The sequence below is a fragment of the Peromyscus eremicus genome, chromosome 1, assembly GCF_949786415.1.
Source record: "Peromyscus eremicus chromosome 1, PerEre_H2_v1, whole genome shotgun sequence".
In the NCBI taxonomy this organism is placed as follows: domain Eukaryota; kingdom Metazoa; phylum Chordata; class Mammalia; order Rodentia; family Cricetidae; genus Peromyscus; species Peromyscus eremicus.
The window spans coordinates 194,679,006-194,822,246 of record NC_081416.1 but is presented as its reverse complement, the minus strand read 5'-3'; the positions used below and the strand labels follow the sequence as shown (position 1 = coordinate 194,822,246).

General features: G+C 44.6%; 5 protein-coding genes across 8 annotated transcripts; all 5 read left to right on the top strand.

The window, feature by feature from the left end:
* The first annotated feature begins 19,444 nt into the window (after nt 1-19,444).
* Nucleotides 19,445-36,064, top strand: Znf274 (zinc finger protein 274). 2 transcript variants are annotated; one of them, XM_059245090.1, is made up of 9 exons: nt 19,445-20,149; nt 20,323-20,402; nt 20,641-20,713; nt 21,104-21,230; nt 22,053-22,148; nt 29,907-30,443; nt 32,482-32,570; nt 33,688-33,814; nt 34,222-36,064. In XM_059245090.1, exons 4-9 carry the CDS (start codon nt 21,197-21,199, stop codon nt 35,769-35,771), a joined length of 2,433 nt encoding a protein of 810 aa, XP_059101073.1. In that variant the 5' UTR covers nt 19,445-20,149; nt 20,323-20,402; nt 20,641-20,713; nt 21,104-21,196; the 3' UTR covers nt 35,772-36,064. The 2 variants fall into 2 exon arrangements, with proteins under 2 accessions (XP_059101073.1, XP_059101064.1); XM_059245081.1 differs by lacking the exon at nt 20,641-20,713.
* Nucleotides 36,065-67,116: 31,052 nt separating this feature from the next.
* On the top strand, nt 67,117-81,083 carry Znf8 (zinc finger protein 8). Its single transcript, XM_059245138.1, has 4 exons — nt 67,117-67,289; nt 70,570-70,696; nt 70,935-71,030; nt 77,664-81,083. The coding sequence occupies exons 1-4, from the start codon at nt 67,224-67,226 to the stop codon at nt 79,097-79,099; spliced, it is 1,725 nt and encodes a 574-aa protein (XP_059101121.1). The 5' UTR covers nt 67,117-67,223; the 3' UTR covers nt 79,100-81,083.
* Nucleotides 81,084-89,250: 8,167 nt separating this feature from the next.
* Nucleotides 89,251-96,555, top strand: Zscan22 (zinc finger and SCAN domain containing 22). Of its 3 annotated transcripts, XM_059245172.1 has the most exons (4): nt 89,251-89,359; nt 89,475-89,585; nt 91,253-91,733; nt 94,489-96,555. In XM_059245172.1, the coding sequence occupies exons 3-4, from the start codon at nt 91,331-91,333 to the stop codon at nt 95,553-95,555; spliced, it is 1,470 nt and encodes a 489-aa protein (XP_059101155.1). In that variant the 5' UTR covers nt 89,251-89,359; nt 89,475-89,585; nt 91,253-91,330; the 3' UTR covers nt 95,556-96,555. The 3 variants fall into 3 exon arrangements, with proteins under 3 accessions (XP_059101155.1, XP_059101164.1, XP_059101169.1); XM_059245181.1 differs by lacking the exon at nt 89,475-89,585 and having other exon boundaries at nt 89,262-89,359; XM_059245186.1 differs by lacking the exons at nt 89,251-89,359; nt 89,475-89,585 and having other exon boundaries at nt 90,969-91,733.
* An 8,072-nt stretch (nt 96,556-104,627) lies between these two features.
* On the top strand, nt 104,628-108,858 carry Rps5 (ribosomal protein S5). The gene is made up of 6 exons (XM_059245240.1): nt 104,628-104,758; nt 105,529-105,637; nt 107,596-107,805; nt 107,935-108,063; nt 108,571-108,669; nt 108,742-108,858. The coding sequence occupies exons 2-6, from the start codon at nt 105,530-105,532 to the stop codon at nt 108,808-108,810; spliced, it is 615 nt and encodes a 204-aa protein (XP_059101223.1). The 5' UTR covers nt 104,628-104,758; nt 105,529; the 3' UTR covers nt 108,811-108,858.
* A 1,443-nt stretch (nt 108,859-110,301) lies between these two features.
* Rnf225 (ring finger protein 225) lies at nt 110,302-111,880 on the top strand. The gene has a single exon (XM_059245200.1). The coding sequence runs from the start codon at nt 110,302-110,304 to the stop codon at nt 111,277-111,279; it is 978 nt and encodes a 325-aa protein (XP_059101183.1). The 3' UTR covers nt 111,280-111,880.
* Nucleotides 111,881-143,241: the final 31,361 nt, after the last annotated feature.

Below are 143,241 nucleotides of genomic sequence, written 5' to 3'. Positions count from 1 at the left end.
GGCTTGGGAAAGAGGGCTGGGGGTTGAGAGGAGGGAGGAGGGGGGATCTGTGGGTAGCATGAGGAGTAGAAAATTTCTTAATAAAGAAAAATGAAGCCGGGTGGTGGTGGCGCACGCCTTTAATCCCAGCACTCGGGAGGCAGAGCCAGGCGGATCTCTGTGAGTTCGAGGCCAGCCTGGGCTACCAAGTGAGTTCCAGGAAAGGCGCAAAGCTACACAGAGAAACCCTGTCTTGAAAAACAAAAAAAAAACAAAAAACAAAAACAAAAATGAAAGGGAAAAAAAAAGAAATTTGCAGGCAAATGGGATGGACCTAGAAATAAATCCTGAGTGAGGCAACCCAGACCCAAAAAGACAAACATGGTATAAAATGGTATGTACTCACTCATAAGTGGGTATCAGATGTAAAGCAAAGGATAACTAGGCTACAATCCACAGCCCCAGATAAGCTAGGTAACAAGGAGGACCCTAAGAGGGATGCATGGATCACCCTGGGAAGGGGAAATAGATGGATCTCCTGGGTAAACTGGGGGCGGGAGGGGGTTGAATGGGAGGCAATGAAGGATGGGAACATGAGGGATCAGGATGGTCAAGTTGGGGGAGGGACGGAGTGGGACAGCAATGAAAGCGATATCTTGATAGAGGAGGCCATTATGAGGTTAGGGAGAAACCCTAGGGCCAGGGAAACTCCCAGGAACCCACAAGGATGACCCCAGCTAAGACTCCTAGCAATAGTGGGGAGGATACCTGAACTGGTTTTCTCCTGTAATCAGATTGGTGACTACCCTAAATGTCATCATAGACCCTTCATCCAGTAACTGATGGAAGCAGATGCAGAGATCCACAGCTAAGCACAGGGCCAAGCTCCAGGAGTCCAGCGGAAAAGAGGGAGGAAGGATTATACGAGCAAGGCAGGGTCAAGATCATGATGGGGAAACCCACAAAGACAGATGACCCAACCTCATGGGAGCTCACAAACTCTAGACCAACAGCTAGGAAGCCTGCGTGGGACTGACGTATACCCTCTGCAAGTAGGTGACAGTTGTGTAGCTTGGTCTGTTTGTGGGGCCCCTAGTGCATGAGCTGGCTTTTTGGAACCTATTCCCTAAAGTGTGATGCCTCACTCAAGCTTGATGCAGGGGAGAGGAGCTTGGTCCCGCATCATCTTGATATGGCATGTTTTGCTGACTGCCAAAGGAGGTCTTACCCTTTCTAAAAGGAGGAGTGGATGAGGGGAGGGGGATTTAAGGGAGGTGGAGGGAGGGAACAGGAATTGAAAGGAGACCCTGCCCCTCAATAAATAAATAAATAAATATGACAACCCACATTTTTTAAATGAACAAAGCAAAGATCTTGTCTTGCTTTAGATTGCTTTCTGAATCAAAAAACACAATAGTCTCATGGCATAAGTGACAGAAAGTTGTATCTCACAGTCCTGGAGTCTGGGAAAACCAAAACCATGGTCAGGTTTAGGGAAGGGGTCACTTCCTAGCTTGCAAGTAAACAATAAGCAAAAGAAAAGATGCTCAATATCACTAGCCACGAGAAAAACTCAAAGCAACAATGAGATATCACTTCGTATTCACTAAGATGTTGTAATCAGGCCCACTTCTATGTAGCTATTTCACAAGACAGAAAAACATATATCTATTTTTAAAAGGTTCACAGCATTATTTGTGACATCCAAAACAAAATACACTGAAGAAATAAAAATCCATAGAGTATTACAAAACTGAGCAAAGTACATATACATTCTATAACATGGATGAATTTTGAAGAAGTTTTCTAAGTCAAAGAAACCAGACACAAAGGACCACAGAGTCTACAACTAGTTATATGAATCTCCAAAACAGACAAAAAAGGCTACAGCAAGGAGAGATGGAGGAGATAAAAGTGACAGTTAATGAGTATGGGTTTCCTTTGGGGAGGAGGGGTGAGTATGGGTTTTCTTTGGGGTGGTAACCGGTGAAAACGTTCTAAAATTGCCAGGCATGGTGATGCTGGCCTTTCATCCCAGAACCCAGGAAACAGAGGTGGGTGGATCTCTGTGTCCAACGCCAGTCTGGTCTATATAGCAAATTCCAGGCCAGTCAAGACTACATAGAGAGACCCTGTCTCAAGCAAAAATAGCAACAAAAATGCTGAACTGTACACCTTAAGAGGATAAACTACATGGTATGCCCACATAGCCAGGTTTTTTGTTGTTGCTGTTGTTTTTTAAGTGTGTTGAGCCCACCAGGATCAGATCTATTGGACTACTCACCAGCTGGCACCTTGATGGTACATTAAAAATTCAGGAAATAAATTCAGTTATGAGACTGTGCTAGCTTGTGTAGAACTGCTCCTCTCTCAAGTGCTGGCATTGCAGGCATGCATCATCATGCCTGACAAGAGTGCATATTTCTTTTACTGCTTTTTCAGATGGGAAAATATTCTAAGTACTAATTCACACAAATTCTCACACACACATTTATAAAATGATGGCGAAAAGACTTACGGAAGAGGTATCTCCATAAACCTTAGAATGATTAAAATAAACATAAAAGATGGAGCTCAATGATAGTGACTGCCTAGCACATACAAGGTGCTTGGTTCAAAACCAAACACACACACACACACACTCAGCTTTGTCACTAAACTATGCCTGCAACTTAGCTGTGGGTATGAAATCTTTCAAATTACAAAAGCTGGGAGGAGAAGGCAGAGGGAGAACGGAGGGAAGTTATTGGAGGGTGATGGACAAAAGCGTGCTTTTACAGGGAAATAAAACCACTGAAAACCAAGGACGAGATAGTGAAATGGCTACAAAGCAGCTGGAGGAGGGAATCCTACCTGAGTACAAATATATTATATAAACACACACATATATTATTTTGCAAGTATCAGTAGAGAGAAGGGGAAACTGCCTAGAAGATTCCACGGAAAACAGCCCCGCCCACTGGAGCCAGGCAGCCACCTCAGCACGAGAATGGCAGGTTCGGAGGGCCCGGGCGCCCAAAGGATCTCTGCAAAACCTCCGGGAAGGGCCGTGCTCGAGACAAGGCCACCTGGTCCATACGGAGGTGTCCTACACGGAGGAAAGGACCGGGACAACCTCACCCGATAGCAGCGCGGCGGAGCGTTCACACCAGCCAGAATGGGATTTCTCTCTCCGACCCGGGGGCGTGCACACGCGCGAAGACAGCAGCGTCCCCGGCCACACCCACGCCCCCCGTGAAACCCAGCGCAGACACACTGCACGCCAGCCCACCAATACCCTTCGATTCCCACCCGCACAACGGGGAAGCTGAAGCAGAAAACGGCACCGAGGCGCGGAAGGACTCACTGTTGTCGGTCCGCGGTAGCCATGTTCGCGGCGACTGCGCATGCGCAGACTCCGATCGGGCTGCGCGCGCACCCCGGAGGTTCAGCAGCCTCTTGACAGCTGCTGGTTTAAGAGCTTTGCACGGTTCACTGGTCCCTATGGCTGGCGAGAGACAGATGCCCTGTGCCTGTCACCCAAGGCATTGCGATAGGGAAGAAACGTTACTTTACCTTTATTTAAGTAGTTGTTTCTAAGGCATTGAGGACTCACGGATATTCATGTTCTTCCATGCTTCTATCTTTTGAGAGGGCTGGCTCTGGATACAAGACAATCTCCCCTGAGTTCTCCCGATGTTTACGATTTCGTTATAGAGCCTTATTTATTTATTTATTTTTTCTGAAACAGGATTTCTCTGTGTAGCCCTGGCTGTCCTGGGACTCGCTCTGTAGACCAGGCTGGCCTTGAACTCACAGAGATCCACCTGCCTCTGCCTCCCGAGTGCTGGGATTAAAGGCCTGCACCACCATAGAGCTTTATTTTTTCGTACTGCAGAACTTAACAAAAATATATTTACAGGGAAAAATGTTAGCATTCAGCCAAATACACTATTTTATTGACGGTCATAGGTGGTAATAAGCTAATTTTTTTTTAATTTATCTGTGTGGGTGCTTTGTCTGCGTATATATATACACCATGTGCATGCAGTGCCAAAAAAAAAGGTGTCGAATTCCCTGAGACTGGACTTACAGACTGTGAGCCGCCATGTGGGTGCTGAGAATTAAACCCCAGCCTTATGGAAGAACAATAAGTGCTCTTAACCTCTCTCTCCCCATCTCTTCAGGCTCAAGCTACATTTTTAAAAACAATTAAAAGAACAGTTAAAGATTCTAGATAATTAGCAAATGTGTTTTTTATCAGTAGCTAGAAATCAGTAGTAACAAGTTACAAACTGTATTTGTTTGTTTGTTTGGTTGGTTTGGTTTTTCGAGACAGGGTTTCTCTGCATAGCTTTGTGCCTTTCCTGGAACTTACTCTGTAGCCCAGGCTGGCCTCGAACTCACAGAGATCCACTTGGCTCTGCCTCCCGAGTGCTGGGATTAAAGGCGTGCATGACAACCGACACCCAGCATTACAAACTGTATTGAAAAGAAATAAATGTTCTCGATTTTGTTTACATACAGAATTCTGATTTTTAGAAAAATTCAAGGTGGGCATGGTAGAGCATGCCTATGATCCCAGCACTTGTCAGAACAGAGAGAATCAGTAGGCCTTTAAAAAGCCAAAACCATACTTCTATAAAACACAGATCAATAATTTAATGAAAGAGTGGTGAGCTTTTGTTTGTAACTGGGTCTCATGTCACTAAGTCTGACCTCAAACTTTAAGTGATTTTTTTCCCCTACATCTTCCTCCTTAGCGCTGGAATTACAGGCATGCACCACTGTGTTCTTCTGAATAACAATAGCCCCCTATAGGCACTTATATTTGAACATCTGTTTCAAAAGGATTAAAAAGTGTGGCCTACAGTGTGGACTTCGAGGAGGTATGTCACTAGGGGTGGGCTTAGAGGTTTAAAAAGTCTTGTCATTACTAGTTAGCTCTCTCTCTGATTCCAGTGGATCAGATATAAGCAAGCTCTCAGCTACTTCTCCAGTCCGATGCCTGCCTGCTTTCTGCCATGATGGTCATGAACTCTCCCTCTCAAACTGTAGTAAGCCCCCAGTTAAGTGTTTGATTGTATAAGTTGTCTTGGTCATGGTGTCTCTTTACAGCAGTAGAAAGGTAAGACAACCACCATGTCAAGTATGCTCCTTATTAATAAAGAGATCATCTGCTTTTGCTTGTTTTTATGGTTGTTTTTATATTTGTCCAGTTCTATGTAGCCAGTGAGAAAATGTATCACATTTCCATTTACCTGACAAAATCCTAAGAGGGCACAGGTTTGTTTGGGTTCCTTATTTCAGAAGGTGTGTGCAGTTCAGTGTGGCAGGGAGAATATAATGTAAAGAAACAACAGTTCACAGAATCTCAGGCTGGGAAACAGAGAAAATGAAATGCTGGCACTCTTGGCTGGCTTTTTTGATTTTGTCTGGGCTCCCAGCCCAAGGGATGGTGTTGCTCATATTCAGGATGGCTCACCCCCACTTTGTTAGTAGTAATCCCCCCTTGAAAACACCCAAAGGTATATATCACCAACATCCTAGGTGTTTCTAAATCCTCACAATTTGATAATGAAGATTAACAAACAAAAAGATTATAATTGGCTTTCTCCATTTTGAACACCAAAAAGAAATGAGTTTTGGATTTTTTTTTCCCCAAGACAAGGTTTCTCTGTTTAGCCCCAGCTATCCTGGACCTCGATTTGTTGACCAGGCTGGCTTCATCATAGATCTGCATACCTCTATTTCCTGAGTGCTGGGACTAAAGGCGTGTGCCACCACTGCCTGGCTAGAGTTTTGGATTTTTTTATTAAGAAAATTTTTTCATTCATTTTACACACCAATTAAAGGTCCCCATCTTCCCTCCTCCCACCCCCCCAGACTCCCTCCCAACCCACCCCCATTACTCCCCCACAAGAAGGCAAGGCCTCCCATGGGGAGGCACATGAGTTTTGGACTTTTTTTTTTTTTTAAAGAAAACCGAATAGGGCTGGAAAGATGGCTCAGCAGATAAGAGCACTGGCTGCACTTCCAGAGGACTTGGGTTTGATTACATAACTGTCTGTAATTCCAGTTCCAGGGGATCTGTTGTCCTCTTTTGACCTCTGAAGGGACTGCATACAAGTGGTACATAGACATAAAGGCAAAACATCCAGATGCATAAAATAACAATAAATAGATCTCTTCAAATTTAAAAAAAAAAAAAAAGCTGGGCGGTGGTGGCAAATGCCTTTAATCCCAGCACTTGGGAGGCAGAGCCAGGCGGATCTCTGTGAATTCAAGGCCAGCCTGGTCTACAGAGTGAGATCCAGGACAGGCACCAAAATTACACAGGGAAACCCTGTCTCAAAAACAAAAACAAAATAATACCAGAGTTGTGAGTGGGAAGACAGATCTGCTACAAAGGAACTTTTTAGGGTGATAGAAGTATTCTGTGTTGGTTCTGTTGATGGTTATAGAGCTGTATTCAAAACACATTGAACTGTTGGGCATGGTAGCACACCTCTTTAATCCTAGACTTGGGAGGCAGAGGCAGGAGGATCTCTTCGAATTGGAGGCCAGCCTGGTCAACATAGCAAGGTTCAGGTGAGTCAAAGCTACATAATGAGTCAGTGGTTCAGAAACAACTGAACAGGACACATGATGGTTCAGTGGGGAAAGGTGCTTGTTATGCAAACCTGACAATGAGTTCCACTCCCAGAACCATATTTAAATAAAAAGGGGAGAGCCCAATACAGTGGCACACATATATGATGTCAGTACTGCCACAGTGAGATGGGAAGAGGTTAGACGAAGCACCGGAAGCTCTAAGGCCAGATAACCTGGAGTACGTACTGCAAGTACAGGAACACGAGACCTGCCTCAACATAGTCTCCAAAATTGTCCTCTGATCTCTATACACGTGATGGCACAGGTGAGCCCACACTCACACACCCAAAAGAAAGAAGAAAGGAACCTGTGGCAACTGAAGTTAGGATGTCTTGTGGTGGTCTGAATGAGAACGACCCCCCCCCCTATAGACTCACATGGTTAAATATTTGGTACCCAGTTGGTGGATGTGTTTGGGAAGGATTAGGAGGTAAGGCTTTGTTGCAGGCCATTGGGAGTGGTATTTGAGGTTTCAAAGTCCAAACCTTTCCCAGTGTCTCTCTTGTTCTGCCTCATGCTCGTAGATCAGATTTAAGCTCCTGTTCCAATGGGTTACCTGCTGCCATGCTCCTCAACGTGGACTCTAACCCTCTGGAACCAAGAGGGCCAAATTAAACTTTTTCTTTCATAAGTTGCCTTGGCCATAGTGTTTTCTTGTGGCAATAGAAAAATAACTAAGACCTGTCTGTAAACCTTTGGAGTAAAGATGATTCTATGATAGAATACACAGGTAGTAAGCAACGTTAATGTTTTACTTTTTGATTGGAGTAGTGGTTCATGTAAGGACACTGCTGATCCTTGTTGCAATGTCTACCAAGATTTACAACTGATAGAGTAAACCCTAGATCACCACAGTCTCACAGATACTTTTCCTAGGTTCACCTGTATACTTGTCTAGAGGGATAGAAGAAATATCAAATTCACAAGCAAAGCTTTAAATATTCTTACTAGCAAGGGTGAAAGATTTAAAACGAAGTATTAAACAGGGCATGGTAGTACATAGTCCCAGCGCTTGGGAGGTAGAGACAGGAGAATCAGGAGCTTAGGGGACACCACAGCCTGCAATATGTAAGACCCTGACATAATAAAACAAAATTATTTAATTATGAGGCACTAGAACATTTATAAGGAAAACAAACAAAAAAACTGGGCATGTGGGAGCATGTCTGTAATCTCAACACTCAGGATGTGGAGGCAGAACAATCAGGAATTTAAAGCTAGCCTGGACTATAGGAGACCTGTACAAACAAAAAGAAAGAGGAAAACGAACAAACAAAAAGAACAAAACAGCTAACATGATATAGTGTTGGGGGAGGCCATTCTACTCACGGAGAAGCACTAAGAGAACCAGGCATGTTAATCACACAGGTGTGTCTCCTCAATGGAGGAGATAAAAACCAAATACCTTTATTTCATCCTGAAAGCTGAGAGTGGAGGTTGTTAATGACCTGGTGACTGTTTTGTTATCTGACGGGACAGACCTCACCCTAACTCCTGAGAATGATTATCTCAGACTCTTCTCTCCCTAGACCATTACTCATCCTTAAGGGAGATGTTATGGCCTGTTGACCTCTATGCTATTAGATTTCACATTAGATTCTAGGCCTTTCAGCTATAGAACCCATCGTCATGGTCACATGTACTTTGTAAAAGAGTCTCTATGCAGTCACACATAAGCTTTATTGTGCCCCTAAAATTGGAATGGTTGGACTGATGGTTGCCTGGAAATCTTTTCCCAAATTGTTTTAAATATGAAGACAATTAACTGTCTGGCATTAGACTCCCCAAAGTCTGATCCATGCTGACAAAGTCAATCTGAATTGGATTTTCATTCTCATCTGGTCTCGGGTTCACTTCCCTGCCTGGATAACCACAGGGACCCCCCTCAATATAGATTTGATTTGAAATTGAAATAATAAATAGGAATGAATGCGGTAAAAAAAAAAAAAAAATCCAAACACGGCTATCTTTGACTACCAACCAAATACAAAATGTACAAATCAATGATGTAGAAAAATAGTTTTTCTAAGTAGTTCCAATGCATGCTACAGTTGTTTATTAACATGCTAGGGATTGAATCTAGGGCCCTGAACATGCTTAGCAATCATTCTACCACTGGAATATACCCAAATCCTGAGCTTTGTGTTTTAATATATTAACCTTATAGAATATGTTTCTATCAATTTGATGTATTTTCATCATTTTGCATATTGCAAAATGTAAATTGAACCATTTTACCATATTGAAAAAAATAGCTCAGGGTTTCTCTGTAGCTTTGGAGCCTGTCCTAGAACTTGCTCTGTAGATCAAGCTGGGCTTGAATTCACAGAGATCCTCCTGTCTCTGTCTCATGAGTGCTGGGATCAAATGCATGTGCCAACACCGCCTAGCGCCTCTTGCTTCTTATTCTACCACTGCTTCCATGCCCAATCCTCTCCATAAAAGTATACTGACTTCCACATACATGCCTACCAATAATAAATAAAAATCTAATTAAAAAATAAAATAACAAAAGTAAATGCTTTCTGAGTCATCAGACTGGAAAAATTAAAAGGAGAGCTAACGTAGTCTTCCTCCACTACTCATGGAAAACTGAATTGGGAATGGTCATCTCTGAAAGTAACCTGGCAATATCTTTATAAGTTAGGGACCACAAGATGAATCAGCAGGTAAGAGCACTTCCTGCTTTACTAGGAAACCCAATTTAGGTTCCCAGCATCCACATCTTACAGTTCACAACTACCTATAATTCCAGCTCCAGAGGATCTGATATTATTATAGTTTGGTCTCTTTTGGCACCTGGACTCACATGCATATACCCATGCAAAGATACATACACATAATTAAAAATACGTATTTCACAAACAAAAAAATTAACCATCACACACATCTTTTTCCAAGGCCCTCCACTTGTAAAAGTTAATTCACTGGAAGTATAAACATTGAAGATTCTATTAGAACACTATTTTGGGGTGGGGATGACAACCTAGGGGATATACACTATCCAACTTTCAGAATCTTAAAATAGGAAAGGGAATGTGACGTACTGAATTTTATTTTATGCAGAATAATTATTTACTGCATTTGCTGCAAGAGAATAGGGAGTAGTAGAATACTAGTGACTAACACACTGAATTGTTAAAAATGAGTTATAGAGGACGATCTTGAATTTCGGATCTTCCTGCCTCTCCCTCCAGGTATGCTCCACCACAACTTTTTTTTTTTTCTTTTTGGTGTTTTTTATTTGTGTGTGTGTTTTTTTAGAAATCATGTAAATTAAATATATGCACCAAAAAAATGTTTTCATGTAACACAAACCTCAGTACTTGCAGGATAGTTCCTGGAGGAGGAGCCTATTTAAATACAAGGAATATGGTAATGGCTATACAGAGCTCCTACCATCTTTGACTCAACAGAATGGACCAGTGACAGACACTATAGACGGCCCAAGTGTAAAAACAAAAAAAAATCTCTTCATGAAGCATACTTTGACATTAGAGAAGTCATACTGGATAGCATTCATATAAATGTAAAAACATCTTTCCATAAGGCACAGCTCTTTAGACCTGTAAGGAAACTCTCAGAAGACAGACTTTTTCTAAATGTGCTAAGTATAGAAGAGTCTTTCCCAGGAAAGATTTCTCTCAGTACATTTCAAAAGTCATATAGAGGAAAAATGCCGTAAGTGGATATGTTGTTTTCTAGCATCATGAAATATACACTGGGGAGGGGCACTGAGGGAGGTGATCATTAGTCATTAGTCATTATGGAAAAAGGCTTTAGACAACACTCAGCCTTTAGGAGGCAACATCAGAGAACTCATACTGAGAGAACCATGTTGTGTAATCAATATAAAAAAGCCTCTAGGTATTCTTGCTTCTTGCTCTAGGTATTCAATGTAGGAGGATTCATACTGGGAAATTTCTATAGGTAAAGTTGATTTTGTAGTCTTTCAACTGCAGCTTTATTTTTCTTTTGAGACAAGGTTTCATGTATCCCAAGCTGACTTCAAACTCACCATGTAGCAGGGAATGACCTCGAACTGCTCACCCTTGTGCCTCACCCTCCTGCCTCTGCCTCCTGAGTACTGGAATTACACATACACCTTTAAAGACACAGCTTATATTTATTTATTTATTTATTTATTTATTTATTTACTTATTTACTTATTTATTCGGAGCTGAAGACCGAACCCAGGGTCTTGCGCTTGAGCGCTCTACCACTGAGCTAAATCCCCAACCCCAGCTTTTATTTTAAACCAGGAAATTTGTTAAAGAAACTCATCAGCCGGGCGGTGGTGGCGCACGCCTTTAATCCCAGCACTCGGGAGGCAGAGCCAGGCGGATCTCTGTGAGTTCGAGGCCAGCCTGGACTACCAAGTGAGTCCCAGGAAAGGCGCAAAGCTACACAGAGAAACCCTGTCTCGAAAAAAGAAGAAAAAAAAAAAAAAAAAAAAAAAGAAACTCATCAGACACAATCAACATGGAAGTAGAGTCAAAACTCCATTTTATTTGCCTTTAGAGATAAATCATAAAGGTGGTTTATAAAAGGTTAAGTGATTTGGGGGCCATAAATAAATGCATTACCTAAATGCATGAAGACTGTCCACATTCAGTCACAGACAAGCAGTTCTTTACTACATGTCCCTTTGCTTTACCTCAAAAACATACCTAATGGGGTCAGGGTCTGGTCTGATGAGCAATGTCTAATAAAAATGATTGCAATGGATAATCAATTTACATGCAAATGCTATAAATAACAAAATATCTTTCTTCATCATAGACAATCAGAAAACCACCAACCTTAAAGATCCATACAGAGATCATATATCTCTTAGCATATTCTTCAGGATAAATATATATATGATTTTAAAATATTCGAAGAGGGCTAAAGGTTATACCATCAATTGCTCCTGCATATTCTATATGTTCTCATTGCAAACAAATCAGACAGATTATAATAACTTATCAATGTGTTATCAGTGGCATTACACTATTTACTTAGGTATGCAACTTCCTATTTCTAAGAACACAGCCAATATCTAGGCAGGATTAAAGACATACCGTTGCCTTATATTGTTCAGATGCCAAGAATAATGATAAGCTCAACCAAAAGCCCTTAAGGAAAAATAGAGAGCCTACACAGCATTGGTTTCTGTTAAGAAATCCTAAGTATTAGAAGATAAGAAAGGATTCCAGTAACAACAGAACATTAGTTTTAGAATATTGTGCTCAACAAAGATAGTATTCACACATGAGAGTAAACATTTTCAAGCTGGCAAAGATTCAAAAACTATCTTCTTTCCAGGAGATTTTCCCCCAAGAGGACATAACAGTAATAACTCATAATGATATGTGAGCCATGACCCAAAAGACACATAAATGGGATACTGTCCATGGACATTTTAATCCTAAGGGAAAAAAAAACATAAGCACTCCAAAAGTCCTTAAATAATAAAACGAAAGAACAAAATGTGGTATACACAGGAGTTAAAGAGTGAACTACTGATACAGTAACTAGCATAAACTTAAAAACATTGTTGAGTGAAAAAGCCAGATGCAGGAAAAGGAAAAACTAATGGGAGATAATCAAGATAGTGGTTACCTTTATACTGTTCAGGAAATGGTACAGGGTTTTGGAAGTTGTACAGTTGCAACCTATGTAATGGACACATATGTATTTCTATATTTTAAACCCATTGAGGAGGGTTGGAAGGATAATTCAGAAGATAACAGCACTTGCTGCTCTTGCAGATGGACCTGAGTTCATTTCCAACACCCATGCTTGGTGGAGTTACAACTCCTGTAACTCTAGTTCCAGGGGACCTGACAGCTTCTTCTGGCTTCCATGGGCCTCCAAGTATACATGGTGCACACACACATACACATAAGTACAAACAGATTTTCAGAAAAATCCACTGAAGTTGGATGTTATGGTACAGGCTTCAAATAAGGGATATCAGGAGAATCAGGAGTTCATGGTCATCTGAGCTACACAATAATTTGAAGTCAACCTAGGCTACATGAAACACTGTCTCAAAAACTTAATTTCATTGAGCTGTAAAGATGAAGACTTTGTATCTGTCACTATATTATATCATATATCATGCTGTCATATATATGTTTTTCTTATTTTATGTGTATGGGTGTTTTGCCTGCATGTATGTTTGTATAGCATGTGCGTGCCTAGTGCCCCTAGAAGCCAGAAGAGAGTGTCACATGACTTGAGTCTAGACTTACAGAGTCTAGACTTGAGTCACCACGTGGGTGCTGGGAATGGAAGCCAGGTCCTCTAGAAGAGCAGCCATCACTCTTAACCACTGAGCCCTCTCTCGAGCCCCATATATCCATTTAAAAACTGGTACATTTCATGGTTTTGTTTGGTTGGTTTTTAGGGGGGTTTTTTTTTGAGACAGAATTTCTCTGTATAGCCTTTGCTGTCCTTAGCTATCTAGCCTGGCCTCAAACTCACCTGCCTCTGCCTCCCAAATGTTGAGATTAAAGACATGCACCACTACCACCTGGCTTAAAAACTGTTTATTATTTTGAGGTGAGAGCTTACTATGTATCACAGGCTAGCCTAAAACTCCACATGAAGCTCAATTTGATTTTGAATTTACCACCCTTCTACCTTAGGATCCCAGTGTTAGTATTACAAGAGTGCACTGCCATGCCAAGTCATTTTAAATCCAGATACCAGGGCTGAAGAGATGGCTGTAACATGAATCTTAAAAATACAATATATCACCACAGACTGCTGAACAATTAAAAGCATTTACTGCTCTATCAGAGAGCTGAAGTGCAGATCCCACCATCCACATTGGGCTGTTCACAAAGTCCTGCTCCATGGAATCTAACATCTGCTTCTGGCCTCCAAGGGCACCTGCACACACATTTCCACATATACACAAAAAACACATACACATAAAATAAATCTTTAGGGGCTGGAGAGATTGCTTGGTGTTTACCAGTGCATACTGTTCTTACAAAGGACCCGAGTTCACTTCCCAGAACCCAAGGAAGCTTTACAACTACATGTACCTCCAGTTCCAGGGAATATGACATCTCTGGACTCTGCAGGTACCTGTACTCCTGTGCACATTCACACACACACACACACACACACACACACACAAATTTTAAAATAACAAAATATTTCAAACTAAATGCCAATTAATGAAACACAGAGATCTGTGCTTCAATTTAAAACAACCCGAACCAAAATCAAACACAAAAATGGATCTGCCACTATTGTTGTATGAGTAAGATTCTGTAACTACTAATAGCTAGTCCACCTCAGACTAACACCATTAGGAAATTTTTCATTTATATGCTTGGAGAGTTAGTCACCAATACAGTTATAACTTCAGTATAATCTAGCAGTTCAGCAATCACTCCAAACACTCAATTTCCACCTTTCCCTTAGGCTGTCTTCATATTGGTTATTCTTTTTTGTTAATGTATATGGGTATTTTACCCACTTGCATGCCTGGCTCCCCACAAAGACCAAAAGACATTGTCTGATCCCCTGGCACTGGAGTTACAAATAAGTGTGAGCCACAGTGTGGGTGCTGGGAACTGAACCTGGTTCCACCAAAGAGCAGCAAGTACTCTTAACCACTAATATATCTCTCTAGCCTCATATATTGATTGTTCTTAAATTAGCTCCCAATTACATCATAGCTGCCAGAAAAGACAGAATGTATTTCTTTTGCATTCCTACGGCCGCTTTAACTCCACTACTACAAACCTGGTATCTTAAAATAAGAGATGAATCTTAATAAAAATTTACTCTTGTATTTTGGAAGCCATAAGTATAAAATCAGTATTACTGATTGAAATCAAGGAGTTGGCAGAGCTCTGTACCACACTGACACTTAGAGAATAAATTCTATGCCTCTACTAGCTTCTGATGGTTGCTCTAATTTCTTGGTTTATGGGTACATAACTCCAACTTTTACCTCTGTGGTAACAACACTTTCTTTGTGTATGTGTGTATTCAAATCTCTCTGCTTGCCTCTTAAAAAGGCACATGGCTGCATGGGTAATCCAGGATAATCTTCCCATCACAATACATTTAATACATATGCAAAGTCTCTGGTCCTTCTTGAGGATAACAGTCACAGGTTACGGGGATCAGGGCCTGACATCTTTAGGCCATTTTCCAACCTAAAATATTTTCCAAATCTTTAATCAAAACTATGGGCTTCCCAGTTGGTGCTCACTCATTTAACCCAACTGCCATCAAGATACCTTTCAGTGAATGGCTCAGATCAGAGTAACTAATAGATCTGTAGGTTAATCACAGTGACAATGGAAACATAATGAACTCATATGGCTACACTGAGGACTCACCCCTGCCACTGGACTGCCAGGCATCCTCATCCATAGATTCCTGGAGAAGGGATGAGTAAAGTGGTCTCACATATGAACCCTAAAGATACTCTGTAGCCAGAGTTTTCCTGCCTGGCCCACAGTCAGGACAAATCTCTGTCACCTGCCAGTCCCACAGCTGTGCTCAGACCCGACCAAGTAAACACAGAGACTTATATTGGTTACAAATTGTATGGCCGTGGCAGGCTTCTTGCTAACTGTTCTTACAGCTTAAATTAATCCATTTCTATAAATCTATACCTTGCCACATGGCTCGTGGCTTACCGGCATCTTCACATGCTGTTTGTCATCGTGGCGGCTGGCAGTGTCTCTCTGACTCAGCCTTCCACTTCCCAGCTTTATTCTCCTCCTTGTCCCGCCTACACTTCCTGCCTAGCCAATGGCCAATCAGTGTTTTATTTATTGACTAATCAGCAACAATACTCCTCTGCTGCAAGCTACAGGAAAATGTAATGGAATTCAGCTATCACAAAAGCTACTACTTGGAAAGGTCAAGTACTTTTCTGAAGATCAAACCATGGCTTAAGAGGTCTTGGTGATGGGTGGTGGTGGTGGTGGTGGTGGTGGTGGTGGTGGTGGTGCACACCTTTAATCCCAGCACTTGGGAGGCACAAGCAGGCAGACCTCTGTAAGTTCAAGGCCAGCCTGGGCTACAGAGTGAGTTCCAAGAAAGGCACCAAAGCTACACAGTGAAACCCTGTCTCGAAAAACCAAATTAAAAAAAAAAAAAAAAGAAGTCTTGGTGATATTTTAGCTTTTGTATATAGATTAGCCGATTCCTGCATGCTATGTATGCTTCCAAGAACTCATAACAGTGTATTTTATCTGAAATACCTATCAAGCATCCAAGGCCAAACGATCTCCTGATTAAGGTAAATTAAGCTCAGACCCTCCTTTCTTATACAACCTTAGTGGGATTTATACTAACATTATAGACTCCTAACATTTACCTAAGCACCTCTAGGAATGTAGTTTGAGCACATAAATTCCCTTTTTCTGATATATTAACCAATTTTAGCTCTTAGTTGACCTCCTCCTTTACCACTCCCCTTTTGGGTTGTAAAGGAAAGTCTGATGGTCACTGCCTGAGGAAATCTCTTGTCTGCCTTTATGACCCTGTAAGAATTCAAACCTGGTGACCTTAGATAGAGCACTGCTATTGCAGGGGTATATAGCTGTAAACTTCAGAAACTTAGGATTTTGACTGGAGAACTAGAGGAATGAGATAGAAGATAAGAAGAGCCAGATGGGGAAGAACGTGATGAGAAAGACTAAGATGGGGCAAAACTAAGATGAGAGAATTAAGATAGAACTTAGAGGAGACAGCAGATAATTGTAGATAGAAATCAGACAAGAAAGGAGGTAGGCATGAGAACAGAACTGAAGCTGTGTAGATAGGATTTTGTTCCAGAGGAACAAAGCATACAGACTTAGAGCTCTTAGATTCTTAGATACTTAGATTCTTTTCCTGAAAATAATTCACACCATTCGTAGCTTCTCTTCTGGGCACTGGGAAGAAGATTATTAAGTTCCTCTCACTCACTAAGGATGCTTTGAAATGCTGGCTTCCTTCCTAATTGAAAAAAATACTCAGCCTTTCTTTCTCCTTACCTACCATGGAAATCCATCTTTCCTTTCAAGCACTCCCGATAAGCTTTCTGCCAAGGTTCCCATTGCCTGACTGCTCCCTAGACATTGAGATTTCACTCAATTCCAGATCTTTGCTATCAGTACGTCCAGAAACTTACACACTATAAAGCACCCTCAGATCGGGCCTCTAATTTGAAAACTCAACTTGAGAAGATGCCCCTGGAAAAGACGAGTTTCACTCAAGCTGACCTGTCAGTGCGATCTAAACGTGTAGACAGGGCACCTTTCCTATGATAGGAATAATGATGCCCCTTTTTTCTTCTGAAGACTATCTTAACCCACAGATAAGCAAATATGAACATTATCTCACATGGCAAACAGAAATTTACAGATGGAACTGTGTTAAGTATCTTGAGACAGAAGGAATATCCTGAATTATTTGTGGGAGTCTAATGTCATTAAAATGACTATTCTTGATTGTCAACTTGATTACATCTTGAATTAATTAAAACCCAAGTGGCTGGATGCACCTGTGAGGGATTTTTTTTCTTAATTAAATCATTTGAAGTGAAAAGACCCACTTTTAATTGGGATCTTTTGAGGTCAGACGATCTACCTTTAATCTGGGCCAACCTTCTGCTGGCAGCCTATATAAGAAGGAAGCTCTCGCTCTTTGCCTCCTCTCTCCCCTCTCCTCCCCTCTCCTCCCCTCTCCCCCTCTCCCCCTCTCCCCTCTCCCCCTCTTCCTCTCTCCTCCCCTCTCCCCTCTCCTCCCCTCTCCCCTCTTCTCCCCTCTCTCCTCCCCCCCCCTCTCTCAAGTCCATTACTTCACTGACATTAGAGCCTACTTCTTTGAAATTCTGATGTATACTGAAGACCAGCTGAGACATCCAGCCTTGTGGATTGAACCTTCCATTGATAGACAGATTCTTGGACCTTCCATTGGTAGACAGATTCTTGGACCTTCCATTGGTAGACAGCCATTGTTGGACTAGCTGGTCCACAGCCTGTAAATCATTCTAATAAATCCTCTTTAGATGGATGGATGGATAGCTGATAGATAGATAGATAGATAGATAGATAGATAGATAGATAGATAGTAGATGATAGATAGATACGTTCATTCATTCATTCATTCATTCATTCAATCAATCAATTAGTTCTGTTCCTCTAGAGAACTCTAATTCAGTCATCAAAACTTGTTGGAGCTGCCAAGATGGCTCAACCCACACACACAAAAATTTTCTGATCAAGTAATTTCTGTGGACTTTTCTCCTTGAGTTTTAATCCAATCCAAATCATTCCTGTGTAGGGGAGAAGATTCCTTCCCTCCTCCCCTTACATTTTTAGGGGAAAGGACAAAACAGAGCCCAAGATGCCAAGCCTCTCCAAAGCCCCATTGTATTACTATTTGAACTATTACTAAATCTAGTGATGACGGGAAGAAGTAACACTTACACACTGACTTCTAATTCTAGAATACAAGCATTTTCACCTATTTAAGTTTAGTCAGGCATCTCAAAAGTTATCCTCAAATAGGTCAAGAGGTCCTGTGCATGTCCCAACAAATTAACCTCACATTTAATTTTTCCAATTCTACTGTTAAAGAATCTTTTACTCTAATATTATTTAAGTTATTGCAGTTTTTGTGCATACATATGTGAATGTCAATTTATGATTCTTTGGTTCTTCCTATACCTAGTTTACTGTCACTGATTTTGAAAAGTTTCCACTGGGCTGGGCATGGTGGTGCATAACTTTAACTGCAGCAGAGGAATTAAATCGGAGCTACAAAGTTCAAGGACAGTCTGGGATACATGAGACCCAGAATGAAAGGGAGGGAAGGAGAAAGGAAGGAAGGAAAGAAAATCCAAGGAAATACCATCAGAATAAAAGTAGCATGATCTCTGAGTCAATACTAATAAATAAAAATTAATCACCGTAAAAATTAAGAACAATATGTAGTCAACTTTGACCATAAGAATAAGCAACATAACCACAGATACACTCAGTGTTGTTGAGACCCTATTTAGAAACCTCAAAGGAGTACACAAACCCTGGGTGGAAAAGGCTAGGTCAGCAGGCTCCAGGCATGAAGAGAACATCACAATGTCTGGACCCCAAGTAAGCCAAGACTACATCAGTCAGAACAGAATACAAAGAGACCCTAGCGATAGAATACTAGCTAGTATAAGGAATACAATAGAGTTCTTTGTCGTTCTGGACTGTCAAGGAAGCTAAAAACATATCAGATTACGGTCAGGACGGACTTCAGGTTCTCCTCTCCTGGATATGATCCAGTCTGCCACAAGGAGCAAACCTAATCACAGGTCACTGACATTACCAGGACCCACATCCTCCCTATGTGTAGGGTACAATTAACAGTGCATCTCTTCAGACCCTGTGTGGACATTTACATTTAGTCTCCCTGGGATTGGGGGAAAATTTTGTTCTCCTCCTCACACTTAAGATCCTTCATGTCCCGTCCTCTGCTGGGGAAAATTGGAGTGGACATTTAGTGTAGCCCACCATATATTTCAACTCCATCAAGTCTCCACACATCCCGGGAACCTTGAAGTTGCGAAACCATACAGCCTTGCCCAGTCTACAAATCTGGGCGTAAATGCTTGTCTTCTCATAGAAATTTCGGTAGATTTTTAATTCCAGAGCCTGCTGACTTTCTGTTCCTATAGTTTAATCCCTTCTTCCTCTCTGTTTAAGGGAGTGAACCTTCGGCAAGATTGCATCCTTTTCTCCTCCCCATCACGAAACTCTGTTGAGTTTGTCTTCTCCTACCTCCCGCCCACAACTACACACACACACACACACACCACACCACACCACACCACACCACACACACAGTGTATATAGCGTGTTCAGTCTGTCCACTACTTCCGGCGCTTCCTACTCTGCCACATGTCAAGCGTCCCTCAGCCGCCCTAACACCAGCACTTCCTGCCCACCCCTTGCCGGTCCTTGCCAGTCCCCAACTTCCCGTTAGTCCACGCGCGTTCACACTCCCGTTAGGTAGTTCGACTCTCTCCGAGGCTCGGGGTCGGTCCACAGAGGTACTGGGGCTCAGCGGCTTTGTATCCTCCTTCGGAGGCTTCCTCCTGGTTCTCTGGCCGCCAACAACACACGTCTACGGACTTCACCTTCGCGGCCAACGCGACGGACGCCGCCAACGGGACGGACGCCGCCCACTGCAGCGGCTCGACGCCCGCGGGGGCGTCTGGGAGTTGTAGTCCGGACCTGTGAGCTGACGCAGTTCGGGGCCGACCGACGGGCTAGCTAGCGCCATTGTGTCTTCTCGGGCACGCGTAGTGCTGCGTGAAAGCCCGTCGGGGACAGCGCCCATCTTCTGTTTTATTGCTTTACACCCTCTGGAGCCCAGAGCTGGCTTTGCTTGCGGTTCCACTTCTACGGACCCGGAAGGAGCTGTGTAGTCGTGGGTCCGGATCCTGAGAGAGACATCGCGCTCTGGATGTAGGACACGGTTAAGAACACCAAACGCGTCCTGGATTGGAGGACATCAGACGATCTGTCCCCTCGCGGTTAGAGGGGACCCTGGCTTGTAGGCGCGTGGGAGTCGGGGAGAGGACTCGCTGGGCACTTTCAAGTGTGGGGGTGGACTGGTCATGTCCTGCTGAGAGACCGGTTAAGAGCAGAGGTGCAAAGAGCTTCCAGGCGCATTCCTTAGCCTCCCCAACTCTCCTTCCACCTTTAGTTTCCTCAGCACGCCGCCTACTCCGGCGAGAGAACTTTGAGGACAGTATGGCCTCCACGCTTCCCACAGTGTGGCCTCATGTGAGTAGAGGTTTCTTTCAGCTTCTGAGTCTGCCCCTGAGGGAGGCGGCTGGTGGTGAGACATTTGTTCTCTAATACCGTAGAGTTCCGGGAGGAGGGTGGTTAGAATAAAAAAAAAAAGAAAAAATTCTGAACTGGGATTCTACAGGCCAGATTGAGGCTTTTCAATTAAAAATGGTTTTTTATTACATCTGTTTTGTGTGTGGATATGCACGTGTGTTCCGCTGTCTGCGTGTAGAGGACAGAGGACAACTTCCCGAATCGCTTCTCTCCTTCCAAAATGTGGGTCCTGAAGCTCGAACTCAGGCTTGGTAGGAAGCACCTTTATCCACTGAACCACCTCGCCAGTCCTTTTCAACTATTTTCTACTTTTTTTTTTAAAGCTGGGGATGCGGGGGAGAAACTGAAAGTGTAAGAATATAGGAGGCTCGTGGTTAGCTTTCTGCACCTACAAGAAAAGCAGTGTAGATGGGAACTAACAGTCCTATGCCCTGGTTAATGAGAAATGAACAGGTTTTCATAGACCAGAGGTCTCATAAGTCCTCCTGAGTAGTGTCAGAGCGGTTTGCTCAAGGACTCACACAAAGGAACTTGAGATGAGACAAGTAGAATGTTGCTGGGTCATCTTGGTCAGCCTTCCCATTTTTCTGTCTCTGTGGAAGAGGAAGCCCCCTGGCTGAACAACATCCTGTGGGTTTTAGGAACCTGTGAAGTTTGAAGATGTATCACTGACATTTACCAAAGAAGAGTGGGCACAGCTGGAATTCCAACAGAAGTGCCTATACAAGGAAATCATGCTGGAGAACTACAATAACATGGTTTCAGTGGGTAAGGCTACCTCCACTTTTATAAAGATGTGTTTGGTTCTTGGGAGGGTAGTACACACACATGTAATTCCATCACTCCAGAGGTGGAGGAGGAAGAAGATTGGAAGTTGAGGGTTATTTATTCTTGACTCTACCTCTTTCTTCCTCCTCCCCCAATTTTTTTTTTTTTTAACTCCCAAAGTGTGGTACCTCTGAACTGTTTGCGCTTGAGCTTAGGCTGGACAGACCAGAGTGGAAGTGTTATGGCAGTGGAGAGCTTGGTAGTGAAAAGAAAAAGGCAGCTTTTCAGTATAACTGAAAAGTTTCATCCAGTCAGTACATCAGAGCCCCTGAATACTGGGCGGAGCCTATAAGGGATATTTATAGCTGCAGTGACAGCTATAAATTTATGGCACTTCCAGCATATGAGATGTCAGTATCCAACAGCTCAGAGATATCATCAAAGATTGTGATTTCTTTGTGGTTCTTAGGAAGTTTATTGTCCTCTATAGTTATTGTATAGCTGTGGCTCCAAGCTTCACGTCTATGTTTAGGCAGAAGCAAGAAATGCAGATAGTCCTGACCAGTTCTTTCTCTGCTGTCACATTTAGCCAAAAAGCAAAAACTTCTGCAGAATGTCCCCTCTCTCTTTTTTACTTTATGATTCCTCTACTGTCGAGGAAACCCAAGAAATCCAATAAAAGGAATGGATGTGTAGTTATCACTGCCCAAGGCCTAAAGTTATCATGTGACAGCATGGGGGAAGGAAGGCATAGAGTGTTACAACAGGACAGCATTTTTTCTAAGCAGACTCTGCAAGCCCTGTCTCTTTTCCCTTGAGCAGAACATCACTTTTCCAAGCCAAATGTGATATCTCAGTTAGAAGAAGTAGAAGACTTCTGGCCAGTGGAGAGAGAAATTCCTCAAGATATCTTTCCAGGTGAGAGCCAGGCATGAGGGAGTTCCCAAAAGGGATGGGCCTACTAATTATTCTGAGACTAATGTCTTCTAAGCTATGGAGAACTCAAGTAGCATGCTGTAATTAGTATGTTATTTTCCAATCTGCAGTCATTTCTTCATGGTGCTGGTGATTAAGCCCAGGGCCTTTCACATGATAAGCGGAGCAGACATGCTATCACTGAACTAACATCTTCAGCCTCAGTCTTTATATGGGGCAGTGGTTATGGGATTTGGGATTTGTGTGCAGTGGTAGTGATGTTTGTGTTGGGGGTTTGTTGTTTTTTTGGTTTTGTTTTGAGATATGGTCTTATGTAGCCCAGGCTGGCCTCCAACCTACTACATAACTGAATTCTTGACCATCCTTCTACCTTAGAAGTTCTGGAGTCACAAATATGTGCTACTATGCTGGCTCCTATTTTTATTTCTCTTCTAAGTTTTCTTTTTGGTGGTGTTGTTAACCACATAGGCATATTGTCTGAATACTTTTGTGAATTCAAGCACTTTTAACTTTGCTTTTTGTTGTTATTCTGTTTATCCAGTTACACTTTGTATATGGTGGACATAAGTTCTTTCAGCCCCATATTCTGATTCATTTTTCTACTTGTTGGAAACACTACCTTTCCATAGACTAAATTACTATTGTCATAGTACAGAAGCCTCTTCTGTGCTCTTATGCTCTGATCTTTTGCGCTTTTCCTCTCTGGGTGCATACTATAATGCTATATACATTTTATTGTATATTAGTGAACTTCAATAAATTTTCATTCCCCTTGTAATTTAAAAAAAATAAATAAAACTTTGGATGTCTTTGGACATCTAATCCTCTAAATAAACACCAGCTTGCCTGAGTTAGTTGAGAATATCCTGTGAGAATGTACATTAAATTTGATTAGACTTATATTGTTACTGTTACCTGTTCTGTTTAATCCTTTCTTGCACAGTTACTCAGATGAATCTGTCATCTTGATAAATTCTTTTAACATTGGTGTTTTAATTACTTTTCTGTTACTGTGAAGATATAAGTGGCCATGACCAAGACCACTTATAAGAGAAAAAATTTAATAGAGGGCTTGCTTACAGTTTCAGAGGGTGAGTCCCTGACTATCATGGTGGGGAACATGGAATCAGGTAGGCAGGCATGGCGCTGGAGCAGTAGCTGAGAGCATACATCCTAATCCACAGGCAGGAAGCAAGATAAAGCTCATGATATCTGGGAATGACATGGGCTTTTGAAACCTCAAAAACCCACCCCTAGTGGCACACCTCCTCTATCAAGACCACAACCAATCCTTTCCAGTTTCACCAACTGGGAACCAAACATTCAGATATTATTAGCCTATAAGAGCCATTCTCATTCAAATCACCCCAATCTACTTCCTGACCCCCATAAGTCCATGGCAGTATTATGATACAAAATGCATTCAGTCCAACTCCAAAACTCCCCATAGTCTTTCACATTCTCAACACTTTGAAAGGTCAGAGTCTTGAGAGCTGGAGAGATGGCCCAGTGGTTAGAATACTGGCGGTTCTTGTAGACAACCCAAGTTCAGTCCCACACAGGGACTCACAACCATCTGTAACTCCAGTCCCAGGGGATCTGATACCCTCTTCTGTCCTCTGAGGAGCTGAATGGCCAATAGCTAGGCAGGAGGTACAGATGGGATTTCCGGGGAGACATTTTTATGTGTGCCAGCAACATGCCTTTCGCCATTTAAGAAGAAGGGAAAAGGGGGGCTAACTCAGATCTCTAAAATCTAATTAGTACTTAATAATGAACAAAAATTGAAATAAAAACAAAAAAGTTCCAAGTCTCTTCTGAAGCTCAAGGCAGTCTCTTAACTGTAACCCCCTTTAAATACGAAAGGCTAGTTACATACTTCCAACATACAAATGTTACAGGATGTATTTTACCATTCCAAAGGGGGAAAAGTGAGGAAATATTGGACCAAAGCAAGATCAAAACCAAACAAGACAACTCCAAAACCCTGTAACTCCATGTCATTTGGGGCTTGCTAACAGTTTCAGAGGGGTAGCACGTGACCATCACGGGGGAACATGGCAACAGGCAGGCAGGTGTGATGAATGAGCAATAGCTGAGAGCTCACATCTGATCCACAAGCAGGAGGCAGAGGGACAGCTAACTGGGACTGGCATGAGCTTTTGAAACACTCCCAGTGACACACCTCCTCTGACAAGGCCACAACTTCTAATCTTTCCCAAACAGTTCCACCAACTGGGGACCAAGTATTCAAACATATGAGCCCAAGGGTATCGGTCTCCTTCAAATCACCACGACCACTGAGCCATCTCTGCAGTCCTATGTTAATTCTTTTTCTTTGCTTTGGACAATTACATAGTTGCATCATCACATATAAAACATCATGATTCTGAAAGTAAAGAGTGGGTATCTGGCCTAACTTAATAGGAAAATTTCTGGGTTTTGATGTGCATGATGTTAGATTTTGCTTTATTTCACATCAATATTCATCTGAATGAATAAATATTCTAGTGCTAGAAACGAATGAAAATCAGTAATATTTCCTATTTCCATTACAGAATCTTCCAAGGTGGTCAGAGTGGTAACATAATAGATTTAAGAAATGCCTTGCTGTAAGGTTATATTTTTGTGATGATCTTCATAAATGACTGGATGGTATTCACTGTTTTTGCTGTCTTCAACTTTTCTGTATATGTGTTGGGTATAACGCACACTGCGTGCTACTGGATGCTTCTCGTTGTTTTTATATGCTCTGCTGGAAGTAGCATCAGAGCCACTGCTTCTGGCACTGTTCACCTATCAGATCTCTCTCTGGTGCCGTCTTTGGTGATAACTATTAGCCACAACACAAAGGGACTGGAATTACTGACTTAGCACACCCCCTTCCCTGGACCCAAATTTGGGGCTAGGAGTAGAAAACCAAAATACAAAAACATACAGACACCTGGCCACATTAGCTGTGAGAGGAGTGACTTTTATTGTTGAGGGATACATGGTGTGACATGGCTTTCCACAGCTCACTCTGGTTGGTTTGTGACAAAAGAGCCGTGGTGAAAGGAGGCTTTAGTAGCATCTAGGGGTGAGACAATAATGGCTGCCTTGGGAGAGGAGTAGCAGGTTTAGGGAGAAGTAAGGAGTGTGTTTGACTCAAAGGTACAATCGGTGGTTATAGGTATCTAATTAGCTAAACTAGACCCAAAAAAAAAAGCTGCTGAGAATTCTTATGGGAAGCCCGGAAGGGATTTCCTGTGGCTGTTTGTTCATAGTCTGTATGTTTACTGCTAACATTCTTTTTGTGGTCCTAGAGACTGATGCCAGGGGCCTTGCATATGCTAAACAAGTACTTTGCCACTGGGCTACATCCCCAGCCTTGCCATGCAAGGAAAACTTTGCCTGAATTTTTTAAATTAACTTATTTTAAAGATGTAAACTATTTTGTTATTTGTTTTACATACTAACCACAGTTTCCCCTCCCTTCTCTCCTCCCATTCCCTCCCCCTACTTCCCTTCTAGACACCCCCATCCACTCCTCCTCCTTCTCCATTCAGAAAGAGTAAGGCCTCCCATGGGAGTCAACAAAGCCTGGCACATCAAGTTGAGGCAGGACCAAGCTCCTCCCCCCTGGATCAAGGCTGAGCGAGGCGTCCCAGCATAGGGAATAGGTTCCAAAAGAGCCAGCTCATGCACTGGGGATAGGTCCTGGTCCCACTACTAGGGGCCCCACAAACAGACCATTTTAAGAAGTAGAACCCTTTTCTCTCCATGATGACATAATGTTGAGTAAAACTTTAGACTAATGTAAAGAATTACCTAATGGCATTCACCTTGAAAGTTCTTTTTTTAACTGTGCCATGTCTCTACTTGTTCTGTCAATAACTTACAAATGAAAAGGAACCGGGGTTGGGGATTTAGCTCAGTGGTAGAGCGCTTGCCTAGCAAGCACAAGGCCCTGGTTTCGGTCCTCATCTCCAAAAGAAAGAAAAAGAAAAGAAACCTTAGACACATCCAAGGAGTTCTGCTAATCTAATCAAATAAACGTGTTTGAACTTCAAGAGGTTCAGGTAGCACATAAAAAATAAGAGATTTTAGAATATCATATATTGCTATTAAATAAGATACTACATCTCCACTAGTCTCCCAACAGTGGTATGCTGTGCATCGTATTGATGTACAGAACTGAGATTAAATCAAAAGCTGGGATTCTTTTTCACAATTCAGCTTGCATGCCTCTCCATTTTTCCACCATAGCTAGAATGACATCATGAAATGTGGTTGTTGAAGTAATATGAGAAAATGGATAAATACTAAGACAAATGTCATTCATCCTCAAGAAAGCTTTGAATTGAATAAGATCCTGTATAGGCATGGGAAACTAAATTAGGTTGTGCTTGCTGGGTGGTGGTGGTGGTGGTGCACACTCAGGGGGCAGAGGCAGGTGGATCTCTGTGAGTTCAAGACCAGCCAGGTCTACAGCGTGAGTTCCAGGACAACCAGGGGTACACATAGAAAAACCCTGTCTCAAAAAAGCAAAAAGGAAAAAAAAAATGAAGCAGGAAGTGAACCTGATAAATATATTGTGACACTTTCAAACAGTAAACAGGTTTATAAATTATATTTGAATTTACATTACAGAAAAAAGGTGCTTTCTTTGAGAAAGAGGCAGATACTGCTGGATTTAATTTTTTGTATAGCCTAAGAGAATGTCCACATGCTAGAACAAACATGTAGAAAATTAAAGAAATAATTATATGAAATTTTAGAATAAATATATGAAAAATGATGGAATTTCACATATACAGAACTCTGAGGGCTCAGAACCTTATAGATTTGTTTGAGAGTCTAGAATTTAGAACTAGCATACATTTTGACTAGAGCCTAGTACAGTACTGTGTTTGTATGGTTGGTTGATTTTTGTTCAAAAACATATTTTCTCTCATCTTCATGTATTTGTTCTCTGGGATCTTTGTATAGTGTGTGTGTGTGTGTGTGTGTGTGTGTGTGTGTGTGTGTGAGAGAGAGAGAGAGAGAGAGAGAGAGAAAGAGAGAGAGAGAGAGAGAGAGAGGGGTTAAAAAGACAGTGTGCTGTAAATGTGTTTAGTGTGAGAAAGCCTAATTTCAGCTCATCTTGAACCTCCTTAACTATTAGAAGGCTAAAACCGGATATCAGTCTGTAAGACATGGATGACAGTCATTTTGTGAAATTTTCAATCTCTGAGAACTCACTCTAAGAAATCTCAGAAATATGATTGGAGCAAGAACAGCTTCTGACCTAAGTTAGTCTTGCCTCGAGAAAACTCACACTAGACCCCCCCCCCCAGGAAAAAAAAAAATAACAATTTTGTGTTTGGAAATTCTCTTCTACCAAATAACAGCATCTGAGAACTCTGAAACCATGAGAATGTACATGACGTAGAAACAGTTCCGTGTGTGGCTCTCGTATTTATCATCACAGTTGTGACAGGGTTAGTCTTAAGAACACAGTCACTATTAGGAAGCCACTGAGCGTTGAAGAATTTACTGATGGGGATTGCTGTAAGCATGACAATGTGGGAAACTTCAGTAGGAGTCCTCATTGTGGTCTGTATCAGAGGACTCATATGGGCAAAGAACATTTGGATGTATTCTGTGGGGAAGTCATCAGCTTTAACCACTACATTATCTGAGAGTAAAAAAAAAAATACTCAATAGAAAGAATTACAGTGAATAAGAAAAAGGAAATGTCAGAGGTCATAGAAAAGCAAACCCTGCATAAAATTTGAATAACAAATTTATAGCTGTAGTGAAGCAATTTCTAACATCTCTAATTCTGTTATCTGACCTAAATATTAAATGATATGAATGAGAGCAATCACCATTACTATAATTCTGTCCATTCCAATTTGTTAGTGATATGACTGAATTGCTTGGAGTGAATAAATATCTGAAGAAATCACAAGAAACATTGGTATATCTTCAAAGATAATTTCAGTTATGAGTACAAGCTTTGAGAGAGGAAAGGGAAATTTGAGGCTACAAGTGTTACAAAGACCTAGGAGGGCTCAGAGTCTTACTAATTTGTTCAAGAATCCAGAATCAGGTGTGGCCATGTATTTGGCCAGAGCCACACACAGTAGTGTGTTTGCATGGTTTGTTGATTTTTGTTCAAGAACACATTTTCTCTCATCTTTAATGTATTTGTTCTCTCTGTATACCATCCTATTGGTGAAATTATTAAGGCCACTCCATGTAGTTAAAAGGGAAGTTTATTTAGTGGCATAACTTACAAGTGAAGGGATAGGTGGGTTGCAGGGTCTGGGAAAGGTGTGTTGGAGTCCAGCAGTGTTCTCTGGAGAATTCTGCTCGGTCTACCTCCAGCGTCCAGGGTCCAGGCACCAAGAGAGCCCATGCATCCGGATCTTGGGTCTTCAGGGTCCTCTCTTGGCCCCGCCTTGTAGGCGTGACAGTTACTGAAGCCTCAATGGGGATTGGAACTTCCAGATCAAGGTTGGAATGGCTACCCACTACACCATCCATCTGTCTCAAATATGTATATCATGATTCTCTTAAGTTGATACCATTCTCTAACATCCACACTTAGAATCTAGGGTAACTGGAAAGTCTGGAATACATTTCTAAAACCAAAGAACAAAGCATTGGAGCAAATATTTTCTAGGGGTGATGAGGAGGAGACATCCCTCTGAAAAAGTAAAAAAGAAAAAAAATGATTTTTTTAAAGCAAGAAACATAGCTAGGCCTGGTATTATAGGCCTATAATCCCAGCTCCTTGGGAAGCTGAGGCACAGGTTCAAGGCCAGTCTGGGCAATTTAGTGAGCACCTGTCCTCAAATAAAAAGCATAAAGAGGGGCTGGTGATATAGCTCAGTTGACAAAGTGTTTACCCAACATGCAGAAGGCCTTGGGTTGAATCCCCAGCACCACATAAACCAGGTATTGTGGTAGATTCCTGTAATGTCTGACCTCAGGAGCTAAGTAGAACATCAGAATTTTAATGTCCTTCTCTACTACATAGAGTTCGAGGCCAGCCTGGGTTATCTGCCCTGTCTCAAAAATGAGTGTGATTCCCTCTTGATGTAGCTCAGTGGTTGAGCACGCATTTAGTGTGGGCTAGGTCCTAGGCCAAGAAAAATCAGAAAGGAAAAGCAAGTGCATGAACTTTGCTTCTTTTTAGACAAAATACAAACAACTGACATACAAAATAAAACACAAGTTAAAAAACTATACAGGAGATGGGGGAAATCTATACAGGTCCTCTGCAATGCATGTAACTTAATAATAGTACTTTGTATATAAGAATGAGCCAGCTCCTTATGTACTGAATAAAACAATATTTGTGTTCTATAAAACAGGTATACGAAACTGAGTCTCAAGTATCCCAGGCTAGCCTGACTTTGATATGTAGCCAAGCTTGACCTTGACCTGATCCTCCTGCCTCTATCTCCTATGTGCTGGGAGTACGGGTGTGCATTGCATTGCCTGGTTTGAATGCATTGCTAGGGATTGAACCCAGGGCTTCCTGAATGCTAGGTAATTTTCTGCCAACTGAGCTACATACCCAGCCTTGTTTTTGTTTTTGTTTTTTAGATGAATCTGTCTTTGTGACTCTAGTTGGCCTAGAACTGAATATATAGACTTGGCTAGACTCTTACATGCAGGGATCCCCTCTTTTCCTGGCTCCCAGGTATAAAACAATTATGTGAGTGTGCCGCCCAGCCTAGCTTTTGCTCTGGTTTTGACTTATAGAATCTTCTGGGCCTTCTTTGGACCCTGGAATAAATTCCTTTCCTGATGAGAGTCCCTTGATGAAGCCTTCTCTGGACCCTGGAATAAATTCCTTTCCTGATGAGAATCCCTTGATGAAGATCAACGTTGTTGAGGTCCTTACACTGAACAAGGATGTGGCCGGTCCCCGGAATGCCCTGATTCAATCCCTCTATTTGGAAAGTGGAGAAGACCTGAGCCTGGGTAACCTTGAGCCATCTCAACAACCAAGCAAGCATTTGACTGACGCTGAAGTCGCTCACCAAAAGTTCCGACATTTCCAGTATGAAGAGTCAGATGATCCCCAGAAGGCTGTGTCTCAGCTTCGTGAGCTGTGTCACCAGTGGCTGCAGCCCAGTACACATTCAAAGAAACATATCCTGGAGCTACTGGTGCTTGAGCAGTTCCTCAATGCACTGCCTGAGAAGTTGCGGGTGTGGGTGGAATCACAGAGCCCAGAGGATTGCCAAGCAGCAGTGACCCTGGTGGAGAATGTGACCTCAGTGTCTAAGGAAGATGGTGAGTGTCATAGAATAGTGAAGTTAGAAACATCTAAGGCTTTGTGGAGGAATGAGGAGTGCTGAAGGGTTGTTCCCACTTAAGGATGGGTTGTCCCCACTCCAGACCACAAACATCTGTGTCTTCTGCATGTTACCAGGTCAGAGTTAATGGAAACCTGAAGTGGTTGGTATCTAGCCCTATTCTCCCAAACAAAAACCTCCTATGGGCTTCAATGGAAGCTCACAAGTGCAGTGCTTTTTTTTTTAAATCCTCTTGGGATCCCTGAATCCCTGACACATAGCCAGCCTTCCAGTTCTTTGTAGGGGCTGTGAATGAAGTTGTAACTAAGGCAGGACTGTGGTCCTGCAGAAAAGATGTGGTATGACAAAGTGAATACACATAAGATGGTGGAAAGGTCAGGATACTGGTGGAGTTTATGGAGGCTGTTTCTGTCACTGATATCTGTTAGGACTAGAACAGTGAAGAAAGGGAACAGGATGGATGTGCTAGTGGGCCATGAGCCAAGAATTCTGGGTAGCCTGTAGAAGTTGAAAAAGCAAAGAATGGGATCTTCCCTATATCCAAAAGAACATGGCCCTGTTAATGTCTTGATTTTAGGCCAGTGAAGCTAATGCCAGAGCTCTGGTCTCTGGAACCCTAATATATTTTGCCAGACCTAATTGTATAAGCTTATAATCTAAGATACTCAAGGAGTCCAAGTCAAGTCACCAGTTCAAGGCCAGTGTGAGCAATTTATCATGACTCTGCCTCAAAATAGAAAACAGCTGGGGCTATCATCAGTAGTAGAACACTTACCTAGACTGCACAGCATTCTGGGTTTAATCCTCAGAATTTGGGAGTGGGGTGCAGTTAATGACAGTTAACTGGAGTTTAACTCCCCAGAAGCTACATTTAAAAATCGGGTCATGGTCATGAATGCCTGTAACCACACTATTAGAGTAGGTGGAGACAGCAAGGTGACTAGGGTTTGCTGGCCTCCAGCCTGGCTACAAGTTCCGTGAGAAATCATGACTCAATGGAATACAACAAAGAGTGATGTAGCAGGACACCAGAGATCTGACCTCTGCATGCACCCAAACACACATACACCACAATTACAGACACCAAAAAAGCAGTAGTGCTTATGAGATGAAATTGAGTTTACCCTATGTTTAATATGTCACAGCCTAATGACCCTGACCTTTCACAGAGGACGCCTGAGAAAACTATTTGTGGTCATTGTACTAGTTGGGATTCTTTGGTGTCACTCATAAAACCTTAAAAGCAGCTCCAAGAAGAAGGAAAGTTTACTGAAAAAATTCCAAATTCTAACTCTAGGAACATCTATACCTAGGAACTTCAATAAGCACCTCAACTTATCCTTTCTTCCATACCTCAGTTGTCTGCCTTCAGCTGGCTTCATTCCCATTAAGGCTTCCAAACACAGGATTTGTCTTTCCGAAATGTTCCAGCAAAAGCTTCAGTTGCTCTGAAAGTCTCTGATCTCCCGTGTCTACAAGAGTCCATTTACGGTGGTGGAGTGATAGCATGGTAGAGCAACCTAAGTCACATTGTCCCCATGCTGGCTGGAGTAGAATCAACATTGTAAAAGACACATGAGGAAGGCTAGATCTGAAGGAGTCCTTGGGAGGGCTGTAGGTACTGGCCAGGACTATTTAAGGTGACAGAAGCACAAAATGAGTACATACCCTGTGACCAAAGGAAGAGGAGCCACACAAGCATGATAAGGGCTTATAGACTAGAAACAGACTTTACCACTAAGGAGAAGGTGTGAGGCCATTGCCTCAGAAGCTAGAGCCTGCAACAGATGCTGGAGGGGGAAGGCAATAAAAGGTGTCAGTGATGGAAACAGTGGTCCACGCAGGGTGACAATCTGGGCCCTTCCAGGTATGGGAATTAGTTATCCATAGTGAAGAAGGCAACATAGACCATCAAGGGACATGGATATGCACAGCTCAAGGGTTGCAGAGCTTGGCAGTTCTGCCTGCCTGAAGGCTACCACCCCATTGATCCCTTCATGTGGCGTCTCCTCCAGCTCAGCTTGCCTGCCATAATGAGGCCACTGATCGACTGAAAGAGAAAAAGAAGGACATGGCCACCTTACCAGTTACTATACCACCTGAGGTAAGCAAGACCTTACCTTTTGTTCTTTTGGTCACAGCTTTCTATAAGGGGCCCACCCCTAAAATATCCCCTTCTACACTGAGCCTTGCTGAGGCTTCACACAAGATAGGCAGTTTTAACCTTCTGAGTTCTTGGGACTGAGTGCAGTTCTGAAGCAACCAAAGTGTGAAGGGCAACCCTGCCTCCTGACATTGTGACCTGGCCACAGAGAAAGCAAAAAGCAAGAGTAAGTGGACCAAGGCTGAGGAACATGAGAATCAGAGCAACCACAGGCGGCCTGTAAGAACCACATTGTACCCTGGTTAGAACCAGAGAGCGCTTGTCCTTCAGAAACACTCAAGTGGGGAATTAGGGATGGAACAACACAGCTCAGGTGTGTCTCAGAACAAACTAGGTGATATGTTTGCAGCAGGATGTTGGCCTTGTCAGCTATAGGATGTGGTGTGTATATGGCAGTAGTGCTGTTTGCCCTGGAAGTGGTTTATATTGGCTCAGGCATGTGATTGAAATTGTTGGCTCTCAGGTAACTCTAGGCTCTCAGTCTAGAGTAGGCTACAAGTAAGGCTGCTACTGTGAATGGGAAGAAACTGCTTAATCCCAGATGTGCTCTGAATTCTATTCCTCCCAAGGTAGGCTCTTCTCCGTCTGGGCAAAAGACCTCCCCTATCCGGGCGAGTTGGTGAAGTGGAAGAGTCTTCCTTTCAGAATCTGTAGCTGCTCATAAAAATCTGACACAGCATAGGTGAATGCTCCACATAGGTCAGACCTGTCCCCAAAGGCAAGGACCATGGCTTCATTGTGTTTCTAGCTTCAAGGCTGTTTCTAGAGGGAGAAGGTTCTCTGGTGAGATGCTGCCCTTACAGTGCATCCTTGACACAGATGCTAGTGTGATTGATATGGCTTCCTTACTACTCTTGTAGCTCTTTGTCAATCAGGGGTTCTGTCTACCAGCTTGGGACCCAGACTTTGGAGAAATACCCTGTGGGTCTCTTTTGGGCTTGAGAAGTCCTTGTCTCTGACCAAACCACCAAAGCAGAAGAGTCCCTATCTGGTATAATGTCCCAGTGGCCTTTGTTCTGCCCACATTGACAAACACCAAATTTTCATAACATTACAGGAGCCAGTAACCTTCCAGGATGTGGCTGTGGACTTCAATCAGGAGGAATGGCAGCTACTGGGTCCAGTGCAGAGGACTGAGTATCATGATGTGATGCTGGAGACCTTGGGCAACTTGGTCTCAGTGGGTAAGACCGTGCTTACATTTAGAATGCCGCAGGGTCCCCTCAGGACTCGCACTCTCTCTCTCTCTCTCTCTCTCCCCATTGTCAGGACTGGCTGTGCTCTCAAGGGTCTCTTACTCTGTCCAGAACCTTTATCTGGGCTTGTGACCCAACATGGGTAGGGAAACTTAAGTACTCAGAGGCAGCCTCTGGTTCGGTTTGCCTGGGGGAATGAGAGAAAGCTCCTTCCCCTCACCCATCAGTCACCAAATTGATTATTTCTGGTTTTGCTGCTAAAGAGCTTGTCAGCCATTCCCTAAAATGAATGACTATTTGAGGAGAGGATGTAATCTCATTTTTTAAATACTGTTTGTTATACTGTCATTCTGTCATTTTTAACTACAGTATGCTTATCTTTTGGTTTCTTTCAGGGTGGGAGCCTACACTGGGAAACAAAGAGTTAAGTCCAAAATCACCCAGTTCTATGGTAGAACCAATTCGTGACCCAAAACCAAAAAACTTCTCAAGTAATGGTACCCAGTCCACTGTTACTGAAAATATCTCACCAAATGAGGTGCAAGAAATCCATACCACAGAATCAAATCAAGCGGAGGTTGTAGAGGAAAACGACCTCCCTCAGGAGGAGATCTCTGAAAGCCCCCAGTCACAGGGGCAAATTAGGCTTCACACAAGCCAGGACTCACTCGATGAAGTTCTTCCTAGAAAGCACTTGCATGTAAAAAGTAACCAGAAGGGCTTTGGAAAGAGGAAAGCCAAGAAAAAACACATTTCCATGACACGAGATTCACCCATAAGAAATCAGCAAAAGGGCTCTGTGGTATGCCAAGTCAGAGATGGCCGCAATTCCATGACACATAGTTCTTCTGGAAAAAACCCTCAGCAGAGTTATGAGCAGGGTAAAGTTGGGGACAGCAGAGATCCCATTATACTCATAGCACCTGCAAAAATTTACCAGCAAGCCACTGGCTCTGAAGCGGGGGGCAGAGTCAGGGACAGTAGCAATGCCATGGAACCTGATGCATCTATAAAAATTCACCAGGAAAGTGCTGAATGGGGTAAAATTGGGAAAAGCAGCAAGTCCATGACACAAGGTTCAGCTATACAAAATCACAAGATGGTGTCTGGGTTAGGAAGAGCCAGGGACAGGAACAGTTCCTTGGCACGTGCTTCCCCTGTAAAAATTCTCCAGAAAGACTGTGAAAGGAGTAAAGTCCGAGGAAACAGGAATTCCTTGAAACATGTAAGAATTAACCAGAAGGATTCTAATGGTGGAAGAGTCGGGGAAATGAGTACTTCCATAAAGCACAGTCCCCATATAAAAATTCACCTGAAGACCTCTGAAAGAGGGAAAGGCAGGGAAACTAACACTTCCATAAAATATGGTCCCCATGTGAAAACTTACCAGAAGGGTTCTGAAGAGGGGACTACTAGGAGGGCCAACAACTGTAACAAAGCCCTCAGCCATCATGCTCAGCAGATATTCTTTATAAAAATCCATAAGGGGAGCCAAGTTTGCCGGTGCAGTGAATGTGGCAAACTATTCCAGAATGCGAGGTATTTTTCTGTCCATAAAAAGATCCACACAGGAGAACGGCCTTACAAGTGTATGGCCTGTGGGAAAGCATTTGTTCAGAGCTCCTCCCTCACACAGCACTATAGAATTCATAGTGGAGAGAGACCATTTGAGTGTTCAGAGTGTGGGAGGACCTTCAATGACCGCTCAGCCATCTCTCAACACTTGAGAACTCATACTGGGGCTAAGCCCTACCATTGTCAACAATGTGGGAAAGCCTTCCGCCAGAGTTCCCACCTTACCAGGCATCAGAGAACTCACACTGGGGAGCGCCCATATGTGTGCACCAAGTGTGGGAGGGCTTTCACTCAGAGCTCACACCTTATTGGGCATCAGAAAACACACGGGATTAAGTTCAAGAAGAGGCAATCCAAACTGCAGTCCTAGTGCCTTTCAAACCACTGCCTTTTCAGCCTTGAGATGCACTCTGCAGACTTTGAGTAAGGAGAGTCCCACACCTGAAGAACAGCTCAGGACACCACCCAGCAGTCCTGAGGGTGTCTGAAACTATCAGGGAGTTCTTGATTGCTTCATTTAGCCATTAAAGAAAATACGAAATCTGAAAATGCCTAAATCTAAAAAGCCAGTTACCAAAAACTGCAGTGATAATTATGCACAGGGTAAAGTGTGAGTGACAAAAAACAAAAGAATGTATATAAATAAATATAATTGTTTTGAAATTTGTGTTTCCTGCTGCAATGACTGTTCTTGGTTGTCAACGTTACTACATCTGCAGTTAACTAAAACACAAGCAGCTGGGTACATCTGAAGAATTTTGTTCTTAAATTTTTTGAAGTGGGAAGATTCACCTTTAATCTGGGCCACACCTGCTGGCAGCCTATATAAAGGACATAGAAGGAAGAAGCTTGCTCTCTTTGCCTACTTGCTCTCATTCATGCTAGTACATTTTTCCCCTGGCATTAGAGATTCTGGCATGTACTGAAGACCAGCTGGACATCCAGCCTTGTGAACTGAACTCTATTATTGGACCTTCCATTGGTAGACAGCCATTTTTGGACTATTGGTGACTATGGGGGTCCAGCCCCTTGATAGTCCCCTCCCAGGGTCTTGGAAGGATCTACAACCAGCTGATAATTAATCTTTGATGATATGAAATGAATCTATGTACATGAAACTCCTTAGTCCATACACTTTATTATTCTGTCAGTTCTCTCTCTACGCAGCTTCTATTCTGTTCTCATGCCTAGCTCCTTCCTTACCTGATTTCTCTCATTTATCTGCTGTCCCCTCTTAAGTTTTATCTTAATTCTCTCATATTATTCTGCCCCATCTAGGTTTTTATCCATCTAGTTCCTTTCCATCTTAGCTCCTCTCCTATCTCCCTCATCTTGTTCCTCCCCATCTGGCACTTCCCCATCTTCCATCTCATTCCTCTAGTACTCTCTTCAATGCCTTCAATCTAGTTCTTTCCCACCTAGTTCCTCCATTCTCTTTTCTCCATCTCGTCCTCAAGTTCTCTCTCTCTCAAATTCCTCCTCTGAATCTCCTTATACCCCTCAGTTCTTCATTCTCAAGTTCTCTGAGGTATTCAGTTATAAACCCAAGCAATAGCAATCCTCCCCCTCCAGGCAGGTCACCAGGCTTGAATTCCTACAGGGTCATAAAGGCAGGTAAGAATTTTCCTCAGACAGTGGCTGTCAGGCTTTCTTTTATAACCCAAAAGGGGAGTGGTAAAGGAGGAAGTCAACTGCAAGCTAATGATCAGTTAGTACATCAGAAAAGGGAATCTGTGTGCTCAAACTACATTCCTAGAAGTGGTTAGGTAAGAAGTTAGGAGTCTATAATATTAGTAAGGCTGTAAGAAAGGAGGGTCTCACCCTAAATTGCACAAGAAATAAAGCTATTCACCTGACCCAGGAGACAGGTGTTATTTTGTTTGGTCTTGGATGCTTAAGTCTGTTTGTTCTTAGAGAATACAGAGGTATCTCTGATAAGATACTTTCATCCCTCCAGGGGTGGACCTGACCAGATGCTGCCAATGACAATAATTACAGGGAGGCTTGAACTGGGGTTCTGGCTGTGCATAGCTGTCAGCACAGATTATTTAAATATTCCATTAGTAAAAAGGAAATGGTGGGTTGGGGATTTAGCTCAGTGGTAGAGCGCTTGCCTAGCAAGCGCAAGGCCCTGGGTTCAGTCCTCAGCTCTGAAAAAATAAATAAATAAAAAGAAAAAAAGAAAGGAAATGGTGCCCAATAAATTATAGAAAAGCTACAATAGCACACAAGAAACTCAGCAGGAAACAGCTAATAATCAAAAGCCAAATATCACCAAGGCCCCTTGAGCCTCAGCTTGACCTCTGGAAGGCCCTTGGCTTCTTCCAGGTTTTACCTTTGTCATAATTATATATTTTTGCAGCTTGTAGCATTGGACCACAGAATAAGTCATTCTAATAAATGTGTGTGTGTTTGTATATTTATATATACATATGAGAGGAAAAAGACTCAGATCCATTACCCTAGAGAACCTTAATACACTTGCTTAATTAAGAATATGCTGATCTGATGCTTAAATGAGCAACATTAAAACAAAATGTCTTATCAAACAGTCCTGGCAGATCTATGCAAGGCTGGAGTCCTTGGACCCTGGGTTCCAGGTGAGTTGGGGAAACATCATTTCTTTAAGTCACAGAGATGGAATGGTTCAGAATACAGATGGCAGAGAATCTTCAGGAACCGTTGGAGGCCAGAGGTCTAGAAGTCTCTAGTGAATCCAGGGATACATGGGAATATTCTCTGGCTTTACATTTTTCCTAAAGAACCAGTTAAGGGAGAGAGGTTCCCCCAGCTAGTTGCTCATCACTTTGTTAAACAACAAAACACTGGCAACACCAGGGCATGTGTTTGATGCCCACTTTCACATTTGATTTCAAAAATTGTCGAAGTCAAAAAATAAAGAGCTAACAATACTGGTAAAGGGGGCCTACCACCAAGCCTACTGACCTGAGTTTAATTCCTAGGACCCACATGATGGAGAAAGAGAAGTGATTCCTGCAAGTTATCCTCTGTATGCATGGTGTATAGTTACAATGAGACTATAACAACTTTGGGGGATTGGAAAGGTGACTAGATGATTAAAAGTTCTTGCTCTTGCAGAGAACCCCAGCTTGGTTCCTAGCATCCTCCTTTGGAGGTTCAAATCTACCTATAACTCCAGCCCCAGGGAATGTAACACCTTGGCACCTGTACTTGTACATACCCATACAGGCACACATAGTTAAAAATAGGGTTTTGTTGTTTTTTGTTTTTTTATCTCCAGTGAATATATGGGCAACACAAATTAGACTTGGTTTTTTGGGGGGCAGGGGGAAGATGAGATCTTGCCAGCAGGGAGCAGACCTGGGAAGTGGGTGTGATGGGGATGCATTACGTGAAATTTCCAAATAGTCAATAAAAATGCTGTCAGAAAAAAAGTCTCCAGATCACACACAGCTGACTTCATCCCTTTCTCCAGGGTTCCACATTGCTCCTCTAAGTTCTTTATAACATTAAAAACATTCTAGAGCGGGGGTTGTGGCCCAGTGGGTGAGCATGTGCTTTGCATATATTAAGTTCAACTCCATCGCACGTGTACACGCATGCGCGCGCACGCACACACGCACACACACACAATATACCAGAGCCCTTAGGATCTAGCCTATAGAGCATGTTTAATCATTCCCTCTTGGGTGAATGCCTCACCTTTCTCTGAAGCAAATAGGACTTGAAGACAGGACCAAAATGCATATATGCTGTAAGGTCAAGTATTTGAGAAGTGGGCTAGTTATGAGAATGCATACATCAGTCGTAGTGCAGTTATTATCATGTGGTGTTTGTTTTAAAGTGTGTTAGTATTTTTGAAATGGGACTTAAGTTTGCCCAAAGGTGTGTTAGGTAGTAAATTACTCCACATTATTGTCTACCAAGTATGAAACAAGTGGTTGGACTAGAGACTAAAACCTAAGAATCTCATTTTTCTGGATCCATAACACTAAGATGGGCCTCTCCAACAGTGAGGAGCCAGAAGCAGTCAGAGATGGAAAAATTATGAACTACAGGAGAACTTTGGATCAGAAGATGCAACATGCAGCTTGGGAAATATGGTTTGCCAGTGTGTTCTATGTAATAAGCAATTCCAAATTAGAGGCAGAAAAGGGCCATTTTATTATTTGGTGGCCTATGGGTAAATTTGGAGACTTAACTGTTCAGTGGTTTCTGGGATCTCAACCAGGAAGACAAAGAGTTGAAAATGGAACACCTAGGGCAATTCAGATATAGCTTAGACGTGTATGGACTCTGGGCCTTGTGTGTTGTCTTTCAAGATCACAGAAGCAAGCAGGGTCAAGTTTGAATCTCCTATCATTGAGCCTGTCAGCTCCCACACATACAGCCTCCCTTTGCCTTCCTCTTCCTGTCTTAACCTTCACATTTTCAAGGTAAAGGCTGGCACAACTGAGGCCCTTCCTACCCAGAGAGAGCTTTCCATAACCTGGCAGGATCCCCTTCAAAAGCTGAAGGAGTCAGATTCCCCTCTCACTGAGTTTGAGCGGTGCTTAGAAAACAGCAGAAGGTAGTCTCTACCCTACTTTCCAAGGCTGAAGACACTGTGTTGCCGGGCTGGTGCTTCTTCCAGTTAGGTTAGAATTCTGGATCTCTAGATGGCCCCTCTGAAATCCAGTCTTAGAGCCATAAAAAAGAAAGACCTCTGGTGACCAATGGCAGTAGGTGGCTTCAACAAAGACCCTGAACCTGTGGTCACAATCAAATGGCGTCCAACTGACCTGGGGGTTTCCCCAACTTCAGCCTTGGGATGGTAGTGAGATAACAGACATGCAGAGTTTTGAAGAGGAGCTAAAGATTCCCAGTTGGGCCCAAATTCTCAGTCATTAGGCTAACTTGGCAAGGAAGGGAGAGTTCTGAGGCAAAAGTCAGGAGTTCTGTGAAGGTCTTACTTTGTTTCCTATTGCTGTGATAAAACAATACTAAAGGCAACTTGAAGAAGAAACCTCCACCCTGATCATAGTCCATCACTGAGGGAAAGCCAAGGCTGGAAATCAAAGGGCAGGAACTGAAAAAGAGTTCTGCTTACCGGCTTCTTCCTTGTGGTTTCGTCAGCTACTTTCTTATACAACTCAAGACTTAGTCTTTAATTCTCTTTCTTTGTTGGGTTTTTATGTGGTTTGGGTATCAGGGTAACTGTGATCTCGTAATATGAATTGGGCAACGTTGCTTCTGTTTCTATTTTGTGGAATTATTTGAAGAATATTAGTGTTAACTCTTCTTTGAAAGTCTGTGTTAATATCATGTGGACCTGGGCTTTTGTTGGTGGTGGTGGTGGTGGTAGTGGTGGTGGTAGAATTTCATGACTGCTTCTATTTCACTAGGGGCTATAGGTCTGTGTAAATCACTTATCTTGATTTAACTTTGATAAGTGATATATATTGAGAAAATTATGCACTTTTTTAGATTTTTCCAATTTGGTGGAGTACCCGTTTTTAAAGTATGTTCTTATGATTCTCTGGATTTCCTTGGTGTCTGCTTTTATGTCCTTTTCATTTCTAATTTTGTTGACTTGGATATTCTTGCTCCTCATTTTAGTTAACTTGGATAAAGGTTTGTCAGCCTTATTTTCTCTTTTGTTTCATTGATTCCTTGTATTTGTTTTGTTTCTATTTTATTGATTTCAGTCCTGAGTTTATTGCCATCTACTCCTCTTGGGTGTAGTCACTTCTTTTTGTTCTAGAGCTTTCAGGTGCACTGTTAAGTTGTTAGTACAAGATTTCTCCAGGGTTTTTTTTTTCATGTAGGCACTTAGTGCTATAAACTTGCCTCTTAGAACTACCTTCATTGTGTCACATAAGTTTGGGTATACTGTGTATTCATTTTCATTAAATTCTAGAAAGTTTTTAATTTCTTTCTTGGCCCATTTTCATTCAGTAGAGAGTTGTTCAGATCCCATGAGTTTGTAAACCTATTGTTTCTGTTGTTGATATTGAGTTTTAATCCGTGGTGGTCAGACAGAACGTAGGGTATTATAATTTCCTTGTATCTATTGAGACTTGCTTTGTGAATGACTATGTGTCATCAGTTTTGGAGAAAGTTCCGTGAGATGCAGAGAAGTATATTCTTCTGTCTGTGTGAAATGTTCTGTGAATATCTGTTAAGCCCATTTGATATATAATGTCAGTTAGCTCCCACATTTCTGTTTAGCTTTTGTCTGAATGACCTATCTATTGGTGAGAGTGGGGTATTAAAGTCTCCCACTATCAGTGTGTGAGGATCATCATGTGATTTAAGCTGTAGTGGTGTTTCTTTTACAAACTTGGGTGCCCCTGTGTTTGGGGGCATAGATGTTAATAATTGAAATGTCTTCTTGGTGGATTTTTCCTTTGATAAGTATGTACTGTCATCCCCATCTCTTCGGATAAGTTTTGGTTTGAAGTCTATTTTGTTAGATATTAAAATGGCTATACAAGCTTGCTTCTTAGGTCCATTTTCTTGGAATGTCTTTTTCAAACCCTTTACCCTGATATGATGTCTATGCTTGATGTTGAGGTCATTTTTCATGGATACTGCAGAAAGATGGATCTTTTTTTTGTATCCATTCTGTCAGTCTGTGTCTTTTTATTGGGGAATTGAAACCACTGATGCTGAGAAATACCAGTGACCAATGATTGTTGTTGATTCCTGGGTTGTTTTTTGGGGGGTTTTGTTTTTGTTTTTGTTTTTGTTTTTCCAGACAGGGTTTCTCTGGCTAGCACTGGCTGTCCTGGAACTCACTCTGTAGACCAGACTGGCCTCAAACTCAGAGATCAACCTGCCTCTGGATTCCTGTTATTTTGTTGTTGTTGTTGTTATTGTTGAAGGTGGTGATGGTGGTGGTGGTGTGTGTGTTTCCCTTCTTTTGACTTTGCTTGTCTGAGATTATTTATTCGTGTTTTCATGGGTGTAGTTTTCCTTCTTTCACTTCTGTAGGGCTGGTTTTGTAGATTGATGTTGTTTAAATATTGCTTTATCTTGGAACATATTTTCTCCATCTATGGTGACTGAAGTTTTGCTAGATATAGTACTCTGGGTTGGCATCTGTGGTCTCTTAGAGTCTGCAACACATTTGTTAAGGCCCTTCCGGCTTCTAGAGCCTCCATTGAGAAGTCGGGTGTAATTCTAATAGATCTGCCTTTATATGTTACTTGGCCTTTTTCCTTTGCAGCTTTTAATATTCTTTTTGTTGTTATTGTTCTGTATGTTTAGTGCTTTGATTGTTATATGGTGAGAAATTTTCTTTTATAGTCCAATCTATTTGGTGTTCTGTATGCTTCTTGTACCTTTGTATATATCTCTTCCTTTAGGTTAGAAATTTTTCTTCCATGATATTGTTGAAAACATTTTCTGGGCCTTTGACCTGGGTTTCTTTTCCTTACTCTATTCCTATTATTCTTAGGTTTGGTCTTTTCATAGTGTCCCAGATTTCCTGGATGTTTTGTGCCAGGAGCTTTTTAGATTTAACATTTTAACTGATGTATTTACTTCTTCTATCATATCTTCAATGCCTGAGATTCTCTCTTCCATATCTCTTATATTCTCTTGGGAAAGCTTACCTCTGGGCTTCCTGTTTGAATTCTTCAATTTTTCATTTCCAGAATTCCCTCGGTTTGAGTTTTCTTTATTGATTCCACATCCATTTTCAGGGCTGGAATAATTTTACTTATTTCCTTACACTGTGTTTTCATAGATTTTTTAAAAGGATTTATTAATTTCCTCTTTAAGGAACTCTATCATCTTCATACAGGAGGTTTTAAGGTCTTTTTCTTATACTTCAAATGTGTTGTAATATTCAGGGCCTGCTGTGGTAGGATAGCTGTGCTCTAGTGAAGACATATTGCCCTGCCTGTTTTTATTGTGTTTTTACACCACCATCTAGGCATCTGGGATTTGGATGATTATAAGTCTAGGAGCTGATTTTTTTTTCTATGATTTGTTCATTGTGAAACAGTCCTGGCTGTCCTGGAACTCACTCTGTAGACCAGGCTGGCCTTGAACTCACAAAGATCCGCCTGCCTCTGCCTTCCGAGCACTGGGATTAAAGCGTGTGCCACCACTGCCCAGCTCCAGTTTTTTAAATCTTTTTTTTTTTTTTTTTGGTTTTTCAAGACAGGGTTTCTCTGTGTAGCTTTGCGCCTCTCCTGGAACTCACTTGGTAGCCCAGGCTGGCCTCAAACTCACAGAGATCCACCTGGCTCTGCCTCCCGAGTGCTGGGATTAAAGGCGTGCACCACCACCGCCCGGCTCAGTTTTTTAAATCTTAACATCACAATATTTGAATAGATGAAATCTTTAGTGAGGCTGATTATGAGCCAGAAACTGTCTCGTGTTTTGGGCTATGCAGATCCACATCCTATCAAAAAAATGGCTCTATATTCCCCATACTGGCTAGATGTCCCTCCTTTTGATGCCTTGAGATTGATCCCATTTATCTACACATCATGCTATATTTCCTAGGAAGATTATTCAAAGCTTAATCATAATGTGACATCAAGAAATGCACTGTTTTAGGTGCTCGATATCTGGTGCAAAACTACTGGCAGCTGTTTTTATCACCAAGCTACAGTTTTTCTTAAGCAAGAGGCTGCTTACTGCTCAGAAATCACCTGTGGGGGATGCCCAAAAGAGAACTAGAGTAGGATTGATTCAATGGGTTTGACATGAGATGGAACAGAAACACCCACACTCAAAGAAAGGGTAAGAATTGGATCCCATGAAATATATGTAGCAAGGGGACAGTTTCTTACATAACAGTTTATTATACCAACCTCACAGAATTTTATCAGCTTTCCTGCACCCAGTAGGCCAGAGTGAGGGTAGTGGACAGGGTGGGTTAAAGTTAGTATTGTGATGCTGAGGTAAAATTAAAAAGTGATTGGGAGGTTGTCTTAGTTAGTGTTCTATTGCTGTAAAGAAACATCTTGATCAAGGCAACTCTTAAAAAAGGGATTAATTGAGAACTTGCTTACAGTTTTAGTTAGCCCATGATCATCATGTCTGGAAGCAGAAAAACATGGTGTTCAAGCAGTAGCTGATAGCTTTACATCCTGATCCAAAGGCAGCAGTCAGAGAGTGAGACACTGGGTCGGGTTTGGGTTTTTGAAACTTCAAATCCCACCTAGCCACCCCCAGCAACAAACCTCCTCCAACAAGGCCACACCTACTCCAACTCCAACAAAGCCACACCTCTGAATCCTTCCCAAACAGTTCTACTAACTGGAGACCAAGCATTCAAGCAAATGAGCTAATGGTGAACATTTTCATGCATGCCACCAAAGTAGAGCAGGAGAGATGGTTCTGTAGTTAAAAGCACTTGCCTCTCTTAGAGAGGAGCCCAGATTGGTTGCCATAACTCACGTACTGGCTAAGAACCACCTATATAACTCCAGCTCATGGGAATTCAATGCCCTCTTCTGGCCTCCTTGGGCATCAAGTGTACTCATAATGTACAATCATACATACACAGAAAATAAAGATAAATATTTTTATGAATGTATTCATGGGGCAGGAAAGATGACTCAGCAGTTAAGAACATGCATTCTCTTCCAGAGAATTGGAGTTTGATTCACAACAACCACATATCAGCTCACAACTGTCTGTAATTCAACTTCCAGTGGATCCAAGGGCACTATGCACCCACATTGTGTATAGACACACATGCAAACAAAATAGCTATACACATAAAATAAAATTTAAAAACAAAAAAAAGAGTGCATTCTTGTTTGCAACACCTGAGGTAAAAGTCTCTGAGGCAAATACTGTCGGATTCAGGAGATCTACCTGGTACTTCCTTTTGCCATTCCCTCTGGCTCTGTACTTGTCCTGTGAGCTGTCATGTGTGTGTTGGGAATTAAACCTGGGTCCTATGAAAAAGCAAGTGCTCTTAAGCACTGAGTCATCTCTCCATTGCAAGAACACATTATTATAAGCTCAACTCACAAGTTAAAAACTAAACATTTTGGTTTTCAGTGACAATCACAAAGTCTGGACAGGTCTGAAGCCCTGTGAAAAGCACCAATGTGTGAGAACCAAGTGCCTGAGCATTTGGTTGAGTAAATGAGACAAAAATTTTAAAACTTACTAAATATACTATCAGTGGTGACTTTTTTTTTATTTATTTAACTTTATTTTATGTGCATTGGTGTGAAGGTGTCAGGATCTTCTGGAACTAGAGTTACAGACAGTTGTGAGCTGCCATGTGGGTGCTGGGAATTGAACTCCGGTCCTCCGGAAGAACAGCCAGTGCTCTTAATCACTGAGCCATCTCTCCAGCCCCATCAGTGGTGACTTTTAAAAAAAAATATTTTATCATTTTATGTGTATGGGTATTTTGCCTATATTTATGTCTGTGAACCATGTGCATGCAGTGTCCATGGAGGTCAGAGTGTTTGGGATCCCCTGGGACTGGAATTAAGACAGTTGTGAGTGAAAAAAAAATGTAAAAAAAGATTGAACCCAGATCCTCTGGAAGAGCAGCCTATACTCTTAACCATTGAGCCCTCTCCTCAGCCCTTCAGTGGTGACTCTTAAGCCTCCCTTCCTTTTCACAACAGAACTTTTTACATGGAGGTTAGTGGTGACTATGAGGAATATGGAAACCTCATTAATCACAGGATCATTTTTTTTTTTTTTTGGTTTTTCGAGACAGGGTTTCTCTGTGTAGCTTTGCGCCTTTCCTGGACCTTGCTCTGTAGACCAGGCTGGCCTCGAACTCACAAAGATCCACCTGCCTCTGCCTCCCGAGTACTGGGATTGAAGGCGTGCGCCACCACTGCCCAGCTACAGGATGATCTCAAGTGAGCATGAAGTGAGGCCTTTGAGAGGCATTCAGTATGTGGAGAATGTATGGCAGCCCACTTTGAGAGTTCACATCTTGTACATAAGGAAGTGACCCCAGAGTGGCTCCATCTGGGTACAAGCAGAGCTTTTATATCTTTCCCATGGCTATTCAGACTGGGAAGAATCCACAGTCACGTAATCAGTGTGAGAAATCTTTCAGCTATCATTCTAAGCATGGTGTACACCAAAGAACACACAATGGGATGAAGGGAGCCCTATGAGTATACCTTGGTTTTGGAAATCTTTCAGCCAGAGCTATGATCTACATCAGAGGACTCATACTGGAGAGAAGTTCTATTAATGCAATTAGTGTGGGAAATCCTTCATCCAGATTTCTACACTTACTAAGAATCAGTTAACTCACAGAGGAGAAAAACAGGATAATAGTTATGGCTGAGGAAAACACTTTAGATAGAACTCTATCATTATTTATCAGAGAGTTCATACTACAAAAAACTGTGTAAGTGTGCTCACTGTAGAAAGTCCTTCAGAGTTGAAGAGATTAAGAACATAGTCTGCCTTTGCAGAGGACCTGAATTCAAGTCTCAGTTTCCACATGGCAGCTCACAACCATCTGAAACTCCAGTCCCAGGGGATCAGATGCCCTCATCTGGCTTCTGAGGGCATGAGAGACACACATGGTCATAGACATACATATAAGTAAAACAACCACACATATAAAAGTTAAGAAAAAAGTCCACCAAAGTTCTGGCTTCATTGCATATCGAATGACACATAGAAAGAAGCAATGTGAGTGTAAACAATACAAAAAATCCTTCATGTGAAGCACTCAACTAATTAGGAATTTGTGAATTCATACAAAGAAGAAGTAAGCTTTAAAATGCACTCATTAAGCCAGGCAGTGGTGGCGCATGCCTACAATCCCAGAAGTAGGGAGGCAGAGGCAGGTTGATCTCTGTGAGTTTGAGGCCACTCTAGTCTACAGAATGAGTTCCAGGACAGTTGAGGCTACACAGAGAAACAACCTTGTCTTGAAAAAAAATAAACTCACTCTGTCAAAGCCTTCACAGGGAGCTCTTACTTTATTGAACATGAGAGAACTCACACTAGAGAAAAACTACTGGAATGTACTTAGTGTGAAAAAAACCTGTTAGGTGTTTTCACCTTCTTTCCAATAAAGAACTCATTTTAATGGAAACCATATAAATGCTATGACTATGGGAAATTCTGCATCAACCTCAGCTTGTTGAACGTAATTGGACACATACTGGAGTAAAGCATTATGGGTGCAGTCATTATAGGAAAGTGTTTTTGTTCTTTTTGTTTTTGTTTTTCAAGACAGGATTTCTTTGAATATGAGTGTAACTAATACAAAAAGTCCTTCATTTGAAGTATTCAACTCATTAGGAATTTGTGAATTCATACAAGCAAGAATTCAGTCTTAAAAATGCACTCATTAAGCCAGGTAGTTTCTTTCTGTAGCCTTAGCTGTTCTGAAACTCGCTCTGTAGACCAGGCTGGCCTCTAAATCAGATATCTGCCTGCCTCTGCCTCCCAAGTTCTAGGATTAAAGGTGTACCACTACCACTCAACTGTGGGAAGACGTCCAATCAGGGGTTTCCTCTCATTGTTCTTTGAAGGACATACATGAGAAAGAAGACTTATTAGCGTAACATGTATGTGAAAGCCTTCAGTCCATGGTCACGCCACATTGAGCACCAGAGAATATACACTGGAAGAAAACCCTATTAATATATGACTGTGGGAAAGACTTCAGCAATAGTCATCATTGATAAACATGTAAGGATGCACACTGCAGAGAAACTATGAATGTAACAATCATGGAAAGGCTTTTATTTAACAGTGTCAAGTTAAAAGGCATAAGAGAATTCGTACTAAAGAAAACTCTTATCAATGTAAAAAATTAGGCAAAACTTTCAGTTGTAATACATCCCTTATTCAACATGAGAAAATTAATGAACAATAAACTATGATTAATCAAGATGAAGGACTTCATTATTATAACCTATGCTAGAAATGGGATAGCTAGGGTTTCACTCTCAGAGTACAATGACCACATATTACAAATACCTGGAATGGCTTTGCTGACTCCCTGTGGGAGGCCTTACCTTTTTGGAGGAGGAAATGGGGGTGGGTGGGTTGGGGGAAAGCTAGGGGGAGCAGGAGGAGGGAAGAGAGGGGGATCTGTGGTTGGTATATCAAATGAATAAAAATTTTCTTAATAAAGAAAAAAATAAATACCTGGAATGTATGTTGAATCCATATTACTACCAAGCTCATGCTCCATACCACTTTATAGGAACCGCTATCAGGAAAACTCAGAATCTTCAGTTTTACAAGCAGTAAAAGTGATCTGAGAAGCTATAAATAGCATCCCTATGAAAGGCTTTCACTAAGAACTGACAGAGTTAGGACAATCATTATGGAGCTGTAGCCTTCAGGTAATGTTTTTATTCAGTTGACAAACTAAATCAGAAATTATGGTAGGATGGTAGATATTTTTATACAGACAACAGAACACTCAAACTAACAAAACCCCTGTGTGGGGAAGTTGCTACCCAGTGATGAAATACATAGCTATTTTTAATATAACCCACTAATTTAATCAAAAATTGAGGGGCTGGGGAGATGATTTAGCCAGAAAAGTGTTTGTCTGGTTTTGATCTTCAGAACCCACGTTTTGTTTTATTTTGTTTTAAAGAAGGTAAATGGGGTGGTGTATGTTGGTAACATCAGTGATGGAGAGGTAGAGACAGATCCCTGAGGATTACTTCCCAGCCAGGCCAATAACAGATTCTGTTTCAAAAAAGGAGGGAATGGAAAGGTCTGGAGAGATGGCTCAGTGGGGTAAGTAAGCACTTGCTGCACAAGTGTGAGGACCAGATTTCGGGTCCCCAGAACCCACCTAAGTGCCTGGTGGGCATAGTGGCCTTTCTGTAATTCCACCCTACGAAGGTGGAGAGAAGTGACCCCCAAAGAAAGCTAATCAGTGAAACTAGGTATTCTGGTCAGTTCTGGGTTTGACTGAGGAACCCTGCCTCACTGAATAAAGTGGAAATGAGATCATGGGTAATTCCTAACATCAACCTTGGGCCACAGGTGCACATGCATCCATTTCCAAGTGTGCCCCACACATCACACACACATACACACACACACACACACACACACACACACACACATGCCTATGTAATCATGCACACCCATGTACACATCACACACACGTGAAAATGGGAGGAAAAAAAGCTATACAGCATGTTAGGAATGACACCTGAGTTTATCCTCTGGCCTCCACATGGACATAGCCTCAATTAGGTAAACAGTTACTGAGGAAGTAAGCAATTGCTTGAATCAGTAGGGAAGAAAGGATTGCTTTCTGTATAACAATAAAGCATTTTTTCCCTGGTGGTACACTTTATTATTTAGGCAATGATAACAAGTTATTTCAAATGCTATTTTCTGGTCAGCTCATCATTGTTACCAAATACCTAAGAAAATAACTCAAAGGAAACAAGTGTTGGTCTCAGAGTACGTCATCTGTGGTTAGTTAGCTTCATTGGTATGCATGAGGCCTCTGCCTCCCAAGTGCTAGGATCAAAGGCCTGTGCCACCACTGCCTGGCAATCCATGACACTGTTGCTACCAGTTCATAACATACCATGCTGGCTAGTTTTCTATCAACTTGACACAAGCTAAAGTCATCAGAGGAGAGAGCCTCAGTAGAGAAAATGCCTCCAGTAGGCAAGCCCATAGAGACTTTAATTAGTGATTGATGTGTGAGGGTCCAGTCCATTGTGGCTGTAGTCATGGATTCATAAGAAAGCAGGCTGAGCAAGCCAAAGGAAGCAAGCCAGTAAGCAGTACTCCTCCGTTGCCTCTGAATCAGCTCTTGCCTTGCTTGAATTCCTGCCATCACTGCTTTTGATGATGGAACTGAGAGTGAAATAAGGCCTTTCCTCCTCAAGTTGCTTTTGGTCATGGTGTTTCATCACAGCAATAGTAACCCTAACTAAAACACATATATTTTCTATTTTTAAATTACATATTTTTGCCTTTCTTTTATGTATGTATATGTGTGTGTGTGTGTGTGTGTGTGTGTGTGTGTGTGTGTGTGTAAGTGCAGTGAGCATAAGGAGGTTCCAGGACAACTCTCTCCTGCTACCTTGTATGATCTATGTATCAAACTCAGGTCATCAGGCCTGCCTTCTAGCACCTTTACCCACTGACCATCTTGCCACACCACTCTATATTTTTTAGAGCAGTGATAAAGGCCTAAACTAAGGCAATTATGATTAAAATAACAAAAAACTAGGGGTTATCTCAGGGGTCAAGTATACACCGTTAATCCCAGCATTCATGAAGCAGAGGCAGGAGGATCTTTGTTAGTTCAAAGCCAACCTGGTCTACATAGAGAACTCCATGACAGTCAGGGCTATTGCGGAATATTTGTTTAACTAGGCAAAGATGTGTTACATTTGTTTATGCTGCATTTGTTGACCTATATAAAGATGTGTTGCATTTACATTAATCAAATAAAATGAATCTGGGCTCAGAGAGGTGGAGTTAGCAACTAGTTGACAGGAAGTAGGAGGGAGGGGCTTAGAATGGGTTTTTCAGTTGGTGCAGTGTGGAAGGAGAGAGGGTTCCAGGGATGCCAGCAAAGAGAGAAAGTCGTTAACGACTTGCTACTCTAACTCTCTGAGCTCGTAGATTTTCACCCTAGCCTATGATTTTGAATTTTATTAGAATGACAGAGATTTAGTTAAAGCTACCTTTAGCAGCAGCAACACAGTCATCCCCCCAGGGTACGGCCTGAGCAGCTGGGCTGCTAGTAGTTTAAAGTGCAGCCACTGTGATGAAGGTAAAACAGCACTTTGACACCCAATGTGGGGCGCCATATATAATGAGTCTTTCTCTGTCTTACCAGCCAGCTCCCAAATAATGACATGGAGACTTAATTATGAAAGCTTGGCCTTAGCCTAGGCTTGTCCCACTAGTTCTTATAACTTAAATGAACCCATTTATATTAAACTATGGTTTGCCTCATGGCTTTTTACCTTTCTTTCATTCTGTATGTCCGACTCCCTCCATGTCTCATGCACCTCAATTACCTCCTCCTACTTCCTCTCTGTGTGCCTAGAAGTACTGCCTATACCTTCTGCCTAGCTATTAGCCATCCAGCTCTTTACTAAATCAATCACAATAGTATCTTCACACAATGTACAAATATCCCACAACACAGGGCTACATAGAGATATCCTGTTTCAAAAGCAAATACTTTCAGGTGGTGTTCTACACACCTGTTTCATTTTTCTGATGCTTCAAAATATCCTCAAAGAAGTAATTTATGGGGGCTGGATGTGAGTGTTACAGCTCTGGAGAGTGGAACCACAATAAGACAGCTCAGCTCTGGAGAGAAAGATATCCTGACTTGTCAGGAAGCCAGGCTACACCTAGAGCCACAATAGGACAGCTCAGCTCTGGAAGGAGAGGTATCCTGACTTGTTGGGAAGTCAGTCAATACCGGAAGCTGGGGTGCAATGGGGGATGGTCTCCCCACAGTATATAGCAATCTTGCTCCTCTCCTAGAGAGTGTGGTTACAGCTGACCTTTGCTCAACTCCCCTACCTTAAGGATGTTTTCTAGCAGAGTTCTGCTTCTTTTTCTCTGGCCCAAGATGTTGCCTTTTCTGCTATACTCTGCTAAAGGAGATACCCCTGCAGAAATGCAGCAATCTCCTCTGGCTCTGGAGAAAAGTTACTTTTTTTCTGCTCAGCCTTGCTCAGCCCCCCAAGGGACATCTCAGCAAGGTTCTTCTGTTCTGTGCCACCAAATGAAGATCTTCCCCCAAGACTCTTTTGAGAAAGAGATTTAGCCAGGCAGTGATGGTGTATGCCTTTAATCCCAGCACTTGGGAGGCAGAAGCAGGCGGATCTCTGTGAGTTCACACCAGCTTGGTCTACAGAGTGAGTTTCAGGAAACTCTCCAAAGCTACAGAGAAACCCTGTCTTGGAGAGAGAGAGAGAGAGAGAGAGAGAGAGAGAGAGAGAGAGAGAGAGAGAGAGAGAGAGAGATTGATTTGGGAAGGAGGAGTACAGGAGAGTGACTGCCTGTGCTGGGGCAGTCACTAACAGGCAGAGGGGCTTTTATATAGGGATTCTTAGGGGTGGAGTTTTCCCAGGGAGAAGATTTTCTGCTGAAGGATTGGTTAGTTTAGTTGGTCAGGGGCAGAGATGGCTCTGATTTCAGTGCCAAACTGTATTTCTTTCACTGCCCTTTTTAGCTTTTTGGCTATTTTCAGGGCTAAGGTATATTTCTTTCACTGGATCTGGGTCTAGGGCTAGCGTGCATTTCTTTGGCTCTGCCTTCAGAGTCAGGGTGTTTTTCTTTGGTTCTAGGTTCGGGGCTAAAGTCTTTCTTTCACTGGCTCAGGTCTCAGATCCATGGTGTGTTTCTTTCACTGGCTCTGGGGTTAGGGTCAGGGTGCTCAGAGATTGGTTGGTTTCATTGGTCAGTTGGTCAGGGGCAGAGATGGCTCTGATTTCAGGGCCAAACTGTGCTTCTTTCACTGGTCCTTTTTAGCCTTTTGGCTCTAATTTTAGGGCCAGGGCACATTTCTTTCACTGGCTCTGATTCTAGTGACAAAGTGTGTTTCTTTGGCACTGGTTTCAGGGTCATGATATGTTCTGGGCTTTGGGTTCAGGACTAAAATGTTTCTTTCACTGGCTCAGGTCTCAAATCCAGGGTGGGTTTCTCTCACTAGCTCTGGTTTCAGGGCCAGGATGGGTTTCTTTCACTAGCTCTGGTAGGTTTCTTTAGCTGGCCCTTTTTTCCCTACACTGGAGAGATGGTTATCTATTAAGAGCATTTGTTACTCTTGTAGAGGACCCAGATTCAGTTCCCAGATCCTATCTAGTGGTTCACAATCATCCATAACTCTAGTCTAGGGCATCCAGTGCCTTCTTCTGACCTCCACAGGCATCACACACACACACACACACACACACACACACACACACACACACACACATAGTGCACATACATGCAGACAAAATACATACAGAAAATAAAATAAATCTTTAAAATTTTAAAGAAGTAACTGAAAGGACCAAGCAGATGCCATAACAGGCTGCTCAGTCTTCTCTCAGAGATCAGGCCTCAATTTCAGTTTCCTGAGACTTGAGCAAGCAGTTTCTGGGAGGGCTATGAACAAAAGACATAGCTCCTTGCAGTAGCTCCCTTTCTGCACGTACTCTGACTGCTCAAAGTTCAGCCAGATGTTTACTGTCTGGGGCCCCTCACCAACTTAGAGTTATGTGCAGTACGTGCTTGACCAGCAAGCCCCCATGGTGGCTGAAGGACAAAGCCTGGGACTTGTCTTGGACAGCCCCCAAAGTAATAAATTGTAACCACCAACCAGTAAATTCAAAGGTTACATACCCTCACCCAATTAAAAGAGAACAGAGATAGAAATAAACCAATCCGAGTTGCACCCGTGCAAAACTCCCCCAACCCCCCTGAAGGGATTGTGGATTTTGCCTTTAAAAAGCTAGCCACACAAAGAAAAAGCAAGTTCCTCCTGGCCTCACGACTATGAGTGAGTGCTTTGGATCGAGCTTCCCTGCCGCGGCTTGTAAACAAACAGAAATAAACCATGCTATTGCATTCTGCACCTAAGGTCTGTGGTGAAGTCTTTGGGGTCCCAATCTGGGCATAACAGTAACTTATAGCATCTATAATTTCTTACCCTCCTATTAATGGAGTCAGGAGTATCTACTGGGTGGATCTTACAGATTTTCATGGAGTTTGGTTAGAAGCAGTGAAAGAAAGGCGGAATCCTGTGACGGTTTCAGTCTCCAAAATGACTGGCAGCTGACGTTGCCAGCTGGGAGCTCAGTGATACTGTATGACTCCAAATTATTTGAGCATGGTAGGTGGGTTTCAGAAGGAAGGATGTCCCAATAACAAATATTTTAGAAGACCCCCATAAAATCTGCAAAGTGCGTTATAACACAGACTCAGAAATCACAAATCAGTACTTCTGCCAGATTTTGTTAATGGAACAGTCGGGAAATCTGAGTCAATGGATGGGGAAATAAATTCCACATCAGTGAGAAAAGGCAATTTTGGGCAATACTTAGATTTATCATAGAGCTCTAGCAACTGGATAAATAAAGAAGGGGAACTTTAGGGTCTGAGGTTCAAAAACAATATGTGTGGGAGAATTCCCACTGGGCTATACCTGGCCTGGCTCCAGAGTGCTAGCACCTAGCCTTAATCCATCTTTTGTTTCCTCTCGAATATTATTATGGCCCAGTCTTAATAATCTTCTTCCTAGGGGCCCAGAAGAGAAGCTACGAATAGCAAGAATTTTTTTTCGGGAAATGAATCTAAGCACACCGAGCTCTTTCGTCCGTCTACTTTATTCCTCTGGAGTAAAATTCTATCTACACAGCTTCAGTTCTGTTCTCATGCCTACCTCCTTTCTTGTCTGATTTCTCTCTACAATTATCTGCTGTCCCCTCTAAGAGCTATGTTAATTCTCTCATCTCAGTTCTGCCCCATCTTGGTCTTTCTCATCTCGTTCTTCCCCATCCAGCTCTTCTCATTTTCGATCTCATTCTTCTAGTTCTCCATCTAGTTCTCTAGTCAAAGTCCTCCTCAGTCTCTGAGGTTTACAGTTCTACACCCATGCAATAACAGTGCTCTAGCTAAAGAAAGGTCACCAGGCTTGAATTCTTGCAGGGTCATAAAGGCAGACAAGAGATTTCCTCAGGCAGTGACCATCAGGCTTTCCTTTACAACCCAAAAGGGGAGTGGTAAAGGAGGAGATCAACTAAGAGCTAAAATTGGTTAATATATCATAAAAAGGTAAAAAGGTAGTATAAATCTGAGTAAGGTTGTATAAGAAAGGAGGGTCTGAGCTTAATTTACCTTAATTCAGGAGATCGTTTGGCCTTGGATGCTTGATAGGTATTTCAGATAAAATACTGTTATGAGTTCTTGGAAGCATATATAATATACACGAATATCATTGTAGGAATTGGCTAATATATATACAAAAGCTAAAATATCGCCAAGACTTCTTAAGTCATGGTTTGACCTTTGGAGAAGTCCTTGACCTTTCCAAGTAGTAGTTTTTTTGACAGTAGCTGAATTTCATTACATTTTCCTGTAGCTTGTAGCAGTTATTTAGTTACCTTTTGTTTCTCTTGTCGCCCCATGTGAACCTTGTCTGAGAGTCTCCCAAGGATACAAAAGTCTATGCAAAACTTGGTTCAGGAAACCTGAAAAACTGTGGTACGTGATGAATTGAGTAATTTGCACTTGGCATTGTATTTTTGGAAGCTTCATTCAGGTTGTTTTGAACATATGGAAATCAACTGGCTAAAGTGTAAATATGAGGAAAAATAAAAATGCCCTGGATGAAGGGAAAGTGCTCTTCAGTTCTTAAGAGACTGGATCCCCTGCAGCCACAAAAGGCTAGATTCATTCATTTTTTTGGTTTTTGAGACAGGATTTCTCTGTGTAGCTTTGGAGCCTGACCTGGAACTCACTCTGTAGCCCAGGCTGGCCTCGAACTCAATCTGCCTGCCTCTGCCTCCAAGTGCTGGGATTAAAGGCATAGGTCACCACCACCCGGCCTAGAATCATTCTTAAGGTGCCTCTGAGTCTTCATTCAATGGACACACATGAACCCACACACCCACACCGTGACAATTATGTGTGTTTTTCTGATGGGTTTGGACTCAGGAACATGAAGGTGAAGCTGCAGAATTAAAAATATTTGTCAGGATCAGAGAAAATATAATACGTAGCTCAACTTAAGCCTCACACAAAATATGTACACCTTACTAGACCATTTAACAGCTGGCCATTCATTATCATCTCTGCCTGGGGCACTTTCTTCCCAAGTTTCATCACCATGGCTTCCTGTCTGATCTCCTGCAGGCATCCTCTTGTGTATTACTTCCTCAGACAGTGAGGATGACCTAAATGGGTTTTAAAAGCAAAGGTGTGGAGAGGCATGGTGGGCCACACCTGGCATCTCAGCAATCTGCAGATGGAGACACAAGGATCAGCCACACAGCACGCTGCAGGCCAATGTAGTTGTCATCAGGGTTCCCTAGAGAAAGAGAACTGATAGAATAAATCTATATATAAATGGGATTCATTAGAGTGACTTACAGGTTATGATCCAACTACTCCAACAACGGCTGTTTCCAAATAGAAGTCCAAGAATCCAGTAGTTGTTCAGTCCATGAGGTTGGATATTTCAGCTGGTCTTCAATATGCCAGAATTCCAAAGAAGTAGGCTCTAATGCCAGTGAAGGGATGAAGAGTGAGGGCAAGTAGGCAAAGAGCAAGCTTCTTTCTTCCTTGTCCTTTACGCAGGCTGCCCTCAAGAGGTGTGGCCAGATAAACGGTGGATCTTCCCACCTCAAAAGATCTGGATTTAGGGTGGGTCTTCACACTTCTAATGCTTAATCAAGAAAAGTCTCTCACAGGTGTACCCAGTCACTTGGGTTTTAGTTCATTCCAGATGTAGTCAAGTTGACAATCAAAAATAGTCATCATAGCCAGCCTGGGCTACATGAGACCCTATCTCAAAATAAGTAAAATAATATAAAATAGGGACAGATGAATCTCTTGATGGATAGAGGTGTTTGCTGCCAAGCCTGACAACCTGAATTTGACTCCCAGGATCCACACAATAGGAGAGAACCAACGACTGTGGATTGTCTTCTGACCTCCATATATGTAGACACACACACACACATACAAACAAAATAAAAGGTAATAAAAATACTTGAAAATAAAAGGTGGAAATTAAATCACCACAGCAACCATTTTGTTTTGTTTTGTTGTTTGTTTTTCGAGACAGGGTTTCTCTGTGTGTAGCCCTGGCAGTCATAGAACTAGCTCTGTAGACTAACCAGGCTGGCCTCAAACTCAGAGATCTGCCTGCCTCCCTCTGCCTCCCAAGTGCTGGGATTAAAGGCATGCACCACTACTGCCCAGCATAGCTACCATATTTCAATAGCACAACAAAACTGTAAGTCAATAATTAGAGGAAAGCTCTATCTGAATATTCTAGACAGCTGTTTAGTCAAAGAAGAGGTTTTAAAGGAAACTCCCTAGAATTGGAGAGATGAGATTTCTCAGTGGTAAAGAGTGACCATTGCTCTTCCAGAGGACCCAAGTTCAGTTCCCAGAACCCTGTGAGGCACTTCACAACCACCTCTAACTCCAGCTCTAAGGGATCTGACATCTTGGCCCCCACAAGCACCTACCTGCATACATGTGCACATACCTATACACATTATTAAAAGTAATAAAAAAAAAACTCTTTAGTAAAGACAACTCAGCCAGGTATGGTAGCACAGTCCTTTAATCCCAGCACTCAGGAGGCAGAGAAAGGCCCGCCTGCTCTACATAGTAAGTTCCCAGCCAGCTAGCATTACATAGGAAGACTCTTATCTCAAAAAAGTAAACTCCCTGAATGACTTAAAACAACATTCCATACCAAACAACAAGCACTAAATTATTATCAAGACTCCTGATGCGTCTGCTCTGGTTACTATATCTCTCTGCCAACCACCACTGGAGAACTGCACTGTGCTGTGAGAATACGAGAGGGAAAGAAAAAGCAGACTGAAATGCAAAGGAAGCTGAAAGGACTCCAAATTAACCAATTTTTCCTGACAATATTCCAGTCTACTTGAGCCAGCAACATCCTCTCATAATTACTGTCTTTTCCACCGAATACCTTCTTCTTGGCCCATGTTTCTGTTGCTGTGTGTCTTAGTTCAGGGTTCTATTGCTGTGAAGACCATGCAACTCTTACAAAGAAAACATTTAACTGAGGTGGTGGCTTGCAGTTTCCAAGGCTCAGTCCATTATGATCATGAAGGGGAGCATGGCTGTCGGTGTGCAGGCAGACATGGTGCTGGAGCTGAAGTGCTACATCTTGCAGGCAACAGAAAGTCAACTGACTGTCACACTGAGGGAAGCTTGAGAAAGAGACCTCAAAGCCCGTCCCCATGGTGACACACTTCCTCCTACAAGAGCCCACCTCCTAATAGTGCAACTCTCTTTGGGGGGCATTTTCTTTCAAACCACCACACTATGATAAAACACCATGACCAAAGGCAATTTAAAGGAAAGGCAATTTATTTTGCCCTGTAATTTCAGAGGGATAAGAGTCCATGATGGTGGAGCAGAGGCATGTGAACAAGGGGTAAGCTTCGCCGCTGGAGCTGGAAGCTGAGTGCTCACATACTTAATCACAAGCACAAAGCAGAGTCAGCTAGAAGTGATGCATGCCTGTAAACTCTCACAGCTTGCTCCCTGTAGGAGACATGGAGGTCCTTGTGCTCACAGATAAGCACTAGAGGAACCAGGAATGTTAAACACACAGGGCTGCTCCTTCAAAGGAAGGGCTGCATAACCTTGCCTTGATGTTAGAAGAGCATCTGGCCCTTTCCATTGATTAGTTCTTACATCTTTCTATTTAACATATACTTTAGGCTGTATCTCCGTTAGGGCAAAATGCTTTTGTACAACAGAAGAAACATCCTTTAAAGCGGAGGAAAAAAACTTAAAGTTAGCATAGCTAAATGTAGCATTGTATGTGGGATTTACATGAGTGTCTATACACCCTTTTTTATTTTTTAAATTTGCCATTTAAGTATTTGATGGCATCATTCCACAATAGTTTTACTCTGTGGATTATAAGGGATTCCAGTAACATATTCCATAAATTGCAAAATTCCTTAAAGCATTTGCTAACATAAGCAGGACCATTACTAGTTTTTAGTTGTAAGGAGGGTCCTAGAAAGGAAAAAGTGTATAATAAATGATTAATGGCATCTGAAGTTGTTTCAGCCCTGTGAGAAGAAGCAACAATCATATTAGAAAAGTATCAACCATTATATAAACTTTACTCTTTTTTTCCTAGACAGGGTTTCCTGTAGCTATCCTGGAACTCACTCTGTAGACCACGCTGGCCTCGAACTCAGAGATCTGTCTACCTTGGCCTCCTAAGTGCCGAGATTAAAGGTGTGTACCACTACGCCAGGCTACATGAACATATTTTAAACGTCCAAATTCTGAGATACTAATAACATCTGCCACACGGCATTAGATTTTAAACCTTGAGAATTAATTCCACCAGTAGAGGGCAGTAGTGTGAAAGTACAAGAAGGTGAGGAAGTTGGTGAGACTGTTTTCGTTGTTTGAGCTGCCTGAAAACAAAGTACTAGTTGGTGAGAAGGAAGCCAGCACATGGGCTAGAATATTAGTGGATGTTAAGGAACACCTGGAAGATTAGAATGAGCACGAATATGAGTTATGAAAAAATGTTGAGGCCATTATCATATAGACATCTGAAGGGAGAGAAATAATTATGAAATAGCATTAGTAGTAGGGTTGGGTTTAAGTCTGCAGTTTCTAATAAAAGAAAAACAGTTTGAGCACAATATGTAGTCAGATAAAATATTCAATGGCTGAGAAACATCTAATAAAAGCTGATTGATTAGCCAGACAGTGGTGGTGCACGCCTTTAATCCCAGCACTGGAGAGGCAGAGGCAGGTAGATCTCTGAGTTCAAAGGTAACCTGGTCTACAGAGCAGGTTCCAGGATAGCCAGGGCAACACAGAGAAATCCTGTCTCAAAAAAAAAAAAAAAAAAAAGTGCCTACTGACTACAGTGAGTTCAGACTGTTGAGTTGTACAACCAAGGGTGAGTACAATCTTTTTTGTGAAGGATATGAAATTTGTATATAAAACATAAGCTCCTTGTCCTTTTGAAGAACCATCCTTTAAAAGCATTGAAAGTTTTTAAAGCTATAGAATTTTTAGATATAATTTTAGGCACTATTCATGGGGTATCTTCAAGATAATTTAAAAGGAGATCTTTAGGTTAATAATTATCTATAGATCTCAAGTAACATGCTAATGCTACCCACCAATTATGTGGAACAAATAGCCAACCTGCATTTTATTTAATGGTACAACCATTTCTGTAGGCTCTTTACCAGTAATTTGTTTAAGACATGCTCTTCCCATCATTATCAAGTGTATAATTTCTTGTAAATAAGGAGTTATGGATCAATGCAGAGAATTATGACATGCATAAATTTCTATAGTACCATACTTTGTTGATATGTAATTCCTGTAGGTGTTAAGCAGGAAGGATAAATAATTGACGAGGAAGTAAGGGATTAATTATATGAGCTACAACTTTAGCAGAAGCTTTATTTAATAAACTAATAACTTGCTCTACTTCAAGTGTTATGCTTTTTATAGAGTTTAACCAAGTCTCCAGAAAGCAAGTGAGAGAGCAGAATCAAGTCTTTAGTAGTATTAGGAAGATAAAAATGTACCCAATTAACATGGCCCAAAGTTTTTTCTAAGCAGCTGAAAGTACATTGTTTGGGAAGTTTTAAGCTGAGAGCATGATGGGAAATTTGTTGTTTGAATGTACACTAACTAATTATAAAGTGATTGCTTTTGAATTTTATCTAGAGCTATGTTTAAATTTTGCTCTATTTACCATGAAAATCAAGCACTTATTTAAGTATTGGTTAGGTGAGTGGGAAGTAGAGAATGTCCTCCATATACTGGCTAATACTTCCGGAAATCAAATCAGCACTGGCTTAAGTGATTTGTGTACATAATATTAACATATAGTGGGACTAATGTTCATCCCTTATGGTAAAAATTTCCACTGATATTGGGTCAAAGGCTGTTGATTGTTTAAAGTAGGAACACAGAATGCAAAATGTTCCTTATCATCAGGATGTAAAGGAATAGAGAAAAAGCAGTCTTTTAAGTCAATCATAATAATGTAATGTTCTTGAGGAATCATAGTAGGCCCTGGCTGAAGGGCCACCATTGTTTTCATATCATATTTATGCCCCTAAGATTATATAACAGTCAAAATTTATTCTTTAAACCATACAATGGTGGTGCATGCCTTTAATCCCAGCATTCCAGGAGGCAGAGGCAGGCTCTCTGTGTTTGAGACCAGCTTGGTCTACAGAGTGAGTTCCAAGACATCCAGGGCTACACGGAGAAACCCTGTCTCAAAAAAAAATTATTCTTTGCCCTTTTATGAATTACAAAAATAGTTGAGTCCAAGGACTGACTGAAGGTTCTATATGTCCAAGTTACAACTATTCCTTTACTTGAAGTTGGGCCTGTTTTAAATTTTTGTCATGAAGGGGACATTGATCAATCCATACTAGGTCATCAGAGATCCACTGTAGTTATAAAGGCTGTATGAATGGCCCTTGATCAATGACCCCAGTTAGAGGAGCTATGCTTTCTTGTATTATTATTATCAGATGATTTATTAGTAGCAATGGTAATTACTGCTTGCATTTGTTGTAATATATCTCTTTCTCACAAATTTTATAAAAGTCCTGAAACAATGTAAGGCTGCACAGTGCCAGAAGAATCTTTATCAGTCCAAATTAAGACATTGGTACTTTTTAAAGAATCCTATTGGCCTCCAATACCTTGTAAAGGTGAGCCACTAGACATTGACCAGTGTGGGGCGATTGCTCTTGACAAATAACTGAATGATCAGCCCCAGTATCTAAAATAACTCTAATAGCAGTGGTTCTCAACCTTCCTAATGCTGCAAACCTTTAATATAGTTCTTTATGTTATGGTGACCCTCAACCATAAAATTATTTCATTGCTACTTCATAACTGTAATTTTGCTACTACTATGCATCTAATGTAAATATTTTACATGCAGGGTATCTGATATTCAACCCACAGGTTGAGAATCACTGCTCTAAAGGACTAGTCTTCTTTTAAAGGACTATGTCCATCATCTGAGAATGGTCTTGTCCATAAAGCTAATGAACTTAATTCCATTTGCATTAGATCCTGTTGTTCCTCTTGAATGACTAGAAACCGATTTTGAGCCTGGTTCATTTCTTGTTGTCTGAGTCAATTCCCCCCACCTTGATTCTAGGGCTGGATGATTCTTCTTCCTGGGCTCCCCCTTAGGAGCTTAAAGGCTTACTATCCTTGCCAAATTTGGATCAACATTCCTTAGCCCAAAGTTTTCCTTTTTTATGTCATGAGCAAAGGTGAGGGACAGGATTACTGGATTTTTTACACTCATTTTTCCAATGTCCTTTATTTCTGCATTCAAAGCAAGGTCCTTTTTGAAAAGTTATTTGAATGGCTGCTGCAGCATGAAAGGAGCTGCCAATATCTTGAGTGGCTGTTACCCAGTTAGAAAAATCACCATATTCACTGGCACTGTGGCAGCTCTACTCTCTTCAGTGGCTCCGTCAAGCTCGAACTGCCTGATCAGGATTATTACCAGGAAAGTTTTCACCAAATTGTGCTGTGCCGATGGAAGAGCCTATCCAGCCTGAACTAGTTTCAGATGCATGCACAAGAAGGCAAAACTGTAACCTTTTAGGGAGAACTTCCTATTTACCACCTTATGTCTATGCATAATTGGGCACATGTATGATTAAAATCATATGCATTATAAAGGGACATGCATATGCCTAAAAAAATTATATGGGGGTCAGACTTCTGAAGTCATGTTGAACTGAACTACCTTTTTGCTTCCCTCGGATACTCTGCTGTCTGTAGTTGTTGCAGAGACCCCCACAGTCCTCAAGTCTAATACTTCCCCCAGCAAGGCTGCACCCCAAAGAGCACCACCCATTGGAGACCAAGTATTCAAATGCCTGAGACTACAGGGAAATTTCTCATTCAGATTACCACGTTGCCTGATACTGAGGCAGGCAAGCATGAGAGATAGTTGAGTGCCCTGAGACACTCATTTGATTTGGGATATGCACACGCACTCCTCTTGTAATAATGCACTTGGCAATGGGGATTGAGAGCCCAATTTGGCAAGCATTAACATAAGCCTAGGAACTGTAGCCATGCTTTTGGATTCTCCAGAAGAGCTGCCAGCCTAAGTCCTGCTGGAATCAAGAAAAATGGGCCTTGGCGGTTTGTGTTCCTGGAGTTGTATCCATGCCAGTGGATGTCCACACGCTCCAGAAGAGAATTTGACATTGCTGCTGCTGTTGTTGCTGTTACAACAGTGGCGGCCACCACTGCTACTGTTTCTGGGATTACCATTTCATAATTGCTTACTACAGCTAGCACAGTGGAGACCCTGGCAGCAAAAGAAACTACAACAGTTAATTAATCTTTCATTCTATTGGACATGATACATTTAATTCAATAGTTATATACATTTCGATTGGCTTTGAAAATTATAAATTTATAAACTCAAGTTCCAATCACTTTTGGGATACCATCTTACAAGGACTCCAATTTGCAGTAAGGAAGGGAATGGCTCAGTTGCCTTTAGCCTACTGGCTATGGGTGAAATAGGACCTCTGTTAGTCTTTTCTGTGTTGAACACACAGATTGCAAGCCCAGTGCCACTTTGAGATCTTTGGCAGCAGTTAACTCTGAAACTCACACGCGGTTGAGCCTGTATGATAATGAGTATTCAGAGATGGGTAATGCCTGGGGGGCGCTCACCAACCTAAGACAGAGCGCTTGTGTGGCCTGGGCAGGTGTCTCCATGATGGGTAAGGTGACCTGCTGACTACCCATGCAACCTAAGTCAGAAGCTCATTTTTTAGCAAAAGGGGGACCTGTAGGGCCCTGGCCCCTGTTTTGGGTAACTGTTGCCTTGCTTGCTGACCTTGACCTTGATATCCTCCCTATGCTAATTCCCTGCCGGGTTCCACCCTCCTGAATGCTTAAGGGAAGTTCCTTGTCTGTGTATCCTGCATAATGGGCGTTAACAGCTTAGATGCAAGATTGTAAAACATCGGTAGCGAACTTCTGCCCTCCGGGGTTCTCCCATTGTGCTGTAAGCCTGTATTTAAGACCTCTTCCCTCCTTCAATAAAGGCATTCAGCATAAAAGAAAAAAGAAATGAACATTTTCAAAAAAAAAAGAGAGAGACTCCCCCCAAAAAAAGTAAATCTGTCATTCAAAAGTAACAGCAAAAGAATGAAAATAAAATAATTGTAAACACTGAAAAAAAATAAATGCACTTGGCAGCCTAGGTCCTTCAGTTGTACATACTATACACACACACACACACACACACACACACACACACACACACACACACCACTCTCTGAACAATGCACCTAGAAACCTCAGAACCCATCTCTGTCTACATCAGGCTACACATACTTCCATCTAACAATGATATATGTTTCCCTGCCCTTGGAACTGTTCAAATTAGACAGTTTTAGTTCAAGAATACTCTCAACATATCTGTGTATGAAGAACGGAAGAGCCAATCCAGCCTAAACTAGTTTCGGATGCATGCACAAGAAGGCAAAACTATAACCTTTTAGGGAGAACTTCCTATCTACCACCTTATGCCTATGCATAATTGGGCACATGTATGATTAAAATCATATGCATTATAAAGGGACATGCATAGTAGAGAAAATGAATATATGACCTAATCTATCAATCAAAATAGAGAAACATCCAAACTACATCCCTAGTAACCAGCACCACCTTCCCTTGAGTCCCATAAAAGGAAATCCTGAACAATAATCTGGACACTGAGAATCTTAACTCACATGATCCACTGTCAATCTTGAATAGTGTATCCTACACAATCTATAATATCACTTTGCTCCAAATAAAATTATCTTATTTCTTGTGTTTCTGTGAACTTCTATTTTCAATTCTTTGGAAAAGAGGCCAAGAACCAGGAAATACCAAATCCAGACCCTGAGCACCAGCTGTAATACTACTGTTATTGTCAGACCCACTTATGTGGAGACTGGTGGGGAAGATGCCAGCAGAGAACAAAGTTAAGTACGGGCATGAAGGGAGGGAGAGAGAGAAGTCAGGAGGAGAATGAAAGGATGTCATTCAGGACATGCTGTTTTCTGGGACTGTAGCTCCATAATAGATCACTTGCCTCTCATGCAGGAAGATGTAGGTTCAATATTCAGTACTGGGGGGAGTGAAGGAAGGGCAGGGCCTGCTGTTCCATATCTGGTGCTCTCTGTCTCTTTAAGGGTGTAGTTTATTTTTCTGTCTTTTCCCACTATATCATCAGCCTGGTGAATACTAGCAAGTATTCATTTGCTTTTCTTTTGTTCTTTTTTTTTTTTTTTTTTTTTAGATAAGGTCTCTCTATGTAGTTCTAATTGTCTAATTGCCTGGAACTCATTATGCAGACTAGGTTAGCCTCAAACTCACAGAGTTCTGCCTGCCTTTTAAAGGTGTGCACCACCACTCCCAGCCCTTTTCTTTTCTACTTGTACCTAGTTCTTAGTTTGAAGGGGGAAAAAAGTGCGTGTGTGTGTGTGTGTGTGTGTGTGTGTGTGGTGTGTGTGTGGGATATGTTTTCTTTCTTTTGTCCTCCATCTCCCAACCCCCCACCCCTCGGAGTGCAGCCTTCAACATGCTGTTTTGCAAAGCATGAACTCCCGGATCCTATTGCTTCCATCTCTTTTTTTTTTTTTTTTTTTTTTTTTTTTTTGGTTTTTCGAGACAAGGTTTCTCTGTGTAGCTTTGCGCCTTTCCTGGAACTCACTTGGTAGCCCAGGCTGGCCTCGAACTCACAGAGATCCGCCTGGCTCTGCCTCCCAAGTGCTGGGATCTTTTTTTTTTTTTTTTTTTTTTTTTGGTTTTTCGAGAGGGATCTTTTTTTTAAAGATTCATTTATTTATTATGTATACAGTGTTCTGCCTGTGTACATGCCTGCACGCTAGAAGAGGGCACCAGATCTCATTACAGATGGTTGTGAGCCACCATGCAGTTGCTGGGAATTGAACTCAGGACCTCTGGAAAAGCAGCCAGTGCTCTTAACCTCTGAGCCATCTCTCCAGCCCCCTGCTTCCATCTCTTAAACGCTGGGATTACAGGTGTACCTTTTATAAACCCCTGGAGGCACACGAATGGCCTGACCACTCCCCTGAGGACTTCCAACTGTCAGGTTCCACCCAGAGAACATTCTAACTACCCTAACGCCTGGACCCAGCCCCCACCCTACAGAGTAAAAGCCCAAGCTCTGGACTTGAAATCCCACCAATCCCCACCCTGGAAAGCTTCACCCTGAAAAGTTCTACCCCCAAGCCTCCACCCATCCCACCCCACCCCTAAGAAACTCTATATAAAACTCTGCCTTCTGCTCAGTTAGCCCCAGTTTCTCGCTGAGCAGAGGCATCCACCCTTCTGGGGGGGTTTTCCTTCCCAATAAATCTGTGTGAAGTTTGTTGACTCTCTGGTATTCCTCAGCTCCCGACTACCAGGGTATCTTTCCATCCGTGCTGTAACAATTACACCTTTAAATGGCTGATATTCATCTTACCTGAAGAAACGAAATCTGGGAAGCCTCGTTTTCCCCTTTCCGGTCATTAGTCCTTCAAAGTCTGTTATATTAAGAAAGCTCTTAAATGGTCATGTAATTTTGTTTCACGTAAATGTCAGTGTAACCGGAGTACACAGAGTGAAAGGAAGAAATCCCCAGGTCTCTTGTACATTTAATTCCAGCAGCAGATCGGATTGACCAATTCTAACAGCAAGGCCTTGCTGCCGAGCGTTCCCCTCACTGCTCAGATGCATATGTACCCTAAACTCAGCCATCAGGGTGAGAGGACGATTTTCAGGGTAACCGGGACCGAGTGATGCCCGCACCCGCAAGTAACGGGATAAGAGCTAGGCTCTGCCGGTACTCGGACAGGCTCCTTAATCAACAGGACTCCCTTAGACCAGAGGTCAGGACTTCCCCATTGGTCAACCCTGGGCTGGAGGTAGCTCCTATTGGTCCAGTGCTGCGTCTCAGCGCGTGGCCTTCTGGGAGTTGTAGTCTCGGCGTCCCTGGCACTGCCGCCATTGTCCAGCGGGAGGCTGGTCGGGTGGTCCTTACGACGGGGGTGCGCTTTAGATTGGGGGTCGTCTTGGACGTCTGTTGCTGACCGGTTCGCCCGAGATGGACCCGCAGGACCAAACGGCAACAATGGCGATGGCCTCGCGGCGGCAAGCCACACAACTTAAGGTAATAGTAATGACCGAGTGGACTCCGGGCCCCGCTTCCCCCACAGAGTGGCCTGTGACCCCCGGCGCTTTTTCCACAGGGGAAGCGAACGCAGTGGCTCAACCGCCCAGCCCGGGTCCGAACCCAGTCCCCACCCCCGTCTCCAGTACGCATGCTCCAACCTCCTGTCTCCCTGCAGTGCGTGGGAGGGGAGGGGTGGTCATTTCCCAGAGGACAGGATCCGGGGTTCACCCCCTCTCTGGCCAACACCTTCCCACACATCCAGAGAGACATTTCTCAGTGATGACAGGTGACTGGCTAGCATTACAAAGCACCCACATTGCGGATACGGTCCTCAGGGCATGTCCTAAAGCGTAGAATCGACAGACTTCGGGGAATCTCAGTACCATGAAGGCCCCTATTTTGCAAGTAAGGCATAACTTCATGAGGACACAGGCACCAAGTTAGTAAAATAAGAGTAGCTCCCAGGGTCACCCCCTGCGGGGCCGTGGAAAAACTGTGGTAGGTAGGGCTGTCAGTGTTTGTCAAGCTTTTGGTCATCGAAGTTCCATCACTTTGTAGACGAACTGGCTGCTTATTACTGTTCTCCATAGTCCACCTAACAAAAGCCAAAACTAATTCATATGTAAGTTCTGCAACTTTGAAATTATGTATTGGGGGGCGGGGAACGGGATATTGGTTTGCTTAAGGGGAGATTTGCATTGTTTTGCATTTTGTGTGCAAAATGGGCTTATTGAAAGTCTTAGATTGCAGATTATCAGGTTCGTGTTATTTTAGTTTTCTGTGAAATGTGACCATTGTGGAGAACTGAGGTCTGTCAACAGCCATATGAATGAGCCGTGGTGAAGGTGGATTCCCCAGCCCCAGTCAAGTCTCCGGTGGCAGCCATTAGGCTGGCAGTTTGTCAGGGAATAAGCAATATGAAAGACATTAGAAGAAGTGTATTTAGTCTCTTTCTGTGTAACAAATAGCACACAAAATGACCTGAAATAAATACTATTTCACAATTTCTGATAGGTAGGAACCCAAGAGTGACTTAGCTCATGGGTCTGCCCAGATGACAGCCTAACAGTTATTACTTGAGACTTGACAAGGCCCAGAAGACTCATTCACATAGCTGTTGGCAGGAGGATTCAGTGTTTCCTCCTGTAGGCCCCACCATGGAAGCACTTAGGCCTCATAGTGTAGTGTGTGGTTTTCTGTAGAGTAGTGATCCAGGAGATGGCAAGGTAGAAGCTCTGTTTGACCTCAGCTCAGACTTTACACTGTCATTTCCACAGTATCCTATCAGTTATACAGGTCAACACGGCTACCTGCAAGTCGGGATATAACTGAGTGGCCATTTTAGAGGCTAGCCACCACAGGAGCAAGGACCAAAAGTGGAGGCCTTTGATGTCCAGTCCATTAGTTTCTTGTGGCTGTTATAATAAGGCGCTACAAACTTTGTGGCTATAGACAGTGTACATTCTAAACCAAGCACGGTGGCACGTGTTTACAATCCCAGCACCACATGAGAGGCTGAGGCAGGAAGATGATAAATTCAAGGCTAGGCTGGACCCTGTCTCAAACAACAACAACAACAACAACAACAAAAAAGACACATTCTAGAAATGAGCACCACTGAGCAGAGCCACACTTCTACCAAGTTTCTAGGGGAGGGTGTCTGTTGATTAACTTTTCCAGTTATCAGAGCTATAGCCCTGGCACTCCTTCCCTTTTGTCCAGCTTCAAAGCAGCAATGTAGCATTGCTTAAGTGATCACATTGCCTTCTGACGTCTCGAATCTCACGCCTATCTCCTAAATATGTGATTGCATTTAGGGCCCATGTGGATAACATCTACATGTTCTGTCAGCTTCATCACATCTGCAAAGTACATGTTACTGTCATAATATTCATAAGTTTCAGGAGCGAAGACCTGGATATCCTTGGGGGAGTAGTCATCCTTTATTGAAAGGTGACAAGGATTCATTCAGGTGTTCAGGGCTGGGGATGTAGCGCAGTGGGAAGTGTTTGCCTAGCATGTGTGAAGCCCTGGCACCACTTTAAAAAACAAAACAAAAAAACTGGGTGTGGCGGTGCACACCTGCAATCTTGGGAGCTAAAAGCAGGAGAATCAGAAGTTCAGGGTCGCCTTTGGCTATATATCGTGTCAGAAGCAAACATGAGATACTTAAAATCCTGTCTCAGGAGGAAAAAGGATGGTTTCAGTGTTAAGAGGGCCTGGGGAGATGGCCCAGTGGTCAAAGTGCTTGCTGCACAAGTGGAAGGACTATAGTTCAGATCCTCAGAAACCGTGTAAATGCTGGGTGGGCATGGTGGCCCACCTGTAATCCAGTCTCAGAAGACTGACAGGGGATCCCCAAAGTAAGCTGGCTGTTGAGACTCACAATATCAGTAAGCTCTGGATTTGATGGAGAGACCTGCTCAGTGAGTAAGGTGGTAGAACAAGTGATGATGATTCTGGACACCAACACTGGGCCTCCATGCATACGCATATTCAGGCTTACTCTCCTTCATGTGTGCCTACACACACGTGCATCACACACATGAAAATGGGAAAGGGAGGAAAGGTGTTGAGAAGAACTGGTATAGGGCTGGAAAGAACCACTTGGGCATAGGATAGGATACTAAGAGCTGAGCTAAAACAGTGGGTTAAAAAAAAGTGAGGTGGCAGCTGGCGGTGGTGTCCCACGCCTTTAATCCCAGTGCTGGGAAGGCAGAGGCAGGCGGATCTCTGTGAGTTCGAGGATAGCCTGGTCTACAGAATGAGTTCCAGGACAGCCAGGGCTACACAGAGAAACATTGTCTCAAAAAAAAAAAAAAGGGGGGGGTGGAAATGGGACCTAATGATCAAATAACAGACAATGCTGACAAGACCTGGTCATCAGTAAAAGAATGTGTGGAGGACAAAGATCTGATCACCCGAGGCTGTCCTCTGGCCTCCACACACACACATGCATACACTCAAATACTCATAAACATAGTCAAAGAACAAAAAACCTAGTTACCATTTCTTTAGGTCGTAAACCTACATGTCAGTGGTATAGCCAGGTCTGTCTGGTCTGCTGGGATTGTCTTTGTTGATCCTGCCGAAAGTTCTCATGTTGTCATGGTAACCCATACCTACCTGTAGTGACCCATAGGCTCCCAGTGAGACCTGAGGAGCATCATGCAGAGTGTACATTTTCTCAGGCCCCCTGCCTGCCTGTTTTCTCCCATCCTTCCTCTTCCACAGAGGTAGATGGTCTGACTAATGGAGAGTACGTGTGATGTTTCAGGAGCCAGTGACTTTCCGAGATGTGGCTGTGGACTTTACCCAAGAGGAGTGGGGGCAGCTGGACCCTACCCAGAGGACTCTGTATCGTGATGTGATGCTGGAGACCTTTGGGCATCTTCTTTCTGTGGGTAAGGCCCACTTCTCAGACTGAGCTATGCTTATGCGCCTCTGGTATGGGGCTCTAACTTATCCTCAAATGCTGATGGATACACTTGTTGGGAGGAGGCTGCCCTTTCTGCCACCGAGCAAAACCCTCAAGTGCTTGGAAGGTGCCCACATGTCCTGATGGTCAAGAGCATGAGGTGCAGCCTGGGTTTGTTTGTCCTAGAGCAGCCTTCAACCTCCTGGGTCTTTTCCTATTTCCAGGTCCTGATCTTCCCAAACCAGCAGTTATCTCCCAGCTGGAGCAAGGTGCTGAGCTCTGGGTGGCAGAGAGGGGAGGCAGCCGAGCCTGCCATCCAGGTAAGAACCCCACCAAGTAGATGCCCCAACTGATTATTGTAGCTGAAGTTTTCCTGCCTGGCCCACAGTCAGGACAAATCTCTCTCACCTGTCAGTCCCTCAGCCGCTCAGACCCGACTAAGTAAACACAGAGACTTATATTGGTTACAAACTGTATGGCCATGGCAGGCTTCTTGCTAACTGTTCTTATAGCTTAAATTAATCCATTTCTATAAATCTATACCTTGTCACGTGGCTCGTGGCTTACAGGCATCTTCACATGCTGCTTGTCCTGGTGGCGGCTGGCAGTGTCTCTCTGACTCAGCCTTCCACTTCCCAGCTTTATTCTCCTCCTTGTCCCACCTATACTTCCTGCCTGACCACTGGCCAATCAGTGATTTATTTATTAACCAATCAGCAACACACTTGACATACAGACCATCCCACAGCAGATTATAGCCAAAGATACAGAGCAAAACCTGTGAAGGGAAAGGCTTCAGGGGGCAAAGTCTAGAACAGTGGTTCTCAGCCTTCCTGATGCTGTGACCCTTTAACACCTCATGTTGTGGTGACCCCCAATCATAAAATTATTTCCTTTGTTACTGCATAGCTGTAATTGGCTACTGTTATCAATCGTAGTGTAAATAGCTGATATTTCCAATGGCCTTAGGCGACCCCACCTAGGGTTTGTGACCCACAGGTTCAGAACCACTGGACAGAACCAGGCATGAGCTTCTAGTTCTTCAGTCTGTGGAGTCAGACAGAATGTGCTCAGTTCCCCAGCAGTGAGCTGTGATAGTACATGAGCACTGTTGTCTCCAGAGAAGATGGCAAGGTTTCTCCTGGGGGCATCCTCTGCCTTGTACATACCATGATTCTGGTGCTTGAAATAAGCCACAACAGTAGAGCAGTGAACTTTTCTTACCAATTAGGGTGGTGGGAACCCACCCCAAATCTAAGTTCTCTAATACTCCCTAAGGCCAGCCTGTGAGCAAATGTCTTAAGACTGTCAGCTTGCCCAGAGTGCCCCATGGCTTCATCCTCCTGTGCTCACAAAAGCCATTCTTCCTCTCCAGCAGGGAGAGGCCCGCCTGGCTTGCGTTTCTGCTCCATCTTCCTTGCTAGGCCACTTCTTTTCTCATCAGCCTTCACAGCATCCTCTTCCTGGCTTTCATGCCAGTGTTCATTCAGTTCTTGCATATTAGATTCTCTAAACCTGTTCCTCATACTCTTCGGCCAGTCTGTTATCAGAAAGGATTCTATTTAGGTATTAAAAACTTGGCCTGATGTGGTGATGCATGCCTTTCATCCCAGCACTCTGGAGGCAGAAACAAGTGGATCTCTGTGAGTTCAAAGCCAGCCTGGTCTACATAATGAGATCCAGGCAAGCTAGGGATATAGAGATAGAGATAGATAGATAGATAGATAGATAGATAGATAGATAGATAGATAGATAGATAGATAAAGATCGTGCCTCAAAAACTAAACAAAAAAATTAAAGCCATGTTAAGACAAGTTCAGAAGAAAAGGAAAGTATTATTTTTAAAAAGCAGACCCCTGACTCAGCTGGTTCTGGTGCTGACTTGGCATCTTAGAGCTATGCTAGCGCTGATGGTTCTGTGTTGCTCAGGGTTACAGTGTGACTACAGCGGCTCCAGCCATCACATCCATGCTCCAGGTGAGAAGGAAGGGGAGTGGTGGGAACAGCAGCACCAGGTATCTGTCCCCTTGTCTCAAAACTCTTTGGTCAGGACTAGATTACTTGCTCTTTTCCCGACCCTGTTTCCTGGGGAGAATGGGAAGGAAAGGTCTAAGTTACATAATTAGATGGGGCTGATGCACTGGTATGCTGACAGCTGGATTGCGTATGGAATGGCAGCAGTCTGCAGATACACCCATTCAAATGCTTCTGATGCCATCCCAGGCTACAGAGAGACACATTCACCTCTGTGATGAGGTGGGACCCTCACTCTCAAGTTGGCGAGTCTGTGGCAGACCCACTTCTCCTTCTTTTATTGGTTGTTGCCAATGCTGCTTCCATCTTATTTTCCAGGAGCAAATCTGCCTCATCTGGACAAGTGCTTTTCACTAACAGGCTTATGCTACCACTGAATCTAGGTTTTAAAGTAACTGAGCCTTGACTGTTTGGCTCACACAGCAGGTGTGGCATCAAAATTGTTATAGAGTTTTAAGAACTTAATATTTAGACCATTATAGATGTCCTAGAAGCTAAGGGCTTCCCGTTAAAGTAGAAACATACTTTGCATTAATACTTTGTATAGGTGTCCTATAGCTACTGTAGCAAAGTACTGTGACAAAGTGGATGGGAAAAAATGTGGCTGATTATGATGGTGAATTCCTGTAATCCCAAGAACTCTGCAGGAAAGCCCCTGCATTTGTAAGACCGTATCCAAAAAAAAAAAAAAAAAGCCCACAAATCCATTCATTTATTTTCTCATAGCTGTGGAAGTTAGAGACCAAAGTGGTTCATCAAGCCTGACCCTGGCAGCTGCAGGGGAGGTTCTGTTTCCTTGTCTGTCCTAGGGTCTAGAGGCTGCCCAGATACTGGCCCACAGTCCTCTTCAGAGCACACCACTCAGCTCTGTTCCCATCATCACGCGTTCATCCTGACTCCGCCTCACCTGCCTTTCCTACGTGGAGCCTCTTGGTGATGTTTAGAATCCAAAGATAATTGCGCACTTTTAAGAGTCTTAATTTGGGCCTAAAGAGATGGCCTACCAGCTAAGAGCACTTTCTGCTCTTGCAAAAAAAACAAAAAACAAAAACAACAACCAAAAAAACCCTGAATTTGCATCCATGTCAGGTAGCTCACCAGCTACCTGTAACTCTAGCTCCAGGGGATCAGTTGCTTTCTTCTGACCTTGAGCCCCTGCACAGATGTGACATACATTCACATACAGACAAATTAATAAATATCTTAATTTTTTGAATTCTTAATTTAATTATATCTATAATATCCTCTTTGCCATGTAGCATCACACATTTACAGGGTCCAAGGACTGGGATGTGGTTATCCTTGAGAGGCCATCATTCAGCTTACCACACACTTTATTCAACAAGAGAGTCATTTTTCTTTTGTTTTAAAGGAAAGGAATGCTCATCCTTGACCCCTTCCCAGTGCAGCCGTGTGATTTGGTGGGCTAGGTAACCAGTGAGGTGAACCCCTCTGCCTGTTGCATTTGCTTTGTTTCTTACTGTTTCCTTCCCATAGTTACTTGACTTCACCTGGTCAACTATGGTCTCAACTCCTCCTCTTACCACCGTTTCTCACTGGAGGCACTCTGGCTTCCTAAACAGCAGGATCAGTGGTTTGAGGTGTGGATGGCTGGACCTGTGGGGACCCCAGGTGAATTCAGCATTGATGCTTTCAGCTGTTGCTGGCCTGACCTGGTTACAGCAGCTCAGCCCTCAGGAGTAGCCTGAAGTTTCCTTCTCTGAGTCTTCCTCAACACCCTTCCCATTGGTAACATGGGTCTAGACCAGGGTTTTCCCTGAAGCTGCATCTAACAGTATCAGCTCAGGGGTCCATTCAGCAAATATTCCTAAGGATTCGCCCACATAATGCCTTTGATGCTAGGAGGGTAGCAGAAAATAAGACAGCCTCAGTCATCTAGGGGTCTGAGAAATGAATAACGATATCAGGAGGTGATGGCTGAAACAAAAATATGCCTGAGAAGCATAGAGTAGATGATGCCCCCAGGACACACAGAATGCCTCTTTTAGAAGATAACACTGAAGAAGGCAGATGTCTAGAGATACATGCCCCCGGCAGAGAAAGCAGCATGAGCAAAGGAGTGTGGGATATGTTGGGAGGAATAATAAGGAAGCCAGCAGGGAACAGTGAAAGAAGAGGTGAAGTCATTGAGAATGGTGGGGGCAGGGGAGGAGAGCACAGTCTATCATCAGAAGTGATTGGCATGGTGAGCAGAGAGGTAACCAGGGTAGAGAAAAGGGCAGGTCTACCTGGGGTTTGGGAAACAACTTTATTAAGATTCATATACCATAAAACTTTCCCATTTAAAATTAGAGATAGAAGTTCAATTGTATACATGAAGCCCTAGATGTGATACCCAGTTCAGCAAAACAAACAGGAAACTGCTGTGGGATAACGCTTTTGTACACTGGTTTAATAAAACGCTGATTGGCCAGTAGCCAGACAGGAAGTATAGTCGGGATAAGCAGACAAGGAGAATTCTGGGAAGAGGAAGGCTGAGTCAGGAGGTGCCAGCCTGCTATCCAGGGAGCAGCATGTAATGGCACACAGGTAAAGCCACGGAACATGTGGCAACATATAGGCTAACAAAAATGGGCTGAGTTTAAATGTAAGAGCTAGTCAGTGATAGGCCTAAGCTAATGGCCAAGCAGTTTTAAATAATATACGCCTCTGTGTGTTTACTTGGGTCCAAGTGGCTGCAGGATGGCGGGTGAGAGAGATTTGTCCTGACCACAGGCCAGGCGGGATACAGGAATACTTCAGCTACAGAAAACAAAAGCAAAAACAAAACAAAACAAAAAAAAAACACCTATTAGATAATCCAGTGGTGTCAGAGTGTCTTCACAGATTGTACCTTACCAGTATCTACTTCATCACTGTCTGGATGATTTAAACAACAGGCATTCGTTTCTTACAGTTCTGGAGGCTTTACTCTGATTTGGTTCCTGGTGGAGTTCCCTTTCTTATGTGTAGATAGCTGCCTTTTCCTCAGAAGAAGGGATCAGGGGGGAACTCCAGTGTCCTTTTTTTTTTTTTTTTTTTTTTTTTTGGTTTTTTGAGACAGGGTTTCTCTGTAGCTTTGGAGCCTGTCCTGGACTAGCTCTGTAGACCAGGCTGGCCTCGAACTCACAGAGATCTGCCTGGCTCTGGCTAGCAAGTGCTGGGATTACAGGCATGCGCCACCACCGCCCGGCCCAGTGTCCCTTTTTAGAAGGACACTAATCTATCATGAGGGCTCTGTCTTAAATACCTAATACTTCCCAAAGCCCCATTTCTAAATACCATCGAAGCAGGGATTAGGACTTAAACATACAAATTTTAGAACACAAACAATCAGACCTTAGCTCTCACCACAATAGTTGCTAAGTCTACTTGCAGTCACCACCCATCTTCCCTAGATTTTGACAACCATTCATTTGGATTGCCAATGGATTTGCTTGTTTGGAACCTTTCTTAATCAGTGGACTCTTAGTCTGTGACATTTGTGTCTGGCTTCTTTTACTCAGCATAATGTCTTCAACGTTCCTACATGTTGTGTGTATTCATACTTCATTCCTTTTTATGACTAAATATTCCACTTAATAGATCATTATTTGTTGGTTTGTTTTGTTGTAATTCTGGGAATTGAAGCTAGGGCCTCATAAATGCTAGGCAAGTACAGTACCACTGAGCTATATTCCCTATACTCATGTTTTATTCCTCAGTTGATGGGCATTTGAGTTGTTTCCATTTTGGAGCTATTAAGAGTAGTGCTGCTGTGGACATAAATGTATATAAGTTGTTATGTTGTTGCTGTTGTTTGTTTTTCTGTTTCTTATTTTCTTTATATACCTAATGTACATGGTGCTGTTTTATATGAGAATATTTCCATAAGCTATATAACATATTGAGCATATTGCCTTAAAATATGAAATTTTGTATGCAATCACTTGCATTTTACTAAAGCCCCTCTGTGTGCTGTGCAAAGGCCTCAATTTCTCTAGTTTTTCTGTGGCCAGGCTCTTGGTTTTCCTTTGAATCCCTCCAACATCACTGAGACAGATATTTTTAAATATTTAGCACCTGTCAGTTCCAGACACTGACTGGACACTAGTTAAGTTGGAAATTGAATGAATGAACACATTCATGTGTGTTTTAAGCAGATAAGAGGCCTCAAGAATGCTAAGAGTGGGGCTGGGAAGGTGGCTCAGCAGTTGAGAGCCCTTACTGCTCTTGCAGAGGACCTGGGCACCCACAAGTTGGCTCACAACAAACTATAACTCCAGTTCCAGGGATCCAGTGCCCTCTCTGACTTCACTGAGCTCCTGCATGCACATGTTGCACACACATACACTCAGATAGATATATAAATTTATATATAAAATATATCTGTAAAATTTTTAATGTTAAGATTGAGCAACAAAGTGAAACATGTTCCTCAATGAAGTCTAATTCCTAATCCCTAAAGCCAGTTGTCCATCAGGTGGGCCCAGTGTAATCAAAAGAGTAATTGTAAGAAGCATGAAGGTCACAGCAAGAAAAGGATATGTGGCGACAAAAGCAGAGGTCATTGAGAGAGGTTTGAAGATGCTACACTACTGACTCCCCAGGTTCTTCTGTGGAGCTTCTAGGAAAAACCAGCACCGCTGACATCTGGATTTTAGGCCTTGTAAGATGGAAAGCAGTGTTACTTTTGGTCACTAGGTGATAGGGTTGTAACAGAATCCTGCAAGAAACTGGTACATTTTTAATTCATTTCCAGTGCCTGGCCCAGGAGTGAAGCTATGGTTGAGGGCAGGGATAGTGTCAAGAGGAGAATCAGGACTTACCAGGGCAGGTTGTTAAGATCCTAAATTAGTGGCAAAGTTCCAGGGTATTAGGAACCCGCCCCTCTCCTTGTTTTTCCCTTAACTACTCAGAGCTCTTTGTTTTTCTTTCAGGCTGGATTCTGGGACCTGAAAACCACACATCACTCAAGGAGCAGGGCCTCACCGAGAAGGAATCATTCCCCATTACAGAAAGGGATGGGTTCAAAGGGGCTATTTCTTGTCATTCCATAACAGAGCTAGATCAGAAAAATGATTGCCAGAGTCAGACACTCAAGAAGGACCACAGTAACATAGGGCAGTTAGAAGGCCCCAAAGAAATATCAATTCAAAGTCAAAGCTATGAAAGTCTTGGACTTGGGGGTACCTGTGTTCTTAGCTTAAACACAGATCTATTATCAGATCTTTCTAGAAGAGAACATGGCTACACTGATGGCTCACAAGTTAAACACTCAGAACATAACCCAAACTTAGTTAGTCAGCATAAAGACTCGCCAGCAACACAGCACGTTGATGACAGCGGCTGTCAGAAAGCCTTTGATCAGACTATGCCCATTACAGAACTCACAAAAAGTCAGGTACAAGATAAACCCTATAAATGCACTGATTGTGGGAAGTCATTTAACCATAATGCACACCTCACGGTGCACAAGAGAATCCATACAGGAGAGAGACCTTACATGTGCAAAGAATGTGGGAAAGCCTTCAGCCAGAACTCCTCCCTTGTTCAACATGAGCGAATCCACACCGGAGACAAGCCCTACAAGTGTGATGAGTGCGGGAAGTCTTTTTGCCACAGTACACACCTTACAGTCCATAGGAGAATTCACACTGGAGAGAAACCTTATAGGTGTCAGGACTGTGGAAGGGCCTTCAATCAGAATTCATCCCTAGGGCGCCACAAAAGAACACACACTGGGGAGAAGCCATACACCTGCAGTGTGTGTGGGAAATCCTTCTCTCGGACCACTTGCCTCTTCTTGCACCTGCGGACTCACACTGAGGAGAGACCGTATGAGTGTAATCACTGTGGAAAAGGCTTCAGGCACAGTTCCTCCCTGGCCCAGCATCAGCGGAAGCATGCTGGTGAGAAACCCTATGAGTGCCGACAGAGGCTGATCTTTGAGCAGACACCAGCTTTAACAAAGCACGAGTGGACAGAACCCCTCAGCTGTGACCCGCCTTTGAGTCAAGAAGAAAGGACTCAACGGAGTGATAGGCCCTTTAAATGTAATCAGTGTGGAAAATGTTTCATTCAGAGTTCTCACCTCATCCGACATCAGATAACCCACAACAGAGAGGAAGCACCACATGGACGTAGCCGAAGGCGAGAACAGCCCTGTGGACGGGGCTCAAAGCTCGTTCGGAATCCACACTCAAATTCAAGAGAGCTCCCTGTGGCCCAAGCAAAGGCAGGACAAGCAAGCAGGGCACTGGCCTTGTTTGACCTTCATGAAATTATGCAGGAGAAAAACCCTGTGCATGTTATTGGGGTAGAAGAACCTTCAATGGGCAATTCTATGCTATTTGACATCAGAGAATCTACATAGGAAACTCTTCAGATAACTGTTGAGTTACTAGGTACAAACATAAGTCCACACATTGTATTGGTGGCAAGAGAAGATGGCATAATATCAGTGGTGACCTCTGTCTTTGTAAGGAAGTAGTGCCTCCCAAACACTTGAGGTTGGTGGTTCTCAAATGTATCAAACTCGGTCCCTGTTTAACAACAGACTTTTTCTTTGTTTTTCTGAGACAAGGTCTCATGTGGCCAGGCTGGCCTCGAACTCACCACGTATCCAAGAATGACCTTGAATTTCTGATCCTTCTGCCTTCACCTCCCTAATTCTGGGAACAGGGCAAGGTGCTACTATATCCAGCAACAATAGACATCTTAAGATGTTTTCTCCATTACCCTAAAATGAGTTTACCAGTAATAAAACCTCTGCACAGGCATAATGTGGAAATAACATATGACCCCTTTTTGTAAAAGATGGCAGCTAATTTAAAATAGAATGATATGTACTGAGTCAGTATGGTATCTTGCCATGTCCTTATGTGGGCCCATTTTTACCAGGTCAGTGTCCTGTAACTTTCAGACTGGTGCAAGGCACGCTGTTGTCTACAAAAATACCATAAGGGACATTACTATGCCCAAAGTGATTTTTCAGAGTAATGATGAACTCTTATGAAAGTTTTGGACAAACAAATACTATTGCATTTGTGGGAAACTCTGCCTAAATTTGAAATATACACAAAGTAATGCTTCTTTCTATGTGAATTCAAGTCAGAATCCCAGTTCACATTTCACACAGGTTAAGTCACACATGACTCAGTTCTGGACTTCATTGCAGCATGTATGCCTCCTGTCCTCATTTCAATAAGTCATCTGACAGAGAAGCATTCACAAAATTCTACACCATTCTCTAAAGGAGTCACAGAGCCTATGAAAACCCCTGTCTTGAAATCTCTGGGGTTGCTGTTAGTCAGAGGTACCCATCTGCAATAATTTGTCCTCAGAGGACACTTGGTAATGTCTAGAGTCATTTTTGTCACTGCAACTTGAAGGATGCTACTGGCATCCAGGTGGAGGCCAAGGCTACTTACTGTTCAACATACTAAAGTGCCCAGGGCAGCTCCTCAATGAACTTTCTAGCCCCAAATATTAATAATACTAAGGTGGAGAAGCCTGATATAAACTCAATCCAGAGGGTTGGGGTGTAGCTCAATAGTAGAACACTTGCCTAGAATGTAGAAGGCCCTGAGTTCAGTCCCCAGGACCAGAGACACAAATAATAGACCATGTTTTCTAGACTGTAAATTGAACAAAGCTGTATTTACAGTCATGTGAATTTGTTCTTAACAAACAGAACCATGAGGGGCTGGAGAGAACCATGGCTCAGAGGTTAAGAGCACTGGCTGCTCTTCCAGAGGTCCTGAGTTCAATTCCCAGCAATCACCTGGTGGCTCACAACCATCTACAGTGAGATCTGATGCCCTCTTCTGGCATGCAGGCAGAACATTGTATACATGATAAATAAATCGCTTTTTTTTTTTTAAGAAAACAAAGAGAGCCATGAATTTATATATACAAAGTAGTGTTTAGTAAATCTTTCACCATTTTGCAATATTTATATTTGGGGTGAAGAATTCCCTTATCTTTCTATATAATCTTTTAGCACTTAAAGGATGAATGATATGTTTTCATTGGATCTCCCACCCACCTCCTCACCCATGTCCTTCCCTGTATTGTTTTCACATTCATCCCAGAAAACTTTTCGTTCATCTTTCTGAATATATTTCTAAAGGGCTAAGACTTTAAGTATATATAACCATAACCATATTGATCCACAGGGACAAAGCCATTTGCATAATTACACTAAGCCATCCTTTTTGGGGTTTTGTCATGTTGATGTTTGGGTAGTGCTTCTGGGCCAGAATTTGAATGAAAGCAGTAGCCTTACTTAAATAGGCCAAAAAATACTAGGAAAAATTATTCTTTTACATCTCAAGGAAAAATACATTATTTATATCTAGCAGATACCATCTAATATCAAGTATTAAGATGTTCCTGGTTGCTTCATAAAGTTTGTATGTTTTATTCTAACCATAATCTATACAGTATGTTTGGTTTCTTTCTTAAATCTAGTTGTGCTGTTTCTTAGTCTTTTTTTACTTGAATAACTTAAATTTTGTTCCCATCCAATCCATCCTCCTTGTTTTGATATGGTAGACTGACTTCTGGTTTGGTATCAAGCCACTGAGCACACTGGGGGGGGGGGGCATAAGGTTATGTGACTCCCTTTGTTCTCAAAGCTCCTCTCCCCGCCCCCAACTTTGCATGAAGTCTCTGCAAGAGGACTATTGGAAAGCCTTTCTCTTGGCTGTTAATGTCAGGAAAAGGTAGACATTTTATACAGAGCAAGATATTCTTTTTTTTTTTTAATTTTTATTTTGCAATACAATTCAGTTCTACATATCAGCCACGGATTCCCTTGTTCACCTCCCTCCCGCCCCCCTCACCTTCCCCCCAGCCCGCCCCCCATTCCCATCTTCTCCAGGGCAAAGCCTTCCCCACAGACTGAGATCAACCTGGTAGACTCAGTCCAGGTAGGTCCAGTCCCCTCCTCCCAGGCCGAGCCAAGGGACCCTGCATAGGCCCCAGGTTTCAAACAGCCAACTCATGCAATGAGCACAGGACCCAGTCCCACTGCCTGGATGCCTCCCAAACACATCAGGCCAATCAACTGTCTCACCCACTCAGAGGGCCTGATCCAGTTGGTGACCCCTCAGCCATTGGTTCATATTTCATGTGTTTCCGTTCGTTTGGCTATTTGTCCCTGTGCTTTATCCAACCTTGGTCTCAACAATTCTCGCTCATATAAACCCTCCTCATTCTCGCTGATTGGACTCCCAGAGATCCACCCGAGGCCTAGTCATGGATCTCTGCATCCAGATCCCTCAGTAGTTGGATGAGGTTTCTAGCTCGACAGTTAGGGTGTTTGGCCATCCCATCACCAGAGTAGGTCAGTTCGGGCTGTCTCTCAACCATTGCCAGCAGTCCATTGTGGGGGTATCTTTGTGGATTTCTGTGGGGCTCTCTAGCACTTTGCTTCTTCCTATTCTCATGTGGTCTTCATTTACCATGGTCTCCTATTCCTCAAAGCAAGATATTCTAACAGCCATTTTAACATTCACAGGAAACCCTTATCTAACTGCTTTCCTCCACATGTTCTCTTAAGAAAAAAAAAGGGGGTGAGGGAAGTCATCAACCTCTGTCCATGCAGTTCCTGACAAAAAGAACATCTGTTGTTATCTCTGGTTTCTTGTAGAACAAGGGAACCCACTTAACCTAAAAGGAAACAAACTATGGAATGGGTACTACCCATAGCTATAGTCCAATGTCTGTGGCCCATGGACACTGAGTCAACTGCTCCAGATGTGCAGAACAGTTGCCGTTCAGTACACTGCTTTGTGAACAGTCATCGTGGTTCTTGCCACTGTGTGGGGACTGTCCAGCATTAGAACCCATGGCAATCACAGCTTCTCACATTCGTATTTGTTTGTCTAAGAACCCCAAAACTGATGGCGTCTCCATTGGAGTATACCTGGCTTCCAAGATACTTTGGATCAGCCTTTTTGTTAATCTCCAGGGTGCCCACAAGACCCTGTTGATGTCCTGAATTTGCTTCTCTGCATTCAAATTTCCCTCTGGAGTTGGCCTTCCACTTCCCTTGCCAAGTCTGACTTTTCACAGGCACTCAGTTCGACCTTGGCTTATGTGTCTTTTTTTTTTTTTTTTTTTTTTTTTTAAGATTTATTTATTTATTATGTATTCAGTGTTCTGCCTGCATGCATGCCTGAACACCAGAAGAGGGCACCAGATCTCATTACAGATGGTTGTGAGCCACCATGTGGTTGCTGGGAATTGAACTCAGGACCTTCGGAAGAGCGGTCAGTGCTCTTAACCTCTGAGCCATCTCTCCAGCCCGGCTTATGTGTCTTATCTGGCAGCTTTTCATTCACATAGCTAAGGGAAAAGCATCAGCTGGCTGACTTTGTGATAGTTCTATGAAGTAGTACCATATTCTAAATGAGGAGAAGTAGGCCCAGGACATATTACTAATAACCAGAACAAAGGTAACTAGACATGTCACATTTAGAAAGTCATGAAGTCAGACTTTGATATGAGCACCCAGTTTACAGCAGTTGAGACAAGATTTCAGTGACTCACTTAGGGTGTTGCTGTGCTTCTTTCTGCCTTTTTCTTGTAGTCCTAAACAGACTGATAAAGCCCCAGCCATTGCATCTGTAATCAACACTGTAAATAGGGAAGTAGACCAGGCCATTACTCACCTCTCCCATGATGTTTGAAAGAAAGGCCTTCCCAAAAGCTTTTTCACATACCCACTTATGAGTGGTTGGCCAAGAATGAGTCACAGGCTCATCCATCATAGTGAGGATGTTTGGAAAGTAGTGTTCTGCATTCTTAACCTCTGATGGTTACAAGTAAGAGATCGATTTGGGCAGTAGGTGATAAACTGGCAGATGGCCAGCTCTGCCCCTTTCTCTTCCAGTCCCTCAAAAGATTCACCTGTTCTCCCTATTCCTCAGTGCAGCCTCCACCTCAGGCCTCTTCCCTGTTGATTCACAAGACCTGTTTTGCCCACAACTGGGTGCTGCCATCCCTCCACATGAGCTGTCCAGCTGAGGCTGCTGCCCCCTTGGTTCTGGGGTGCATAAGCCCATTAGTAAGCTTCTGGTCTTCTCCTGAGGTCCCTAGCGGCATGGTCTAGGGGCCATGTTATACCTACACCTTCCCCATGCAGCATCCATACTCCAGGCTTTGCATTGTTCACCCTATTTCTGTGTCTCTGCCTCCTACTTCAGACCTAGAAATGGCTGTCGGCTCCTCCAGTATATTATAAACTAGCATATCCAGCTTACCCTAGAGAAAATTGCCCTTTTTTATCCAAACTGGTCTGCTCCCCCATCAGTTTCATAGATGTCACTATCTGCCATCCCATCACCGAAGCCATAAAATATGCCTTCATCACTCCTTCATCCTGGTGCTTTTATCATATAAACACTTCAGGTCTGTTCACTTCATCCCAGCTACCGCCGGCAGTGCAGAACAGGTGGCAGAGATGCACGAAATGGCTTACCCAGGGAGTAAACCAGACTCTGAGAGCCAGAAACTGGCCCTTACTTATAACTCCTTAACGACTCCATCAAACGTGTGTGGTTCAGTCTAGGTAAAGCGAATGAAAATGGGGTGGGGACACAAATGGGGTGGGGACACCCCGCAGTGATACCATGATACCAACACTGGAAACCAGGTGTTGTGCCCATCACCTTGACTCCAAAACCTGTTGTAGAATGTTATAAGGTGTGTTAGTTTTGTTTATGTTGCATTTTTTTAACTCTGAAGCTGTATTATTGTGCCTGTCTAAAACACCTGATAGTATAATAAAAAAATGAACGGCCAATAGTGAGACAGGAGAGAGAAATAGATGGGGCTGGCAGGCAGAGAAAATAAGGAGAAATCTGGGAGGAAAAGAAAAAGAAGGAGCTAGAGAAAGAGGAGGACATTAATGGCCAGCCACCACCCGGCTACACAGCAAGCCACAGAGTAAGAATAAGATTTACAGAATTAAGAGAATAGGGAAAGCCAAGAGGTGTAAGGGTGATGGGATAATTTAAGAGAAAAAAAAGATGGCAAGAAACAAACGAAGCTAAGTCTGGGCATTCATAATTAAGAATAAGCTTACAAGTGTGATTTATTTGGGAGCTGGCAGCCTCCCCAAGAAGCAAAAACAACAAAAACAGTCCTGTTTTAACACTTCTCACAGTGGATGTTGTATGACTGAGATTATGGCTTAGTGAAATCGGAACAACCAACAATTTTCACTTTTCAGTCCACATCCAGGAATGATAGCCCCACTGATTTTTTTTTTTTTTTTTTTTTTTTTTGGTTTTTTGAGACAGGGTTTCTAGCCCCACTGATTTCTTTGTAGATATTTTGAAAGATTCCTTAGGGGGAAATTACTGTAAATTGGGGGAATTTCATGTTTTTTTAAGATTATTTATTATATATACAACATTCTGCCTTCATGTATCCTTGCACGCCAGAAGAAGGCACCAGATCTCATTATAGATGGCTGTGAGCCACCATGTGGGTGCTGGGAATTGAACTCAGGACCTCTGGAAGAGTAGCCAGTGCTCTTAACCTCTGAGCCATCTCTCCAGCCCAACTTCATGGTTTTATCTCTTTATAAAACTGACACAAGGGCTGGAGAGATGGCTCAGAGGTTAAGAGCACTGGCTGTTCTTCCAGAGGTCATGAGTTCAATTCCCAGCAACCACATGGTGGCTCACAACCATCCATAAAGAGATCTGGTGCCCTCTTCTGACCTGCAGGTGTATATGCAGACAGAACACTGTATACATAATAAATAAATAAATCTTTTAAAAAAAAATTAAAAAAAAAAGAAAACACACAAATTCATTGTAGCAAAACTTGGAAAATGCACAAGATATTTTAAAACTTCTTTTAAAAAGCATTTAAATTTTTCATGCTTCAGCCATTAAAACATGGTCCTTGCTATTAAGATTTTGCTACTTTTCCATGCAATTTTGGTTTGGGTCTTGGTTTTTGAGACAGGGTTTCTCTGTGTAGCCCTGGCTGTCTTGAAACTTGCTCTGTAGACCAGGCTGGCCTCGAACTTAGAGATCCTGCCTGCCTCTGCCTCTTGAGTGCTGGAATTAAAGGCATGCATCACCACTGCCAGTACAATTTTCGTCTTAAATGTGTATGCACACATATATACACAGTGTACTTTGAATCTTCAACATAGATGTGGTGTGTGTGTGTGTGTGTGTGTGTGTGTGTGTGTGTGTGTGTACAGTTCTCATTTTCTCATTTAAAGGTTTAGAATGAGAAAACCCTCTTTCTCTTTTAACATGCTTTGTCCTATATTTTGAGCATTTTCCCTAATGAACTTCTTGTAGCTTTATTGCTGGAGGATTATAACATTGTGCCCTCCATCTAGTTATTTTACCAACCTTTTCTCAAAGGGGCCTGGGTGTTTCCTATACATTTCCTGTAGGAGTATGAATGGGTATCACATCTGTGGAGGGCAGTTCATCAGTTACTAAATCATATGAATGTTTTCTCAGCAAACCTGCTGGGAATGAATCCTACAGGATTTATTTGTACACATGCAGATAATTTGTATAAGGATTTTTTAAAATAAGAATTTCAAAACAAGTCTACCATGGTTTGTGACAGAATAGAGATCACAGCCCTAGTGGAGACTACCCTTATTAATGAGGGAGAAGTCTATATGACACCTTAAGGGAAACAAGCAAGATGTAAAACCTTATATAGTATTTTTCATGTGTAGAAAGGAAGCATTTGCTTATGTATATTCATGCACAGAATCTCTGAAAGGGTGAAAAGTAAGTAGATGTACCATCTGCCCTTGGGGAGGAATTGGGGGAAGCTGAGGTGAGAAATAATTTGCACCCTATCTTTTATATTTTTTTGGAATTTTGAAATATGTAAAAGTATTACCAGTTTAAAAAAGTAAGTTTAATGGAAACTTCAATTCTTTTTTATTAAAGTAAGTTTTAAAATTTATTTCATTGTTTATTGTCTGCCTCATCCTCCCAGAATTTCCATATGAATAGGAACCCCAGTGTGTCTTTGTCATAGCTGTTCTGTGTACACCTAAATGTGTGTTCATTTAGCAAAATGAGTTGCATGTAAAACAGCTTCAACTCTAAAGGTGAAAGGGCTAGAATGCAATGCACGTATAAACTTCCTAGTTCCCGTGTCCTTTCCCTGTATTAGTCAACCCAACACAAGTTTATGAGAGCCCCAACATGTTATGGCCAACAGCCAAGTACTTCAGATAGACCTTGAACTGGCAATGATCCCCCTGCCTCTACCTCCGAACATTACAGATGTGCATCCTCACTCAGCTTGTGGGCAGCCTCTTTACAAATGCATATATGTTAAGGCATGGCATGTGCCTTTAATCCCAGAGGCAGGTGAGTCTTTGTGAGATCAAGCTTGCTCTACATATTGAGTTCCAGGTTAGCCAGGGATACATAGACTTTATCTCAAAAAATAAAAATAAAAAGTAATAGTGGGCATTCTTAGCTAGGCCAGAATTCATAGACCCCCTGATTTGGAACAAACCTATATTCCTTCCCATACATTCTAGGCTCACCCACTTTCATGCTTACTGACCTCTGCTATCCATTCTTTGAGCTATAAACTCATTTTTTAACCTCAGAGTTCTTCCCTCCCCGTCCAAAAAATAGGTGGTACATGAAGGGTTCTGGCAGACCTGAGCATGACAAACACAGGCCAGAGCATGGCAAATGTGGTACCATCATGCTAAACCATTAGATTACATTCCGAAAGCTAGCTACCAAGGTCTGTTCCCTTATTTGGTCACTTTGTTATGCCTGATACATTCCTGAGACTGATCACCAAGGTCCAATAAAAAATCAAGGTTCAGCAATAAATATTCATTATTTTGAGTAGCCTAATTAAAATGCCCAATCAGAACTAATCGACACGTCCTAGCTCATTCCCTCTTAAAATTAACACGTGCAAAGCTATTTTCTGCTGTTTCAGCCCAGTTCATGTTATTCCACCTTGTCTCTGCCTTGCTGAATAATGGATCTCTGCATTTGGTTTGTGCTTGGAAATTGGTGTTTAGTTGTGGTATGTGCTCAATCCAGGGTCAAGAGGGGAGCACCCTGCAGTATGCAGGTCCCTTCAGTACACCCACCTACTTTATACACATTGCATACATTATTAGAAAATACTTGTTCTTGTTCATCTTAGACTGAGTTTCATGGTGTGGTGCCCAGCCCATAATATTTATCAAATGCCTGATCAAGCAGTCTTCCGTGTTGTTACTCCCTTTTCCAGATAGGAAACAGATCCTAAGTTGAGTAGTGATGGTCTCAGCAGAGGTCAAAGTTGGTTTGATCCTGTATCTGTTAGGATATCTGAAAGAGGGGTGGGCACAGGGCAAGTCCATGCCCTGGGAGTCTGCTCAATACCCTTGCCTCTATTGGTGTATCAAAGGGATTCTTTACCTTCTGAGAATCTCTGTGAGGAACTGAATTTTGAAATGCTGTTCTAGCGATTTTCTCCTTAGAGAAGTCACTGCCTTGAATCTTTCTGTTACCTGCACCGTCCGCATACAGGCAACCTGTTATTGCTGTCTTTGAAATTTGGCAGCATGGAGCTGAGACCGTAACACACATTGTTAAACGGCACCCTGTTTGCTTTGGATGGAGCTCAAAGATAGGCAAACTCATCAACAGTTTCAGCAAATCCCAGCAGTAATCGCCTCTGAGACAAGAGCCTTACCTAGAGCCGGGAGCTGTCCGTGGTTCTGAAATGTCCTAGCCCTGAGCTGTCTGTCTCACATGGTTAGTACTGGTTGGCTAAGACTGGTTAAATTCAAATAAAATGACAAAGGCTGAGAAGGGTTATAGCTTGGGACTTAGGGTTGTGCTTAATGTGAGTAAATCTCTGGATTCCCCAGCACCAAAAAATAAGCCAACTATGGCTGACAAGACGGCTAAGTGGGTAAAAGCAGTTGCTGCCAAGACTGAGTTTGATCCCAGGAACTCACGTCGTAAAAGGAGAGAACTGACTTCCACAAGCTGTCTCCTAACCTCTTCACTCGCATCATAGCACATACACCATCACCACCACCACCACCCACGCACGCACGCACGCACACACACGCACTAAATAAATGTGATTTTCTTTTAAATTATGTATATGGATGTTTTGCCTGCTTGTGTATCTGTGCAGCACTTGTGTGCCAGGTGCCTGCGAAAGCCTAAAGAGGGCACCAAAACCCCTGGAACTGCAGTTAGATGGTTGTGAGCCATCAGATGGCCCTCATTCGCCTGCACCGTGCATGCTCCAACTTCCCGCGCATCCCACTCATAGCCACCTCTGTCCCAACAAACACCAGCCTGGGTTCGGTACCCCAGATCCCGCATCTGGCACGCAGGCCTACAACTCCCAGTGGGGCCAGGGACTTGGCGCTTTGCTTTCTGGGACTTGTAGTCCCGGTGACGCACTCTGTGGCCATGCGCCTGCGCTAGGCATGTTGGGAGTTGTGGTCTCTGGTCACGAAGGCGCCTGTGTGTTCGTCATCAGGGCGCCTCCGGAATTGTCTGCTGGGAGTTCTGGAGACCCGGTGAGAGCCGGAGCCCTGGCTCCGAGGGCTGAGAGCTGCGAACGCCCACGCCGAAGCTGACGGTCTGTGAGTAAGGATAGACAGAGTGTGGGACGGACTGACTGAAGTGTGGGACGGCTGACGAGTATAAGACGGACAAACAAAAAGTGGGACTGACCGACCGGTTGTATGTGCCCGACAGGTTGTGCTGTGTCTGATGCATGCATCTTGGCCTTGTAATTCACGTCGAGTGAAGCGACTGAAAGAAAGAGTTCTTTGATGGACTTTGTAGGTGGGCTGTGAGACAGAGCCAGTGAGTTTGTGACTGAGTTCAAGTGTGAGTGAAATCCTCTGTGTCTGTTTGAGGTGCTGACTGAAATGTTCCTCCTGCCTCCCAAGCACTGGGTGTACACCACCGACACCAAATACTTGAGCCGCTTTTATTCCATCCTAAAATATGTGTTAATTGAGCTGGCCAGTGAGCCCTGGGGATCCGCCTGTCTCTGCTTTCCTCTGTGCTGAGGTTGTGGACCTGCACAGCCGTGCTGGGCTTATGAGCCCCGGGGATCCAAACTCAGGTCATGCTTACTATGCAAGCACCTGACCCGACTGAACCATCTCCTTTGCCCTGTTGAAGTTACTTTATTCTTTCGTTTTATAATTACGTTTTTATGTGTATGAGTGTTTGACCTACATGTATGTCGCTGTACCAGATGCATGCCTGGTGGAAACCAGAAGAGGATGTCAGATGACCTGAGATTGGAATTAAAGATAGTTGTGAGCCACTATGTGGGTGCTAGGAATGGAACCCAAGTCTTCTGAAAGAGCATTCAGTGGTCTTTACTGCTGAGCCATCTCTCCAGCCCCTAAGTAGATTTTTTTTTTTTAACATGTGGCACCCAAGTGGAGAGCAAATGACAATATGCAAGAGTCAGTTCTCTCCTTCCATCAATGTGGTTCCTGCACCTTTACCTTCCCATTGCCTGGATGTGGTTCCTGCACCTTTACCTTCCCATTGCCTGCCCCCTCCTTTTTTAACTTTATTGAATTTGTTATTTGATAATTTCATACATGTTGGCATGCATTATCATTACTATAAACCACCCCCCCATCTTACTCCTATCCCTGTTAGCCTCCTCCTCCTTACAGATCTTCCCACATCATGACTGTTTTGTTTTTAAGACCTACTAAATTTAAACAAGAATCATCTGTGATCATAGGTTTGAAACTCTCTGCTGGCGCTTAGTGAGTTCCTCCCTGTTGTATATTTTGTTTTTTGATTTTTTTGTTTTTCATTGGTTGGTTGGTTAGTTGGTTGGTTGGTTTGATTTGGTTTTTGGTGAGTGCTCTATCTGCATGTGTACCTGAATACCAGAAGAGGGCACCAGATCCCATTATAGATAAGTGAGCCACCATGTGGGTGCTGGGAATTGAACTCAGGACCTCTGGAAGAACAGCCAGTGCTCTTAACATCTCAGCCATCTCTCCGGACCCTGTATATTTTGAATGCATGGAACCACTGAACATCATTCTCTGCTCTTGAGTAGATGCTGCCATGGTCATTACACTCATCTTTTTCTGTGTGAGAATGAGTGGCTTGGTGGGAAGCACCTTTACCTGATAATCCATTTCACCGGCCCAAATAAATACATTTAAAAAAGAAGCAAGGTAGGGGACTAGAGAGATGGCTCAGTGGTTAGAAGTCCTGGCTGCTCTTCAGAGGACCTGGGTTCAATTCCCAGCACCCACATGGTAGCTCACCACTGTCTGTAATTGCAGCTCCAGGAGTTCTGACACCTTCACACAGACACACATGCAAGCAGAAACACCAGTGCACATACAATAAAAATTAAAAAAAAAAAAAAGAAGCAAAGTAGTCAGGCATGGTAGTGCATGCACTGAGGAGGATGAGGCAGGAGGATGGTGAATTGGAGGCCAGTCTGGCTACCTCAAACCTGCACCTCCCCTCCCTCTTTTCAGATGGTGAAGCTCTAACATTTCTGCAGACCCAATTCTGAGGCTCCAGCCATCCCGTGTCTCACTGAGTTCATCTGCCCAATGGCCATCGCCAAGTGCCCTCAGAGCCCAGTACTCTGGGAACAGGACAGCTTCCTTCAGGTGAAGGTGAAAGAGGAGGAAGAAGCTGGCCTCTCCCAGAGCCAGGGATCCCCCCCTAGCCCTACTGCCCATCCTGAGGCCGCACGCCTCCGCTTCCGGCACTTCCGCTATGAGGAGGCATCCAGCCCCCATCAGGCGCTGGCACAACTTCGAGAGTTATGTTGCCAGTGGCTGAGGCCAGAGTCGTCCTCCAAAGAACAGATGCTGGAGTTGCTGGTGCTGGAGCAGTTCCTGGGTGCACTGCCCCCTGAGATCCAGGCCTGGGTGGGGGCTCAGTGCCCGAGGAGTGGAAAAGAGGCTGCCGTACTGGTGGAGGATCTGACTCAACTGCTGGACAAGAGAGGTAAGGAGGAGCAGCAGGCAGGTAGTCGGTCACAGAGAGCTCCGGCACAGCCTGCCTAGAATATAGGAGGTCAAGCTCTACTTAGGGATTGCTCGCTCAGGTGTTCATTCTCACATTGGTACCTTAGCCATGGTTACAAGTGACCGAATCCCAAGCAATTAAGGGTAAAGGGCTTAGATATAGCGGTATCCAGAAGATGCACTCAGGGAGCACTGGACACTCAGGCTGCTTGATCTCACCCACTGTCACATTCTATATCTCCATTCAGTCTGGGTTTTTCTACATTAGCTTTATTTTATTTTATTTTTCTAAAGACAAGGTCTCTTGTACCAAAGCTAACTTCAAATTTGCTACATAGCTGAGCATGACCTTGAACTCCTGACCCTCCTGCCTCCACCTCCCAGATGCTGGGATTACAGGCATGTGCCACCACACCCAGCTTTAGATGGTACTGGGGATCAAACCCAGGGCGTCCATGCATGTAGGTAAGCACTCTGCCAGCTGAGCCACATCCCTGGCTTATTAGCATCTCCCCAAGGAGAACAAAGGTAGCCCATTGGCCCCTGACTTGTTCATTACCCAAGTGGACAGGGAAAAAACAGCAAGCAGTGTCTAGTGTGAGCTTCACTGAACCAGTCAGCTCCTGTGTTTGCCTTTGGACAGTCAAATCCCAGGAGCTAATAGTGAGCCTGGGGCACTTCCCCGAAGGAAGTATGGGCTACTGGCCCAGATGAAATGACTGGATGCCTTGAGCAAGGGGGAGGGGGAAAGAAATAAGTACCCCTGAGTATCCTCTTGTGGCCTTCCCTGTGCTAGCCTACAGGATCTGGGGGCGGTTAGATGGCTCTGAACTAGAGTGGGTACTTGCCATTCAAGGAGACTCACACCTGTATGCCATGCCCAGAGAAATCTGGTTGGATGCAGGGACCCAAGCACTGTACATTCTAGTCCAGGAGCTTCTAGAGCAAGTCCCAATCTGGCTGCAAGTACAAGTCCCTCAGAATCTCTACTAATCCTGTGATTTTATCCACTTATTCATTTATTGAGACCGGGTCTTACTATGTAGCTCTTGGCTTGGAACTACTATATAGTACTATGGCTTGGAACAAGCTGTATAGACCAGCTGGCCTTGAACTCAGAGATCCTCCTGGCTCTGTCTCCCAAGTGCTGGGACTAAAGGCATGCTTGACCATGCATAATCCTGTGATCCTGTACCTGGAACTCAATACCTCTGCTGGGCCTCAGTCTCCTCATCTACAGTGGAACCACTAAGTACCTCCTTCTGAAGAGGAAATGAAGCAGTTGGAAGTTACACAATGCACTTGGAGTCTAGCACATAACAAAACCTTTATAAGCCAGCAGCCCTGGCAAACCGGCAGTATCACAAACTAGGTCCAGATGATGGCAGTGTTAAAGCTTAAGGATTAACAACTTGGCGGCTCAAAGTCTGGGGTTAGAGCCCTGTTCCTGAGTCTACTCAGCCCAAGTGTAGACTAGAACAACAGCTACTGCATCCTTCTCTGACTCATCCCTAGGATTCATCTGTAAATGTTGCCAGATGAAGTATCCTCAGATAACCTTTGCACCCATGAAGGGTGGGGCAGTGCAGGTGTGCCTTTACCTCCTATTTACTCAGATCTGGGAGTTTCAGAAGCAAATCACCCACTAACCATAGCAGCAGATGTCTACCTAAGAGTTCTGCTGTGAGAAATGACATCATGGGCATCTGGATTGATTCTGATTTAGCCGCTATTCCCAAAGACAGCTGTTGACTTTAAGGAACAGAGCCTGGACTCACAGAACTTGGCACTGCCCAAGATTGCCGGGAGGAGATGCACAGGTATCTGACAAGGCCTAGCTCCCTCCACTCTTGTTTCTTTCAGATCTTGTCCACATGAAAGTTTTCCTTTTGGCATTTTAGCCAGATCAGGAGCCTTGACAAGATGGATGGCTTGATTGGGTGAGGAAAAATCAGAACCATGATGCAGTTTAGGGTAGTATAAGAGTACAGCCCTGAATCCTTTTTCTTACCCAAGACACCGAAGGGGAAACTTCTCTGTAACATGAAATCTAAAAGGTCTTTTAATAAAAAAAAAAAAAAAAAAAAAAAAAAAAAAAAAAAAAAAAAACGGGTACCAGATTATTGGGGTAAATGATGAAAGATCAAAGATCAGAGAGACAAAGGAACAAGCTACAGCCACCACCTTTTACCTCACCAACTCCTCAGCCTGAAAAAACTTCTAATTCCTGTCTCCTCATGCCTTACATATCTTTCTCTGCCCAGCCATCACTTCCTGGGATTGAAGGCGTGTGTGCTTCCCAAGCAAAGGCATGAGATCTCAAGTGCTGGGATTAAAGGCCTGTGATTCCCAAGTACTGGGATTAAAGGCGTGTGCCACCACTGCCTGGCTCTATTTCTTTCCTAGACTGAGTCAATCTCATGTAGTCCAGGGTGGCTTTGAACTCACAGAGATCCAGACAGATCTCTGCCTCCCGAGTGCTAGGATTAAAAGTGTGTGCCACCACTGTCTGGCATCCATGTTTAATCTAGTGGCTTGTTCTGTTCTCTGATCTTCAGGCGAATTTTATTAGGGTATACAATATATCACTACACTCCTCTTTGGGAATGAAGCCATATGACAAGAGTGATCCACATCTCCCCTTTCAGAATGAGTGAGCAGGTCCTCAAAAGGATGGAGAGGCTTGTGTGATGATCTGTGGTGGGGGAGTAACAGTATGATTTGAATGATTTCAGGATGGGAGCCAGGAGTGGAACATGAAGAGGCAAGTTGCAAACAGAGCAGCACAGATGAGTTACAACCACCAGACATGGCCACTGAAACACTAATAAGAGGCGTTTCCCCCAAATCCACCTTTGCCCACACTTGTAAGCCTGAGAGCCAGTCACAGCTCCTAGGAGCACTCTGGATGAAGTCTGCTGCCCAAGAGGTGGATTTCAGAAAAGACCTGGAGCCTCACACAGATGCCCCCAAAGACCAGCCTGGCCAGGAGTCTGATGCCTCAGGAAACAGTTCCAACATGTGGCCCAACTTCCCTCCCCAAGACAAGTCTCCTGCAGAGGAGAAATTTGGCCCATTGTATGGTTATGGGACGGTAGCTCCAGATACATACTTAGGAAAGAAGCCCTCCAAGTATGGAGAGTGTGTGAGAACATTCCAGAATGCTTCAGCCCTGGAGGCCCACCAGAAGAGCCACTCTCAGAAGATGCCCTATGCCTGTACTGAGTGTGGGAAGGCCTTCAGCCGGAGCACCCACCTTGCCCAACACCAGGTTGTCCACACAGGAGCAAAGCCTCATGCATGTAAAGAGTGTGGGAAAGCCTTCAGACGAGTCACCCACCTGACACAGCACCAGCGCATCCACACTGGGGAGAAGCCCTATAAGTGTGAGGAGTGTGGCAAACCCTTCAGCCGCAGCACCCACCTCACGCAACATCAACGGGTACACACGGGGGAGCGGCCCTATGAGTGTGATCTGTGCGGCAAAGCCTTCAGCCAGAGCACCCACCTGACGCAGCACCAGCGCATCCACACTGGGGAGAAGCCCTACAGGTGTGATGTGTGTGGGAGAGCCTTCAGTGACTGTTCAGCTCTGGTCCGGCACCTGAGGATCCACTCCGGAGAGAAGCCCTATCAGTGTAAGGATTGCCCAAAGGCCTTCGCACAAAGCTCGTCCCTCATTGAGCACCAGCGTACTCACACGGGGGAGAAGCCTTACAAATGCAGTGACTGTGGGAAAGCTTTCAGCCGCAGCTCAGCACTCATGGTACACCTCAAGATCCATATCACTGTGCTTCAGTGACTGGAAGCACCATAGCACAGCCTCCCTCAGAGGCTTGACATCTAAGAAACCCTGAATTCCACAGGAGCCAGGGTCCCCACTGGTTGGTAACTGTGTCGCCGGCCCAGTGTCTAAGGGCAGACTGGGGCCATCTGGGAACAACTCTACATTTGAGAGGCCAGGTGAAGTCCCCTAATGAACACAGAGATTCAGACCAATTGAGGAAGCTTCTAGAAGCTTCCTATTGCCCTTTCTATCCCACTCAGGCTGGTCCCAGAGAAAAGACACCTGAGCTAAGAATCTGCATGGGTTCTTGGAACCAGAACAAGTAAAGCTGCTGTCTGTCTGGGCTCAGGTGACCCAAGATCCTCTATGTAGGAAGACTTAAGCTTCATGTTCTCACATGGCTACTGTTCTTGCCAGTTCCTGCACTGTTCAGCTTGGAAAGGACATCTTCCAGGCCCACTCTGTGCCTTCCTACCTGCTTCCCCACCACATTAATGTATGCCTAACTCCAAGACAGACACGAGAGGCTGCCTCTCCCATGAAGCCCTCTCCATGCCATCCTGATCGTGTTTCCTTCCCTGTTTTCATCCACAACAGTACTTGACACTTGCCCAATCTCTGTCTTTTCCTCCCACATCTTCCTTTCGCATCTCATAGACTCCAGCCCTGTGGATTCACCTCAGGTTCATCTCTAATCCAGCCCCTCCTCCAGCATCACTGTCTGTGAGCTCTGATTGCCTCCCACTGGATTTTTATCAGGGTCCTTTCTCAGCCCTTCCTGCCTTCATTCCGTCCCCACCCACTTTCTTCCTGCTGCAAGCTGCTACCCAAATCATGTTGTGTCATTCCATGGCAGGAAGTTGTCCAGTGAGTTACCTTTTCAGCAAACCTTGTTGAGTGAGGTACAAATATGCCAGGATATGTGTCACTTTGGCCCAAGCAATTGATCTGGTTATCCTCAAATGCGTATATGAATGTTTGTCTTTGTCTCACGGTGATGTAAAAATGGTTTCAAAGTACTGGTCGGCCTGTTGGACAAGCTACAGTCCTTGCCTGTTGTCTGTTTGCTCCAAAGCTGGCCTCCTCTCGCCTCTTCCACTCCTGTAGCCTCACCTCCCACATGCCAGCCCTGCTTTCTCCCACCTGTGTGCCTTTCTACTCTCCCTGGAACCCTCATTCCCTCTCTCCTCTCTGATATCTCAGATGTCCTTGAGAAGCTTCCCCAGCCATTTTGAGCTGACTTCATCTTGCCTGACACTCTCTTGCTGCTGTGGTGCCCCATTCATAACTGTCTTAAACCTCTGACCATGTCATTGTACTTGCACTTCTTACAGAATGCACAGGCCAGCGCTCCCAAGGACACAAAATAGCTCATGCTGTGGACACAGTGCACAAGATGCTCAAACCCTTTCCAGTGTCTCCAGGATGAGTGTGACCAGTACCTCCCTTGGGTAGTTACTGTCCTCCACCCATGTTTTCTTCATAAAGACATTTGTGGAAAAGCCTCTCTTCCCACATAAGCCCAGCTGCAGTAGTCAAAACAACATGGCTATACTGAGTCTTCTTTGCCTTGGGTGCCATAGACTTAGGGATGCCAGCACTCTGTCCTAAAAGCATAACCTGTTTACTCTGCCTGCCTTCGTTTCCCTCAGAAAGATGATCCCCTAGCTCTTGTGCCTCCTGACTAACATGGGTGACTTCAGAAGATCCTCAGTCTTGGATCTACATGAGCTACTGTATCTAGACCATTAGCATAATTCATTCTGTTTCCCGGAGCCTCCCATGTCTCCTCTTATGGCCTCATCTGATGGACTATCACATACAAGAACAGAGACCACCAGGAGAGCTGCAAACTGGAGAATTTCAATAAAAATACTGAAATTCCTACCACATGGGTAGAGATTGCATACAGGTTGGGCTGCTCCAATGTCTGCATTTGCTTCTGTGTGGCCAGTGGAGGGAGTCCTCCAGTCAAAGGTCACACTGCAGGCCCATACACAGGGCTACTCCACAGAGGGGTTAGATGCAGAGTATTTAGGTAGGACTGAGAACCCACCCCCAGTTTGCAGGATTACAGGCCCCTGTGTATGTGGTAGAGCTGTGTCCTGGGGTGGAAACAATGCATGAATACAAAGTTCACACATACAGGCCTTCTCTTCCCAAGGTAGTCTGTGATACTGAAAGAGACAGCTCAGGCCAGACAGGCTGCCACCCACTGGGCTCTGATCTCTAGAACACAGAGCTTTCAGGTCTTTAGACCCAAGGCTCTCAGACCCAGGGCCAAGAGCTGTAACGCAGGCTGCTGTGGAGGGTGAAGAAATCCCCATACCAACTGCCACCGAGATCGGAGGAATACAGACATCTAGGCCCACACAAGAGCTCTAACACTGATAAGGCCGAGGCTGGGGATACTCAAGGTCTTTGCAAGGACTGTAACACTAGGGGGCGCCCGTCGGCTGCTGTTCTCACAAGGTTTAAGCGGCCTGCAGACAAGTAACAAGGGAAACGCTACCAAGACGAGCACATGAATAGTGTCTAATAGCCTACCCACGGTTCTATCTGGGTAAAGCAGGAGCATCACAGATGACTGATGATTAACACAAAAGTGCCTAGTCCGAGGCAGCCTCATCTCTTCGGGTCACAGGTCAACCTTACCCCAACTGACAGTCCCAAGCTCAAACCTAGGTTGTCTGTCCTATAGTATACACGCAGTGAGAAGGAGGATGTAGACACCACAGGACATAAGTGTCCTTTTTGTGCAGGCGTGAGTGCCTTCTGCACCTGTGTGTGTCTCTTCATGGTCTCTCCGTGCGCACTTGGAACTACAGTGTCAGACTGCCCTTACAGTGAAGTGCAGGCGAGAAACAAAGAACATTTAGAAGAGAAAATTAATTACTTGAAGGACATCTGAGAGCAGCACTACAGCTTGCAGGAAGGGCAATAATGGGTTCCTCCAGCCTCTTTGAGATGAGGACATTGCAGCTGAGTCTGAAGCAGACAGAAAATGTCTTAAGGCAACTGGAAAGGGAAACAGCAAATGCAAAGGCCAGGTGGCGGGATGTGAAGCAATGGCTCGCGGGGAGGGGGACGGGGCTGTTCCCAGGCTTTGGCCACCAGGAAGTAGGTGCTCGGCTCTCAAGAGCCCCTAGACGGCCACATCAGTAATAGGCCCAGCACCTCCCTTCATGAGTTTCCATCTCCCAGCCACTGTAGGGTCCAGGAAGCCAGCAGATCGGTACAGAATTGAATGTCCAGAGTGCAAACGCGAGACAAGACCTGGAGCAAAAGGTTCGGGCTGCAAGTGTGCTGTTTCGCGCCTCCATCCTAATACCACGCTTGGGGAGGAGATGGCGGCCCCATTAAGGGCCCGAAGGTTTCCGTTTTGAAGACCAGAGCAGCAGGACTGGACAGAACGCCACATACTCATTAGCAGCTGCCAGCACCAGATCGCATAGGGCCTCAGGGCTTGGGACCTGGGGGGGGGAGGGGGACCGCAATGCCTGGTGGGAAATGTAGTCCTGGGGAATCCCTCCTGTATGCTAATTGAGGGAGGAGGGGCTGTATGTCTTGGTAACAGGGTCAGGTGATCCCCTGCCAACCCATAAATGGATCATTAACCTGCCTTATCAAGAAGATAGTGACTGCCAGGCTCAGGTAAAAATTAGAAGACTCCTGGAAAGTACTAAGATATCCCAGTGAACAGGCCCTCCACGCTGGTGAAATCTGGTCTCTAGGTGGAACCGACCACTGAGTATCAAAGTTCCCTTGATAACTAAGTGCAGCCAGTGTGAAGAACAAAAGCCCCCTAGGTTGCATGAACCCTATTTATTCTCCTGGTCGTGGATAAAATGGCATGGCCAGGCCAACTGCCTTTTGTCAATTCTCATAATGCCCCCTCCCCGTCCTGTGATTTCTGCCTTCATCACATTTGTTATTTTAAGACAAGATCTCATATAGTTCAGGCTGACCTGGAACTCACTGTGTAACCAAGGATAACGAATTTCTGATTCTCCTGCCTCCACTTCCCAGGTGCGGGTATTACAGGTAAGAACTATCACACCTGTCTATACCAGAATGGTGAATGCTGGTCCTAAAGAGACGGCTCAGTGGTTAAAAGCACTGGCTGCTCTCCAGAGGATATGGTGGCTCAAGGCCTTTAATCCCAGCACTCCAGAGGCAGAGGCCAGAAGTTCTTTGTGGAGTTTGAGGCTAGCCTGGTCTACATGGTGAATTCCAGGCCAGGCAGGGCTACATAGTGAGACCCTGTCTCAGAAACCAAAACAAACAAAACAACAATAAAGAAAAAAAAAAAAGACAGAAAGTAAAATATTTCCAGTCTATGTTGTTATTCCTATGCTCAGGATACTGCCCAGTGAGTCAGTGGACTTGCTGATGTCTGCAAGATGCAGGACTCAGCTCTAGCACCACATCTGCCTGCATGCCACATCTGCCTGCATGCCACCATGCTCCTCATCATGATGACAATGGACTGAACCTCTGAAACTGTGAGACACCTCAATTAAATATTTTCTTTGTAAGAGTTGCCATGGTCATGGTGTCTCTTCACAGCAATAAAAACCTAACTAAGACAGGGTGCCACCAGCCAAAACAAAGGATTCCACAAAAGGAGAAAGTAGAAACTTGATAAAGCCATGAGTTGAACTGAAGCATGGGCAAATTATGTGTGGCTGCCTTGCTGAAGAAAATCTCTCTCTGACGCAAGCAACCTGTTATTGTCTATAAATCCTCTGGGAGGAGAGTGGCCTCATAAAGCACCCCCCCTAAGCCAGGCGGTGGTGGCGCACGCCTTTAATCCCAGCACTCGGGAGGCAGAGCCAGGCGGATCTCTGTGAGTTCGAGGCCAGCCTGGTCTACCAAGTGAGCTCCAGGAAAGGCGCAAAGCTACACAGAGAAACCCTGTCTCGAAAAAAAACAAAAAATAAAAATAAATAAATAAATAAATAAATAAATAAATAAAGCACCCCCCCTCCACCCTTCCTTAGCAGAAAGAGTATCCTGGTAATCATAGCTCTGGACAGTTTGAGGGCAATGGCCATGTTCTGCCCAGAGGACAGAATTCCACAATTCTCTGCTTTGAAGTGCTTTTCCTGTAACAAGTTTGCCTCCTGGCACTTGAACTGCCTTTTAGGAACCTTTCCCCTGCTGGGTTGCCTCACCCAGCCTTGATGCAGGGAGAGGAGCTTGGTCCTGCCTCAACTTGGTGTGCCACACTTTGTTAATACCATAGGAGGCCAGCCCCTTTCTGAACAGAAATGGAGAAGTGGATGGGGGGGGGGGGGGTAGATGGGAGGTGGGAGGAGGGAATGGGTGGAGAGGAGGGAGGGGAAATTGCAGTATGTAAATGAAAAATGTAATTTAAAAAAACAAAACAAAACAAGTATGCCTCCCACGTCCAGCCATGGTTGGACATGCTGCTTGGTTACAAGAACAAAGGCCCAGAGCAGTGGGAATGGTCAGCTTGTCTGCCATGGAGTCTACAGAGGGGGAGACAGACCGATGCTGCAGGAGCTCAGGGAGCAACAGAGATGCCTGTCATTGATTCATTCTGTGGTCTTTTTTTTTTTTTTTTTTTTTTTTTTACATCTACTAATCTCTTTTGTGGGTGTATGCTGAACCATCTCACCAACCCCATTTTGCTTGCTTGTGTGTCCTTAAGATGTATTTATTGTGGTGGGGAGGGATACATATTCAACAGCATACATGTGGAGATTAGAGGACAATTTTGGGCGAGTTGTCTCTTTCCACCTTTTTATTTTTTTTCTTTAATTTTTCAAGACAGGGTTTCTCTGTGTAACAGCCCTGGCTGTCCTGGAACTCACTCTGCAGACCAGGCTAGCCTCAAACTCGCAGAGATCCACCTGCCTCTGCCTCCCAAGTGCTTGGGATTAAAGGTGTGCGCCACCATCGCCCGGCTCTTTCCACCTTCTTTTGAGGTAGGTTTTCTTGTGTCTGCCACTGCATGGCCAATGCTCCTGTTTCCTCATCCCATCTTATTACAAGTAATAACATGATTATGCAATATGCAGAATCTCCTTGCAAGAGGTTGATGAGCAGAGTAAATTCTTCCCTAGGTCATGCCAGGTCCATAAAAAAGGACCAAATTTAGGCACCTGCAGAGCTGTGGGAGACACAGTGCAGGGAGGACAGGTCAGGTGAGATAGGAGACTTCATGTTCTAGAGGCAGCCTCTTTAACTCTCGTCCTTCCCTTCTTTTGCTGAGAAACCATTTCTTCATCTCTCTAGCCTATCATGCTATGTAAAATGGGGTGTCTGTGTCATAAGGTTGTCCTGAAGAATAAATGATCTGTATTGTCTATATAGAGTTTGCAAGGGGTTTACCACAGGATGAGTCCAACTAGGAAGGGACCAATGAATGAGGAGGGCTGGCAATCCAGATTGGCACCATAGAGCTGTCAGGAGTCTCTCCAAGGTGAGATGGACGCAAAGGCCAATCAGGGCAGAGATGGGTTTCTAAGGCATTTTAGTTTCCTGTGAATGGTGACTTAGAACAACAGCAATTTATTTCATAATTCTGAAAGCCAATAGTTTAAAAATCAAGGTACTACAGGATCCTATGCCCCATGGAGGCTGGAGGAAAGGATGTTTTCATACTAATTCCAATTTTTTTTTTTTTTTTTTTTTGGTTTTTCTGCAGTTCTGCTTCTGCCTAAAAGTGTTCTTGTTAACTGAAATATGTCAACCCAGGATATGGTTTTTGTGCTTAAAAGCTCACCCTGAGAAAGGCTTGGGGCTATACTGGGATCCCACCCAGGATAGTCATCAGCTGGTAATAAAGACTTTCTATTGGCTTAAATCTGTGTCCAAGTATTTTTCTTTGATGGATAACCCACAACAGTTGGGAGGCAGAAGCAACAGATGTGGTGGTTCACGCCTTTCGTCCCAGTATTCGGGAGGCAGAGCATGCACATCTCTGAGTTTGAGGCCAGCCTAGTCTACAGAGCAAGTTCCAGGACAGCCTCTAAAGCTACACAGAGAAACACTGTCTCGAAAAATAAAAATAAAATAAAAAAAAGAATCTTAGGGGTGCTCTAATCCCAACTTTTCATTTTATTCTATTTTGAGACAAGGTTTCTCTGTGTAGCTTTGGAGCCTTTCCTGAAATTCATTCTGTAGCCCAGGCTGGCCTTGAACTCACAGAGATCCTCCTGCCTCTGCCTCCATGAGTGCTGGGATTAAAGGCGTGCACCACCACCACCACCACCACCACCACCACCACCACCACCACCGCCGCCGCCCGGCCTCTAATCGCAACTTTTGAGAGGCAGAGACAGGCAGATCTGAGTTCAAGGCCAGTTGGGTCTACACAGCAATTTGCAAGCTAGCCACAGCTACATAATGAGACTTTGTCTCAAAATATTAATAATAATTCTAACTGCTTTGGTTGTTGCTTTGAAGTAGAATCTCCTGTAGCCCCAACTGGCCTTAAACTCACTGTGTAGTAGAAGGTGGTCCTGAACTCTCAGTTCTCCTGCTTCTGTTTCCCAAATGCTGGGGTGTCAGGTGTGCACCACCACCCCTGGCTTGAGCAAACTGAATTTTACCTTTGCAAGTCAATTTCTGGAGTGCTTCTCTAAACCTACGGGCCATATTCAGGAGCTCCTCACTTCATGAGGTCTATAAAAATGCCCATTATCAACCATTATGGTGAAGCCACAGCTTTCAAGGTAGGGTAACACTCCGCTCCTCCCCAGCCCCACTCCCAAAACAACCACAAGCAAGGCACAGCCTTAAAATCTGCAGCTCAGAGACTGGCTAACTAGGTAGGACTCCTGACAATCCCCTTTTCCCTCCGACCCCACACATAAGGCTTGAACTGAGATCAGAAGGAACTTTTTTTTTAAAGATTTATTTATTTATTTACTATGTATACAGTGTTCTGCCTGCACCCCAGAAAAGGGCACCAGATCTCATTACAGATGGTTGTGAGCCACCATGTGGTTGCTGGGAATTGAACTCAGGACCTCTGAAAGAGCAGCCAGTGCTCTTAACCTCTAAGCCATCTCTCCAGCCCCCAGAAGGAACTTATATCCCAGCAGACGCCCTGAGAAAGTTCGGGAGCTATCCGCTCCCAGACCTGACCTGTTCATAAAGACCATTTTAAGAGTAGTTGGGGAAGAGGATAGAGGCGTGTGTAGGGTGGTTAACTTATTTCTGTATGGTGACTATATCCCATTCTGTCCTTAGGCGATAAATGCAGAGGTCAGCCTAGTTAAAAGAACACACCTGTGCCTGGCGGTGGGGGCACACGCCTTTGATTCCTGCTCCAGAAAGGCAGAGGCAGGTGGATCTCTGTGAAGTTCGGCCCAGCCTGGTCTACAGAGCGAGTTCCAAGACAGCAAGGGCTACACAGAAAAATCCTGTCTGGAAAAAGCAAAACAACAAAAAACACCTCAGTCTGCAGGCAACGAGTCCCGGTTATAAACATCAAGTCGTTGGGATTTCAGATGAAGTTGTCACCCGAGAGATCCTCGGTGCCGACAATCTCACCGCCCTCCAGAACTCGCTCCATGTAACCCTCCCCCGGGCGGGTCACACAGCTGCTGATTGGTAGTCAGCGTCTCGTGCCCTGAGAAAAAAAAGGCCGGCCAGGAGAAGCCAGAGTGCTTAAGATGGAAGTGGTCCCATACCGGAAGCCTGGGACACGCCGAGCCCCGCTGGCCAGGAAGGTAGAGAGGGTGGGGCCGATGCTTGCGACCCCGGATCAGTGGTGACCACCAGACCCGACCCCACCATTTTGTCGAGAAATACTGAGCCGACCTGGCTGCCTTCGCTAGGAACCCACGGTCCCTGGCGCCTTGGCTTTGCAGCCCGTTTGCCGTGAGCGTGGACTGGACGTCTGCCCTTTTTAGATATGGCGGTGTTCGTTTCGCGGACGTTTCTGCGCATGTTCACCGACTCACAAGCTCGGCAGGTACTTCAGACATCCGCCAGAAGATGGTTGTGGCGCAGTTTCTGAAAGTGCACATGCTCTGTACGGCTCAAAGGGCGCGTCTCCTCCTAACTCCCCATTGGTCCAGGAGCACGTTTGTTCCTCTGCGCATGCGTTCCTGCCTCTGACCCGGAAGTTTTCGCTTCACTTAAAAGCGCCGGCCCGCAGCGCGCGGCCTCTTCCTGTCTGTGCCAGGACGGCGCGTGGTCCACGCCGAGCGACCGAGAAGCCCGGTCTGCGCCCTCAGGTGAGGCTGCGGAGGGGCCCGGAGTTCCAAAGGGACGGCCCTGTGTGTTCTGAGGGACATTGGGGACCCGGAGGCGGCACCCGAGACCTGGGCCTTCCCGTTTGGACCTCACCTTTCCCTCCGGAAAAGAGTGTCCAGGAAACTCGCCCCGGCCGGTTACTCTTGCCCCGTTTGCAGTGTTGGCTCCATGCTTTTAACACTCGGCACCCTAGGAAAGTCACTTGGATTCTAGGGCTATATAGCGACCGAACATCTAGTTCCTCCTAGTTTTCTAGTGATCCTTTTGCTCAGTACGCGTTTTGTTCCATAACAGCCCCTAGCGTCTCCATAGAGTCAGACAAGGAAGGAAACACTTGTATTGATTATCTCTCTGGATCCATACGGTGGTCCTTATTCCCATATGTTACTCATGGACTGCTAGTTGCTTTTCGCAGGATGGACGCTTTATAAATGCACACTGGGAGTTTGATACAGGATATGTGCCGATGGGTGTCTGCATGGCTTCATGAGCTATATCATACTGCGTTCCGTGTACCCGCTGTTTAGCTGGGTGACTGTCGGGACCTAGACCTCGGGTTCCTGAGTAAAGAGCAGGTTCTTTCTACAGCTCAGTCGTTTTCCTAGGTTTGGAGGGATGTTCAAAGCTTTTGGGTTCCCTTTTGCTACACAGTTTCCCACAAAGTGGAGGTTAGTCTCGAGAGTTTGGGGTAAATATGACTGTTCTAGGGTGGATGAACAATAACGGTTTCTTGTTGCTATCCCGTCCCCAGAATGACGGAGTGGGAGACAGCCACACCAGCGGTGGCAGAGACCCCAGACATCAAGCTCTTTGGGAAATGGAGCACTGATGATGTGCAGATCAACGATATTTCTCTACAGGTAAAAGGAACTTGGTGGTAGTCTTTTTGGCTTTTGATTGAGAGCAGATGTGGATTCTTCCAGTTCAGAAAAGGACATATGACATCTAGGTTTAAACCGGTTCATGTTTATGACAAGCTAGAAGAGCAATAACTGGACAGCCATATCCTTGCCTTGTTACAACCTATACCAAAAGTTGTTACAGTGTATTGTAAGTTTTTTTTTTTCTTTTCTGAATCCATTGTCTTTTGAGACAGAGCCTTGGCTATGTAGCCCTGGTTGGCTTGGAACTCGATAGAGATCCTCCTGCCTCTGTTCCCCAAGTGCTGGAATTAAAGACATGTGTTAAATACATCTGTCTTTGTATCATTTTGCATTCATATGTTCAGTTGGCAGTATCTTCTGTTGAACAGACCACTTCAACCAACCTGAACAGTGTTGGCACCCTTGTCAAAGTCAGTTGGTAAGCTGGGCATGGTGTTGTGTGCCTGAACTGCTGCTTTCAAGCTGAAGCAAGAGGATTTTGAGTATGAGGCCAGTTGTAGCTACATAGTGAGATGTCCCTACTGCCCCCCTCCTAAGTGTCAGTTGGCTCTGGGTGTGTGGGTGCTATTTAATGGCCGTGTTAGTATATGTGCAAATTAAAGTGGTTGTGCTGGTTCTCTTTTTTGCACTCATATCCCTTTTGAGAGAGTCTCATATAGCTCAGGCTAGCCTGAAACCCACTACTATATAGTGGAAAGAGCTAATAATCATCTTGTGCATTCTGCACAAATGCTGGGATTGTAGGCATATATCACCATACCCAGGTTTACACACTGCTGGAAATTGAACTCAGGTTTTTGTATGTGCAAGGCAAGCACCCTAATGACTTCAGCTACATCCTAAGGCTCACTTGTCCCTTTTGTTCAAAGAAATTAAATTAAAGATGCCACAGAATGGGCCTGTGCAGGGGCTCTGCTTGTAAAGACAGTTGCTACTAAGCCTGACAACATAAATTTAACCCTTGGAATTCACAGATAGGAGAAAACTGATAGCTGTAAATTATCCTCTGACTTCTATACATACATAACATGCACAAAGTAAATAAAGGAGAAAGGTATACAACAGGACCCAGGTATTCAAAGTATATTCAGGCTTGTCTGGTGGGTCTTTACTTTGTGCGTTTGTTTACAGAGGTCTGCGATCTTATTTTTGCTGTTAGGGATTGAATTCAGGGCTTTTCACATGCTAGGCCAGCTACCACCTAACTAACTGCAATGTGTACATGCCCAGGAACTTCTTAGCTAAGGGGTAAGATTGTAAATGTTTTCTGTCTCACAGGTCACATTGAATCTCAATTATTTTTTCTCTTTTTATGTATTTATTTGTATTTTATGTACGTTGGTGTTTTGCCTACATGTATGTCTGGGTGAGGGTATTGGATCCCCTGGAACAGGAGTTACAGACAGTTGTGAACTGCCATGTGGGAGCTGGGAATTGAACCTGGGTCCTCTGGAAGAGCAGCCAGGGCTCCTAACCTCTGAGCCATCTCTCCAGCGCCCCGCCCCCGCCCCCTTCTTTTTTCCTTTTTTATATGACTTATTGAGAGAGTGTATGTGTCTTACTATGTAGTCATGGCCTACACCATGTTGCCAGAATAATCAACCAAGTGCTGCCAAGTGTCCTGTAGTGCACTGGACACCCCTCTCCTCCAGTAAGGTCTCTGTGTTGCCCTGACTGTGCTGAAAGACACTGTAGACCAGGCTGGTTTTGAACCATTAGTGATCCTCCTGCCTCCCGGGTGTTGGAATATAGAGGTGTGTGTGTGTGTGTGTGTGTGTGACTTCACCAGTCACTTGTTCAGTTCTATTCTCAAGGCTCACATTCACAGCCTGCTGGGGCATGCCATGCCTTGAGCCAGTTCTCAGTCCCCTCCGATGCCCGTCTGAGGCCGGTCCCACCCCTGACTGCCCCTTCATCCTCACTTTGCCACCCAGGATTACATTGCTGTGAAGGAGAAGTATGCCAAGTACCTGCCCCACAGCGCGGGGCGGTATGCCGCCAAGCGCTTCCGCAAAGCCCAGTGCCCCATTGTGGAGCGCCTCACTAACTCCATGATGATGCATGGCCGCAACAACGGCAAGAAGCTTATGACTGTCCGAATCGTCAAGCATGCCTTTGAGATCATCCACCTGCTCACTGGTGAGGTAAGACTGCCCTTGATTCATGCCAAAGCTTCACGGTACATGTGCCAGATTCATCACCTGTGACACTGCCACCTTGCTCTGGGGGAGGTTGGGGGTGGGTGTCAGGCTCATGGCCTCCCTTTCTGCCAGAACCCTCTGCAGGTCCTGGTGAATGCCATCATCAACAGTGGCCCCCGGGAAGACTCAACCCGAATTGGGCGAGCTGGGACTGTGAGACGGCAGGCTGTGGATGTGTCCCCACTGCGCCGTGTGAATCAGGTGAGTCAGGCTTGTGAAGGGCTGGGACAGGAACCACCAGCATGAGTGGGTGGAGTTCTGGCTTGCATGTTTCACCCAGAGCCTCACTTCCTCCAGGAAACCTTCCTGGATTTCCACCCTGTGTGGGCAAATGGAGCCCCAGCCTTCCTCCTAGGTCTGGTTCATTTGTTTTAAACTTGATCCATTTATGAGCCTGTTGAGTGGTGGCACATATCTGTAGTTTTAGCTATTTGAGAGGCACAAGATGGATTTGCTTGATCCCTGCATACCATGGTGACGTCAAGAGCATCTCACACTTTGCTGGCACTTCTTAAGTCTTGTTAGTAGGGGCCCATGGTTTTTTTTTGTTGTTGTTTTAGCCCGCTGTCTGACAGGATGTCTGCTCCCTTGTATCTCATCTCTGGGTGACAGCGTGTAGTGATGAAAAGCGGGTTTCTGTAGAGGTGGGTCCCGATCACTGGGAAGACTGGTACCCTTTGTGGCCTGAGCCCTACCTGTCTTCTCTAGGCCATCTGGCTCCTGTGCACGGGAGCTCGTGAGGCCGCTTTCAGGAACATCAAGACGATTGCTGAGTGCCTTGCAGATGAGCTCATCAATGCTGCCAAGGTGGGTCAGGGCACACGGGTTGGGTGTCTGGGGGCTCACCCACCATTCGGAGCTAACCACCTGTCCTTGCAGGGCTCCTCCAACTCCTACGCCATCAAGAAGAAAGATGAACTGGAGCGTGTGGCCAAGTCTAACCGCTGATTTCCCAGCTGCTGCCTAATAAACTGTGTGCCCTTTGGGAAAGTTCTACCTGCCCTTGTTCTTGTCTGTCATTGAAGGGGTAGGGTGCTTCCCATGCCTATAGGGGATGCTCACCTTCCTGGCATGTTGACCCAGGAGAAATGTATTTCCCTGGCAAGTACCACTCTGGTCTAGTGCTGGTCACAGGGTGTAAGCTCAGTGCCCAGGAATGACCCAGCAATTACTGGGGGTGAGGGGTGGATTGCTGCTACCCTCTGGGTCTGATAAGGGGAAGGGCTGGAGTGCTAAAGATCCATAGTGTATACAGACAATGTTGAGGTTGTGCTTCACATAGTCCCTGTTGGGGCTGGAGAAATGGCTCAGAGGTTGAGAGCACTGGCTGTTCTTGCAGAGGTCCTGAGTCCCAGCAACCACATGGTGGCTCACAACCATCTGTAATGAGATCTGACACCCTCTTCTGGCCTGCAGGCTGAACACTATATACATAATAAATCTTTTTTTTAAAAAGTAGTCCCTGTTAGGTCTGTCTAGTCAAGGTATGATGGGGTCCAGTTTGCTCACTCCCTTAGTGTTTATGTACAGGCTTCACATGTCTCCGGGAGCCCAGCTGTGGAGGCTTTGCACAGTGGTCTATGGCCCTTGTGCGAATGAACTTCCAGCCACCCTTGCATCCATTATAGATCAGACTTGGTGTTCGTGCTAGTAGGAGGGGCCTGGGGGCGGGGTAAGCAGCCAGACGGGTTTGACAGGTACATGGGAACCTGGAGAGGGCTGGCCCAAGGTCAGGTGCCCTCCAGGGAGGGGCACTTGACAGCCTAGTGGCAGACAAGCCAGAAATTGGGGTCAGAACAGGAGAGACTCACCAGGATACTCATCTGAACCAGCATCAACAGGTAAGGTGTCCTGTAAACTTGGCTAGTCATTTCTGTCTGGTGTTAGATCTTACACCCTGGGTTTCCTACTTTGCTTCTCAGCTATTCGGTACCTCTTGTTCCAGAATCTGGTGGACAAGCGACAGGTTCTCAACCTTAATGTTGCGACCCTGTAGGGACAGCTCCTCGTGGTGGTGGCCCCCAACCATAAATTATTTTTTTTTTTTTTGCTACTTCATAACTAATTTGACTACTGTTATGACTTGTAATATGTAGACATCTTTTGCTGTGGTCGTTGGCAACCTTTGTTAATAGGATGCGACCTACAGATTGAGAACCACCGCCCTGGAGTCTACTACTGCTCTTTTTCCTGTGGCGCTACTCTGACTTGGTTTGGTGTGCGTCTTCCCTCTTGCATCTCCCCTAAGAAGATGGATCCTCAGTCTGTTACCTAGTTTATCTCGACTTTGGGGACTGAGAGTCCAGCTAAGGACTCATCTCTGCCTCCTTGGACCCACTCTGCATAACTTTGTTCTCCCTGCTCCCCTCTGAAATCTTACCAACCTGCCACAACCTCCAGATCCCTACTTGAGCCCTTCTCTTCGTAGGTACAATCTGAATGCCCTGTCCTCGGCTTCACTGGTTCCGCCGCCACCGAGCCTCCCAGGGCTCAAGCCCGGGCTCCCCAGGTACCCTCTCTGCACCCACATCCCCTAGCAGAGGCGAAAACGAGGACGCAGAAGAGGAAGAGGGCGATGGCAACCCGGGCGACAGCCCCATCCTGCCCCCTGCATCCCCTATGGAATGCCTTATCTGCGTGTCACCCTTCGACGGCGTTTTCAAGCTACCAAAACGCCTGGACTGCGGCCACGTCTTCTGTCTCGAGTGCCTGGCCCGCCTATCCCTGGCTACGGCGGGGGGCGGTGACGCAGTGGCTTGCCCCATGTGCCGTGCGCCCACACGCTTGGCCCCGCGCCGGGGGCTTCCCGCTCTACCCACGCAGCCAAGCCTGCTGCCTCGCGACGCGCGCGTGGCACCCCCGCGCCAGGGCTCCGTGCGGTTCGACCGCCGTCGAGGGCTCCTGTACCTGCGGCCGCCGCCGCCGTCTCCGGGACCACGCAAGAGCCGCACAGCGCGTGCCCCGCCGCCTCCACCCCCGCTGCGCCTCGGCCGCCCGCTGTCGCGTCGCCTGTCCATGAGCAGCCCTACATGGGCCTTCAACGCGGCTGTGGCTCTGGCCGTGCTGGTGGCCGCGGGCCTCGTTGTCTCTGGCGTCTACATCTTCTTCCTCATCCCTCACGTCACGACCTCCGGCCTTGGGCGGCCTCAGGTCGTAGCTCTGGCCCCCGATCCTAGCTTCTGGCAACCGCCGCGGCCCACACCAATAGCACCCTGGACCCACACCTGGATGCCGCGCCCCACAAAGCCTGAGCTGGACCTGGAAAGTACCCTGCCAGAGGCTACCAAGGACACGCCAGAGCTTGAGGAGGCTACCAAGGACCCAGGGACCCTGGATACACTCCCGGATCAAACACCTAAGGCAGAGACTGACCTTGGCTGGAACCTGCAGGCACAGGATGCTGGGAAAAGGTTGTAACTACAGCAATGAAATGCCTCAATGCTATAAGCCCTGTCTCCTGGCCTGAGGATTTCTGTGTTATCCTGGAGGGCATTAACAGAATGCATCTCTCCAGACTGGGGACTGAAAAGGCACGAACTCTCTCAAACCACTGTAATCATCCCATGAGAATGTCTGATTCCCATGACCATCTAACTGAAGGTACCAGGCCACGCACGATTTTTTTTTTTTTTTTGATTTATTGGAAGACCGTTGTAAGGGTCCTACTGATGATTGCTTCTGAACCATATCCTTGTGTAGGTCTAGTTGGGGTACCCCTGATTCTCGTCTCTGTGGAAGTCCAGCTGGCCTCTCCCCCTGTGACATCTATACAGGACTGTGTCAGGGTGCCTTAGCTTTGATCTTGATGGGATGCACTTCAAATCATCATCACCACAGCCTCCTAAGGGAGACATTCCTGGTCAGCTCTGGGGATGAAGGCTCTGATCCACTCTGATCCACTGGTCCTTTGGACTCACCACAGTGGGGCTGGGGCCCCTATCTTTGGAGTGCAAAACTGATGTTACTATTCTGATTACGTGTCTTGCGCCCACAGCTAGTCTGTAAATTTCAGCACCAGCTCACCTGACAAGGACTCTGACTAGGGGGCCAGGGGTGGCCTGGCTAGGAGTGGGGGGGGCCCTGACTTCTGAAAATTGGTTCTCATTTAGGAAGTATATCCCAAGCTGGTCTGGGAGTTTGATGTCTCCTCCAGACTTTGGTTTCTAGGACCTACTCAGTACCTTGCGGAACAGTTCTGGTCATCACGGCTTGGAGTTAAGGCCTCCCTGTGGCTCAGAATCATTCAACAGGGAAGGAAGGCATGGCCCTCCATAGCTAACATGAGAGATGCTGGTCCTGTGTCCGCTTTAATCCCATTATCCTCCTTTCTCCCCTTCTCCGGGGCTCCATCAGCTCTGCCCAGCCTTCCCTCTATGCCCCTGCTGAAGTTGAAGCCTTTCCAGCGTCCACCTCTGTGGAAGGTGGCTCCTGTCTTCCTTCCAAAAGCCTTTTTTTTGCTTAGACACAGAGCAGGAGGAGCTATTCTCTGCATAGGCTGACCACAGACCTCTGAAACGCCGTGTCCTGGCTTACCTCACTTGGCATGAGATGATGTGTGTTAAGGGTGGGCAGCATTTTCCAGAATGAAATGTGACTTCTACATATCTGGAGGCCTCTGTGTGGTTTATTTATGTGTGTGTCCTCATCACCAGGCATCAACTGGTACAGAATGGTTGTCGGGGCGTGACAGCATCAGAGATGACCGAGAGGCAGCCTGGGAATGCCCATGGGCACCCTAGGCTTGCAAGTTCCCAGCTACCAGGGGGCCTTGGCATGCCTGTGGGAACAACTCAGCTGCTGCCACGAGGTAGGAAGCCAGAGGAAGAACATTTGGGAAGCCAAGGGTGTGTCTTCACAGACCAGTTCTTGGGTCATGCCCGGGTGCCAGCGTCACCCACAGAGACTGGGATCAATGCACTGGATCACTGGGTACCACTGCCCAGCTTCACAGGCTGGCCCAGTGGGAACAGAGTGGGAGTTCTGTTTTAGTTGTCTCTGGCTCCTGTAAAAACTTACCCCTGATACCATGTTGTAGAACCACACACATTACCTCACAGTTCTGCAGTCCAGAAGCCTAAGATCCTATCATGGGGCTAAAACTGAGGGGCCTCACTAGGTGTGGTGGCACAGAAATGTAATCTCAGCACCTGGGAGGTGGAGGCAGGAAGACCAATATAGTTCAAGGACACCCTTAGCAACATAGTGAGTTTGAGGCCAGCCTGGTTATGTGAGATCCTGTCACAAAATAAAAATCAATAATCATTCAATAAACTTGGGTAGCCAACAGTCCCAGGTCCTTCTGAAGACTCTGGGGGAATCTATTTCCTTAAATGTGCAGCTATTAGAACTGCCTTCCTTGACTTGTGGTTTCCTCCAGGCCAGCAACACATCTCCAAATTTCCTAGACCCTCCAGCTCTCTTTTTTCACTTATAAAAATATTAGGAGCACACTGGACCCACTTAGCCAGATAATCCAAGACAATTAACCAACTCAAGGAGTGTGTGTGTGTGTGTGTGTGTGTGTGTGTGTGTGTGTGTGTGTTGCTGAGAATTGAACCCAAGACCTCATGATTATACTCCACCACTGATTTACACGTACAGTCATTTTTAAATATTTATTTTATTTATTATTATTATTTAGTTTTTCAAGATGGTTTCTCTGTGTAGACCCAGCTGTCCTAGAACTCATTCTGTAGACCATGCTGGCTTCAAACTCACAGAAATCCACATGTCTCTGCCTCCCAAGTGCTGGGATTAAAGGCATGCACCACCACCTGGCCTGAATTTTTTTAAATTGTTATTATTTATTTATGTGTATGTATACGTGTCTGTGTATGCTGTGTATACACCCAAGGAGGTAAGAAAATTCAGCTCCCTGAAGCTGGAGTTCTGGGCAGTTGTGAGGTGCCTGATGTGGGTGCTAGTAATGGAACTTGGGTCCTCTGCAAGAACAACACAAGTTCTTAACCACTGAGACATTTTTCCAGCCCCTGAATTTTTTTTCTTTTAAGAGACATGGTTTCTCTGTGTAGCTTTGGCTGTCCTAGAACTCACTCTGTAGCCCAGGCTGGCCTAGAACTTAGAGATCCACCTGCCTCTGCTTCCCCAGTATTGGAGTTAAAAGCATACACTACCACCATCTGGCTGAATTTTTATTTTATTGTTTGTTTTTGTTTTGTTTTTTTGAGACAGGGTTTCTCTGTGTAACTCTGGCTGTCCTGGAACTCACTTCTGTAGACCAGGCTGGCCTCAAACTCAGAGATCTGCCTGCCTCTGCCTCCCGAGTGCTGGGATTAAAGACATGTGCCACCACTGTCCAGCCTGAATTTTTGTTTTTAAGACAGTTTTTCACTGTGTTTTCTAGGCTGGCCTTGTTGAACTTAAGAGTTCTTTCCTTCATGCCTCAGCCTTGAGCAGCTGGGGTTCCAGGCCTATGTCACCAGTCACAGCCTCCCATTTTTAGATCCTTCATCACAACTGCAAAGTCTATTCCGCCACATAAGATATAGTCCAGGGATTAGGAAGTGAATGTTTCTGGAAGCCACTATTCAGCCCACTGAGTGGGGAGTGGGGTCTCAGAGATAGGCCCCCCTCAGCCCTCCCTTCCTCCATCCCATCCTGGGTGAGTGGGGGTAGGCAAGAGTAGGCTTGGTCTGGATGGACCAGAAAGGGGTCTTTGGCTAGCAATACACAGGAGAAGGAGAGAAGAATCTCAGCCTGACGGTGGTCCATGAAGGCTGCCTTAAGGAAGAGACCCAGGGCTGACTCAGAGATGGGTTCAGCAGTCAAGAGCAGTGACTGCTCTTCCAGAAGTCCCGAGTTGTGGAAATTGATCGTGACTGCTCTTCCAGAAGTCCCGAGTTGTGGAAATTGATCTGATGCCCTCTTCTGCATGCAGGCTAATACATGGATAGATCACTCATATATCAAATACATAAGTAAAAATCTTTTTAAAAATGTAAAAAAGGAGGGTTCCCAACAGCTGTATCTGCACGCATACTTAGGAGCTGGTGTAGCCTACACAAATGGACAATGTGAAAGCTGGGTAGACGCTGAGCACCCTTCCTTTCCAGTCCTAATCTACTGCCTTTTAGATGCCACTGCAGCATCTTCGCCCCTATTCATCCCAGAGCTTGGAACCTGGGCCTTTTCTCCTCCACCAAGAGGAGGCTGGTGTCAGAACCCAGAGGTTGCCCAGCATCTGCTAATTACTACCTTGGTGCCTCCCTACCTATTACTGCCTACCTTTCCCAAGCCCTGTTGCCAGCTCTCTTCTCCTGAAGTGTGGGGGGCGGGGAACACGACGACACAAAGGGGCTCCATTCTACCAGACGGTTCCAGCCTTTCTCAAAGAGGGTCATAAAGATCCCCTGCCAATTGTGTGGGTCCTCTTGTGGTTAAGGCCAAGATGGGCCTCAGTGAACCTTTAGGAACTAAAAACTGGAGTTGCTATGGCGATGTTGGACATCACTAAGGGGCTAGGCATTTATTCTTCACAATAATAATAATGCAGGCTCGCTAAACCCGATGACCAATCAGGAACCTGAGAGCACCGTTGCCATGACGACCCGGAGCCACCCGATGGCTGGTCCCTGGATTTGAGGGGTCTGAGGTTTCCAGACCCCAGAAGAAGCAGAGGTGAACAACAGGGCAAAACGCTAAGTCATCATGTGCTTGTTCAGCCTTCTCGGGTCCACGTGGTGGAGGGCTGGTACCCGCGGAGTAGTTTATGTTTGAACGTGGAGTCAATAATTATGAATACATTCTAACACATTTTGAGACAAAGTGACCGACCAAACCATGAGTGAATTTCAATGCGGTTAAATTCAAATGCAGTTGAGAGTTCAGAGCAGGTTGGTGAGATATCTGAATCTAAAACTTAGACATCCTCCTGCCTCTGCCTCCTAAGTGCTCGCATTAAAGGCATGCACCACCAGGCCTGACCCAATATTAGCTCTTTTATTTTGTTTGTTTGTTTTTTGTTTTTTTTTTTTTTTTTTGAGACAGGGTTTCTCTGTGTAGCCCTATTCTGTAACTCACTTTGTAGACCAGATTGGCCTCAAACTCAGAGATCTGCCTGCCTCTGCCTCCCAAGTGCTGGGATTAAAGGCATCTGCCACCACCATCTGGCAGTCCAATATTAGCTCTTAATACCACCTAACTCATCATCTCCAAGCCCAGCAGCTTAGTGTCTGTCATCCCACACTCTATGTGTTGGATGCTCTGGATCAGCTCACACAGAGCTCGCCGGCTGGTGCTTCTAACTGGCTCCATGAGGTTTCAGTTAAGCATTCCGGGAACAACAGACATCTGAAGACTTTACAGCAGCCCAAGGATTCTGGTCCAAGCTGCCTGTTCATGTGACCATCAGCAGAGAGCCCCCATTTCTCATCACATCACTAAGGGGCTAGGCATTTATTCTTCACAATAATAATAATGCAGGCTCGCTACACAGGGCTGCTGGAGCATGCTCCCCACGGGCCAGCTGGCTTCCTCCCAAACCAGTGAGCCAAGAGGAGAGAGAAGGCAGAAAAAAGCCACAGGGCTTTTTGGAGCTCGTCTTGGATTCACACTAATTTACCATCTTCCCAACGTGTCTCTAGAGATGTGTCTTGTATAATATTAGAGGGACCAGCCTTAACATTATACATCCCAGGGGCTCAGGAGAGAGAACTACTAATGGTGAGGACTATTTTCAGGAAAATAAAATCTCAGCACACCGAGGTCTATAGTCCATTCACTTTAATTCCTCTGGGATAACATCCTATGTACACAGCTTCAGTTCTGTTCTCGTGCCTAGCTCCTTTCTTGCCTGATTTCTCTCTATATTTATCTACTGCTCCCTCTAAGTTCTATCGTAATTCTGCCTCATCTAGGTCCTTCTCATCTCGTTCTTATCCAGCTAGTACTTCCCCATCTGGTTCTTCCTCGTCTTCCATCTCGTCCACACATTCTCTCTGGTCAAAATCCTCCTTATCCCTCTTAAAATCCTCCTTATCCCTCTTCGTTCTCTGTCTCTAAGTTCTACCCAAGTCTCTTAAGAGTCCAGTTATAAACCCAAGCAACAATCTCCTGGTTGAGCAAGGTCACCAGGCTTGAATTCTACGGGGTCATAAAGGTAGGTAAGACTTTTCCTCAGGCAGTGACCATCAGGCTTTCTTTTACGACCTGAAAATGGGAGTGGTAACAGAGGAGGTCAACTGAGTGCTAATGACTGTTAGTATATCGAAAATGGGATCTGTGTTCTCAGTCTACATTCCTGGAAGTGGTTAGGTAAGAAGTTAGGGGTCCATTAGTAAGGTTGTATAAAAAAGGAGGGTCTCACCCTAAATTGCACAAGAAATAAAGCTATCCGCCTGACCTAGGAGACAGGTGTTGTTTTGTATGGCCTTGGATGCTTGATAGGCATTTTAGATAAATACACTATTAGGAGTTCTTGGAGGCATGCAAGAAAATCATTTTAGGAACCAGCTTATATATATACAAAAGCTAAAATATCACCAAGACTTCTTAAGCCATGACTTGACCTTTGGAGAAGTCCTGGAGTTTTCCAAGTAGTAGCTTTTGTGATAGTGCCTGAATTCCATTACGTTTTCCTGCGGCGTGCAGCAGATGTGAGACCTGTGCCAGAATCTGTCTCGAAGCCTGGGTGACTTACTGTGACCTGCCACCTACATCACTGATTCAGCTGCTCACCGAAGTCAGCTGGGTTCTATGTGCCACTGGGCAGTAAAGGGTTAACTGAGCAGGCCTGGATTGCTCAAACCCTGCACATTCCAGAGAGATCTGGCCCTCCCTTCCCATGATTCCAGGAGATCATCTCTAAGCCTTGGAATATCCTGCCTAGTAAGTCTTATGTACCTGGTAGTCTATGCCGACAACATTATTTATGGCATGAGCCTTAGGCCACACTATCAAATTGATCTTTAGGGCAGCTGGAGACTAAGTTCATTAAGGGATCAGGGTACTACATATTTTTGTTACTCTTTTCCAAATAAAAACCCTGGATGTGGCCAAGGCTAGGATTGAGGTCCTCTTGTTGGCAACTGTGGTATAAACTTTTCCTGAGAAAGAAAAAAAAAGTCTCAAATACTATAGAATTGTACTACATGAAATATATAGAATATACAAATTCATAGAGATGGAAAGATTAGACGTTATCTCAAGACAGAGAAGAAAGGAATATAGAGCAATGATTTCCTAAGTACAAAATCTCTGTTTTGTGTGTTGGAAAAACACCACAAATGGACAGCAGTATCAGGACATAATATCTTGAATGTAATAAATCAATACAATTAATGTAATTAACGAATATTATAAATGTAATTATTGAATGAATACTGTGAATGTAATCAATGAATACCACAAATGTAATTAATATCATGTATAATTAATGAATATCATGAGTGTAATTAAAAAATAAAGTTAAAAAAATAAATATTAAAAAAAAAGAAAAGAAAAGAAAAAAAATGTCTCTTCACTCCAGAGAGAACATCCATGAGAGTACAAAGAAATTCTTCCAGGGCTTTCAAGACGTCTCAACATGTAAAGGAACTTGATGCCAAGCCTGATGACCCATGTTCAATCCCTGGAAACCACATGATGGAAACTGGTTTTCTCCAGACAGCACCCTGGATTCAGTGTGTCTTTATTTATTGGAGATTCTTTTTTTTTTTTTTTTTTTTGTGTGTGTGTGTGTGTGTGTGTGTGTGTGTGTGTATGCATATATTCAGGTACTGCCACATAGATACTGAGAACCAAACGTGAGTATTCTGCAAAAGCAACAGTCTGACTACAGAGATGGCCCAGTGGTTAAGAACACTGGCTGCTCTTCCAGAGGACTCCTTTGGTTCCCAACATCCAAGTTGGGTGGCTTACAACTGCCTGTGACTCCAACTCTAGAGGGTCCAACACCCTCTTCTGGCCTCCATAGACACCCATACACATGTGGTACACACACACACACACACACACACACACACACACACACACACACATCTTAAATTTAAAAAAGAGGCATCAAATAGTAACCAGACTCTGAGATCCACTCCTAGAGGTCTGAGGGAAAAGTGGCCTAAGAAATATGTATGGGAGGTGCCTTGTGACTCCAAGGAAGTAAGATGTTAAGTAGGGTATGTGACAGGACCCTTCTATCATGGATGCGGCCCTCTGCTTGCATTTGGTATTAGGTGTGAGCATTGTCCACTTGCTGATCACTGCATCAGCTGAAACTGCCATTTTAGAGTCTGGCAATGTTTGCAGATGTGACAGCCATTACTCCCCGGTAGAAAGGAGGCTGCTTCATATGGCCCATTGTCTCTTGTACCATGACAAGATATTCAAGAACCCAGAGCTCATCCGTTTACTTGGTAAGATCCATGCATCTGTCCCCAGTCTACCAACCCTTCTGCCTTGTCCCCATAGGACGTTCTGTTCACCCCAAAGCTGGACTACCAGGACTTAGTTTTCAGTTTCCTATGTGATTAATGCAATAGGTGTGGAAATGGACTGTGTCTCCTTCCTTGTCTCCCTCTGAACAGTGTCACACACAACCCCAGATATTGACTCAAGGCTTTGTAGGGTAGAGCTTGGGGGGGGGGGCAGGTCTCTCACAGTGTGCCCAGCCCGTCCCACCAATCTCAGACTGTCCCTAGCTTGCTTAAATAGGACCCCCTCTGTTTTATTAAGTTTTCCTCCATAAACTGTGTGTGATGCTGAGATCAACCCCAGGGCCCCTTTGGAGATAGGCAAGCATTCTACTGATGTGCTATATCCTCAGCCTCTCCACAAGTCCTCATGTGTGGCCTGTCATGGCCTAGGTCACATCTGAGTTCAACTATATCATCTCACATCATGTTAGATTGCTGCCCACAGCTAGCTGGCCCATGGGTATGTGGGTCAGATAACACCTTCACGATGGTCACTTGACATCTTGTGGTGAGACAATCAGACCCAGGCCATGATGATTTTTTGTTTTGTTCTGTTTTGTTTTGTTTGAGACAGGGTTTCTCTGTGTAGTTTTGGGTGCCTGTCCTGGATCTCGCTCTGTAGACCAGGCTGGCCTCAAACTCACAGAGATCCACCCGGCTTCCGTGATGAGTTACTAGTTCAACTTGCCACATATGGAAAGAAGGAACCTCAGCTCAACTGAAGTATTGCCTGTGCTCATGTTCATGGTGATATTTTGTTGTTGTTGTTGTTGTTGTTGTTGTTGTTGTTGTTACTAATTGATGTAAGAGTTCCCAGCCCAGCTGGGCGGTGGGGGATCACACCTTTAATCCCAGCACTTGGGAGGCAGAGCCAGGCGGATCTCTGAGTTCGAGGCCAGCCTGGTCTACAGAGCGAGATCCAGAACAGGTACCAAAATTACATGGAGAAACCCTGTCTCAAAAAATATATATAGAGAGAGAGAGTTCCCAGCCCACTGTGAGTGGTACCATCCCTAGGCAGATGGTATTGAGATGTATAAGAAAACTAGATGAAGCCAGACAGTGGTGGCGCATGCCTTTAATCCCAGCACTCGGGAGGCAGAAGCAGGCAGTTCTCTGTGAGTTTGAGCTAAGAACAGAGAACAGAACAGTTGAGGAACAGTTGAGGGCAGCTGTCAAGAAAATAGGGAAAACTAATGGAGAGCTAACCAAGACCTGAGAAGTCACAGGGTATGCAACAGGTATGGGGACAAAGCCATTCTCTAGGGATAAGGACAGTGCTATATACCAGGTATGGCAGGCCATTCAGCAAGCATGAGGACAGGCCATGCACCAGGCATGAGGATAAAGTCACACAGCAGGTATGAGAACAGCCCATCCTGGGAACAGTCACCAGGTCCCGGTCTCCTCTGGCGTGTCTCTCATGACTGATTATGGGTTCATGTTATTAGAATGGAAATGATGGAATGAAGGAGTGAGTTACCAGTCTTCTCAGGAACAGCCAGCTCATCCCACAACAGACCCCAGTGGGGGAGACTGAACTGTACATAAAGGAAAATGTTGTACTTTACAGACAAAATATTCAGGACATGGATACCCCTAGAAGGTGGACCCCAAACAATAACCAATGCCTTGTATTTTATAGGAAGCGACCAAGGTGACAACACTCACTCTGAAAATTTACATTTGTGTATTGCACACACTCGTGTGTGTGTGTGTGTGTGTGTGTGTGTGTGTGTGTGTGTGTGTGTATGCAGGTCTTGTATAATATTTGAGTGACCAGCCTTAATATTATACATCCCAGGGGCTCAGGAGAGAAACTGTGAACGGTGAGGACTATTTTCGGGAAATAGAATCTCAGCACACAGAGCTCTTAGTCTAGTCATTTATTCTTCCAAATCTTCTTCTTCCTCCCGTACCCTGGGAGTCCCGGTATATATACACTTATAAGCAGTAATCCCTTGGCAGTGCAAAGCCAGGACTCCAGGGTCAAATGGAGGGATGATAAGAATCACATAGAGGGGCAGTAAATGTTAATTATCATTTGCAACCCAAAAGGGAAGTGACTAATGGGAAAATGAATTAACTAAAGGCTAAATTCAGGTAATATCTAAGAAGAGGGATCTTATGTGCTCAACTATCATCTTAAACGCAATTAGTAGAAAATGTTAAGAATCTCTAAGTTGCTAGTCAACGGGAGAAAATAAAACTGCCTTCTTTTTTCCTGTGGCTCCTATCTGTCCAAGCTATCTGCCGTTTTTCTGCAGGGTGGGGAAAAGTGTGCTCAGTAGCTAAGCAACCTGTGTACAGCTAGATGCCTCTGGTGATAGTTAAAGGGAGATCTGGAACTAGAGGTAAGATTTGGGAAAGGAGGAAGTTAAGCTTAATTGGCACATCCGCCAGGCCTTCTCAAACAGGTAGTCTGGATGCTTAAGTCTGTTCTTAGAGAGTACAGAGGTATCTCTGATAAGGTGCTTCCCTCCAACTGGGGATGGACCTGGCCTGATGCTGTCAATGATGATAATTACAGGGAGGTTTGAACTGGGGTTCTGGCTGAGCATAGCTATTAGCACACAGGTTATCTAAATATTCCTAGAAGTGGTTAGATAAGGAGTTAGAGGTCTATAAAGTTTATAAGGCTGTAAGAAAGGAGGGTCCGAGCTAAATTGTGTAAAGCTATTACTTAACATCCACCTGACCTAGGCGGTGTCTCTTTGTGGAATTTACCTTAAATCAGGAGACTTTCATGTGGACTGTTATTACTGCTAGTCGTTGAAAGTGGCCAAGGGAGATATCTGATTCCAGAGAAGGCCTTTCCTGAGGCTGTTCTCCAAATACTTGGAATGTGTATGTGCAGAGAGTGTGATCAGTCCACACTGTCAGCCTTTCTTAGGGAAAAGTCAATTGGGAAAACTATGAAGGCACACATGATTTTCGTAAGAGAAGACAGCTGATATATAACAAGCCAAGTAACACCAAAAGCTCCTTGGAATTTGGCTTCCTCTGGAGGAAATCCTTGATCCCTCCAGGTAGTGACTTTGCCATAACCAGCTGAGTTCTTATGGTATATTCCTGCGGCCCACAGCAAATATTTAACTGTGTAAAGGAGTGTGTAACTCTTGATCCTCCTGCCCCTGGCTCCAGGGTGGTGTGCTCCACCACATTGGGCCTCGACAGCTCACTTTGCTGTGTGTGCTGGGGATTGACTAGGCCCTAATCACTAGGACCTTGCACTTGTTAAACACTTCTTTCACACCTAAACTTCCAGTCCTATAGCTTTTCTGAGTCACAGGTCTCACTCCGTATGCCAGATGATCAACAAAACGCCAAGAGAGATGATTCTCCGGGCAGCAGAGGCTTCGGAAGTCTGTCGGGATACCGGGGTCTGTAGGGATCTACACATCGGTCAGGGCGCAGGTAAGTATCGGTTCAGTTCCCCAGTCTCCTGCTTTCGCGTGGGTGGAGGGAGTAAGGTGGCTTGTGAGAAATGTAGTCCGTGCTCAGCTTCCTCAGTTGCCTTGGCAACCACCAAGCACACACAAAGGGGGGGGGGCACGAAAGTTACGTCATAATATGCAGCAGACACCAAGACTTCTGGCCTGGTCCAAATCAACTCGCCCTGCTCTCCGATTACAAGGACCTCCCCTGATAGGAGGGTATCCTAGGAGGACTAAAAGGACTACTCAGGTCAGGGGTCAGGAGGTGCTAAAGCAGAGGTTTTGGAAGGTGGCCAAGGGGTCTCTAGAATGAGAGCTTTCAGCCGGACAGTGATGGCGCACGCCTTTATTCCCAGCACTCAGGAGGCAGAGGCAGGCAGATCTCTGTGAGTTCGAGGCCAGCCTGGGCTACAGAGTGAGTTCCAGGAATAGGCGCAAAGCTACACAGAGAAACCCTGTCTCGAAAAACCAAAAAAAAAAAGAATGAGATCTTTCATACAGTGAGTGAGGGTTATGGGAGGCATGGGGAAGAATGAGATGATGGCTACCGGGCAACCCTCCCAGGAAGGAGGCAAGAGTTGAAGTGAGGCGGTCCTGTAGAGGGTATGTAGAGTCACTTGCTAGAGGCCCAACACAGTTTGCTGGGAGAATTCTAGAATCAGCTATTTGGGGGGTAAGGGTAAGGTTTGTGTCTGAGAGGTGAGGTTTCTGGAACTCCAAGGGAATGTGTCACCGATAGGGTGGACACCGAGTGCTGGGCCCTGCACACAGGTGACGTTTATCTGGTCACCGGCTTGCTGCTACATACTAGATGAAATGTGGTTACACTGCAGACATCAACGACAAAGGCCTAGTGTTCCTCTGAGGTCCAGGGTCTTAGGGGAAGTATGAGAGTATGTGTGGTGGGAAAGGCCCGGGGCCTGTCAGGCAGGATAATGTCAGTAGGAGATAAGACAGGTCCCTGAGACACACAGGTCAAGGCTTGATGTGTCCCTTTGTCCATGTCGAGATTTTTTTGGTTTTTTTTTTTTTGTTTTTTGTTTGTTTGTTTTTCTTCTGCCCACCCTTTACCTCATCTCAGCTGACTTCATCATTGAAGAGCCTGGTGAGGTTTGAAGATGTGGCCATATATTTCTTCCTAGAGGAATGAGAACTCCTTAATGTGGCCCAGAGGAGGTGACGCTGGAGGGCGTTACATGTTTCTCTGGGTAAGTCCCTCTCTGTCCTCCAGGTCCCAGACCACCTCAGACCACTTTTCCATGGATGTCTTCGCTTGTCTGTTGAGGGTGTTATAGGTGCTGAGACTGGACCGCCTGTCATTTGAACAGCCTTGTGAGCTGGGTAAACACCTGCTTCCCCAGGGACTATCGGAACAACCTAGTTGTATCCCAGGTTAGCCTCTGAATCCCCCTCAGCTCTGTTTCTCCCTGGCCCTGTGAATGTGCCAGAAACACGGCCCCTCCTACCTCCAGGAGAAATTTTACAATGTCCTGTTTAGAACAGGCTTGAGTCCTGAATTTGAATCACTAGGTAATCTGGGGGCATATTGCCATTTTAAGTCTTTCAGATCAGTACTCATGAAAAGTTGCCATCTTTTCACTTATTTAGTACTTTCTTTTCAGCCACCTTATATTTTCAGTATGCAAAGCTGAATCTATTTCTAAGTATTTTATTTTTATTTATATGTATATTTGTGTAGGGGATGTTGGTAGGCAGGTACACAGGCCTCTGGAGGTGTGAAGACAGTTGCTCAGGAGCCTTCCACTTTGTGTTTTGAGATAGTGTTGCAGGCTTTCAGAGACATGGGACACCAAGGCTCTTTTGATACATAGAAGCAGTTTATTGTTTTTGTGAGACAAGATCTCACAATGTAGCCTTGGTTGGCCTGGAACTCATTTTGTAAACCAAGCTGGCCCCAAACTCAGAGAGATTCTCCTGCCTGAGTGCTGAGATTAAAGGCACCCACCAGCATTCCTGGGGCTTTGGTTAAGGTGTTTGTTACCCAAAACCCTGAAAGTAACTGAAGCCAGGCGATGGTGGCGCATGCCTTTAATCCCAGCACTTGGGAAGCAGAGGCAGGTGGATCTCTGTGAGTTTGAGGCCAGCCTGGTCTACAGAGTGAGTTCCAGGACAGCCAGGACTGTTACACAGAGAAACCCTGTCTCGGAAATAAAAACAAAACAAAACAAAAAAACCTGAAACTGAATGTGACACCCAGCTGAATCTCTAAATCCTCTTGGGAACTTCATGCTATTTCACCTCAATGTGTCAATATGACCGTGTTGTGCCCATTTTGAGAAACCCCCAGAGACCACCAAGGAGCCGATTTCTGATGCAAGCACATAAGGGTCTTTTTTTTTTTTTTTTTTTTTTTTTTTTGGTTTTTCGAGACAGGGTTTCTCCGTGTAGTTTTGGTGCCTGTCCTGGATCTCGCTCTGTAGACCAGATAAAAGTTTGTATAGGGAAAAATCATAAGCTGGGAATTATATGCTTTGGCAAATTGGGATTGGTTAGAAGGGATATGGGGCAAGGTGATTTTTTGAAACTATTGGTCTAGACTTTCTGCTCGAAACTATATTTGAAACTATTGGATTAGACTTTTTGGTGGGGAACTACAACTTGCTGAGCATGATTATCTGGGCTGCTCAGCAGGATTATCTAGATATCCTCAAGGGCCATAAGCCGCAGACAGAATGTCTGCAGGAGGATACTGCTCTGTATCTGTTTGAGTTGTCATGGCACATTCCTGAGGTCCTTCCTGGAACTGAATACATACAGCAGGTGGTCTGAGATGGTGGCCCTCCTCTAACATGGAGTCTGTTTTGCCTTCATAGACTGCACCTAGGTAAAAAAGGGTTCCACTTTAGTACCCTGTGAGCTCCTCTAGCAGATACTTAGGACCAGGGTTGGAGTCCTTTTTTTTGAATCTCAACCAGCTCATGCTGTCGTATTGGAATGGTATCCAGTTTTCCTCCTCTGCTGCAGCTTTTGTGGTGACCCAGCTTTGGGTTTGTCCAGCTGAAACAACTCCCGTTGAGTCTAGTCTCTTGTCAGCCTAGGTTAAGGTTGGTCACTTTCTCTTTTCAGACAATCCTGTTTTGGGTTTGTTTGATTTTATTATTCTCATCCCCATTTCATTCTGCTCCAGTTTTGACTATTTCCTTCCTTCTGCAGCTTTGGTTTATTGTTTGTCTTCTTCTTTGAAGTGTGAAGTTAGGTTATTGGTTTGAGATCTTTTTGTTTGTTTGTTTATTTTGTTTTGTTTTGTTTTTTGAGACAGGGTTTCTCTGTGTAGCTTTGTGCCTTTCCTGGGACTCCCTTGGTAGCCCAGGCTGACCTCGAACTCACAGAGATCCGTCTGGCTCTGCCTCCCGAGTGCTGGGATTAAAGGCATGCACCACCACCGCCCAGCTGAGATCTTTTAAAATGTGTTTAGAGCAGTAATTTTTCCCTTTAAGCATAGCTTTTACTAGTGTGTTGCTATTAATCTCAGAGTGCTTTCATGTGATTTTTTTTTGAGACAAAGTCTCATGTAGCCCATGCTAGCCTCAAATTCAATATGTAGCCAAGGATGACCTTCAGTTTCTGATCCTCCTGCCTAAACATCCTAAGTGCTGGCCTTACAGCAGTTTGTAGCCAGTTTATGTGGTTCCTGGGTGAACTTAGGTTTTTTCACATACTAGGCAAACACTCTATCATTTCAGCTTTATCTGGCCCTGATTTTTCCCCCTTTGGCTGGTTATCTAGAAGAGTTTGTTTAGGGGCTGCAGAGACATCTCTGTGTTTAAAGTCACTGGCTGCTCTTTCAGAAGCCCTAAGTTCAGTTCCCAGCACCCACATGACTGCTCATAAGAGTCTATACCTCCAGTTCCAGGAGATCCCATCCCCTCTTGGAGCACCAGGCACTCAAATAGTACACATACATGCAGGCAAGACATCCATACCCACAGAATAATAAAAACCCTTTTTAAGTGTTTTAAATTTTCTGGATGTATGAGTTTACCAATTTTCTAGTTTTTTTGTTTGTTTGTTTGTTTTTTGGGTTTTTTTTGTTGTTTTTGTTGTTGTTTTGTTTTTCCAGATCTCATTACAGATGGTTGTGAGCCACCACGTGGGTGCTGGGAATTAAACTCAGGACCTCTTGAAGAGCAATCGGTGCTCTTAACCTCTGAGCCATCTCTCCAGCCCGTTGTTTTGTTTTTCAAGACAGGGTTTCTCTGTGTAGCTTTGGAGCCTGTCCTGGAACTCACTCTGTAGACCAGGCTGGCCTTGAACTCACAGAGATCCGCCTGCCTCTGCCTCCCAGTGCTGGGATTAAAGGCGTGTGCCACCACCGCCTGGCTAAAAAATTTTAATTATTTATTGCGTATATGCTGTTGTTTTTGTTGCTAAGGACATGAGGTTTTTTGTTTGTATTGTGTAGGTGTTCTACCTGCATGTATGTCTATGTACCACATCCATGTAGTGCCTACAAAGGCCAAAAGAGTGCATCAGTTCTCCTGGAGCTGGGAATTACAGATGGCTGTGAATCATTTGACCTGAGCACTAGGAACAGAACTCGAGTCCTCTGAAAGAGCAGCCAGTGCTCCTAGTCATTGGGCTATCTCTCCAGCCCCATTAAATAATGTTCAATTCCCAGCACCTCTATGATGACAGCTCACAACTGTCTGAACTCCTGTTCCAGGGGATCTGATACATTCACACAGACAAAACACCAATGCACATAAATTAAAAATAAAATCATTAAAATATGATATTTGAGGACTGGAGAGATGACTCAGAGCTTAAGAGCACTGCCTGCTCTCCCAGAGGTCCTGAGTTCAATCTCAGCAACCACAAGGTGGCTCATAACCATCCGTAATGAGATCTGGTGCCCTCTTCTGGCCTGCAGGCATACATGCAGGCAGAACACTACACATAATAAGTAAATCTTTAAAAAAAATAGTATTTGAACATCAACTAACGTTTAACTAATACTTGAACATTGGCTACTATTTTTCAGTCAGGTTTTTGCTGAAAGCAGACTGCCCTACACAGTGTTGAGATGTCACCAGCAGTCCAAGCTCTGTTGAAACCCTTAGAAGAGGAGTGTCTTGGAAATCCCAGCCCTTCCTGGCATTATACCACACCTTATTTTGTGTCCTCACCTCTACTCACGTTTTCCTCAGAAACCTCACAGCACTTGTGTAGAATCCTTTCTCAATATGCCTCACCTGCATATTGAGATGTATATAAAGATACCATCTTCCTCCAGGACAGTTCCAGGAAGTGACTGGCCTTTGCTTTCAAGTTGTCAATGTACACTGGAAGACAAGGAAACTTCTTGTAAACGAGAATCAGAAAAGCCCTGTATGTGTGAAGAAGCTGGGAAGGATAACCCAAAACACCACCAACCTTCATCACCAAGGATCCCTCCAACAAGAAAATGCTATGCAGGATCAATGAGTATAAGTTAGCCTCCCTACCTCAGCCCACCAATGGACAGCAACAGGGAGCCCACAGCACACAGAAGCCCTTCAAATGCAATGGCTGTGGAACAAGCTTCCAGAAGGTCCTCAATATCAGTCACCTGATAACTCACTCTGATCATTTGTAGGATGGGCAAGAATGCCCCCAAGGGAAACTCAACCCCAGTTAGTCACCAAAAACCAGCCCTGGAGTAACAGCTCATGTGTAATGAGTGTGAGGATGCCTTCAGTCTGAAGAAGCACCAAAGGGGAACACGGGAATAAAACCTTTCAGGTACAGTGACTGTGGGAAATCTTCAACAGCAAAGATGCACTTGCTTCGTACCAGAGGATTCACGCTGGAGCAAGCCATAACAGTGCAGGAAGTGTAGGAAACCTCCTGCACTGTCTACCCTGGTTTGGTAAGGGAATGTTCATGGTGGAGAAAGACCTTGTGAGTGAAAAAAAAAAAAAAAGTGTGGGAAGTGCTTTAAAGGCGGCAGCAGCAGCATCCTTCATAAAAAGAGTACACACTGGAAAGAGGCCTTCTGGGTGCAAGCAGTGTGGGAAAAATAATATGTGACCCGCTCTGGCCCAGGACACATTAGCTCACATGCTCTCTTCTTGTGGGTGTCACTCTTCAGAACATCTACAAACTCTCCTGTTAATGCCTCCCCTCCTTGTCATCTTGCTTCCAGCGTCAGCTGCCCAGAACCATGAGCAGATCTCAGAGGCTTCCTCTACCCCTGCTTCTGCTATGTGTTATTTTCTCACAGCTGTCCTTGCTCTTCCGAACAGCCCAATTGCTCATCCACTGACTAACTAACCATGGCTTGGGGAGTCAATGTAGGCTGGTCATTTCTGTTTCTGCTACTTGACCGGCCTGACAAAACCCTCATTCCCCAAGGAAGATCCCTACATCTTTACGGGGGAGGGAAGCATGCTAGGGATCAAAATCAGAGCTTTGTCCATGCTACGCAAAGCCTTTACAATTGAGACAAGGCCTTGATAAATTACTCGTTCTGGCCTTAAACTCACTCTGTAGTTTAGGCAGGCTTTGAACTCATCATCCTCCTGCCTCAGTCACCTGAGTAGGATTATGCATCTATGCCACCACACTCAGCCTATGCTTCACTGTTTTTTTGTTTTGTTTTGTTTTTTGCTTGTTTGTTTTTTAGTTTTTTCGAGACAGAGTTTCTCTGTATAGTTTTGGTGCCGGTCCTGGATCTTGCTCTGTAGACCAGGCTGGCCTTGAACTCACAGAGATCCGCCTGGCCCTGCCTCCCGAGTGCTGGGATTAAAGGCATGCGCCACCACTGTCAGGCGCTTCACTGTTTTATGCTAGGTCTACTCTCTTGGTCAACCTATGGCTGCTTATAATGAATGTCATCCATCTTTGGATGTCTCCAGCTTGAGACACCTGAATTACAAAACTCAACTATTTTCTCCCTTACACCAACTTCCATATTTCCCCAAACAAGGACAAAGATTGTTATCTCTTTTTCTCATAGACCCACATCAGGTAATCTAGTTGGTCCAACTTAAGCAGATTCCAAAGTCAGCTATTAATTTAATTCCACAGGCACTCCTTATTAGTCACCAGAAGCACACACTGAAACTACTGTATTTACCTCCTGGCTGGCCTTTCCATCTCCACCCTCACCATTCCCTTGGTGTGTTCCCAGCAGGCAGCTATAGGGGAAATCCCGTGGGTAAGTAACCAACCCTGTTGTAGAAACTCAGTCGAAATGCCCCAGCTAACTACATGTTTTTGGCTTCTGTTAAAGTGCTGGTTTTCTTCCCTCTGCAAAACTGCCAACAGGATGTAGTTTTTCTGTATTCTTTGCCTTGAAAAGCGCCCTGTAAAAAACATTCGAAGCTGCTCTGTGAGAAGTGTTTTTCTCTAGAAAGTCGCCAGTATGCTTAACATAGACTTAATTCAGACTGGTCCTGCTGGTAGTCCCCACCCTTCCGCCTATGAGATGTCCACAATCAACAAGCCCAGCTGGCATGATCTTTTGCTTATGGGCGCAGCCGCACACCCAAAGATGATGGTGTCTTTGTTGTTTTTGTTTTTATTCAGAAGACAGTCATCTAAAACATAGGAGGAAACCGAAAGTTTTGGATATCATTTCCATCTCCTACAAGACTCCAGGAACATGAGATCCCGGATCTCTGGACAAAAACCTGGGCACCCTCTCCTCCCTGGCGTGTTGAGTCCATCAGCGACCAGCTCTATCGGAACCTAGGGGCTGGACAGGTCCTCACGGGTCGGTTGAATCCTCACACTTCCACCGGGCGTGGTGATAGTGGAGGACATCGGTCCTCAGGCTCTCGGTCTGCCTAAATTGGAAAACCACCTAAAACATCGGAGACCCGGTTCCAGGGACCATGTAAACTAAAGCCAAGCGCGGAGCCGCGGAGCCTCTTGGAGCAGGTAGCAAAGGAAGAAAAGACCCAGGCTCTGGAAGGCTGACACACTAGCAGTGAGTTAACGCTATGTCCCGCATTCATTCTGTCCCTTCCAGTCCAGCACAGGAGCTGCCAGGGGAACGTGCCGCAGGACGCAGCACGGAAACCACACGGGGGCCACAAGTCCCGCCGCGTCCACTGAAGCTCTCGAGATTTGAACCAAATCTCTGAGGTTTCATTGGCTCAGGGTCCTCAAACGATGCCACAGTTTCCCAGAAACCATCACGGCTCCACTTGGTCGTTGCCACGGAGATCATGAAACAAAAGGCGAGACGTCGCTGGCCACGTGACATGCACTACATCACCCAGAAACCCCTTCGCTGGCCAATGAAAACACAGAAGGGCACTTCCGGGCGGGCCAAAGGGTGGCTGGGCCAATGATAGACGAGGAGTCATTTCCTGGCCCGCATCGTCGAGGAGGCGGGAGTTCTGGCGTTTGACCAGCCACTTGGGCTGCGGAGGGGGCTGTGTCGCCGGGTAGTTGCGGTAAGGGAGCTTCCGGGGGTCGCGGAAGCCGTAGCCGAGAAGACGCAAGCGCGAGTCCTTCCCCGGAGCCCCGATGACGTTGGCCACCCACGTGAATGTCGCGGGGTCGCAGCCAACGACCTAGCGCGTCCACCATGGCCTGTGGGAATTTATCAGCAGGACCGAGAGGGACATAAGCTCTCGGAAGGACTTCAAGTGTGAGGTCATTACCGTCGCCCCGCCATTTCCTGGCAGGCTTCTCCTTGCCAGTCCTGCTGACATAGTGGGCGTTGTCATGACTGGGGCCTCTGAGACCTTCCCCGAGCGTTTTACATGATACCGTTCTCCCCAGGTACACAACTGCATAGGTGGATTTCCCTACACTGTTGTGGTCTGTCATGGGGCGAACCACCTTCCCCTGGGGTTGACTTCCCACAAACCCCTTGGTCTTCCATGGGAGTCTCTGCTTCCACATTCCAGACTAGGAAAGAGAGGAAACGTGGATCGTTGGAATCAAGCTATGGCCAGAGAGGGTCAGTCCCTGTGAATGCAAGTCAGGTGTGGAGGTGGGCTATGTTCTCTTGTCTCAAGACGAGGGAGAGTAGCCATACCTCCTTTTAGTCTTCCAGACCCAATTCTGACATTTCATACTGTTGTTCCCGACTCCTGAGTTCTAACTGGTGTTCTCCAAGTACCACTCTTAATACTTTTCCCTTTATGCTTTAGGTCTTCTGTCCTTGGCCTCCACACAACCTGTCTTGAGCTGATATATCCTTAGTTACTGAAAACTGGTTCTGTGGGACTGTCTTCTTCCCTCTGAAAGGCCCGCCGTTCTCCCATTGCACAGCACTTAATGCCTACTTGTGCTCCAGTCTGTCCATTTGAGCTCATTAGGTAGCAATGAGACCACCATGCAGAGAGGTGTTTCCATAGTGATGCCAGAAGAGCCCATACTATGACCTGCTGCCCTTGATATTTGATCTTTTCAGAAGAGGAAGTATCGTTACTGTGTGATGCAGCCTGTACTTTGGGGACAGCAAGCACCTGCGTATGAAATCTATTCTTAGCACCTTTGCCTGTACAATACCCTGACAAGGGCCACTTTTACAAAGTCTTGCTTCTCCCGGTACTGTCCTCTTCCAACTGCCCTCCCTGAGTCCCTTCGCAGAACATGGTATCTTTTTACCACTCTGTGTCCCAGTAACTGTATTCAAGGCTGGCACCAACCATCTTCCAGTTTGTCCCTACAAATGTGTGTCCCAGATATTCTAAGCACCTCACTCGTCATTGTCTCGCCTGTCACCTTTCCAGTAACAACCTATTGCTCTTAGAACCTGGCCCTTCTCAGTTCCCTCAGGGTTCCTCTCCACCCAAGGCCTGCCAGGAAAACAATATCGGAAGCCACATTTCATCTCAAGGCTGACTGGGAGCTTGTGCATAGTCAGAAAATGTGAAATGCCGTCCCCTAAACATGATTTCACAGCATCGTCTGGCTTGAGGCTCCTCTGAAGCTTTTGAGGGAATCTCTCCAGTGGCTAGTGTGTTGACTATGCCCCCTCATTCTCTCCAAGACCGAGACTTCATTTGCCGCTCACACTGCCTCTGAGGATGCAGGGCGTACTGCTTGATTCCTAAGTCACTGTGGAAATGAAACCCTCAGTGGGAACAGGGAAGAGCACTCCAAGCGCCTGTCTTTCCGCTTGTGCTTTTACTAGCCTAGCCCAGTCCTTTCTGCCACAGAGGTCACCTGTGTAGCAGCCCAGATTTTCAGTCTCCAGGGTTTCATTTATGTGCTTCCTTACGCTAGAGATGACTGACGCTGAATTTTGTATCTTAATGCCGTGGTGTCAGAACTGAAGAGAAGGTACCAGAACAAGGAATGGAAACTGGAGAAAAGGAGGTAACTTGGACATCATCATCCACCTGCAGCTGCTGGACTTAACGTCTAGAGACAAGACGATCTTCCATCCTATCTGAGGAGCTCAGGGATAATTCTGCTCTGAGCCCTGTGTCTCTGGTAGGTGAAAGGGTGGCTGATATCGTGGGAACAGTTTCAGATAGAGAACTCTCTTACTTGCAGATGACATAAACCCTAATCAAAATAGCTTCAACAAAAACTATTATTAGCCGGGCGGTGGTGGCGCACGCCTTTAATCCCAGCACTCGGGAGGCAGAGCCAGGCGGATCTCTGTGAGTTCGAGGCCAGCCTGGTCTCCAAAGCGAGTTCCAGGAAAGGCGCAAAGCTACACAGAGAAACCCTGTCTCGAAAAACCAAAAAAAAAAAAAAAAAAAAAACTATTATTAGCTGGGCGTTGGTGGCGCACGCCTTTAATCCCAGCACTGGGAGGCAGAGCCAGGCGGATCTCTGTGAGTTCGAGGCCAGCCTGGGCTACCAAGTGAGTTCCAGGAAAGGCGCAAAACTACACAGAGAAACCCTGTCTCGAAAAACCAAAAAAAAAAAAAAAAAAAAAAAAAAAACTATTATTAGTGGTGAAAGAAATCAAAACTTGTATTCAGTATTTGGCTTCAGGTACTAATTTGATTTGAGGCTCGTGTCCTAGCAAAAGGCTTTCTCTGAGCCAGACGTTATGCAGTACGCCTGTAATGACAGTACATAGAAGGCCGAAGCAGGAGGACTGCAGATTTGAGGCCAGACTTGACTACTTCGCAAGTACAAGGTCAGCCTGGGGCTACATGGCAAGAGCTTGTCTAACCAATAACCCCCACAAGTCTCCGTCTTTTACTCAACACTGCTTTCTTCAATGGCAGTTGATAGGCAGGCCTCCCTTTACAGTCAAGATGGACAGTCAGCAGTCTAATTTGTACTCGCTCAGAGCCATGGGAGCTTGGTTTGGGCTACTCTGACACACACACACACACACACACACACACACACACACGCACACGCACACGCACACGCACACAAACATAGAGTAGGCCAATTACCTTACATATAGACTTGTTGAGGAGATCAGAAAGCAAGCTCAAGTCCAGGACCCTTTTCCAATAGGGTAGGGTTTGCTTCACAAGGTCTACCCATAGCTGCCAGGATACAAGAGATTGAGCTCTGATGACCATTATCTGTTCTACTCTGAGGCTGACACAGCTGGACGTTTAACTCCACTTTCTTTCTTTCTTTTATTATTTATTATTTCTGTTTTTTATGTGCATTGGTGTTTTGCTATGGAACTGGAACTGGAGTCACAGACAGCTGTGAAGTACCATGTGGGTGCTGGGAATTGAACTCAGGTCCTCTTGAATAGCAGTCAGTGCTCTTAATCACTGAGCCATCTCTCCAGCCTTAACTCCACTTTCAAGTATTGCTTCTCATTCTACTTGGTGGAGGACAGTTATTACACCCAGAAGGAATGACCTGGAGTTAGGATATGCCCTGATATCTTGGGATGCTCAGGAGAAGTTATGCAGACATGCCTCATGCTCACTGATGCTTTCCTTTAAGTGGTTTGTCTCATGCTTCAGGGTCTGGGAAGAAGAGAGACATCACAAGCGGAGCTACACATTGTGGGTAAATATTGCAGGCCAATGCTTTCTTCATGCCTGGAGATCGATCCCCAGGCTCCCTCTTGCCTGATTTGCCTCACGTTCATTGTTGGGCCAGGAAAACTTGTGATGTATAGATCTGGGTGGAACATTAAAGGATTCTACAAACCTTTAGATTTTTTGCTCTGTTCTGCACTGCTATTATTATTATTATTATTATTATTATTATTATTATTATTAGTGTCCTTGTTCTAAAGAAAATGGAGGTTCAGGATGGTCTATAAGATTTCTCTCTTGTGGTCAAGGTCAGGGCAAATTTAATAAGCACTGAAAATGAGGTCATAGTTAAATGTGGTGGTGAATGCTTGTAATCTCAGCACTAGGAAGGTGGAGACAGGAAGATAAGAAGTTTGGGGCTAGTCTGGGCTACATAAGAGACCATCTCTCAAAAAAGAAAAAGAAAACAAACAAAAAAATCAGGTCTTTTGTTTTCCAAAGAGCTGCTGTTTGATTTTTTTTTAATTGTGTTATAAATTCCCACACTGCAAAAAAGAGATTCCCCCATTGTTTTTTCCCAGCTACCTATCTGATGTCACCAAATGTGCATTTGACTATAACCAGCTCTTGTGAGCCCATATAATGTGATTCAGGCATCTCATTGATTTATTGCTTGCATTTGCCACAGTCTCCCCCTCTCTCTCTGACCTCAAATTCAGTGTTTCTGTACCCACCTATGACTCCCACCTGGCTACTGTAAATCTTACAGCCAGTGGCACTTGACTATAGACTCTGGTCTTCAGAGGCTTTATTTATGGGTAGGACCAGGAGATAGAGGGCCTCTCAACGTCACTGTAGGAATTCTTGAGAACAAAAGGACCAGCTCCTGCTGCCCTTGGGTATATTGGAGATTGCCACTCCACTATCCAGTTTCTAAAGCTTTAGACTCAAGAGGTCCTGGACGTATGGGACACAGTGACCTTCAGTCTATCCCCCAGACTCTGAGCATCAAGGAAGTCCAGGCTAACATGAACTGGGAGCTGCTGCTTGTCATCTTGCTGTCGCCTGTGAGGTAAATGAAGCCTCTCCTCCTGAGCCCTTCCATCTTTACACTGTTGGAGCCCAATTACCTTTTCAGTTCCTGCCCACAGAGGGTGATCCCTGAAATGAAAAGATGACTTTAACATGAAGACTTTCCTTATTCTTTCTGAAGGCAGCTGGGTCCCAAGGTTGAATCCCTTGCAGGCTGGACAAACCTGCACGAGACTCAAGAACCAAGGTGTAAAATCTTTGGATGTTATCAGTGGATTCCAGTTCAGATCCTCTTGGACAGACCTAGGTCAAGGAAGAGCCTGAACCACTGCAGATGGTGATAAGTGGGAACTGAGGTGACCCAAAGGGCTCCCTTCACTTACTCCAGAATGAGAGAGCACAGAGGTCTGCTTTCCCTAAGAATGGGAGGCACACACTGTGAGTCCTTCCAGGTAAGTGTGACAGTGACATAATCTGACAAGGACCTAGACAGAAAAGAAAGTATAAAATAGCTCCCCAAAGCTTCCCACATTCTTGGCACTCTCTCCTGAGGGATGCTGGAATGTATGTTTCAGTTTCAGTTGCTATAATCTGATGACTTCCTTAAAGATTCTTCTGACTTAAGGTTTCTCATGAGTGAGTCCTTTTACAGTGAAGCAGAAGAAAGGCTCTAGCCGAGTGCATTGCGACATTGGCCACCTTTCCAGTGTGATGATTCTGGTGCTGAGAGAAACTACAGCTTTGATTGAAGGTGTTCCTAAGTCAGATGCACTTGGAAAGCTAGTCTCTAGCATGTCTTTCCTGGTGCTTGGATAGGGTAGAGCTATAGCAGAAAACTTTTCCACATTTGCTACAATGACTGGGCTTTTCTCCTGTGTGGATTCTCTGGTGCTGACTGAGGATGGAGCTTTCCCTAAAGACTTCCCCACACCAGCCACACTCAAGGCCTTTTTCCAATATGAACTTTCCAGTGCTTAGCAAGGTTAGAGCTATAGCTGAATGCTTTCCTGCATTCACTGTATTTGTAAGGCCTCTCTCTACTGTAAACCTTCTGGTGCTGAATGAGGGCAGAGAGTTGGCTGAAGGCTTTTCTATGTTCTGAGCATTCACAGGGCTTTTCTCCAGTGTGCATTCACTGGTGTGGAGCAAGGTTAGGGAGCCTGCTGAAGACTTTCCCACCGTGATTGAAGTTATCAGTCAGGTCTTTCTCCAGAGCAGCTCCTTTGAGGCAGAACAAGCTTGGAGGTTTGTCAGAAGGCTTTCCCACATTCACTGCACTCAAGAGGACTTTCTGTGTTAGGAACTTTCTGGTGACAAACATGGTGGGAGCTGTTAATGAAGGCTTTCCTACACTCGTCGAATTGTAAGGCCTTTCTCCAGTGTGTATTTTCTGCTGCTCAACAAAATTGGAAATGCAACTAAAGACTCCTGTACCAGTTGCATTCATAAGGCCTTCCTGTGTTGTGAATATTCTGAGGCCGAACAATATGGAAGCTTCAAGCAAAGGCTTTCTTACACTGTCCACACTCATAAGGCCTTTCTCTGCTGTGAACTCGCTGGTGCTGAACCATTGAGTGCTTTTGGGTGAAAGTTTTTCCACATTCACTACAAGTATGATGTGACATTTCAGTATGAGCTTTCTGATGTGATCTTAGTTTAAATAAGTGACTGAAGATCTTCCTACATTCTTACACACATGAAATATCTTACACACATGAAATGATTTTGCAGTGTGATATTTGTTGGAGTTTCCCATGAGGCCATTCCCACCTTTTGGGTGTCTGAAGTATCTTTCTTCACAGTGTCTTATCAGATGGTCAAGGAAAGCAAAGACCACCTGGAAGCTGTTGTTGGTTGTTTCTGCTCTTTGTGGGACCCGCCACCCAGCTCCCAAATAAATCACACACACAGGCTTGTTATTATAAATGCCCAGCCTTAGCTTGGCTTGTTTCTTGCCAGCTTTCCTTAACTTAAATTATCCTGTCTACCTTTTGCCTCTGGGCTTTTCCTGTTCTCTTTTTCTGTACATCTTTCTTACTCTGTTGCTGGTTATGTAGCTGGGTGGCTGGCCCCTGATGGTCGTCCTCCTCTGGATACTTCTTTTTTCCTTCTTTCCTCCCAGATTTCTCCTTCTATATATTCTCTCTTCCTGCCAGCCCCGCCTATCCTTTCTCCTGCCTCATTGTTGGCCGTTCAGCTCTTTATTAGACCATCAGGTGTTTTAGACAGGCACAGTAACACAGCTTCCCAGAGTTAAACAAAAACAAAAGTAACACCTTAAAATAATATTCTACAACAGGAAGCATGTTCCACAGAGACTGCATTTGGAAGGCTTCTATGCACCACAACTCCCTGCGGTTCCTTGTGGCTAGACCAAGGTGGGAAGGCGGGCCTGTGCTCAGTGTTCTCTTTACTGGGGAGGACCTACTGGGAATCGGGGCCTTCGAAGATGACTTTTTTCTTTTTTCCTTTTTTGGTTTTTCAAGACAGGGTTTCTCTGCACAACTGTTATGGCTGTCCTGGAACTCTCTGTGTAGATCAGGCTGACCGCAAACTCAGAGCTCCACCTGCTTTTGCCTCCCAAATGCTGGGATTAAAGGCAAGTGCCACCACTTCCCAGCATATGATGAGTTTCTTTTCTTTCTTTTTTTTTAAGATTTATTTATTTATTATGTATATGTGTTCTGTCTGCCTGTAGGCCAGAGCTCATTACAGACAGTTATGAGCCACCATGGGTTGCTGGGAATTGAACTCAGGACCTCTGGAAGAGCAGCCAGATGCTCTTAACCATTGAGCCATCTCTCCAGCCCCACATGATGGGTTTCTTAGCACTATACTTTTTCTTTGGCCAATGAAAGTTCACACTGATCTAGAAGCTTCTGCCACTTGTGCCACAAGTATATGGCTTCTGTTGAGGTTGTGTTCCCTTACCTTCAGCAACATTTAAAATGTTTTTCAAGACTGGGCCGCACATAACACAGGCATAGGCCTTCCAGCTTGTCTTTTTTTTTTTTTTTTTTAATTATTATGTATAGTGTTCTGCCTGCCTGCACATATCCCTGCAGGCCAGAAGGGGGCACCAGATATCATTACAGATCGTTGTGAGCCACCATGTGGTTGCTCGGAATTGAACTCAGACCTCTGGAAGAAGAGCCAGTGTTCTTAACCTCTGAGCCAGTTCTCCATCTCTCCAGCCTGTCTTGTATGTCCCAAACTGAAACACTTCTACAAAAACAACCTGTTCATGAAAGGCTTTCTCCACTCCATGCCAGCAACCTGAAAGAATATATGCACCAGGAGAGCATCTGCGGGGGCTTTGTTGGAAATGGGCAGCCTAGTTTTGTTTGTTTGTTTTATTTGAGACAGTCTCAACTGTACTCCAGGTAAATCTTCATCTAGCGGGCTGGAGAGATGGCTCAGAGGTTAAGAGCACTGGCTGCTCTTCCAGAGGTCCTGAGTTCAATTTCCAGCAACCACATGGTGGCTCACAAACATCTGTAATGAGATCTGGCGCCCTCTTCTGGCCTGCAGTGCAGGCATGCGTACAGGCAGAACACTGTATATACATAGTAAATAAACAAATAAACCTTTAAAAAAAAAATCTTCATCTAGCAGTGATTCTCCTGCCTCTTTCTCCAAAGTTCTTGGGTTATAGGTATGCATCATCACTGAGCTTGTGGGCAGCCTCTTTACAAGCACCTATCCAGCTAGGTGTGGGGGCATATACCTTTAATCCCAGTACTCTGGAGGCTGGGGCAGGCAGATCTCTGTGAGTTCAAGGCTAGCATGGTCTCTGCATGTTTCAGGCCAGCCAAGATTACATAATGAGAACATGTCTCAAAAAAAAATAAGCAAACATGCCAGGCAGTTGTGGTGCACTCTTTTAATTCCAGCACTCTGGAGGTAGAGACAGGCAGATCTCTGTGAGTTCAGGGCCAGCCTGGTCTACAGAGTGAGTTCCAGGAAAGCCAGAGTTGTTACACAGAGAAACTGTCTACAAAAAATAAACAGAAGAGTTGCATAGCACTATGCTAACCCTGGTGTTACTCCTGCCTCCAGCTCCCACTCACCAAGCCTTCACTCCCTCTTGTGACTAGAAACACATCTATCTTGTCAAGCACTCAGGGTTCTTTACCCTGCTCCAACTGTGAACTCACACAGTCCTTGGAAGATGCAAATTGTGGAAGAAAGAGAAGAGAGATGGGTGGCTAGCTTTCACTTAGGGCAACCCACCTTCTGACAGACCAGAGGCATCTCATCTCATTTTTGCAACCGGAAGTGAGAATGTGGTTCATTTTTTACAATCCTAGGCTGAGAACACAGCTCAGTGGTAGTTTGCCTAGTCTGTCCAAGGTCCTGGGTTTGTGCCCCAACATAGAAAAAATTTTTTTTCAAAAAACTATACCCAAAAAAGCCTCTCAAGAATGTCTCATAAAAATAGCACAGTGGGCCAGGCAGTGGTGGCGCACACCTTTAATCCCAGCACCCGGGAGGCAGAGCCAGGTGGATCTCTGTGAGTTCGAGGCCAGCCTGGTCTACAGAGTGAGATCCAGGACAGGCACCAAAACTACACAGAGAAACCCTGTCTCAAAAAAACAAACAAACAAACAAACAAAAAATAGGTCAGTGGTCCTCACATGCAGTAGCCAGGCTCCTAGAATAAATATCTAATAGAAAAAGTAAATGTCCAATAGAAATATCTAATAAGTATCTAATGAAAATTAATATCTAATAGAAAAAAAGGGGGTGGCACTGAGTATGGTGGCGCACACCTTTAATCCCAGCACTCAGGAGGCAAGGTGCGTATTTGTAAGTTCAAAGCCACCCAAAACTAAACAGTGAAACCCGGTTTTGTTTGTTTGTTTTTTGTTTTTGTTTTTGTTTTTAAAAGAGGGGCTGGAGAGATGACTCATCAGTTAAGAGCACTGGCTGTTCTTCCAGAGGTCATGAGTTCAATTCCCAGCAACCATCTCTAGTGGGATCTGATGCCCTCTTCTGGCATAAAGGCATACGTGTAGATAAGCACTCATATACATAAAATAAAAGAATAAATCTTTTCAAAAAAGAGAGAAAGAAGGATGGAAGAAAGAAAGAGAAGGCTGCTAGATACAGTGGTACATACCTCAGAACTTGGAAGACTGAGGTAGGAGGATTGTGAATTTGAAGGCAGCCTGGGCTACAGAGTAAAACCATGTCTCATGTAAGAAAAAAACAATAATTATGGATTAGCCTATAGAAAAATGTCTGCTGTAAATCAAACAGTGAAGGGGAAGATGAAAAGGAATCTCACACAACTTAAGTAAAATGTAGTTCACTTTCTTTTTTTTTTTTTTTTGTGTTTGTTTTTTGAGACCGAGTTTCTCAGTGTAGTTTTGGTGCCTGTCCTGGATCTCTCTGTGTAGACCAGGCTGGCCTTGAACTCAGAGATCCACTTGGCTCTGCCTCCCGAGTGCTGGGATTAAAGGCGTGCTCCACCACCGCCGCCCAAACGTAACACTCTGAACAGATGAAGATAGGTCTCCTGTATCCCAGAATCTAATCAATATTTATATGTATAATTCAGCTATCATTTGGCTTATAAGGGCTTATTGGGAAATATTTATACTATTTTCTACAGAGAAAATAATTTACTGTTTAAAATAACCCTGGACTTTTTTTGTTTTGTTTTGTTTTTTTGTTTGTTTTTTTTTCAAGACAGGGTTTCTCTGTGTAGCTTTGCACCTTTCCTGGAACTCACTTTGGAGACCAGGCTGGCCTCAAACTCAGAGATCCACCTGCCTCTGCCTCCAGAGTGCTGCACTAAAGGTATGCGCCACCCACCGCCACCCGGCTGGACTTTTAAATTATAACCTGTTTTTACGTTTCAGAGCAAAAAACAAAAACTAAAACAACAAAAAGTCAGAACCTAGGACAGAGTGCCATCAACCTCTGCTTGGGGAAGAAGCATCAGAGAACTGAGCAGAGGACAAGCTTATATGTTGTTGGGGGGTTGGGGCGCTTTTCAGGATGGAGATTTCCACGGTGGAGATTGGTGGAATTTCAAGTCCAGAGCTTGGGCTTTTTACTATGTAGGAAGGGGCAAGGGCTGGCCGTTAGGGCAGTTAGAGTGTTCTGTGGTGGAACCCCGCCACTGGAAGTCCTCAGGGGAGGGGGCCTGGCTACTTCAAGCCTTGAGGGGCTTACACCTTCCCCTGAAGTTGCTCCTCCCATCCTCTGACTCTGTGGCATGTACCACAGCTCAGTTAACTGGTCCTCAACTGCCACAATTAGCCATCTACTCTCCTAACCTAAAGATGCCCCCCCCCCCCCCCCCCCCGCTCCCCGCCGCCCTTTAAAGTTTATTATTTATGCCGGGCGGTGGTGGCGCACGGCCTTTAATACCAGCACTCGGGAGGCAGAGCCAGGCGGATCTCTGTGAGTTTGAGGCCAGCCTGGGCTACCAAGTGAGTTCCAGGAGAGGAGCAAAGCTACACAGAGAAAACTTGTCTCGAAAACCAAAAAAAAAAAAAAAGTGTATTATTTATGTATCTGTGGAGGTCTATGTATATACAAGAATGTTGGTGTGTGCCTGTAATCACAGGACTGGGAAGGTGGAAGTAAGAGAATCAAGAGTTCCAGGTCAGACTTGGCCACATTGGGAGCTGGATAACAGCCTGTGTTGCTTAAAATACTGTCCAAAAAAAGAAAAAAAGAAAAAGAAAGAAAAAAAAAAAGAAGAAAAAAGAATAGATGATTGTAGCTTTGTTGGACCTGTGAGTTTGGAGGTGGGAGAAATAAAAATTTGCATCTGTTGTTAAACTAGCCAGATTATATGATGTGGAAATAAGGAGGAGATAACGAGGAATGGAGTCTGTCCTCAGTAACTAGAAGGCAGAAGTTACATAGAATCCTTATGGGTCTCCCCTCCTTCCTAACGTTCACGCCAAGCATAGATCTTGGGCAGCAGAGGGAGCTTGGAACAAAAGATCACGCATCTAGGGTGCTTCAATCCAACCATGGCCCTCACTACCTTTGAGAGTTCTTCAGACTGCCACTCTACCTTGCCTCCCTCTCCTCCGACATAACAGATCTTGAACACTCTAGCTCAGCCTCGATTTCAAGCAATTGCATAAACCGTCCTATGCATCCAATAGCTCTCCGTACTTCACTGTTTTCCGGTAGTGGGAAACCCTCCACGCACATAACGCACAGTGAGGATTTGGGGAATGTGAATCTAGGGATCCAGCAGCAAGGCAAGACAGCGAAAAGAGGGAGAGGTAAGTCCATAGACACCCTTTCCAGGTCGGGGCCGTGAACGACGAGTCTGGGAGGTGTGAAAGCGGGCCTCGGGGCACCCCCCTGGCTCACTTGCGCCCCAGTCCTTCGGCGGCCTCGCTGCCATAGCAACCCGGGCATGCCTTGAGGGCCTCAGCAGCACCCTCACTTTACCGAGAGAGGTGACCGTGAGCTGATCGTCACGATCGGGCACTCAAGGCCCCTGGCACCACCTTCAGGAGCCTACTAAACGCAAGAACAGCGCTCCACGACCACAAGGGCAGCATGCCGCTAGTCCAGCAAAGTAAAACGTCTGCCAGGCCGTGGCAGGAAGTCACGCCTCCG

Bases quoted from the DNA above. Each gene is read 5' to 3' on its own strand.
- Znf274 (XM_059245081.1), top strand. From the start codon at position 20,370: ATGGCCTCCACGCTTCCCACAGTGTGGCCTCAT. The intron at 30,444-32,481 runs GTGAGTGTCATA...CGTCTCCTCCAG, and splicing joins CTCAGTGTCTAAGGAAGATG to CTCAGCTTGCCTGCCATAAT. The intron at 32,571-33,687 runs GTAAGCAAGACC...ATAACATTACAG, and splicing joins CAGTTACTATACCACCTGAG to GAGCCAGTAACCTTCCAGGA.
- Znf8 (XM_059245138.1), top strand. From the start codon at position 67,224: ATGGACCCGCAGGACCAAACGGCAACAATGGCGATGGCCTCGCGGCGG. The intron at 67,290-70,569 runs GTAATAGTAATG...GTGATGTTTCAG, and splicing joins GGCAAGCCACACAACTTAAG to GAGCCAGTGACTTTCCGAGA. The intron at 70,697-70,934 runs GTAAGGCCCACT...TCCTATTTCCAG, and splicing joins TGGGCATCTTCTTTCTGTGG to GTCCTGATCTTCCCAAACCA.
- Zscan22 (XM_059245172.1), top strand. From the start codon at position 91,331: ATGGCCATCGCCAAGTGCCCTCAGAGCCCAGTACTCTGGGAACAGGAC. The intron at 91,734-94,488 runs GTAAGGAGGAGC...GAATGATTTCAG, and splicing joins TCAACTGCTGGACAAGAGAG to GATGGGAGCCAGGAGTGGAA.
- Rps5 (XM_059245240.1), top strand. From the start codon at position 105,530: ATGACGGAGTGGGAGACAGCCACACCAGCGGTGGCAGAGACCCCAGAC. The intron at 107,806-107,934 runs GTAAGACTGCCC...CCTTTCTGCCAG, and splicing joins TCCACCTGCTCACTGGTGAG to AACCCTCTGCAGGTCCTGGT. The intron at 108,670-108,741 runs GTGGGTCAGGGC...CTGTCCTTGCAG, and splicing joins AGCTCATCAATGCTGCCAAG to GGCTCCTCCAACTCCTACGC.
- Rnf225 (XM_059245200.1), top strand. From the start codon at position 110,302: ATGCCCTGTCCTCGGCTTCACTGGTTCCGCCGCCACCGAGCCTCCCAG.